Here is a 144,179-nt window from a genome sequence, read left to right on the forward strand (position 1 = left end):
TGTTATTGTGCAAACAGTTTTTCTCATTTATTTAAAACAAATACTTGATACTGTGCTCAGTAATTCCAAAATGATTCTTCCCCTTCTTGGATATGAGTTCTAACAAACCCTGAGAGGAGCAGGACAGCACAAGCTGCTCCACAAGCAAAATGTGTCTGCCCCCCTGCTTCTTTACTCACCTGAGTGTTTATTTAAGCTCACAGTGTCTCTGTGTCTGCCCCCCTCCTTCTTTATTCACCTGAGTGTTTATTTAAGCTCACAGTGTCTCTATGTGTCTTCCCCCCTCCTCCTTTATTCACCTGAGTGTTTATTTAAGCTCACAGTGTCTTTATATTACTTCTTATATTTCTGTCTGGCAGCAAACATACAACAACTGCAACATAACAAAAAGAAAGATTGGAATCAACATATAAATCATAAGAATTTTTTGGACTTATCTACAAAATATTTATTTTCTGTTATCATTGGGGGGGGGGGGGGCTTTAATAAGCCTATCTATGAATGTTACAGAATTATGCTATCATGTATTGTACAAGGAAATGGGGAGATCAAATTCAGGGTGGTATCTGGCCATGAACAGCTCTGTTCTTGAGGGTCAGGGCGTGGACCGGGACATGTCCCAATCTCTCCACCCAGATATGGACCACTTAACGAGGGAAGAGTCCAGCAGCTGTTACCCAGAACTTTCCCAGAGCGTCATGTCCCAGCTTCCCATTAAGCAGGTAGAACAAGTCTGGGGGGTGGGAGAGGCCAAGAAAGGAGATCAGAAAGATTGGGGAGGATGTGTGACTGTCACACACAAGGATGCTCCGTGGGATCCCGTGGGAGGCTCTTCTCATAGTAATATTCCCACTCTCTGCACGGGGAGAATGGATCCTGGGGGAAGGTAAGGGGAATGCGTGTCCTTGTCCCTAATTCTGCATGCAACTAAGTTTAACCCCCTCAGTGCTGAACGGGGTCTGAAAAGCAGTGTAGCTGCAGTGATTGCAGAGCCCTCCGATCCTGCAGGGGTTAATTAGTTGGAGATATGAATGGAGAAATACTCGGGTGATTTTTCAGTTTCTCATCTAAAATGTGGCAATCCATCGGTGTCAATATAATATTAATGAAACCCCCCACATTACAACACTGAGTAACCTCTCTGTCACCGTCTCCCTTCCTTGTCACCACTACTTCCCATTTATTCTCTTTTATCCAATTCAAATAATGTCCTTGCCATAAGAACCAATGCAAAACAGTCTATTTATTGGGACCATCATTTAAAACAAAGCATTTATGATTTGTGGCACATTTATTTAAACAGCATTTCAGGTTCATGTTTTATAAACACAAAGTATATTGGAATAATCCTGAGTTGTATCTGTTTTGTATGTATCTATCTTGTGACATGTAGGGATGAAGGAGCAGCTCAGTGACACACTGACTTATAACAATGACATTGAGTGTGAAGCAGGGGAACCTGGTTCAATTCCTGGCGTCGGCTCCTTGTGACCTTGTGACCTTGGGCAAGTCACTTTATCTCCCTGTAAACAAAAAGAAAGCGCAAAAAGGAAAAACACAGTTAGTAAAAATAATTGTCTTTATACCAATTAAAATAAAACTACATAATAAGAAAGTACATAAAAAGGATTCACATGAACCCACAATGATAAGGCACTAATGAGGATCCCTGCAACAAACGCCCAGAGATCTAGTGATGGAAAAAGTCCTGGGAAATAGCTAGATGTTATTAGCTTACATGTGGTTGAAACAGGGACCAGCTTTCATGCAAAGTCAGGGGAAAACCACCGCAATCGACCGAGCACCTGTCGCCACGTCCGCTCCTCGATGCGTGATGACGTCACCTCTACGCGTTTCGCGTCATATGACGCTTCTTCAGGAGGTATGTCTAGCCACTCCCATAGCTGCTCTTATATAGCAAAAACGGATAATTCCACTGCCAATGGGAGCAAGTATAGGTGTGTTACTTTTTGTTTGCATGTTTCCTATCCACCCCGCTGATCAGGGGCGAGTGAAAGCTGCAGAGGGAGAGCACATACTTTGAATCAAGGGGATCTGTTGAGACTGCGCGCATCTGCTTTATTTTACTTTATCTCCCTGTGCCTCAGGCACCAAAACTTAGATTGTAAGCTCATGTGGGCATCAGCTGCTATGTACAATGCTGCTTACAGCGCACTAAACCGTAACGGTGACGTACATTGAGTCCCATTGGAAAATAAAGTTATTATTATTGTGTGTGGGGGATGTTGTACTGTAAGACTGCAGATCTGCCTGAGCTCTGTAAGGGGAACAGTGACAATAATAACATCAGACACACTTCTCTCTGGCTCCCTCCCAACATACACTGTAAACAAATGACCCAGCCAGGTCTTCTTGTCCAGCAGGATTCCGAGTCCTACCCAGGGCTGCCAGGACTTCTCTAAAAATACCGGACACAATGGGGAGGATCAGTCAGTCTCTCTCTCCTCTCCCCCTCCCCCCCCCCAGCCTCTCATGCACTTTATGGTTTATCACATGAGGAATGTTTTATATTTAATACAAGTTTCTTAGGCAGAGGAGGGTAACAGTAACTCAGACCTGGCCATTAATCCCTTCACTGCCAGCAGAGCCTGTAACACAGGCCCTTCAAACTCAGAATAGCTTGGGGGGCAATTCTTAAATCCGACTGCAAGACTCGGGGCGCGCCATCAGAGCAACGGAAGGAAAAAATTAAATAAACGGTCCCTATAACCTACGTCTACACTTTTTTTTCTTGAGCATTCCTTATTAAAAATATGTAAACATCACTTTTATCTCTCTCTCTCCCCCATCCCATCCTCTCTCTCTTTCCCCCCATCCCCTGTCTCTGTCTCTCCCTCTCCCATCCCCCCTCTCTCTTTTCTCCCATCTATTCTCTATGTGTCTCCCAGCCTCTCTTTCTATTCCCCCATCCCCTGTCTATATGTGTCTCTCGCTCATACTCTCTCTCTTTTCGCCCATCACCTCTCTCGGTCTCTCTCTCCCCCCTGCCCCCCATCCTCCCCCTGCCCCCCATCCTCCCCCTGCCCCCCATCCCCCTCCACCCCCCATTCTCCGCATCCCCACCAAACAACATACCTCCCTCCTGAAGGAAAAGCCAAACAACCTACCTCCAACTCAGGCTGCGAAGCCGCATTGCGGGGTTGTGCGGGCCGCCCTGCGGTAACACATTGCGGGGTTGCGCGGGCCGCCCTGCGGTAACACATTGCGGGGTTGCGCGGGCCGCCCTGCGGTAACACATTGCGGGGTTGCGCGGGCCGCCCTGCGGTAACACATTGCGGGGTTGCGCGGGCCGCCCTGCGGTAACACATTGCGGGGTTGCGCGGGCCGCCCTGCGGTAACACATTGCGGGGTTGCGCGGGCCGCCCTGCGGTAACACATTGCGGGGTTGCGCGGGCCGCCCTGCGGTAACACATTGCGGGGTTGCGCGGGCCGCCCTGCGGTAACACATTGCGGGGTTGCGCGGGCCGCCCTGCGGTAACACATTGCGGGGTTGCGCGGGCCGCCCTGCGGTAACACATTGCGGGGTTGCGCGGGCCGCCCTGCGGTAACACATTGCGGGGTTGCGCGGGCCGCCCTGCGGTAACACATTGCGGGGTTGCGCGGGCCGCCCTGCGGTAACACATTGCGGGGTTGCGCGGGCCGCCCTGCGGTAACACATTGCGGGGTTGCGCGGGCCGCCCTGCGGTAACACATTGCGGGGTTGCGCGGGCCGCCCTGCGGTAACACATTGCGGGGTTGCGCGGGCCGCCCTGCGGTAACACATTGCGGGGTTGCGCGGGCCGCCCTGCGGTAACACATTGCAGAGTATGACTCACTCCTCTGGCAGAAACGGTGTTAAATGGCACAAAAGGTTTCTGTTTCAGTCAGTACCTTTAAAGACCATTTATCCTCATTCACTGTGATGTGTGTTACTGGGCACTGTTGGCCGATGCTGGGGAATGAATGACCTGAATATGTTAAACACAAACATACAGTATGTCTTGATTCATACACATTCCATAGAGATCTGTGTGTCTGTGAGTCCCATACAGGGAGAAGGAGCGGCTCAGCGAGTAAAGACACTGACTGGCACTGAGTGTGAAGCAGGGGAGCCTGGTTCAATTCCCGGTGTCGGCTCCTTGTGACCTTGGGCAAGTCACTTTCTCTCCCTGTGCCTCAGACACCAAGAAAAAAAAACATATACTGTAAGCTCCACGGGGCAGGGACTGTGTCTGCAAAGTGTCTCTGTATAGTGCTACAAGAACAAATTATTATTATTATTATATAATACCTGCAACTATTGGGTAATATTAATGACTGCTTGTCTTTCCCTGAGGGGGCAGCCACACAGAGGACATTGTCCAGCAGCTGATACCAGTTTGGGCCGTCTTAACAGCATTATAGGACCCCGGGCAAAGCAGTGCACTGGGCCCCGCCTACACAACCTCTCACAGGAATAAAAATGTCAATTATCGATAAAATAAACTTATATTTATTGGTACCTCCAGACATGCGATGCAGACATGCCAACTCTCCGCTACAAGTCGTAATTTCTCTCCTTCTACCGAGTTAGCGGGAGATTCGAATGTTGAGGCGGGTGATCGGAAAATTAGTGTTAAATTCTGGTCTGTGCATAGATTAGCGCGGAGCCCCTATGCTCGTGGGGCCCCTATGCTCGTGGGGCCCCCGGGCAACTGCCCAGCGTGCCCATGCGTTAAGACGGCACTGGCTGATACACGGTTTCTCCTTCACTTCCAGGACTTTGTTCTGAAACTTCTCTTCTCTGCTGTGCTAGTAGAAATGATCATTGTCAGATTACAGACTGCTTTTGTGATGAATACTGCTCCCGTCCTGAAGGCTATGACTGCTGTGCCGACTACAATGAGACATGCAGAACAGGTACAAACCCTAATGCTGTAGAAATATAAAGATGTTGAAATGTTAACCAGACTAATAGTATATACTCAGTGCTAACACATTTACTGCATTGCATGGAGGGATATTTACAGCTGATACTGGGGTTAAATCAATTTTTTACCCATTACCACTAGGCCATCCCTTCTTCACTCTAAACACATTATCCTGAATTTTGTATCTGGTAAATTGATTTAAGGAACACAAGTCAGGAATTCCTAATCTAATGTGAGGCTGTGTCACCCACTACAAGACCAGCTCACCCACTTCTTAAATACTGACAGGCCGTCTTATGTGTTTTACGTAAGTTTCACTTATTTGAAAGTAGTCTCCCTTATTGGAAGGCTATCTTACTCATTAGGAGTGGGTGTCGCTCATCAGATGGCTGTCCTAATCTTTAAGATTGGAAAACTGTCTTAATCTTCTGAACACCTTCCTCCAGGGCTGTATACACCGTAGGATAATGGTACAGTATACTAATCGTCTGACCACCTCATTCACAGAGGAAGACCTTTCAGTAATGAACCGCATGGTCTGTGTATTGAAACCTCCCGTCTTTAGTTTAAAGATCACATCTCATTAAGAGAACTCTGTCCCCCTATGCACAAGAAAACCTTGTACGATTGATACGTTGGTCAAATGAAAGGTAACCCAGCCCCCAGAGTATCTTCATTATTGGTAGTGAGTCTCCATCGTTGGAAGACTGTCTTAATCATTAGGAATGAGTTAATCATTGGAAGGCTGTCTCACTAATCCCTTGTGGCCTCAAATACCTCAAGTGAGTCCTGCTCTGAAATCAAGATGTAAGAAAATAGTCTAAATGAAAGTGGAGACAAAGAGTTAGATAAACTCAATCAGTTCTGCAGGGAAACCTTGAGTCGTAACAGTTGCAGATGTTGTTATTATTACAAGTAGATCCTTTTGGTAAAGACGCAGCCACCCTTGGCAATGTTTGAAACATTTTTTATAAAGACCGGGGAATCCTGGAGCTGATCTGTATTTGTTTCCTGGTTCTTTAAATTCCCACGCCATGTGGGCCAATAGGAAGCCGCAACGAATGTCATTGTTGCTTCCCATTGGCCCACGTAACGCAAGCGATTAAAAGACATTTATTTTCCCTGGAGGAGGTGCTACCGATGGCAGCGTTCCTGGAAAGGTAGCTAAGGGACCAGGGGGGTCTCCGTAACGGAAATGAACGCGTTCTGCCACGAAGGATCCCTGCTTTCCACATGTTGAAAAACGGGGCAAAAGAAAGCTAAATATGAGCAGGAGGTAGTGCTCCTGTAAGATATTTACCATCATAACACAACTACACAATGTTTTACAAGACGTGAACGCAATGAGTCTACATTGTGTAAGAATAAGAAGAGCAGTTTTAACATAACATTAAAAGTCTTATACATTTATAATGTCTGTATCTTTAAAGATATGTTATGTTGGCATTGCGTTGTGCTTTGTGTGACAATATAGGGGGAGTTTCTTGACATTATGACAGAGCCACTGATTGAGCTACCTGTGCTGAAGCAAGGGTATGCTGAAAATCTGACCTGTTGGTGGCCATTGAGGACTGGAGTTGGCCACCAATTGAATAGAGCATCTTAGGAAATATGACCCACAATGCATTGCTACACTTTGGCCTTCTTATGTCACCAGGTTAAACTTGGAGAGGTTATGTGGAACCATAGCAAGTGTTAAGGAAGAAGGTATTGGTCATATATATTCCACTGGGATCATGGTCACCGACAGAGGGGAAGGGGAAGGAGTTTAGCCAATACTGCTGACACTGAACCGGGCCTGGGGCTTGCTAGGTTTAGGAGCCAGGCCCTCTGCCAGCACATCAATTGTCTACAGTGAGCCCCTACAGAGAGTGCCCAATCATAAGCACCGCCATCTGTGTTACCCCTGACCATCCCTGACTATGCCGCACATTGGAAATCACTTCATCTCTGCTGAGCAATCAGCGCACAGAGCCTGAGGGAGCGATGAGGAGAGCAGCGCAGGCTGGAGAATGCAGGTAAGTGATTGATAAAGGTGAGAGGGTAGGGTTAAACCAGGGGGAGAGAGAGACAGTGACAGACATGAAAGGAGAAGAGAAAAAAAAGTGCTGAGAGTCCGGCAGCAACAGAGCCACCGGACCTCAGACCTCCGGCACTTCTGCATCATGCGATCGCTCCTGGAGTGATCCCTTCACGTGGCTTGTGCCGGATTCCAGAAATGGTATGTGAGGGGACTCCACTTCCCTTTACATCTGGCGGGCCTCTCCATCAAAACGGTCAGCCCAAACTGCCCAAGATGTACCTAGCATGTCAGAAGGTCACGGTAAAGGTTAAACAAGCACATCAGAATGTTACGTTGTTAGCATGTTTTTCCATGCGTGGCTATGCGGGATTACACATTTACCATGTGCTCCTGTAACAGACTGCTACCTACACAAGATAATAGGAGCTATTGAGTTGAGTTAGTCTTTAAAGAAACTGTGCTAAGAATAACATTAGCCAGCCGCGAGGGGCTCCCTCCTGTGATACTGGCGTGGGAGACTTTGGGGCCTATGCTAGCAGCCTTCATAAAACGTCTCGCTGGGCCGGTTACGCCACTAGTTTTGTCAGTGTAGTTATCACGGTAATCAGAAAGATTCTGAAGACCTGCGATAGGCTTCATTACCCGCTAAGGCAAGGAAGGGGTTCAACCTCAAAGGCTGTTCATTGGGGACAGACGGGGTGGATGAAGGGGGTGGTAGCCCCCCGTGGGATTAGGCCTGCCTGGACGGTTGTGGGAGGAGTTAACCCCTTCACTATCGTAGCAGTGGGAACTGCTATGGTAATGAAGGGTTTAACCAGGGTTAAAGACCCACCCTTGGAGCAACTACCTCCTTCACCCAATACCTCTACCCCCAAGAAACCTTAAAAAACACAACAACACTAATACCCACCTCCTCTACCCCCAACAACCCCCCCCCCCAACACATACAGTACAGTAATGGCCAACATTTCTGTTATCCACATATGGATAATTGTGCATTTGCCCATTATAAAATCAAACTTTAGCCAGCAAGCATAAATAAAGAAAATAAAACTTCTACTTACCCCTGCCCTGTAGGGTGTCCTCATCACCACACTCCAGGCCCATGTCCTCCGTTGGCAGCAAGAGTACAAGAAAAAATACAATCGAATGGATCCTAACCCCTTAATCACTGTAGCGGTTAATAACCGCTGTAGTAATTAAGGGGTTAACCCACCCTCCTCGCTACCCACCCAGGAGGCCTAACCACTCACCCCGGGACCACTATACCCACTCTCTACCCATTGATTGGCACAGTGGTACATCATACCCATATAATATGGGCATGATAAGCCACTACAGAACTAAATGGTCAACCTAATACAAATCATTAAGGCCAAAAATACACAATAATAAAAGAAATACACAAGCACCTAAACACCCCAACAATAAAAGAACTAAAAATCCTAAATTACACATCAATAAAAATAATCTATAATTAAAACAGCAAAATAATTAAAATGATGTTATTCCAAAACATAGGAATACAATTAAATAAACACCTATCAAACCAAATAATTCAAGAAATAAAAGCACTAGCCAACAAAATAATGAATTAATTTAAACCGCTAACCAAACCTAAAATGTACTAACAACAAGCCATACAAATACATAACAATGTAATCAAACAATAAACAGAAATAGAAATAATAATAATCAATTGAAAACAAGCATTTTCCAAAAAATTATTGCCTGTCACTGTATTTATCTGTGCCAAAGGGGCACAGATTAATACATTATCAGTCAATGGGCAATCAAAAACATAAAAAGAAATAAATTCAATCAAGAAACCTGAAAAAAGACAGTTACATACATTCAATATTTATCTTACCTATAGAAGTCTTCACCCTCCGAATCCCAGCGTATCTGGAAGCTCTCGACCCGCGACGTCATCTACTGCAATCCAACTCCATCCTCTTTGAAGATCCGCATCAGGTACAAAAATCTTCTCTTCTTTCTTCTTTCATTCTATTCTTTGTGTATCTGCTGAAGGTCAGACAATTGTCATTGTGTCTGTGTGTGTCATTGTTTGTGTGTGTGTGTGGCTGGGGGGGCATCAGATACTTGGCGTTAATGCGCAGTCAACTCCTCCCTCTGTCTGCTCTTCTAAAAGTGGAGGTGCAGGATATAATGATGGAGTAGATATAACATGCTATTGAGGAGTGAGGAGTAGTCTTTCCTGATGAATCAGGATATATTCACTTTTAAATAAGTGGATGTGTGGGTAACTCAAACCATGCAATATAGGTATTATGAGGTATACTATGGATAGTCACTTGAACAACTGGAGCCTGTGGGTGCATGGTTACTTATTCATCTTTCCTGTCTTGCCATCAAATACTTTCTGGACAAGCTACCCGTCTATCTGAACAAGCTCCTCACCCCTACCACATGCATCTCTTATCATCTGAGATCAGACTCCAAACGACTGTTCATGGTCCCAAGGTTCAGCAAAGTATTTGTCCGCTCCTCCTTCTCTTACTGTGCACCCCAAAACTGGAACAACCTACCGGAGACTCTAACATCCACCAGTCTAAGTTCTTTCAAAACTAAAGCTGTCTCACATTTTAATCTGGTCTGTAATTCTTATATACGCCTGAAACATATATTATCTCTTTCTGTGCATACAATGTCTTGTATATAGTGTATAACCCTAATCACTTAACGTAACTATGTATTTGTAACCATGTATTATTTGTCATCATAACTCTGTGCCCAGGACATACTTGAAAATGAGAGGTAACTCTCAATGTATTACTTCCTGGTAACACATTTTATAAATAAATTAAAATAAATTAAATTATTTGCATAGACGGAGGACATGGTCAGGTAGGAAGAAAGGTAAAACAGACCCTATAGAGGGGACACTAAAGCAGGAAATTACATGAATCTTCTCCAGGGGACCCACCAGGTAACACATATATACATTTCCAGTGGGATTGCTGCTTCAGGTGCTTTAGATGCAGAATTATGTAGGACAGTGTCAAAGTTACGTAAAAAAGGTGCATATCTGATGTCAAGAAATGACATATTAATGTATTTTGAACATTGGAGACTTTAGATCTCATTTAAAGGTTTATACGATATTTATGTTATAAAATAAAATGGAAGCTGTCAAAAAAAAAATTAATGGTTCCCTGGGTTTGTAAATAAAAAGAATTTCCGTGACACATTGTCCGCTCACATTATTATAGTACAGCTCTTTACAATGCGCAGCGCAATGGGGTGCGGAGACATTACCCATAACATCACAATAATAACACAATATCACCACACACTTTTTTAATGTTTTAATATAATTGGCAGCAAGTGTGCTTTGGTAATATCCATCCGCATGAAGTTCTTTAACCCCTTTGTTATGGAAAAAAGCGCAACCTCAGCACTATACCCCCAATACTGTGATATAAACGTGCGTAAAATACAATTATAGGGATGTAAAATCAACACAAACACAAATAATAATACTTAAGTAAATATTGGTGTGATGAATGACCACCCCTGAAGATGTGGATGTCCTGCAGCCTGGAGGTCACAAGGATTGTCCAGATCCCATGCTGGTCCTTAGAGAAAGAGTTGTCCTCCTCTGCGCTGTTCTTCCTAAACCGGCGCTCAGGGTAATATATAAATAAACAAAAGAAAACAGTGTATAGTGACACACTTTGTGCTTGTTCAATATTCTCCTTGGGTAGATACCCTACTGATTATATAAACAGAATGACAATAGACACATGCTGAAAGTCACACTACAGTTGTTTGAAGACACCAAACCGGGGAAATGAACATGAGGCATCGAGTATTGGGGGAAATCACCCACAGTGTGAAAAATAAATGATTTCAGGGGCTCTGTGATCACAAACACATTCCAATGTGTAGGGGTTGTCTAATTGTAGGTGAGGTTTTAGGTCAGGGCTAGCCAACTCCTGTCCTCAAGAGCTACCAACAGGGCAGGTTTTCTTGATTGAACAACCTGTGCTGAAGCAGGGATATACTGAAAACCTCACCTGTTGAAAGCTCTTGAGTACTGGAGTTGGCCACCCTGCCCAGGTCATATACCTTCAGCAAACTTGGGCCTATAACTCAGAAGAAGGTTTTCCCCTAACGGCTCTGGGGCACATCGGGAGCAGGTTTTGGGGGTTTGCACACTACTTTCTGTTCTCAGTGAAGACGCTTAGGGCCTGAAGGGAGAAGAGAAGTATTCTTATTTCTTACATATCTTACATAACTGTGTTTAGGCTTCTCTGTTGTTGGGTGCTACAATGCGGTATGCAAAACAAGTATTATCCGTGGAATTTACCTTCAGATAATATTTTGCAGCTTCCTCATCTAGTTACATATATGTAATGAGGTGTTAGTGATGACTCTACCATGATCAGTCAGTGGGTAAGGAACCTAAATGTATTTACATTGATTTAAGCCCCGGCAAAATGTAACATTGAAGGAAACGGGTTCTGTAAACTGATGTAATAATAATACAAGCGGAAGGATTATGATACAAAGTGTATGGCTGATAATGATGCTTTTGATTATCTTCAAACATAGCGCAGGCTCCGTACAAACTGTAATGATAACAGTTATCTAGGCCAAAAAAGACTGATTTAAAAATAAAACTGGAATCGCGACATTGTGGCCGAAATATCAAGCCTGGCTGTTCTGAGATCTTTGTAAGCCTCCAGCAAAGTAATTGCCGCTATTACAGTGTCCAACATATTTCTCTACGATCGCTGAAACAAGACATTCCAGTTTTTCCTGATATTTGACCAAAAAATGTCAAACACGAGAAAATGTATTCAGATATGAAATGTAATTATTTGTTCCTTGTTCTTTCTAATGAAGCAAAAGTAAAATAATTTCACATTATTATTCACTTATTTATTTTCTTTCGAACTGTCATGTTTTCAATCTAATATTTGAAATTCCCCCCATCTCGTGGCCTTTCGGGGTGCCATGTTTGAGACGTTACAGATGATTAAGATAATTTATTTAAGGTTATTAGAATATTTATATAGGTATATATTAGTTATATAAGTAACCGTTTCACTGTTGAAGAGAGAGAGTTTTTTTAAGGGGTAATTGATACATGTTTCTTTACCATTCATGCACCTCTCATGTGATGTACAGCATTATATAACTGGATATATTGATGGCTTTAGAGGCATTGAAGACTGGGCAGGGTGACAGGGTGACAGAGTGACAGGGTGATAGGGTGACAGGGTGACAGGGTGACTAAAGCATTGCACAAATTAGAAGCCCCACCCCTAAAACTTCAGTCAAACAGGAACCTGAGAGTTTCTTGGAGGCAGAAGCACAAGTGTCACCGAAGTAACAACAAACTAACTCACGACTTCTGTTTCTTCCACGGGAAGGGAGCAGCTCCAGGGAGTGAGGACAATACAAGGACCAGTCCCGCACCTGCGGGAACATTACCCTTACAGTCCCAGGTGAGTGCAACAAGATGTGACTTATTCAGCATCCGAAACTGAAGGTTGATCAGTGAGTTTGTCCAATGAGCACCAGAGTTATCGGCTAGTGGGGGAGAGAAGACAAATTGTGGCATCTGAAGGTTCTTACACTGTAGGGTTTATGGGGTATTAATGTCTCCTGCTGCAAAAACCAGGGCAGACGTGAGCTAAATCTGCAACTGGATTATCAAAGGAAAATCTCTCAATGGGAAACAGTTTTATTAAGTGGGGCAATAATGGGTCAAACTAAAGTAATTGCTCCAGATGTATCAAAGAAACAGCCCCTTTCCTACTAAAAAGAATTGCTGACAAGTACTGTGCACAATAAAAAAAGGTTATTACGTATAGACTGATACATAATATGCTTTTTGTTTTTCTTACATCAATTTAATATTAAAAACTAAAATCTGCAATGTTTAGTACAGGCTCAGTCCTACACATAAAAGGAACATTATTATTGTTACTGTAACATTTTATCTTTACTATATATTTCTGAAAGCGTCATATGTTTCTGTGTCTGTATGTGTCTCCCTGTGTCCCTCCCTGTGTCCCTAGCGGCAATACCATTGGACCTTCGGCCAGGCCGGAGTGACGGGCCAAAGGAGAGACGGAGAGAGACACACACACACACACACACACACACACACACACACACACACACACACACACACACACCACCACCACCACCACCCCCCTCCCCCCCCACGCTCTCTGCGGCTCTCCCCTCACATAGGCCGCTCCCCCAGCTGACCATCCCCGAGAGCGCTCCCCATGGCTCTCACCACCCATAGGCCACTCCCTCACCCAGCGCTCTCCCTCACCCCCACCCGCCTTTCCCTTTGCCCCCTGCCCTCCCCTGCCCTTTGCCCCCTCCCTACCCCTGCCCTTTGCCCCCTGCCCTTTGCCCCCTGCCCTCCCATGCCCTTTGCCCCCTGCCCTCCCTCCCCCTGCCCTTTTCCCCCTCCCTCCCTCCCCCTGCCTTTGTCCCCTGCCACCCTCCACCTGCCCCTCCTCCCACTGCCCCCCTGCCCTTTGCCCCCTGCCCCCTGCCCTCCCTCCCCCTGCCCTTTGCCCCCTGCTCTCCCTCCCCCTGCCCTTTGCCACCTGCCCTTTGCCCCCTGCCCTTTGCCCCCTGCCCTCCCTCCCCCTGCCCATTGCCCCCTGCCCTCCCTCCCCCTGCCCTTTGCCCCCTGCCCTCCCTCCCCCTGCCCTTTGCCCCCTGCCCTCTCTCCCCCTGCCCTTTGCCCCCTGCCCTCCCTCCCCCTGCCCTCCCTCCCCTGCCCTTTGCCCCCTGCCCTCCCTCCCCCTGCCTTTTGCCCCCTGCCCTCCCTCCCCCTGCCCTTTGCCCCCTGCCCTCCCTCCCCCTGCCCTTTGCCCCCTGCCCTCCCTCCCCCTGCCCTTTGCCACCTGCCCTTTGCCCCCTGCCCTCCCTCCCCCTGCCCTTTGCCCCCTGCCCTCCCTCCCCCTGCCCTTTGCCCCCTGCCCCCTCCCTGCCCTTTGCCCCTCCCTGCCCTTTGCCCCTCCCTGCCCTTTGCCCCTCCCTGCCCTTTGCCCCCCCGCCCCTCCCTGCCCTTTGCCCCCCCACCCCTCCCTGCCCTTTGCTCCCCCACCCCTCCCTGCCCTTTGCCCCCCTGCCCCTCCCTGCCCTTTGCCCCCCCGCCCCTCCCTGCCCTTTGCCCCCCCGCCCCTCCCTGCCCTTTGCCCCTCCCTGCTCCTCCCTGCCCTTTGCCCCTCCCTGCCCTTTGCCCCTCCCTGCCCTTTGCCCCTCCCTGCCCTTTGCCCCTCCCTGCCCTTTGCCCCACCCCTCCCTGCCCTTTGCCCCGCCCCTCCCTGCCCTTTGCCCAGCCCCCCTGCCCTTTGCCCCGCCCCTCCCTGCCCTTTGGCCCGCCCCTTCCTGCCCTTTGCCCTACCCTGCCCTTTGCCCCTCCCTGCCCTTTGCCTCTCCCTGCCCTTTGCCCCTCCCTGCCCTTTGCCCCTCCCTGCCCTTTGCCCCCCCTGCCCTTTGCCTCTCCCTGCCCTTTGCCCCTCCCTGCCCTTTGCCCCTCCCTGCCCTTTGCCCCTCCCTGCCCTTTGCCCCTCCCTGCCCTTTGCCCCACCCCTCCCTGCCCTTTGCCCCACCCCTCCCTGCCCTTTGCCCCACCCCTCCTTGCCCTTTGCCCCACCCCTCCTTGCCCTTTGCCCCTCCCTACCCTTTGCCCCGTCCCTCCCTGCCCTTTGCCCCTCCCTGCCCTTTGCCCTGCCCCTCCCTGCCCTTTGCCCCTCCCCTCCCCTCCCTGCCCTTTGCCCCTCCCTGCCCTTTGCCCTGCCCCTCCCTGACCTTTGCCCCTCCCTGACCTTTGCCCCGCCCCTCCCTCCCTGCCCTTTGCCCCTCCCTGACCTTTGCCCCTCCCTGACCTTTGCCCCTCCCTGCCCTTTGACCCTCCCTGCCCTTTGCCCCGCCCCTCCCTGACCTTTGCCCCGCCCCTCCCTGACCTTTGCCTCGCCCCTCCCTGACCTTTGCACCTCCCTGCCCTTTGCCCCGCCCCTCCCTCCCCTCCCTGCCACTCCCTCCCCAACCCGCTCCTCCCTGCCCCCCCTGCCCCCACCCCCGCCCCTCCCTGCCCTTTGCCCCCCCCTGCCCCACCCGCCCCTCCCTGCCCTTTGCCCCCCCCGCCCCTCCCTGCCCTTTGCCCCCCCGCCCCTCCCTGCCCTTTGCCCCCCCCGCCCCTCCCTGCCCTTTGCCCCCCTGCCCTTTGCCATCCCCACCCTTCTACGCCCCTTGGCCCCCCCCCCCCGCCCTTCGACGCCCCTCCCCCCCCCGCCCTTCCACTCCATGCCCCCTGCCCTTCCACGCCTGGGCAACGCCGGGTATATCAGCTAGTTAAGTATAAATGTTACAAAGTTGTACTGTATGATTTCATGTTACATCTGGACATAGATTTAAAAGAATGTTTCACGTAGTAAATGTTAATATTTCAGCAGCTCCCAATAAAAAAAAGCCAGATCTCGTTTAGAGGTAATAATAAAACATGTTACAATATAAATAAATGCAAATATAATGTACGTACTGCAGTGTTCCCACTGCAGCAAGGGATTGCTTATATGGCTATATATTTTTTTCAGGGGGAACGCAGTTCCTGTACCTTTTCTCATAGATCAGGGGGAAGATTTTATAGCATTATTGTGTTATTGTGGTAATCTAAAAAAACTCATCTTTATGTGTATGTTAGGAATGTCATTAATATACCGCACCTAACCTTTAAATATTTCCCCTGCTTTGTCTGTATCCGGCACTGAGTCAGGACAAGCTGCCCTGTCACTGTGTGAGTACAGGAACAATCCTGAATCCAGTAATACTAATTGTCTTGTGGGCAAAAACTAAACCTCTCAATGGGGTCTATGCACTAAGCAGTGATAACAGTGCAGTAACGCGCTATGGGGGCTATGCACTACGCAATGATAACAGTGCAGTAACGCGCTATGGGGGCTATGCACCAAGCAGTGATAACAGTGCAGTAACGCGCTATGGGGGCTATGCACAAAGCAGTGCTAACAGTGCAGTATCGAGCTATGGGGGTTATGCACTAAGCAGTGATAACAGTGCAGTAACGCGCTATGGGGGCTATGCACAAAGCAGTGATAACAGTGCAGTATCGAGCTATGGGGGTTATGCACTAAGCAGTGATAACAGTGCAGTATCGCGCTATGGGGGCTATGCACTACGCAGTGATAACAGTGCAGTAACGCGCTATGGGGTCTATGCACTACGCAGTGATAACAGTGCAGTATCGCGCTATGGGGGCTATGCACTAAGCAGTGATAACAGTGCAGTAACGCGCTATGGGGGCTATGCACAAAGCAGTGATAACAGTGCAGTATTGCTCTATGGGGGCTATGCACTACGCAGTGATAACAGTGCAGTAACGCGCTATGGGGGCTATGCACTAAGCAGTGATAACAGTGCAGTAACGCGCTATGGGGGCTATGCACTAAGCAGTGATAACAGTGCAGTATCGCGCTATGGGGGTTATGCACTAAGCAGTGATAACAGTGCAGTATCGCGCTATGGGGGCTATGCACTAAGCAGTGATAACAGTGCAGTATCGCGCTATGGGGGCTATGCACTACGCAGTGATAACAGTGCAGTAACGCGCTATGAGGGCTATGCACAAAGCAGTGATAACAGTGCAGTATTATAGGCATATATTAACACTATTGACCAGCCATAGTGCGGGTTCAATATTTGCCTCAATTGGATATGAGCACATTGTGCGATAGAGGCTTCTATTAATATTCCCATTCAGAGATACGGCTCTGGCTATCGCCTCTACAGGTTCCAAGCACTTAGTGCTATTATTTAATACGGTTTTATTGCACTCACTTTATTTGGTCTGGTACAAATATTTTAACGCATACTCATTAAATAGTTTTTTTAATCAAGCTAATTATACATGACATTAGGACCAGTACTACTGTTTATTCATTAGTCTCTTCCATTGGTACTTAAGTACTTTCCCACATACAGGCATTGAGTGCACGAGCTAAGGGACTTATCCGGTTGGCAGTGTGTATGCTCCATCGGTGTTCTTCTTCTTGTTGTTCCTTACACCTCCTCCTGATTGGCTGCTATTGAGGAATGTAGCAGGACGGAGGTAATTGTCCTGCTCTCTGCCTACTCGGGGGGAAATCCCCCTGCAGTTAGAATTCTGCCACGCCCCAAATTCTGCCACGCCCAAATTCTGCTGCGCTCAAATTTTGCACCCTAGGCGGCCGCCTAATGGTAGAACCGGCCCTGACTATTGCTAATAAATCGGTGTGAGCGATCCCAGGCAGTGTAGTGTTCTGAGCCCATGGGGGGAACACACGCTTAATAAGGCCCCAAACCTCCCCTCAGTGTGTGCAGGCAGCATGGGGGGGGGGGGGTGTATAGCTGTCACTCACTGCGGGAGCTTCCAAAGTAACGCCCCACAATGCCTTGCTGCTGTGGATGTGACTTTGGAAGCTCCTGCTGTAATTGACAGCTTTACCCCCCATGCTAAGGGACAGTTTGGGGCCTTAATAAGTACACAGTCCCCACACAGGCTCAGGAGCACCCCATACTGCCTGAATGGGGGGGAGAGCGGGGGGAGAGCAGGGGGGTGAGCGGGTGAGGGGTGAGGGAGAGCACCGGGTGAGGGAGTGGCCTATGGGTGGTGAGAACCGGAGGAGCGCTCTCAGGGATGGTCAGCTGGGGGAGCGGCCTATGTGAGGGGAGAGCCGCAGAGAGCATGGGGGAGGGGGGAGGGGTGTGTGTGTGTGTGTGTGTGTGTGTCTCTCCGTCTCTCCTTTGGCCCGTCACTCCGCCTCAGGCCAATTAGAGGTGTGCGGGGCCTGGCCCAAGGTCCAATGGGATTGCCGCTATGGACACAGGGAGGGACACAGGGAGACACATACAGACATGGAAACATATGACGCTTTCAGAAATATATAGTAAGATATGGGCCGGGGTCTCCTGAAATCTTTGTTCAAGTACTTTTTTCTGGTGCTTCAACTACTGCCTTCTGAACTGAATGAGTTAATGCAGGGGGGCTCAACTGCAGTCCTCAAGACCCCTCAACAAGTCAGGTTTTTAGGATATTCCAGCGTCAGCACAGGGGGCTCAATCAGTGGACTGAGCAAGTGATTGAGCCACCTGTGCTGAAGCAGGGATATCCTGCAAACCTGACCTGTTGAGGTGTCTTGGGGACTGCAGTTGAGCCCCCCTTTGTTAAAGTGTAATGCCTCCTGCATTGATGCTTCCTATTTATTATTTCTTCCCGCAGCGCTGGAGGAACGTTACCCACCAGGAGAGACAAAGAGAGGCGGAGATCCTGGATTCTTCTACCAACCTGCAAGGAACTGGATATACATAGTATCTCCAAGTGGTCGTCACGAGGGTGGCACATACTTACTCAGCAGTGCTATTCCGCAAGGCACTTTCCAGCACGAGAAGATGCCTTCCCATGCGTACACTTAATAGGCTATAAGGATGTTGTCCAGTGCTAGGTGTCTTGTGCAATAGCACTGCTTAGAAAACATGTCCCGATGTACGTATAACTGGTTGTTGAGTTTCAGGTGGACCAGTTTTAACTCCCCACATGAAACCGTCTTTGAGCCTCTATCCAAGAGATACAGATTTAGTCCTGTAGGGGGCATCACTTTGGTTTAGTAGCACACTGGTATACTATATATTCTCAGTGTTGAAGAGGTCAGCATGTGTACTGGTGCTGAAGGAATAAAGAGACATTAGGTGGGGGTAGAATGAAAGTTTGTCACAAGTCAAGGTTCTCTCATCCCTGGAGCTCACTTGGCACTGCTGGGTTTAAAGTCTTAAAGCAACCCTGCCTCTGTTCTAGATGTTATTTGGATTACTACATGGCTGCTGGTTACCTGTATTTATCTCAGACCATTAATGTTGGTGCCTTTTTCAGGAGTGTGATTTCCTGATGGATGGAAGACCTGGATGGATGTGAGAGATTTATTCCGTTGCCCGAGATGTGTTGTTACAAACTGCTTTCAGTGGAGTTAATATGAAGACCCCAGTTACTCTGTAATCCTATTAATCACATTTCTCTTTATTTCGACCTGTTTAGAGCATTTGAGATGAACGATTTTACTACAATCATTGAGCTGTCACAAAGTCTTGTTAACTCTCTCGTGTACAAAGAAACATCAGTAAAAATTATGTAAATAAGCAAGATTCAGGGGAATTTCAATGCTTTGTGGTAGTTTTCATAGATCCCACATTTAAGGGATTTTGCCATCCGGTTTTGTGGGATTTGCCAACACAAACACAGTCTTGCTTTCAATGCAATTTTTAAACATCCGGTGCATTCTGTTGCAACAGTTTGGCCTTAGACCATACCCCAAAAGTGGCACAAAAAATTCAGAGTATGACACTGCTGTGTCACTTGCAACACGTTGGGTGTCATTTATCAAGAGTGGGACAGAAGCTGCTGCTGTTTTCTGCTGGGGGTATGAGAGACTGATACATAGTCCAGTTGTCCTAACTTTAATTGAGATAATTAATATTGATGAGTGCACCCCCAGCTAACTGCACACGGTAAGTACTGACATGCATTACGGATCATTCCATTTGTGTTTTAATGCCATTGGCTCATTATATTTCATTTTCTCTTCCAGGGATGGGGAACAAAACTATATTTCCATGGCTAATGTTGACCCGAAGATCACAGGAACATCTGTTAGAGATCATGATATATAATGTATAATACAATCTCTGCTTCTCTTCTTCTCCCAGGTACAGCTTTATCTGTGTGCATTATCCGCTAACAGTATTTGCATTCACCATTTTTAATGGATTCTTTCAGTGAAAGAGGAAATATTATTTTCATCTGACTACATTTTTTTATTAGCTGGAACTTCTTGCCTGATTATTAACCCCCCACATACCACACTTGGAAATCTGTATATGTTGTCAATGTAAATATCCTGTCTATATGTACAAAGATGTGTATTAAAAAAATACCAAGAAAATGTGGGCGCAGTGAGTTTTTATTCCGTTTATTCGGTCCAGGCATTTTAAATTATTGCCCCAGTCTTATCCTGGAGCTGCACGGACGGTAATAACTGCTGAACCATAACCTAATCATTAGTCATGTGGCTACTTTTTATATTATGTCAATATTTAGCATATTACCAAAGTGAGCATCAGAGTCATATGGCTTCTGTAGCATAAGACATAACCATTTCTTTTCTGCCGTGCTTTGCGTTACCGCACCGTGACTCAGACACAGATACCCCGGCATTCCCTCCTGTAGTCATACCTTCTTCCGGGCTTATTCTAGGGTGGTTGATCCCTCGCGTTTGTTTGCCAACATTCCCTGTTGGTGCTTTTGCTGTCTTCTTTCTCACCTAGAATAACAATAAAATGGTACTGGGCTACGTGTGGCTTCCATTCCATGCCACTCTATCCAGTGTGTTTTCACAATACAAAAGAGGTACCTTGTTATCAATATATTTGACTTCAATTAATAATTGATGTAACACTAGTACAAGTGCATACACACCGCTTCTCAGACTCAATAGGAATGAATTGGCTAAATCAGTCGCTTCGTATTACTCCTCTTTCATAGGGAGACATCTCCGAACCTCACTCATCTGAGTCTTTCTTTGGATCAGTTATGGTTAAGTTTGATTTTCTTTCAGCTCCTGAGTGAATCATGAGTGATCTGCCGTCCTCCCTGATGTTCTGCACCATCCCATCAATACTTAATAAGACTATTATCTATACTACCAATAAAGATGAGATTACTATCCCGTGTGTTTTGATTGTGTGTTATTTCCACGCACTGTAACAGTGAAGGCTTTATAGAGCTCTGCGCTTCAATGAATTTGTCATATCTGACAAGTGCTCATATGATGCTGATAACTGATTGGGCTGCCTTGTAGTCAACCTGAGAAGTGATACAGGCCCATATCTACTAAACACCACTGTTACATAAGACCCTTCCAGCCTATTCACATGTTTCATTGTTATTATCTTTTTACATTTATCATATCATAGGTCTGTTTGTCATTCCAAAACGTATCCATTGCATTTTGCATTTCTCATACATTCATTTTTGATTTGCCGATGCTTCCTCTCTCTGGTGTTACAGAGCTGAACCGTCATCAAGCAGCTGATGCTTAAACCTGAGATACAAAGTCATGTCTGTCTTCCTTTCCTGTTACAGGACCCTGCCTCCCAGGTACAAGGGTCCACATTCTTCAGGCTGGATCTTCTGTCTGGAGCCTGCTGCCACTGACCTTCTGATGGCCAGATTATAGGCCCATGAGATCACCCTGAAAGCCGACCTTTACCTGACATTCCAATAACGGGAATAAACATAATTAAAGAGTTAAAGCTCTATTACTTTACTCTTGTACAAATTAGTGGATGGAAATGACAGGTTATTTTTGTAAAATGCTCTTTGCAAAACAATCAAGTATTAAGCAGTGATGTTTTACATATGTTACTTGTGCCACTGACGGTCAGATCATTACACGTTGTATATACTCTTCAAGCTTTACAGCTACATTCTATGGAGTATTTATAATATAGTATTATGATATTCTGTGATACTATAAGGTCAATGGCACAGATTGCATGTGGACAGTATCACAAGCCATTCATTTTGCTCAGTATTATTTGGTTGAATGGTGATGGTTGGGAACATCACATTCATTGGAGTTGTGGATGTATTTCAGGTCCTGGTATTATCCGGAACCTAAATCTCAAGCTGGTGTCAACCTCAAGTGCGGTTTTGGAATGGGAATCCCCACAGGAAGGAGCCACTGGCTACAAAGTGATAGTGATTGGAGACCCCCCATTAGATTTCAATGTGACCTTGGAGAATGCTGATCTGTCCCAACTGATCCCTGGAAACTACTACACGGCCTTCATATCCGCATACAATGAATCCAAGGAAGGAGGCGCACTGAGCATATCTTTTAATGCAGGTAACATTTGAGCATTTAGATGAGATATCTGGACTTGCAGACGATTGACAATAACTCAAAAGTTTAACTGAAAAAACTCCACGTGAGCACTTCACCTACAAATGCAAAACTGGTGAATTTCCTCACTTTGTGCCATATTAAAAAAAGCAGAACAAACGAGAAAATATCGAAGAATGATTTCACACCCTACTAGAGAAGAGATGTGTTTGCTCACAGGCTGTGTTATAATATATCCCATTTAGCTTTTGCTCTGTATTATTTTGCACCTTTGGAAAATTAAGACATTGATAATTTAAATAACTGGAGATCGCTATGTAGATAACAGGAGTAAAGTGTGTGATGAAATTGCTAAATGTATGTTCTTTTTACATTTAGGAAGCATGGGGAAGCATCATTTAATCATTCACGTCTGTCCATAATTAAAATGTAACGCATGTTCAATCCATGTATGGCTCTGAGTAAGCCATGCTTACCATTTATTGAGCCACTTCCAGATCAGGTGTGCACTCCAGATCTCAAGACCCCCAAACAGATCAGGATGTAAGGATATCCCAGCTTCAGCACAGGTGGCTCAGTCTAAGGCTGCGCTTATAGTGCTGGCGACGGTCAGGCGACGGTCGCTGGAAAATCAAATAGAGATGACTTCCAGCGATTGCGACCAATCCGTCTCTCCATTGCGCCGTCGCGTCGCGCTTACTATAAGCGCACGCGATGGTGGCAATGCATTTGTCTTGCCGTGACGGCGCTAGCGCTGTCGACAGCACTATAAGCGCAGCCTTAGAGTGTTGAGAACTGGAGTTGTGCACCACAGTTCTAGATAAATTCATTAAGTACTTGGCATTCTTTATACATTTGGCCCTCTTGCATATTCAGGAAATAATCAAAACGTGGCGTGAGTGCGTGACATTGGTGCTGGATTATACTATTATATACAGCAATAGATTATGTTCAGTTGAGTAATTGTACATTTCATTGACATGTTCTTAACAAATCGTGTATTTTACAAAGAGATTCCAGCTTCTAATATTGTACACCTGCATGGATCTTAATTCGGATATGATATCAGCAACTCTTCGTTCTTTTTGCAGTACCTGGAAAGGTCCAAAATGTGACTGCACTCAACATCAACCCCACTTCTGTGGCTCTCAGCTGGCAACCACCAGAGGGCAATGCCAGTTCTTATGGGATACAAATGTTGCAAGATCCAACTTTCAATATGACAGTGACTTCAAATTCTGTCACGATCGGAAACCTGACACCTGGAAATGATTACACCTTCCTGGTCTCTGCTGTCGTTGGTGAAAACCATTTACCTTTACAGGGAAATAGCAGCGATATATCTATATACACAAGTGAGTGTCTTTAGCAATGAAAATGAAAGGCTAAATGCATGAGGATTATAGGAATCAATGAAATTCCTGCTCTCCGATTCGTAAAAGTTCTGGGGCATCCAGGGGCAGGAGGTAGGGTAGATCACCCGGTTGTATCGGGAGGAAGGGGAGGCCACCTCTAGGGGTATTATCTCCGGAGGGACAGGACATACTGTACAGGTGGAAGGAAATCCGGATGTGGGCTGGAGGAGCTCGTGGCAGGTCAGGGGTGGACTGTTGGTAATTGGTGTAGTATCTTAATAATGAAAAATACACATGCATAGCCTGTGGGTATTATTGATCCCAGGACAGGGTAATAACTGGCCATGAATGCCTAAAATCTAACCCCATCCCGGGCTCAGAATATACATTCTTTGTCTCTGCAGTAGTTGGGGACAATAATTTCCAAGGGGATCCAACTAACGTTTCCGGGATAACCAGTGAGTATCAGTCCTGGGGCTGTAATTATAGCTCAGATACTATCAGTTGGACGTATCTTCCAGTGTGTCATATTTCAGAATAAACAGTATTGAGGAAAGGAAATATTAGAACAAGGACAAGAACTTCCTCACTAAAATGTTTGTATTTATACACATTTATAAAATACAGGAATTTATAAAATGCATAGACTAACACTCTGATTCTTACATTGTTACCCAAAAAAACACAAAAGCTGAACACATGTAAACCTACATTTTTCTATAGTTAAAATAACTGTTTGTTTAATTGTTTTGCCATTTGGGTAGATGTAGTAGTAATAATTATAATAATAATAATTATAATGATAGTACAGATATAATTCATGATTTAGAACATAAAGAGAGTACTTTACTTGCTGATGATCTCCCTTAGGCTATGGCCCCAGTAGTCACGGCTGCACGCGCGCCAGATCGTCTGGCGGTGCATGCACCTGCTTCTGCCGCGACCTGTGGTTGTGCTTATAGTGTAGAGCAGGAGATCCGACGAGGGGGGGGCATGGCGGGGGCGCGGCAGACATGACGTCACACGGCTGGTTCGCCATCACCGTCGCCGAGATGTGGCCAATGCTTGGCTGCCACACCAAAAGACAAAAAAGTTGTCTTTTTGCCAAGTCAGTCATGCATCGCGCCTTGTGCGTGCACGCACTCATGCCAACTGGGGCCTGCCCCATAAAGAGCTGCGCTCTGGTGTGTGGCGAGCACGCCTTGGCCGCGCGCAGCAGCGGCCACTGGGGACCTAGCCTTAGTGTATGCTATAGCAACCTATAAAGATATTACTGCTTCACCAAACACTTTTCCCATAAGTTAATTGAAGGACAGACTTTGACTATCATAGTTATTCTATGCGTCATAATTTAATATATATATATATATATATCATTATCTCTAGCCTTGTCTCCCCACTGCTGGATGAAGGCCTCCCCCAATGATCTAGGTACTGCGGTAACAGCCTCTCTTCTCCATATTGCTCCATTACATTTTCTGATTTCAACCTCCCATCTTACTAGTGGTCGTCGTCTTGGTATTTTAATATCCCTTTGGAATCCAGTAGAGTACCATCTTTTACTAACAATGGCAATTTCTTCTTGCATCATGTCCGGCCCACTGCTATTTTCATTTCACCCAGGTGATGCCAGACGTTTGTTTTGAACCCATTCATACTTTTTCCCGTCTCTTCAGGTAATACCCAGCATGCACTTCTCCATACTTCTTTGAGTTGCCTGAAGCTTCTGAATTTTCTCTCCCAATTTAGGGTCCATGTTTCACAGAATACACTGGTTGACAACTTTCCTTTTGAGGCACAGTGGAAGGTTCTCTTGAAAGATTGTCTTGTTTCTTCCAAATGCACTCTTTCCCATCTTCATTCTCCTATTAATTCCATTCAATAGGTTTCCATCCATTGTTACTTGCTGGCGAAGGTAGACATTGTCTTCAACTTCTTCTTGTTCTATTCAATTTATTTCGATCTTTGCTGAGTTGACATATTTGTTGAACATCACTTCGGTCTTGCTGAGAGTAATATTAATTGCTGGAGAACTTCTAGACTGGTGGCAAAAATAACAATGTCATCTGCAAATCATAAGTAATTCAAGTATTCACCATTGTTTGATTCCTTTTTCTCCCAATTAAATGTCTTGAACAATTCTTCAAGTGTTGCTGGGCAAAGCTTTGATGACATGGTGTCTCCCTACATCATTCCCTTGGTCTCTAGTCTCGGCGAAGTCCAGGGTCTGTTGCATCTGATTGACGAGTATATTTGTAAAAATCTTGATTTAAATAAAAAAAATGGTTGGAAGTTACCAGCCAAAATAAAGTCTTCTTATGTATATTGAATACATTAAAGTAAAACAAGGTAATGTGAACATACGCATTAGGAAGAATCTAAGGATATCTGAAGTGACATTCTAATAATTATCATTTATGTAGAAACATCGTTTTGTTTTCTCTGTTTCAGTCCCCAATGTTATTGAGAACATGAATATTGACAATATCACCACTAATACTGTATTCCTGAGCTGGACACACCCAGCAGGCAACAGAAGCTCCTATGGGATAGAAGTCTTAGGCATTCCATCAAAGAACCTGACCGTGTATTCAGAATCCGTCCTTGTGGACCAGTTGGTGCCTGGAAATTATTACACATTCAGCATCTTTGCCATTGCTGGAAATGGTTTGTCTGGGAAGACGACGGTGAATTCGACATTTACAGGTGAGTAAGTGTGAAAATTTAAAGATTCACAGACGGTAATCTAATGTTCTACTTGCAATAAAAATTCATTATATATCTCTCTCTGAACGACCATCATACTATCAGTTACCAACATAGAAAATAACAGAATTCTGGCGGATGTGCTATTTTTACGACGAATTGTAGTACATCTTCTAGGGCCAGCCTTAGGCTTTGCGGGTCCCAAGATGGCATGCTGCCACGGGGCCCCACCATGTAAAAATAAAAAAAAGGGTCTTACCAAGATGAGCATCCCTCCTCCGGCAAAGTCTTGCAGGCATGAAGTCACGTTGCCATGGCAACGCGAATCACGGTGTCATCGTCCCCCATGATCTTCCCATCATTCCCCATTTTCCCCATCGCCCCTCATGATCTTCCCATCGTTCCCTATTTTCCCCATGATCTTCCCATCGTCCCCCATGATTTTCCCATCGTTCCCCATTCTCCCCGTAGTCCCCCATGATCTTCCCATCGTTCCTCATTTTCCCCATTGTCCCCATGATCTTCCCATCGTTCCCTATTTTGCCCATAATCCCCATGATCTTCCCATCGTTCCCCATTTTCCCCATCGTCACCCATGATCTTCCCATCGTTCCCTATTTTGCCAGTCGTCCCCATGATCTTCCCATCGTTCCCCATTTTCCCCATCGTCCCCCATGATCTTCCCATCGTTCCCCATTTTCCCCATCGTCCCCATGATCTTCCCATCCTTCCCCATTTTCCCCATCGTCCCCCATGATCTTCCCATCATTCCCCATTTTCCCCATCGTCCCCCATGATCTTCCCATCATTCCCCATTTTCCCCATCGTCCCCCATGATCTTCCCATCGTTCCCTATTTTGCCCATAATCCCCATGATCTTCCCATCGTTCCCCATTTTCCCCATCGTCACCCATGATCTTCCCATCGTTCCCTATTTTGCCAGTCATCCCCATGATCTTCCCATCGTTCCCCATTTTCCCCATCGTCCCCCATGATCTTCCCATCGTTCCCCATTTTCCCCATCGTCCCCATGATCTTCCCATCCTTCCCCATTTTCCCCATCGTCCCCCATGATCTTCCCATCATTCCCCATTTTCCCCATTGTCCCCCATGATCTTCCCATCATTCCCCATTTTCCCCATCGTCCCCCATGATCTTCCCATCGTTCCCCATTTTCCCCATTGTCCCCATGATCTTCCCATCGTTCCCCATTTTCTCCATCGTCCCCAATATTTTTCCCATCGTTCCCCATTTTGCCCATTGTCCCCCATGATCTTCCCATCGTTCCCCATTTTTCCCATCGTCCCCCATGACCTTCCCATTTTCCCCATCGTCCCCCATGATTTTCCCATCGTTCCCCATTTTCCCCATCATCCCCCATGATCTTCCCATCGTTCCCCATTTTCCCCATCGTCCCCCATGATCTTCCCATCGTTCCCCATTTTCCCCATTGTCCCCATGATCTTCCCATCCGTCCCCATTTTCCCCATCGTCCCCCATGATCTTCCCATCGTTCCCCATTTTCCCCATTGTCCCCATGATCTTCCCATCCTTCCCCATTTTCCCCATCGTCCCCCATGATCTTCCCATCGTTCCCTATTTTCCCCTTTGTCCCCATGATCTTCCCATCATTCCCCATTTACCCCATCGTCCCCCATGATCTTGCCATCGTTCACCATCGTCCCCATGATCTTCCCATCGTTCCCCATTTTCCCCATCATCCCCCATGATCTTCCCATCGTTCCCCATTTTCCCCATCGTTCCCCATGATCTTCCCATCGTCCCTCATGATCTTCCCATCGTTCCCCATTTTCCCCATCATCCCCCATGATTTTTCCATCGGTCCCCATTTTCCCCATCGTCCCCCATTATCTTCCTTTTGTTCCCCATTTTCCGCATCATCCCACATGATCTTCCCATCTTTCCCCATTTTCCCCATCGTCCCCCATGATCTTCCCATCGTTCCCCATTTTCCCCATCGTCCCCCATGATCTTCCCATCGTTCCCCATTTTCCCCATCGTCCCCCATGATCTTCCCATCGTTCCCCATTTTCCCCATCGTCCCCCATGATCTTCCCATCGTTCCCCATTTACCCCATCGTCCCCCATGATCTTGCCATCGTTCACCATCGTCCCCCATGATCTTCCCATCGTTCCCCATTTTCACCATTGTCCCCCATGATCTTCCCATCGTTCCCCATTTTGTCCATCGTCCCCCATGATCTTCCCATTGTTCCCCATTTCCCCATCGTCCCCATCGTCCCCCATGATCTTTCCATCGTTCCCCATTTTCCCCATCGTTCCCATGATCTTCCCATCCTTCCCCATTTTCCCCATCGTCACCCATGATCTTCCCATCGTTCCCTATTTTGCCAGTCGTCCCCATGATCTTCCCATCATTCCCCATTTTCCCCATCGTCCCCCATGATCTTCCCATCGTTCCCCATTTTCCCCATCGTCCCCATGATCTTCCCATCCTTCCCCATTTTCCCCATCATCCCCCATGATCTTCCCATCATTCCCCATTTTCCCCATCGTCCCCCATGATCTTCCCATCATTCCCCATTTTCCCCATCGTGCCCCATGATCTTCCCATCGTTCCCAATTTTCCCCATCGTCCCCCATGATCTTCCCATCGTTCCCCATTTTCTCCATCGTCCCCAATATTTTTCCCATCGTTCCCCATTTTGCTATTGTCCCCCATGATCTTCCCATCGTTCCCCATTTTTCCCATCGTCCTACATGACTTTCCCATTGTTCCCCATCGTCCCCCATGATTTTCCCATCTTTCCCCATTTTCCCCATCATCCCCCATGATCTTCCCATCGTTCCCCATTTTCCCCATCGTCCCCCATGATCTTCCCATCGTTCCCCATTTTCCCCATTGTCCCCATGATCTTCCCATCCTTCCCCATTTTCCCCATCGTCCCCATGATCTTCCCATCGTTCCCCATTTTCCCCATTGTCCCCATGATCTTCCCATCCTTCCCCATTTTCCCCATCGTCCCCATGATCTTCCCATCGTTCCCTATTTTCCCATTGTCCCCATGATCTTCCCATCATTCCCCATTTACCCCATCGTCCCCCATGATCTTGCCATCGTTCACCATCGTCCCTATGATCTTCTCATCGTTCCCCATTTTCCCCATCATCCCCCATGATCTTCCCATCGTTCCCCATTTTCCCCATAGTTCCCCATGATCTTCCCATCGTCCCCCATGATCTTCCCATCGTTCCCCATTTTCCCCATCATCCCCCATGATTTTTCCATCGGTCCCCATTTTCCCCATCGTCCCCCATTATCTTCCTTTCGTTCCCCATTTTCCACATCATCCCACATGATCTTCCCATCGTTCCCCATTTTCCCCATCGTCCCCCATGATCTTCCCATCGTTCCCCATTTTCCCCATCGTCCCCCATGATCTTCCCATCATTCCCCATTTTCCCCATCGTCCCCCATGATCTTCCCATCATTCCCCATTTTCCCCATCGTCCCCCATGATCTTCCCATCGTTCCCCATTTACCCCATCGTCCCCCATGATCTTGCCATCGTTCACCATCGTCCCCCATGATCTTCCCATCGTTCCCCATTTTCCCCATTGTCCCCCATGATCTTCCCATCGTTCCCCATTTTGTCCATCGTCCCCCATGATCTTCCCATCGTTCCCCATTTCCCCATCATCCCCATCATCCCCCATGATCTTTCCATCGTTCCCCATTTTCCCCATCGTTCCCCATGATCTTCCCATCCTTCCCCATTTTCCCCCATGATCTTCCCATGATCTTCCCATTGTTCCCCATTTTCCCCATCGTCCCCATGATCTTTCCATCGTTCTCCATCATCCCCCATGATCTTCCCATGATCTTCCCATTGTTCCCCATTTTCCCCATCGTCCCCATGATCTTTCCATCGTTCCCCATTTCCCCATCGTCCCCCATGATCTTCCCATCCTTCCCCATTTTCCCCATCGTCCCCATGATCTTCCCATCGTTCCCCATTTTCCCCATTGTCCCCCATGATCTTCCCATCGTTCCCCATTTTGTCCATCGTCCCCCATGATCTTCCCATCATTCCCCATTTCCCCATCGTCCCCATCGTCCCCCATGATCTTTCCATCGTTCCCCATTTTCCCCATCGTTCCCCATGATCTTCCCATCCTTCCCCATTTTCCCCATCATCCCCATGATCTTCCCATCATTCTCCATCATCCCCCATGATCTTCCCATGATCTTCCCATTGTTCCCCATTTTCCCCATCGTCCCCATGATCTTTCCATCGTTCCCCATTTTCCCCATCGTCCCCCATGATCTTCCCATCCTTCCCCATTTCCCCCATCGTCCCCATGATCTTCCCATCGTTCTCCATCGTCCCCCATGATCTTCCCATTGTTCCCCATTTTCCCTATCATCCCCATGATCTTCCCATCGTTCCCCATTTTCCCCATCGTCACCCATGATCTTCCCATCGTTCCCCATTTTCCCCATCGTCCCCATGATCTTTCCATCGTTCTCCATCATCCCCCATGATCTTCCCATGATCTTCCCATTGTTCCCCATTTTCCCCATCGTCCCCATGATCTTTCCATCGTTCCCCATTTTCCCCATCGTCCCCCATGATCTTCCCATCCTTCCCCATTTTCCCCATCGTCCCCATGATCTTCCCATCGTTCCCCATTTTCCCCATTGTCCCCCATGATCTTCCCATCGTTCCCCATTTTGTCCATCGTCCCCCATGATCTTCCCATCATTCCCCATTTCCCCATCGTCCCCATCGTCCCCCATGATCTTTCCATCGTTCCCCATTTTCCCCATCGTTCCCCATGATCTTCCCATCCTTCCCCATTTTCCCCATCATCCCCATGATCTTCCCATCCTTCCCCATTTTCCCCATCATCCCCATGATCTTCCCATCATTCTCCATCATCCCCCATGATCTTCCCATGATCTTCCCATTGTTCCCCATTTTCCCCATCGTCCCCATGATCTTTCCATCGTTCCCCATTTTCCCCATCGTCCCCCATGATCTTCCCATCCTTCCCCATTTCCCCCATCGTCCCCATGATCTTCCCATCGTTCTCCATCGTCCCCCATGATCTTCCCATTGTTCCCCATTTTCCCTATCATCCCCATGATCTTCCCATCGTTCCCCATTTTCCCCATCGTCACCCATGATCTTCCCATCGTTCCCCATTTTCCCCATCGTCCCCATGATCTTCCCATCGTTCCCTATTTTGCCCATCATCCCCATGATCTTCCCATCGTTCCCCATTTTCCCCATCGTCACCCATGATCTTCCCATCGTTCCCCATTTTGCCAGTCATCCCCCATGATCTTCTCATTGTTCCCCATTTTCCCCCATTTTCCCCATCGTCCCCCATGATCTTCCCATCGTTCCCCATTTTCCCCCATTTTCCCCATCGTCCCCCATGATCTTCTCATCGTTCCCCATTTTCCCCATCGTCCTCATGATCTTCCCATCCTTCCCCATTTTCCCCATCGTCCCCCATGATCTTCCCATGATCCCCATTTTCCCCATCGTCCCCCATGATCTTCCCATCATTCCCCATTTTCCCCATCGTCCCCCATGATCTTCCCATCATTCCCAATTTTCCCCATCATCCCCCATGATCTTCCCATCGTTCCCCATTTTCTCCATCATCCCCAATATTTTTCCCATCGTTCCCCATTTTGCCCATTGTCCCCCATGATCTTCCCATCCTTCCCCATTTTCCCCATCATCCCCCATGATCTTCCCATGATCCCCATTTTCCCCATCGTCCCCTATGATCTTCCCATCATTCCCCATTTTCCCCATCGTCCCCCATGATCTTCCCATCATTCCCAATTTTCCCCATCGTCCCCCATGATCTTCCCATCGTTCCCCATTTTCTCCATCATCCCCAATATTTTTCCCATCGTTCCCCATTTTGCCCATTGTCCCCCATGATCTTCCCATCTTTCCCCATTTTTCCCATCATCCCCCATGATCTTCCCATCGTTCCCCATTTTCCCCATCATCCCCATGATTTTCAATCTTTCCCCATTTTCCCCATCGTCCCCCATGATCTTCCCATCGTTCCCTATTTTCCCCATTGTCCCCCATGATCTTCCCATCGTTCCCCATTTACCCCATCGTCCCCCATGATCTTCCCATCGTTCCCTATTTTCCCCATTGTCCCCCATGATCTTCCCATTGTTACCCATTTACACCATCGTCCCCCATGATCTTGCGATCGTTAACCATCGTCCCCCATGATCTTCCCATCATTCCACATTTTCCCCATCGTCCCCCATGATCTTCCCATCCTTCCCCATTTTCCCCATCGTCCCCATGATCTTCCCATCGTTCTCCATTGTCCCCCATGATCTTCCCATTGTTCCCCATTTTCCCTATCATCCCCATGATCTTCCCATCGTTCCCCATTTTCCCCATCGTCCCCCATGATCTTCCCATCGTTCCCCATTTTCCCCATCGTCCCCATGATCTTCCCATCGTTCCCTATTTTGCCCATCATCCCCATGATCTTCCCATCGTTCCCCATTTTCCCCATCGTCACCCATGATCTTCCCATCGTTCCCCATTTTGCCAGTCATCCCCCATGATCTTCCCATTGTTCCCCATTTTCCCCCATTTTCCCCATCGTCCCCCATGATCTTCCCATCGTTCCCCATTTTCCCCCATTTTCCCCATCGTCCCCCATGATCTTCCCATCGTTCCCCATTTTCCCTATCGTCCCCATGATCTTCCCATCCTTCCCCATTTTCCCCATCGTCCCCTATGATCTTCCCATGATCCCCATTTTCCCCATCGTCCCCCATGATCTTCCCATCATTCCCCATTTTCCCCATCGTCCCCCATGATCTTCCCATCGTTCCCCATTTTCTCCATCATCCCCAATATTTTTCCCATCGTTCCCCATTTTGCCCATTGTCCCCATGATCTTCCCATCCTTCCCCATTTTCCCCATCGTCCCCCATGATCTTCCCATGATCCCCATTTTCCCCATCGTCCCCCATGATCTTCCCATCATTCCCCATTTTCCCCATCGTCCCCCATGATCTTCCCATCATTCCCAATTTTCCCCATCGTCCCCCATGATCTTCCCATCGTTTCCCATTTTCTCCATCATCCCCAATATTTTTCCCATCGTTCCCCATTTTGCCCATTGTCCCCCATGATCTTCCCATCTTTCCCCATTTTCCCCATCATCCCCCATGATCTTCCCATCGTTCCCCATTTTCCCCATCATCCCCATGATTTTCAATCCTTCCCCATTTTCCCCATCGTCCCCCATGATCTTCCCATCGTTCCCTATTTTCCCCATTGTCCCCCATGATCTTCCCATCGTTCCCCATTTACCCCATCGTCCCCCATGATCTTCCCATCGTTCCCTATTTTCCCCATTGTCCCCCATGATCTTCCCATTGTTACCCATTTACCCCATCGTCCCCCATGATCTTGCGATCGTTAACCATCGTCCCCATGATCTTCCCATCATTCCACATTTTCCCCATCGTTCCCCATGATCTTCCCATCGTTCCCCATTTTCCCCATCATCCCCCATGATTTTCCCCATCGTCCCCCATTTTCCCCATCGTCCCCCATGATCTTCCCATCATTCCCCATTTTCCCCATTGTCCCCTATGATCTTACCATTGTTCCCCATTTTCCCCATCGTCCCCCATGATTTTCCCATGGTTACCCATTTTGCCCATCGTCCCCCATGATTTTCCCATCGTTCCCCATTTTGCCCCACGATGGGAAGATCATGGGGGACGATGTGGAAAATGGGGAACCATGGGAAGATCATGGGGGACGATGGGCAAAATGGGGAACGATGGGAAGATCATGGGGGACGATGGGCAAAATGGGGAACGATGGGAAGATCATGGGGAAAATGGGGAATGATGGGAAGATCATGGGGGACAAAGGGTAAAATGGGGAACAATGGGAAGATCATGGGGGATGTTGGGGTAAATGGGGAACCTTGGGAAGAACATGGGGGACGATGAGAATAGGTTCACAGTTTGCAGGACTTATCCCTTAAGTTAATTTAAGGACATATTAACCGTAACATATTTATTTTATGCTCCATAGTTTCATATCTTAATATATAAAATCGAAAGGTTGGTACTAGCTGCGGTGAATCTGATTGGTCCTCAGCCTCTGGCCAATCAGATTGGTGGGTCTGATGTCACCCAACTGCCACACACACACACACACACACACACACACACACACACACACACACACACACACACACACACACACACACACACACACACACACACACACACACACACCTCTCTTCCCCCTCGGCCACACACACACTCTCTCTGTCCTCTCCCTCCCCATCACACTCACCTCCCTCCCCGGTGCTCCACTCACCTCCCTCCCTGGTGCTCCACTCACCTCCCTCCCCGGCGCTCCACTCACCTCCCTCCCCGGCGCTCCACTCACCTCCCTCCCCGGCGCTCCACTCACCTCCCTCCCTGGTGCTCCACTCACCTCCCTCCCTCCCCGGCGCTCCACTCACCTTCCTCCCTGGCGCTCCACTCACCTCCCTCACCAGTGCTCCACTCACCTCCCTCCCTCCCCGGCGCTCTACTCACCTCCCTCCCCGGCGCTCCACTCACCTCCCTCCCCGGCGCTCCACTCACCTCCCTCCCTCCCCGGCGCTCCACTCACCTCCCTCCCTCCCCGGCGCTCCACTCACCTCCCTCCCTCCCTGGCGCTGCACTCACCTCCCTCCCTCCCCGGCGCTCCACTCACCTCCCTCCCTCCCCGGCGCTCCACTCACCTCCCTCCCCAGTGCTCCACTCACCTCCCTCCCTCCCCGGCACTCCACTCAACTCCCTCCCCGGCGGGGGAACAGGCAGTGGGTAGGCAGCCTGCAGCTGCCATGCGGCGCCTAAGATGGCGGTGCCCGGAAGGACCCTCTTCCTCCCTCGCGGAGTAACTAAGATGGCGGCGCCCGGAAGGAGAGGTGACGTGTGTGTGTCACTGTGTGTGTGGCACTCCTCCTAGCGGGAAATTTAACTCACGGGCAACGCCGGGTCTCTCAGCTAGTACAGTATATAGATATTCTATTGAATCCAAAAACCAAAATAGTACAAAACATTCAGCATGATAAGGAAAACTTGGAATTCGATGTAAAGGCAATTAGAAGTGATTGGGCATTTCCTAAATATGAAGCCAACTGTGACACAGTAGAGATGAGTTGCTAGCCAATATAAAGTCATCTTATCTATATTGAATCCATTAAAGTAAAACAAGATACGGTGTACACACAGTAGGAAGAATATACAAGTATCTGAAATGACATTCTAAGAATTCTCATTTATGTAGAAACATCTTTTGTTTTCTCTATTCCAGTTCCTGATGTAATTAACAACATGAACATTGACAATATCACCACTAATTCTGTATTCCTGAGCTGGACACACCCAGCAGGCAACAGAAGCTCCTATGGGATAGAAGTCTTAGGCATTCCATCCAAGAACCTGACCGTGTATTCAGAATCCGTCCTTGTGGACCAGTTGGTGCCTGGGAATTTTTACACATTCAGCATCTTTGCCATTGCTGGAAATGGTTTGACTGGGAAGACGACTGTGACTTCTACATTTACAGGTGACTATGAGAAAGGGTGGAAAGACTAATCAATTGTAAAACTGCATATATGTTTCATCTTTAGTTTCAATTCATTACATTACCAGAACAACATATATCTTGTTATGTGGGAATTGGAACAGTGTAAAATATAAGAGCAGCCTGTGGGAGGGGCAATTTATAAAGATAATGTTAGGACATGCTATGGATTTAGTACATGGTAATATTTCCTGTATATCAATTCTTTCACCATGAGTCCATTTAAATACATTACAGTACAACAAAGATATTGCATGTAGGAGTACAAAGTATATATGGATAACTAAAATACAATCCTTAGGAAGTACATTCAAGTGTCTGTATGCTTTCCATTCCAGTACCTGATGTTATTGGGAACATCACCAAAGACAATATCACCACCAATTCTGTATTCCTGAGCTGGACACACCCAGTGGGCAACAGAAGCTCCTATGGGGTAGAAGTCTTAGGCATTCCATCCAAGAACCTGACCGTGTATTCAGAATCCGTCCTTGTGGATGAGTTGGTGCCTGGAAATTATTACACATTCAGCATCTTTGCCATTGCTGGAAATGGTTTGACTGGGAAGACGACAGTGACTTCTACATTTACAGGTGAGTAAGTGTTAAAATTTAAATATTCACAGACTGTAATCTAATTATTCTGGAACCAGAGTCATATGTAGTATGTGAATGAGTCCAGATAGCTAACTCGTCCCCTTCTATTCTATTCTAAGTCCTTCTATTTTCTTCAACTTTATTTGGGGGAGTTACAGAAATAAAAGGTACTTGTTAATGATGTTATTGCCAGAATTCTCTTGTCAGGAGAATGACCTATGGCTGAGAAGGTGTTCTGCAGTGAGAGAGTGCTTCTCTGAGAGGAAGGTGCATTGTTATGGGGGGATGCTAGAAAATGATTGCCTTTGCAGAGGGAGCAATGGAGGGGAGAGTGTACTCACTTAGGCAGCTTGTTAGGAAAAGGAAATACACTTTCCAGGGACAGACAGGAACAGGTTGAGGACCAATCCTTTAAACAGAAGGGGGCAGGGGAACAACAGGGCTAAACCAACCCTATGGCTATAGGATTGGGAGGTTGCCAGGGCAACCAACAAGTGGCCGTGTAAAGAGGGGAACATGTTTCAATAATGTTGCAGTTTACACAGCTTTGGCTGCATCAGAGCAGGGAAAAAACATGTAACTCCCTTGGGGAGAGCTGGCAGTGTGAGAACAGAGACAATGTATAATCCTGTTCCAGGACACTAATGTTCTACTTGCAATAAAAATGAATTATACAGTATTTCTCTCTGAACGACCATCATACTATCAGTTACCAACATAAAAAATAACAGAATTCTGGCGGATGTGCTATTTTTACGTCGAATCCTAGTACATCTTCCAGGGCCAGCCTTAGGCTTTGCGGGTCCCAAGATGGCATGCTGCCACGGGCCCCACCCTGTAAAAACAAAAAAGAGGGACTAACCTAGATGAGCATCGCTCCTCCGACAAAGTCTTGGTGGCATGAAGTCACGTTGCCATGCCAACACACATCATGGTGTCAAGTGATGTAACATTGCCATGACAATGCTACGTCATATGACACCGTGATGACGCAACACTGCAGGAGGCAGCCCACTGCGAAGAAGGTAAGAGGACACACACAACACTCAGACACCCTCACACCTACCTCACTGCCTCTTCCTCCTCTTCCCAAGGCGGACACCTTGTTCGCCTGGCACTGAGGCCGGTCCTGCTTTTAGTGTGAAAGCATGAAAATGTGCAGATAAGAAGATACAGAATATAAACGTTTCTTAAAATAAACCATAGAACTCATTACATGTATCTGTGTTTTCTCTATTCCAGTCCCTGATGTAATTGACATCATGAACATAGATAACATCAACACCAATTCTGTATTCCTGAGCTGGCCAATCCCAGCGGGCAACAGAAGCTCCTATGGGATAGAAGTCTTAGGCATTCCATCAAAGAACCTGACCGTGTATTCAGAATCCGTCCTTGTGGACCAGTTGGTGCCTGGAAATTATTACACATTCAGCATCTTTGCCATTGCTGGAAATGGTTTGACTGGGAAGACGACAGTGACTTCTACATTTACAGGTGACTATGAGAAAGGGTGGAAAGACTAATCAATTGTAAAACTGCATATATGTTTCATCTTTAGTTTCAATCCATTACATTACCAGAACAACATATATCCTGTTATGTGGGAATTGGAACAGTGTAACATGTAAGAGCAGCCTGTGGGAGGGGCAATTTATAAAGCTAATGTTAGGACATGCTATGGATTTAGTACATGGTAATATTTCCTATATCAATTCTTTCACCATGAGTCCATTAAATACATTACAGTACAACAAAGATATTGCATGTAGGAGTACAAAGTATATATGGATAACTAAAATACAATCCTTAGGAAGTACATTCAAGTGTCTGTGTGCTTTCTATTCCAGTACCTGATGTTATTGGGAACATCACCAAAGACAATATCACCACCAATTCTGTATTCCTGAGCTGGCCACACGCAGTGGGCAACAGAAGCTCCTATGGGATAGAAGTCTTAGGCATTCCATCCAAGAACCTGACCGTGTATTCAGAATCCGTCCTTGTGGACCAGTTGGTGCCTGGAAATTATTACACATTCAGCATCTTTGCCATTTCTGGAAATGGTTTGACTGGGAATAAAACAGTGACTTCTACAAATACAGGTGAGTATGCATGAAAATAGAAAGATTCACATACTATAATGCTGAATAGCTTTAACAGAAAAGCCTATTTTACAAATTAGTCTTCTGCTGTAGGCTGATGCTGGAAGACACCTTATAACGTATTCAAATGAATGGCCTGTAAGGTTTCTTCCAGCGCTGGAAGGTGTTTTATGGCAGAAGACTGCATAGTAATGGGCGCTATGTCTAAAAATTGACCAGAGCCAGCATCATCATAGGTATTCTGGAAAATAAAATGAATCTTGATAGGAAAGTAATAACACCAGATAAACATATTCAAGTTGACTGCTTACCACCTGCTACAGTAGCTTTATGAATACACCCCAGAGATTTGTGTAACACAATGTACACTATGCTACACATTGTATCAGGAGAATAGAATATCTCATTCCTTCTTGGTGTTCTGTTTGCAGTACCTGGAGAGGTTATGGACCTGACAGCACCCACCATCACCACCAGTTCTGTACTTCTGGAATGGCAGCCACCAGAGGGCAACACAAGTTCTTATTTGATCCAGAACCTGGGAAATGCCACTATCAGTGACCCAGTGACTATGAATTCTATTACAATTGCAAACCTGACACCTGGGAATTATTACACATTTCTGGTCTCTGCTCTTGTTGGTGAAAACAATTTAACAGGAAAAAGTAGCTCTATAGCTTTATACACAAGTGAGTAATTTCCATGACCTTAGCTACTCTTGAATGATTTATTTATACACTATGGGCCATGTTTACAAAGTGTTGCATTCAGTAGAATGGCCGGTAGGATGGCTTATAGCTTATCAGTATTTATTAAATATCACCCATTGTTCAGTGATATTAAAACTTGTATCCAAGGTCAGTTACATAAAATGACAATAATAACATTAATTACTGCTGGAGGATCAGAGCAAAGCAATATACTGTAGTAGAGGTTTAGCTCTGAGGATTGAAATGGTTAAGAATGTGGTATTTTATTATACTGGATACATATTTCACAGTTCTGCATCTTCATAACTAAACCCGGCCTCTGGTAACTATAACAACAGAAATATTTAAGGATCAAATTGTTCTAGAAAGACTCCCCTGTTCCTAGAATTAATATTGGATAAATGCTGCTTTTAACATAGTTATTACCACTCGTGGGGGATCTCAGAACTGTCTCTTTATCTTACACCCCAATGCAGTTTGGGGTTGGAAGTCTTTATTATGGTTAGAAAGAGAAAAATGCTGCTTCTAATACTTCAGGAGCAGATATAACCCATTCCCTGTCAGAGAGCTAACCCCATCTTACAGCAATGAGTTTGGAAGGAAGTTGTATAACTAAGGAAAGGACTTGCAGTGAGAAATGGTGAATATTGTGTTTTTCTTGGTTTTCAGGACCAGGTAATGTGACCATCCTAAAGGTCTCTAAAGTGAACACCAGCTCGTTATATGTCAGCTGGCTGCCCTCAGAAGGCAACAGAAGTTCTTATCTCGTGGAAGTGTTGGGAGATCCGCCGCAGAGTTTCAATGTGATATCAGAATCAGTGACGATCACTAACCTGACCCAGAGGAACCAGTACACAGTGAGGATCTGTGCAGTTAGTGGAGAGCATGATCTGCGGGGCAGCGGCAGTGACATGTCAGTCATATGTAAGTATAAAGACTACACTATGTTATACAAATAGTGTGAAGGTATTTAACCCCTTTGCTGCTGGACCAACTGTAGTGGAAATGTTTTTAATTGCATAGAACCACAATCCATTTAAACAATGGTGCAAGGTTCTTTAGACGCCTTGAAAAGGTTTTTGCATTGAAGTTGTGGGTGTCAGTTGCACTAAATCCCATCACACGTGTAATAATGATAATAGCACCATGCAAAACTAAGCTGCCTGTGTCACACACAGCATTGTATTCACTTACATGGAAAGTATACAATCAGGCCGGTCGCTAACTGGTATATGGAAGTCTTGTACAGGTAATAGGAAAAGCCTGACATCTTCCCTGCGATTTGTAGCATTTCTTCAGCACACTGTTACGCACAGCAACACCCTGTGTGTATTAATGCAAGAAGCAGTTTATTTATTTATCAAATCTATTTCCAGTAAGTTGTACATTGAGGGTTACCTCTTATTCTCAAGTATGTCCTGGGCACAGAGTTATGATGACTATACAGATTCCTCTGCACCGAGGTTCTCTGCTAGAAAACTACTCTCTGATTGGTAAATGGGTCAGTGATTCCATGTAATGCACGTTAGCAGTGACAGAGCCATTTAGTCCTACTCCACTGTTAATGGGAATTAGCACCTTTAATAGTAGATAGCTGGGAACACCATGGACATAAGTGATTGTAGCGTCCGACAGTTCTTGTTATAAGACACTTTTTATAGGATGTTAATTCCATTTTGTTTCCACAGTGTCCGATATTCTCAGTTCTACAGATGTATCCACCAGCTCTGTACGCTTGGTTTGGGAACTTCGAGAAGGACAGCAGATATCCTATAGAATAAATGTTGATGGCTTTCCAACCAGCAATTGGTCAGGAACCTCCCAAGAAGCGCTAATTGAGGGTCTGATACCCGGGAATCTGTACACATTTCAGATATCAGCATACGAAGGAAACAATTTCTTATATGGTTATGAAAGTGAGATTTCCCTGTATACAAGTAAGTGTGGCTTTATTCTGTATCCTCATATATTAAAGGCTAAATGGTGCATTTATTAAATGGGTTGGAATAGCTCCTCTGTTGCTTCAATCCCAAACACTTGTTATACAGTATTTACCTGGGCAGACTATAACTGGTACATAGCTATGCTGCAAAGGATATCACTATCTTTTATTTTGCTTATTAAATTGGCATGCACGCATCTAAAAAACCACTTATATCACCCCTCCTTCTGTGGCCTTCATCTCACTTAGAATGGGTCTGCTTTACTAAAACCCTGTTCTCATGTTAGAATGAAAACGGCCAAACCAGTTACTAATGTCACCTTTTCTAATTCATGTTCTACTCTAACTATAGAACACACACTCATGTCATGTTTTATCTGGGGTTATTTAATCCAGTAGTAGGTTCTTGAATAGCTTATCTGAATTTCCTTCCCAGTCGATGTGGAAATATATGATGAATATGGATTAGCTGACTATTTGGTCTATAAGTGAATATTTGTTCATGGTTCCATATTGTTTGATTCATTCTTAATAATGATTAAAGTGAATGATCAGTGAATAAAACTTGCTCCCTATATTGACATCATTTACTTCAAGTGTTCAGTAGAATCTCTCATTCATTTTTTAATCTTCTGAATACAGGACCTGAAGTGGTCAGGGATGTTCATCTTGACAATGTGTCCACTAGCTCTGTAGACCTGAGCTGGCTTCCACCAGTTGGCAACCACAGTTTCTACAGGATTGAGGTTACAGGAAATTCATCTCAGAACCTGACGACGACCTCAGAATCATTGTCCATCCAAGGACTCATTCCTGGAAACATGTACACTTTCATGATCTCGGCAGTCGCAGGAGGAGATGTACAAGGGGCCAGATATGAGAATTCTACATTCACCAGTTAGTATGAAAACAGTGTTGCAGATTTTAGTTGAAAACAGTCATTGCCAAACTTATTAATGGAAACTTCCGGTATTATTAACATATTTATCTCTTTTCCAGAGCCAGATGTTGTCCGAAATCTGAATATTAGTGCGACAACCACAACAGATGTCGCTCTGACTTGGGACCCACCCCAAGGTGGCAGGAGGCTTTATCAGATAGAGATTATAGGGGCTTCCGCACAAAATCTGACAAGTTCCACAGAATCAATGTCTATCTCTAACCTCACCCCGGGATCAGAATATACATTCTTTGTCTCTGCAGTAGTTGGGGACAATAATTTCCAAGGGGATCCAACTAACGTTTCCGGGATAACCAGTGAGTATCAGTCTTGGGGCTGTAATTATAGCTCAGATATTTCAGTTGGACGTATCTTCCAGTGTGTCATATTTCATAGTCGTGAGGGAAGGAAATATTAGAACAAGGACAAGAACTTCCTCACTAAAATGTTTGTAATGTGTGTAGAATGTACAGAGAGGACTAGCACATAATCTCACTTATTGTCAGTTAATTTAAGGACATATTTCCTGTAACATATTTATTTTATGCTCCATAGTTTCATATACAGTATATAATTATTCTATTAAGTCCAAAAATCTAAATAGTACAAAACATTCAGCATGATAAGGAAAACTTGGAATTCGATGTAAAGGCAATTAGAAGTGATTGGGCATTTCCTAAATATGAAGCCAACTGTGACACAGTAGAGATGAGTTGCTAGCCAATATAAAGTCTTCTTATCTACATTGAATTCATTAAAGTAAAACAAGATACGGTGTTCACACAGTAGGAAGAATATACAAGTATCTGAAATGACATTCTAAGAATTCTCATTTATGTAGAAACATCTTTTGTTTTCTCTATTCCAGTCCCTGATGTAATTAACAACATGAACATTGATAATATCACCACCAATTCTGTATTCCTGAGCTGGACACACCCAGCAGGCAACAGAAGCTCCTATGGGATAGAAGTCTTAGGCATTCCATCCAAGAACCTAACCGTGTATTCAGAATCCGTCCTTGTGGACCAGTTGGTGCCTGGAAATTATTACACATTCAGCATCTTTGCCATTGCTGGAAATGGTTTGTCTGGATTAACGACAGTGAATTCTACATTTACAGGTGAGTGAGTGTGAAAATGTAAAGATTCTCTCACCGTAATCTAATGTTCTATTTGCAATAAAAATTAATTATACAGTATATCTCTCTGAACGACTATCATACTATCAGTTACCAACATAAAACATAACAGAATTCTGGCGGATGTGCTATTTTTACGTCGAATCCTAGTACATCTTCTAGGGCCAGCCTTAGGCTTTGCGGGTTCCAAGATGGCATGCTGCCACGGGGCCCCACCTTGTAAAAACAAAAAAGAGGGACTTACCTAGATGAGCATCCCTCCTCCGGCAAAGTCTTGGTGGCATGAAGTCACGTTGCCATGCCAACACACATCACGGTGTCAAGTGATGTCACATTGCCATGACAGTGCCACGTCATATGACACCGTGACGAAGCAACACTGCAGGAGGCGGCCCACTGCGGAGAAGGTAAGAGGACACACACAACTCTCAGACACCCCCACACCTACCTCACTGCCTCTTCCTCCTCTTCTGGGCCCTCGGCGGCGCAGGGCACAAGAGAGACACCTTGTTCGCCTGGCACTGAGGCCGGGCCTGCTTTTAGTGTGAAAGCATGAAAATGTGCAGATAAGAAGATGCAGGATATAAACGTTTCTTAAAATAAACCATAGAACTCATTACATGTATCTGTGTTTTCTCTATTCCAGTCCCTGATGTAATTGACATCATGAACATAGATAACATCACCACCAATTCTGTATTCCTGAGCTGGACACACCCAGCGGGCAACAGAAGCTCCTATGGGATAGAAGTCTTAGGCATTCCATCCAAGAACCTGACCGTGTATTCAGAATCCGTCCTTGTGGATGAGTTGGTGCCTGGGAATTATTACACATTCAGCATCTCTGCCATTGCTGGAAATGGTTTGACTGGGAAGACGACAGTGACTTCTACATTTACAGGTGACTATGAGAAAGGGGGGAGAACGGCATCTTTTTTTTCCATTTCAATTTATGACAATCCTAGAACAATATATATTTTGTTATATGGCAATTTAATCAATTAGATTCCTTAGACAGTACATACAAGTAATTTTTTCTCTCTCCTTCAGTACCTGATTTTATTGGGAACATGAGCATAGACAATATCACCATCAGCTCCGTAATCCTGAGCTGGCCAATCCCAGCAGGCAACAGAAGTTCTTATGGATTAGAAGTCTTAGGCATTCCATCCAAGAACCTGACCGTGTATTCAGAATCCGTCCTTGTGGATGAGTTGGTGCCTGGAAATTATTACACATTCAACATCTTTGCCATTGCTGGAAATGGTTTGTCTGGATTACCGACAGTAACTTCTACATTTACAGGTAAGTAAGGGTGAAAATGTAAATAAAGATTCTCTCACCGTAATCTAATTATTCTGGAACCAGAGTCATATGTAGGACGTGAATGAGTCCTGATAGCTAACTCGTCCCCTTTTGAAAGCACACAAAGTCCTTCTATTTTCTTCAACTTTATTTGGGGGAGTTACAGAAATAAAAGGTACTTGTTAATGATGTTATTGGCAGAATTATCTTGTCAGGAGAATGACCTATGGCAGGGAAGGTGTTCTGCAGTGAGAGAGTGGTTCTCTGAGAGGAATGTGCCTTGTTATGGGGGGAAGCTAAAAAAAGATTGCCTTTGCAGAGGGAGCAATGGAGGGGAGAGTGTACTCACTTAGGCAGCTTGTTAGGAAAAGGAAATACACTTTCCTGGGACAGACAGCAGCAGGCAGAGGACCAATCCATTAAACAGAAGGGGGCAGGGGAACAACAGGGCTAAACCAACCCTATGGCTATAGGATTGGGAGGTTGCCAGGGCAACCAACAAGTGGCTGTGTAAAGAGGGGGACATGTTTCAATAATGTTGCAGTGTGAGAACAGAGAAAATGTATAATCCTGCTCCAGGACACTAATGTTCTACTTGCAATAAAAATGAATTATACAGTATTTCTCTCTGAACGACTATCATACTATCAGTTACCAACATAAAAAATAACAGAATTCTGGCGGATGTGCTATTTTTACGTCGAATTCTAGTACATCTTCTAGGGCCAGCCTTAGGCTTTGGGGGTCCCAAGATACCATGCTGCCACGGGGCCCCACCCTGTAAAAACAAAAAAGAGGGACTTACCTAGATGAGCATCCCTCCTCCGGCAAAGTCTTGGTGGCATGAAGTCACATTGCCATGCCAACACACATCACGGTGTCAAGAGATGTAACATTGCCATGACAGTGCCACGTCATATTATGCTGTGACGCTGTGACACCGTGACACTGCAGGAGGCGGCTCGCTTCGGAGAAGGTAAGAGGACACATACAATACTCAGACACCCTCACACCTACCTCACTGCCTCTTCCTCCTCTTCCGGGCCCTCGGCGGTGCAGGGCCCAAGAGAGACACCTTGTTCGCCTGGCACTGAGGCCGGGCCTGCTTTTAGTGTGAAAGCATAAAAATGTGCAGATAAGAAGATACAGAATATAAACGTTTCTTAAAATAAACCATATAACTCATTACATGTATCTGTGTTTTCTCTATTCCAGTCCCTGATGTAATTGACATCATGAACATAGATAATATCACAACCAATTCTGTATTCCTGAGCTGGCCAATCCCAGCGGGAAACAGAAGCTCCTATGGGATAGAAGTCTTAGGCATTCCATCCAAGAACCTGACCGTGTATTCAGAATCCGTCCTTGTGGATGAGTTGGTGCCTGGAAATTATTACACATTCAGCATCTTTGCCGTTGCTGGAAATGGTTTTTCTGGATTACCGAAAGTGAATTCTACATTTACAGGTAAGTAAGGGTGAAAATGTAAAGATTCTCTCACCGTAATCTAATTATTCTGGAACCAGAGTCATATGTAGGACGTGAATGAGTCCTGATAGCTAACTCGTCCCCTTTTGAAAGCACACAAAGTCCTTCTATTTTCTTCAACTTTATTTGGGGGAGTTACAGAAGTAAAAGGTACTTGTTAATGATGTTATTGGCAGAATTCTCTTGTCAGGAGAATGACCTATGGCTGAGAATGTGTTCTGCAGGGAGAGAGTGCTTCTCTGAGAGGAAGGTGCATTGTTATGGGGGGAAGCTAAAAAAAGATTGCCTTTGCAGAGAGAGCAATGGAGGGGAGAGTGTACTCACTTAGGCAGCTTGTTAGGAAAAGGAAATACACTTTCCTGGGACAGACAGGAGCAGCCAGAGGACATCTTCCATTAAACAGAAGGGGGCAGGGGAACAACAGGGCAAAACCAACCCTATGGCTATAGGATTGGGAGATTGCCAGGGCAACCAACTAGTGGCCGTGTAAAGAGGGGAACATGTTTCAATAATGTTGCAGTTTACACAGCTTTGGCTGCATCAGAGCAGGGAAAAACATGTAACTTCCTTGGGAGAGCTGGCAGTGTGAGAACAGAGAAAATGTATAATCCTGTTCCAGGACACTAATGTTCTACTTGCAATAAAAATTAATTATACAGTATATCTCTCTGAATGACTATCATACTATCAATTACCAACATAAAAAATAAGAGAATTCTGGCGGATGTGCTATTTTTACGTCGAATTCTAGTACATCTTCTAGGGCCAGCCTTAGGCTTTGCGGGTCCCAAGATGGCATGCTGCCACGGGGCCCCACCCAGTAAAAACAAAAAAGAGGGACTTACCTAGATGAGTATCCCTCTTCCGACAATGTCTTGGTGGCATGAAGTCACATTGCCATGGCAACGCACATCACGGTGTCAAGTGATTTCACATTGCCATGACAATGCTACGTCACATGACACCGTGACGACGCAACACTGCAGGAGGCGGCCCGCTGCGGAGAAGGTAAGAGGACACACACAACACTCAGACACCCTCACACCCACCTCACTGCCTCTTCCTCCTCTTCCCAAGAGAGACACCTTCTTCGCCTGGCACTGAGGCCGGGCCTGCTTTTAGTGTGAAAGCATGAAAATGTGCAGATAAGAAGATACAGAATATAAACGTTTCTTAAAATAAACCATAGAACTCATTACATGTATCTGTGTTTTCTCTATTCCAGTCCCTGATGTAATTGACATCATGAACATAGATAACATCACCACCAGTTATGTATTCCTGAGCTGGCTAATCCCAGCGGGCAACAGAAGCTCCTATGGGATAGAAGTCTTAGGCATTCCACCCAAGAACCTGACCGTGTATTCAGAATCCGTCCTTGTGGACCAGTTGGTGCCTGGAAATTATTACATATTCAGCATCTTTGCTATTGCTGGAAATGGTTTGACTGGGAAGACGACAGTGACTTCTACATTTACAGGTGACTATGAGAAAGGGGGGAAAGACTAATCAATTGTAAAACTGCATATATGTTTCATCTTTAGTTTCAATCCATTACAATACCAGAACAACATATATCTTGTTATGTGGGAATTGGAACAATGTAACATGTAAGAGCAGCCTGTGGGAGGGGCAATTTATAAATTTAATGTTAGGACATGCTATGGATTTAGTACATGGTAATATTTCCTATATCAAATCTTTCACCATGAGTCCATTTAAATACATTACAGTAAAACAAAGATATTGCATGTAGGAGTACAAAGTATATATGGATAACTAAAATACAATCCTTAGGAAGTACATTCAAGTGTCTGTTTGCTTTCTATTCCAGTACCCGATGTTATTGAGAACATCACCAAAGACAATATCACCACCAATTCTGTATTCCTGAGCTGGACACACCCAGCAGGCAACAGAAGCTCCTATGGGTTAGAAGTCTTAGGCATTCCATCCAAGAACCTGACCGTGTATTCAGAATCCGTCCTTGTGGACCAGTTGGTGCCTGGAAATTATTACACATTCAGCATCTTTGTTATTTCTGGAAATGATTTGACTGGGAATAAAACAGTGACTTCTACAAATACAGGTGAGTATGCATGAAAATAGAAAGATTCACATACTATAATGCTGAATAGCTTTAACAGAAAGGCCTATTTTACAAATTAGTCTTCTGCTGTAGGCTGATGCTGGAAGACACCTTATAACGTATTCAAATGAATGGCCTGTAAGGTTTCTTCCAGCGCTGGAAGGTGTTTTATGGCAGAAGACTGCTTAGTAATGGGCACTATGTCTAGAAATTGACCAGAGCCAGCATCATCATAGGTATTCTGGAAAATCAAATGAATCTTGATAGGAAAGTAATAACACCAGATAAACATATTCAAGTTGACTGCTTACCACCTGCTACAGTAGCTTTATGAATACACCCCAGAGATTTGTGTAACACAATGTACACTATGCTACACATTGTATCAGGAGAATAGAATATCTCATTCCTTCTTGGTGTTCTGTTTGCAGTACCTGGAGAGGTTAAGGACCTGACTGCACCCACCATCACCACCAGTTCTGTACTTCTGGAATGGCAGCCACCAGAGGGCAACACAAGTTCTTATTTGATCCAGAACCTGGGAAATGCCACTATCAGTGACCCAGTGACTATGAATTCTATTACAATTGCAAACCTGACACCTGGGAATTATTACACATTTCTGGTCTCTGCTCTTGTTGGTGAAAACAATTTAACAGGAAAAAGTAGCTCTATACCTTTATACACAAGTGAGTAATTTCCATGACCTTAGCTACTCTTGAATGATTTATTTATACACTATGGGCCATGTATACGAAGTGTTGCATTCAGTTGTGTGGCCGGTAGGATGGCTAATAGCTTATCAGTACTTATTAAATATCACCCATTGTTCAGTGATATTGAAACTTGTATCCAAGGTCAGTAACATAAAATGACAATAATAACATTAACTAATTACTGCTGGAGGATCAGAGCAAAGCAATATACTGTAGTAGAGGTTTAGCTCTGAGGATTGAAATGGTTAAGAATGGGGTATTTTATTATACTGGATAAATATTTCACAGTTCTGCATCTTCATAACTAAACCCGGCCTCTGGTAACTATAACAATAGAAATATTTAAGGATCGAATTGTTCTAGAACAGGCCTGCCCAACTCGTAAAGTGAGAAGGGCCGAACTGCTCCAAGGAAAAAAAATTTGGGCCGCACGGGTTAAATCATCATCATCATCATCATCATCATCATCTCTCCTCCAGCACCTCTCCATCATCATCATCCTCATCTATCTCTCATATCCCCATCTCTCCCCCTCACCCACACAATACCACCCTCCACATCAAAAACAATACCCCCTCCACATCCCCCCAGCCCATTCCATGTCAGCAGCCCCCCCCCCCCAAGTCAGCATCCCATGTCAGCATCCCCCCTATGTCTCTCTTCCCTCAATATAACACTCTCTCCCCCTCCCCTAAATCACACCCTCTTCCCCTCCTCTCAATGACACTCTCCCCCTCCCCTCAATATGACACACTCTCCCCCTCCCCTCAATATGACACTTTTCCCCTCCCCTCAATATGGCACTCTCTCCCCCTCCCCTCAATATGACACTCTCTCTCTCTCCCTCCCCTCAATATGACACTCTCTCTCTCTCCCTCCCCTCAATATGACACTCTCTCTCCCTCCCCTCAATATGACACTCTCTCCCTCCCCTCAATATGACACACTCCCCCTCCCCCCTCAATATGACACACTCCCCCTCCCCCCTCAATATGACACACTCTCCCCCTCCCCTCAATATGACACTCTCCCCCTCCCCTCAATATGACACACTCCCCCTCCCCCTCAATATGACACACTCCCCCTCCCCCCTCAATATGACACACTCTCCCCCTCCCCTCAATTTGACACTCTCCCCGTCCCCTCAATATGACACACTCTCCCCCTCCCCTCAATATAACACACTCTCCCCCTCCCCTCAATATAACACTCTCTCCCCCTCCCCTCAATATGACACTCTCTCTCCTCAATATGACACTCTCTCTCCTCAATATGACACTCTCTCTATCCCTCTCTTCAATATGACACTCTCCCCCTCCCCTAAATGACACTCTCTCCCCCTCCTCTCAATGACACTCTTTCCCCCTCTCCTCAATATGACACTCTCTCCCCCCCTGCACCTCACATCACTTCCCCCCCTGCACCTCACATGTCAGCAGCCCCCCCTCACATGCCAGCAGCCCACCCCCTCACATGTCAGCAGCCCACCCCCCCTCACATGTCAGCAGCCCACCCCCCCTCACATGTCAGCAGCCCACCCCCCTCACATGTCAGCAGCCCACTCCCCCTCACATGTCAGCAGCCCACCCCCCCCTCACATGTCAGCAGCCCACTCGACCCTCACATGTCAGCAGCCCACCCCTCCTCACATGTCAGCAGCCCACCCCCCCCTCACATGTCAGCAGCCCACCCCCCCCTCACATGTCAGCAGCCCACCCCCCCCTCACATGTCAGCAGCCCACCCCCCCCTCACATGTCAGCAGCCCACCCCCCTCACATGTCAGCAGCCCACCCCCCCTCACATGTCAGCACCCCCCCCCTCACATGTCAGCACCCCCCCTCACATGTCAGCAGCCCACCCCCCTCACATGTCAGCACCCCCCCCCTCACATGTCAGCACCCCCCCCTCACATGTCAGCACCCCCCCCTCACATGTCAGCACCCCCCCCTCAAATGCGGTGGTGGAGGAGGGGAGGGGGGGCGGTGGTGGAGGAGGGGAGGGGGGGGGCGGTGGTGGAGGAGGGGAGGGGGGGGCGGTGGTGGAGGAGGGGAGGGGGTGTGCGGTGGTGGAGGAGGGGAGGGGGGGGCGGTGGAGGAGGGGGATGAATCGCCGCCATTTTTTTAAACTTTAAAAAAAAAAAAAAAAAATTTTTTTATTTATTTAATTAATTAACTGGCGCCCGGCCGGAGTCACCGCGGGCCACACAGAGAGGCAGCCCTGTTCTAGCAAGACGCCTCTGCTCCTAGAATTAATATGGGATAAGTGCTGGTTTTAACATAGTTATTACCACTCGTGGTGGTTCTCAGAACTGTCTCTTTATCTTACACCCCAATGCAGTTTGGGGTTGGAAGTCTTTATTATGGTTAGAAAGAGAAAAATGCTGCTTCTAATACTTCAGGAGCAGATATAACCCATTCCCTGTCAGAGAGCTAACCCCATCTTACAGCAATGAGTTTGAAAGGAAGTTGTATAACTAAGGAAAGGACTTGCAGTGAGAAATGGTGAATATTGTGTTTTTCTTGGTTTTCAGGACCAGGTAATGTGACCATCCTAAAGGTCTCTAAAGTGAACACCAGCTCGTTATATGTCAGCTGGCTGCCCTCAGAAGGCAACAGAAGTTCTTATCTGGTGGAAGTGTTGGGAGATCCGCCGCAGAGTTTCAATGTGATATCAGAATCAGTGACGATCACTAACCTGACCCAGAGGAACCAGTACACAGTGAGGATCTGTGCAGTTAGTGGGGAGCATGATCTGCGGGGCAGCGGCAGTGACATGTCAGTCATATGTAAGTATAAAGACTACAGTATGTTATACACATAGTGTGAAGGTATTTAACCCCCTTGCTGCTGGACCAACTGTAGTGGAAATGTTTTTAATTGCATAGAACCACAATCCATTTAAACAATGGTGCAAGGTTCTTTAGACGCCTTGAAAAGGTTTTTGCATTGAAGTTGTGGGTGTCAGTTGCACTAAATCCCATCACACGTGTAATAATGACAATAGAGCATTGTATTCACTTACATGGAAAGTATACAATCAGCCCAGTCGCTAACTGGTATATGGAAGTCTTGTACAGGTTATAGGAAAAGCCTGACATCTTCCCTGCAATTTGTAGCATTTCTTCAGCACACTGTTACGCACAGCAACACCCTGTGTGTATTAATGCAAGAAGCAGTTTATTTATTTATCAAACGTATTTCCAGGAAGTTGTACATTGAGGGTTACCTCTTATTCTCAAGTATGTCCTGGGCACAGAGTTATGATGACTATACAGATTCCTCTGCACCGAGGTTCTCTGCTATAAAACTACTCTCTGATTGGTAAATGGGTCAGTGATTTCATGTAATGCACTTTAGCAGTGACAGAGCCATTTAGTCCTACTCTACTGTTAATGGGAATTAGCACCTTTAATAGTAGATAGCTGGGAACACCATGGACATAAGTGAGTGTAGCGTCCGACAGTTCTTGTTATAAGACACTTTTTATAGGATGTTAATTCCATTTTTTTCCACAGTATCCGATATTCTTAGCTCTACAGATGTATCCACCAGCTCTGTACGCTTGGTTTGGGAACTTCGAGAAGGACAGCAGATATCCTATAGAATAAATGTTGATGGCATTCCAACCAGCAATTGGTCAGGAACCTCCCAAGAAGCGCTAATTGAGGGTTTGATTCCCGGGAATCTGTACACATTTCAGATATCAGCATACGAAGGAAACAATTTCTTATATGGTTATGAAAGTGAGATTTCCCTGAATACAAGTAAGTGTGGCTTAATACTGTATCCTCATATATTAAAGGCGACATGGCGCATTTATTATATGGGTTGGAATAGCTCCTCTGTTGCTTCAATCCCAAACACTTGTTATACAGTATTTACCTGGGCAGACTATAACTGGTACATAGCTATGCTGCAAAGGATATCACTATCTTTTATTTTGATTATTAAATTGGCATGCACGCATCTAAGAAACCACCTATATCACCCCTCCTTCTGTGGCCTTCATCTCACTTAGAATGGGTCTGCTTTACTAAAACCCTGTTCTCATGTTAGAATGAAAACGGCCAAACCAGTTACTAATGTCACCTTTTCTAATTCATGTTCTACTCTAACTATAGAACACACACTCATGTCATGTTTTATCTGGGGTTATTTAATCCAGTAGTAGGTTCTTGAATAGCTAATCTGAATTTCCTTCCCAGTCGATGTGGAAATATATGATGAATATGGATTAGCTGACTATTTGGTCTATAAGTGAATATTTGTTCATGGTTCCATATTGTTTGATTCATTCTTAATAATGATTAAAGTGAATGATCAGTGAATAAAACTTGCTCCCTATATTGACATCATTTACTTCAAGTGTTCAGTAGAATCTCTCATTCATTTTTTAATCTTCTGAATACAGGACCTGAAGTGGTCAGGGATGTTCATCTTGACAATGTGTCCACTAGCTCTGTAGACCTGAGCTGGCTTCCACCAGTTGGCAACCACAGTTTCTACAGGATTGAGGTTACAGGAAATTCATCTCAGAACCTGACGACGACCTCAGAATCATTGTCCATCCAAGGACTCATTCCTGGAAACATGTACACTTTCATGATCTCGGCAGTCGCAGGAGGAGATGTACAAGGGGCCAGATATGAGAATTCTACATTCACCAGTTAGTATGAAAACAGTGTTGCAGATTTTAGTTGAAAACAGTCATTGCCAAACTTATTAATGGAAACTTCCGGTATTATTAACATATTTATCTCTTTTCCAGAGCCAGATGTTGTCCGAAATCTGAATATTAGTGCGACAACCACAACAGATGTCGCTCTGACTTGGGACCCACCCCAAGGTGGCAGGAGGCTTTATCAGATAGAGGTTATAGGGGCTTCCGCACAAAATGTGACAAGTTCCACAGAATCAATGTCTATCAATAACCTCATCCCGGGATCAGAATATACATTCTTTGTCTCTGCAGTAGTTGGGGACAATAATTTCCAAGGGGATCCAACTAACGTTTCCGGGATAACCAGTGAGTATCAGTCTTGGGGCTGTAATTATAGCTCAGATATTTCAGTTGGACGTATCTTCCAGTGTGTCATATTTCATAGTCGTGAGGGAAGGAAATATTAGAACAAGGACAAGAACTTCCTCACTAAAATGTTTGTAATGTGTGTAGAATGTACAGAGAGGACTAGCACATAATCTCACTTATTGTCAGTTAATTTAAGGACATATTTCCTATAACATATTTATTTTATGCTCCATAGTTTCATATACAGTATATAGTTATTCTATTAAGTCCAAAAATCTAAATAGTACAAAACATTCAGCATGATAAGGAAAACTTGGAATTCGATGTAAAGGCAATTAGAAGTGATTGGGCATTTCCTAAACATGAAGCCAACTGTGACACAGTAGAGATGAGTTGCTAGCCAATATAAAGTCTTCTTATCTACATTGAATTCATTAAAGTAAAACAAGATACGGTGTTCACACAGTAGGAAGAATATACAAGTATCTGAAATGACATTCTAAGAATTCTCATTTATATAGAAACATCTTTTGTTTTCTCTATTCCAGTTCCTGATGTAATTAACAACATGAACATTGACAATATCACAACCAATTCTGTATTCCTGAGCTGGACACACCCAGCAGGCAACAGAAGCTCCTATGGATTAGAAGTCTTAGGCATTCCATCCAAGAACCTGACCGTGTATTCAGAATCCGTCCTTGTGGACCAGTTGGTGCCTGGAAATTATTACACATTCAGCATCTTTGCCATTGCTGGAAATGGTTTGTCTGGATTAACGACAGTGAATTCTACATTTACAGGTGAGTGTGAAAATGTAAAGATTCACAGACGGTAATCTAATGTTCTATTTGCAATAAAAATTAATTATACAGTATATCTCTCTGAACGACTATCATACTATCAGTTACCAACATAAAACATAACAGAATTCTGGCGGATGTGCTATTTTTACGTCGAATCCTAGTACATCTTCTAGGGTCAGCCTTAGGCTTTGCGGGTCCCAAGATGGCATGCTGCCACGGGGCCCCACCCTGTAAAAACAAAAAAGAGGGACTTACCTAGATGAGCATCCCTCCTCCGGCAAAGTCTTGGTGGCATGAAGTCACGTTGCCATGGCAACACACATCACGGTGTCAAGTGATGTCACATTGCCATGACAGTGCCACGTCATATTACGCTGTGACGCTGTGACAACGTGACACTGCAGGAGGCGGCTCACTGCGGAGAAAGTAAGAGGACACACACAACTCTCAGACACCCCCACACCTACCTCACTGCCTCTTCCTCCTCTTCTGGGCCCTCGGCGGCGCAGGGCACAAGAGAGACACCTTGTTCGCCTGGCACTGAGGCCGGGCCTGCTTTTAGTGTGAAAGCATGAAAATGTGCAGATAAGAAGATGCAGGATATAAACGTTTCTTAAAATAAACCATAGAACTCATTACATGTATCTGTGTTTTCTCTATTCCAGTCCCTGATGTAATTGACATCATGAACATAGATAACATCACCACCAATTCTGTATTCCTGAGCTGGACACACCCAGCGGGCAACAGAAGCTCCTATGGGATAGAAGTCTTAGGCATTCCATCCAAGAACCTGACCGTGTATTCAGAATCCGTCCTTGTGGATGAGTTGGTGCCTGGGAATTATTACACATTCAGCATCTCTGCCATTGCTGGAAATGGTTTGACTGGGAAGACGACAGTGACTTCTACATTTACAGGTGACTATGAGAAAGGGGGGAGAACGGCATCTTTTTTTTCCATTTCAATTTATGACAATCCTAGAACAATATATATTTTGTTATATGGCAATTTAATCAATTAGATTCCTTAGACAGTACATACAAGTAATTTTTTCTCTCTCCTTCAGTACCTGATTTTATTGGGAACATGAGCATAGACAATATCACCATCAGCTCCGTAATCCTGAGCTGGCCAATCCCAGGGGGCAACAGAAGTTCCTATGGGGTAGAAGTCTTAGGCATTCCATCCAAGAACCTGACCGTGTATTCAGAATCCGTCCTTGTGGATGAGTTGGTGCCTGGAAATTATTACACATTCAGCATCTTTGCCATTGCTGGAAATGGTTTGTCTGGATTACCGACAGTAACTTCTACATTTACAGGTAAGTAAGGGTGAAAATGTAAATAAAGATTCTCTCACCGTAATCTAATTATTCTGGAACCAGAGTCATATGTAGGACGTGAATGAGTCCTGATAGCTAACTCGTCCCCTTTTGAAAGCACACAAAGTCCTTCTATTTTCTTCAACTTTATTTGGGGGAGTTACAGAAATAAAAGGTACTTGTTAATGATGTTATTGGCAGAATTATCTTGTCAGGAGAATGACCTATGGCTGAGAATGTGTTCTGCAGGGAGAGAGTGCTTCTCTGAGAGGAAGGTGCCTTGTTATGGGGGGAAGCTATAAAAAGATTGCCTTTGCAGAGGGAGCAATGGAGGGGAGAGTGTACTCACTTAGGCAGCTTGTTAGGAAAAGGAAATACACTTTCCTGGGACAGACAGCAGCAGGCAGAGGACCAATCCATTAAACAGAAGGGGGCAGGGGAACAACAGGGCTAAACCAACCCTATGGCTATAGGATTGGGAGGTTGCCAGGGCAACCAACAAGTGGCTGTGTAAAGAGGGGGACATGTTTCAATAATGTTGCAGTTTACACAGCTTTGGCTGCATCAGAGCAGGGAAAAACATGTAACTTCCTTGGGGAGAGCTGGCAGTGTGAGAACAGAGACAATGTATAATCCTGCTCCAGTACACTAATGTTCTACTTGCAATAAAAATGAATTATACAGTATATCTCTCTGAACGACCATCATACTATCAGTTACCAACATAAAAAATAACAGAATTCTGGCGGATGTGCTATTTTTACGTCGAATTCTAGTACATCTTCTAGGGCCAGCCTTAGGCTTTGCGGGTCCCAAGATGGCATGCTGCCACGGGGCCCCACCCTGTAAAAACAAAAAGAGGGACTTGCCTAGAAGGCAATCCCTCTTCCGACAATGTCTTGGTGGCATGAAGTCGCGTTGCCATGGCAACGCACATCACGGTGTCAAGTGATGTAACATTGCCATGACAGTGCCACGTCATATTACGCTGTGACGCTGTGACAACGTGACACTGCAGGAGGCGGCTCGCTTCGGAGAAAGTAAGAGGACACATACAACACTCAGACACCCTCACACCTACCTCACTGCCTCTTCCTCCTCTTCCGGGCCCTCGGCGGCGCAGGGCACAAGAGAGACACCTTGTTCGCCTGGCACTGAGGCCGGGCCTGCTTTTAGTGTGAAAGCATGAAAATGTGCAGATAAGAAGATGCAGAATATAAACGTTTCTTAAAATAAACCATAGAACTCATTACATGTATCTGTGTTTTCTCTATTCCAGTCCCTGATGTAATTGACATCATGAACATAGATAACATCACAACCAATTCTGTATTCCTGAGCTGGCCAATCCCAGCGGGCAACAGAAGCTCCTATGGGTTAGAAGTCTTAGGATTTCCATCCAAGAACCTGACTGTGTATTCAGAATCCGTCCTTGTGGACCAGTTGGTGCCTGGGAATTATTACACATTCAGCATCTTTGCCATTGCTGGAAATGGTTTGACTGGGAAGACGACAGTGACTTCTACATTTACAGGTGACTATGAGAAAGGGGGGAAAGACTAATCAATTGTAAAACTGCATATATGTTTCATCTTTAGTTTCATTTCATTACATTACCAGAACAACATATATCTTGTTATGTGGGAATTGGAACAGTGTAACATGTAAGAGCAGCCTGTGGGTGGGGAAATAAATAAAGCTAATGTTAGGACATACTATGGATTTAGTACATGGTAATATTTCCTATATCAAATCTTTCACCATGAGTCCATTTAAATACATTAGAGTACAACAACGATATTGCATGTAGGAGTACAAAGTATATATGGATAACGAAAATACAATCCTTAGGAAGTACATTCAAGTGTCTGTTTGCTTTCTATTCCAGTACCTGATGTTATTGGGAACATCACCAAAGACAATATCACAACCAATTCTGTATTCCTGAGCTGGACACACCCAGCAGGCAACAGAAGCTCCTATGGGTTAGAAGTCTTAGGCATTCCATCCAAGAACCTGACCGTGTATTCAGAATCCGTCCTTGTGGACCAGTTGGTGCCTGGGAATTTTTACACATTCAGCATCTTTGCCATTTCTGGAAATGGTTTGACTGGGAATAAAACAGTGACTTCTACAAATACAGGTGAGTATGCATGAAAATAGAAAGATTCACATACTATAATGCTGAATAGCTTTAACAGAAAGGCCTATTTTACAAATTAGTCTTCTGCTGTAGGCTGATGCTGGAAGACACCTTATAACGTATTCAAATGAATGGCCTGTAAGGTTTCTTCCAGCGCTGGAAGGTGTTTTATGGCAGAAGACTGCTTAGCATTATGTCTAGAAATTGACCAGAGCCAGCATCATCATAGGTATTCTAGAAAATAAAATGAATCTTGATAGGAAAGTAATAACACCAGATAAACATATTCAAGCTGACCTCTTACCACCTGCCACAGTAGCTTTATGAATACACACCAGAGATTTTTGTAATACAAGGTACACTATGCTACACATTGTATCAGGAGAATAGAATATCTCATTCCTTCTTGGTGTTCTGTTTGCAGTACCTGGAGAGGTTAAGGACCTGACTGCACCCACCATCACCACCAGTTCTGTACTTCTGGAATGGCAGCCACCAGAGGGCAACACAAGTTCTTATTTGATCCAGAACCTGGGAAATGCCACTATCAATGACCCAGTGACTATGAATTCTATTACAATTGCAAACCTGACACCTGGGAATTATTACACATTTCTGGTCTCTGCTCTTGTTGGTGAAAACAATTTAACAGGACAAAGTAGCTCTATACCTTTATACACAAGTGAGTAATTTCCATGACCTTAGCTACTCTTGAATTATTTATTTATACACTATGGGCCATGTTTACGAAGTGTTGCATTCAGTTGAGTGGCCGGTAGGATGGCTAATAGCTTATCAGTACTTATTAAATATCACCCATTGTTCAGTGATAGTGAAACTTGTATGCAAGGTCAGTTAGATAAAATGACAATAATAACATTAACTAATTACTGCTGGAGGATCAGAGCAAAGCAATAAGCTGTAGTAGAGGTTTAGCTCTGAGGATTGAAATGGTTAAGAATGGGGTATTTTATTATACTGGATACATATTTCACAGTTCTGCCTCTGGTAACAATAACAATACAAATATTTAAGGATCAAATTGTTCTAGAAAGACTCCCCTTTTCCTAGAATTAATATTGGATAAATGCTGCTTTTAACATAGTTATTACCACTCGTGGGGGATCTCAGAACTGTCTCTTTATCTTACACCCCAATGCAGTTTGGGGTTTGAAGTCTTTATTCCGGGTTTAAAGAGCAAAATGCTGCTTCTAATACTTCAGGAGCAGATATAACCCATTCCCTGTCAGAGAGCTAACCCCATCTTACAGCAATGAGTTTGAAAGGAAGTTGTATAACTAAGGGAAGGACTTGCAGTGAGAAATAGTGAATATTGTGTTTTTCTTGGTTTTCAGGACCAGGTAATGTGACCATCCTAAAGGTCTCTAAAGTGAACATCAGCTCGTTATATGTCAGCTGGCTGCCCTCAGAAGGCAACAGAAGTTCTTATCTGGTGGAAGTGTTGGGAGATCCGCCGCAGAGTTTCAATGTGATATCAGAATCAGTGACGATCACTAACCTGACCCAGAGGAACCAGTACACAGTGAGGATCTGTGCAGTTAGTGGAGAGCATGATCTGCGGGGCAGCGGCAGTGACATGTCAGTCATATGTAAGTATAAAGACTACAGTATGTTATACACATAGTGTGAAGGTATTTAACCCCCTTGCTGCTGGACCAATTGTAGTGGAAATGTTTTTAATTGCATAGAACCACAATCCATTTAAACAATGGTGCAAGGTTCTTTAGACGCCATGAAAAGGTTTTTGCATTGAATTTGTGGGTGTCAGTTGCACTAAATCCCATCACACGTGTAATAATGATAATAGCACCATGCAAAACTAAGCTGCCTGTGTCACACACAGCATTGTATTCACTTACATGGAAAGTATGCAATCAGCCCAGTCGCTAACTGGTATATGGAAGTCTTGTACAGGTAATAGGAAACGCCTGACATCTTCCCTGCGATTTGTAGCATTTCTTCAGCACATTGTTATGCACAGCAACACCCTGTGTGTATTAATGCAAGAAGCAGTTTATTTATTTATCAAATCTATTTCCAGTAAGTTGTACATTGAGGGTTACCTCTTATTCTCAAGTATGTCCTGGGCACAGAGTTATGATGACTATACAGATTCCTCCGCAGCGAGGTTCTCTGCTAGAAAACTACTCTCTGATTGGTAAATGGGTCAGTGATTTCATGTAAGTCAGTTTAGCAGTGACAGAGCCATTTAGTCCTACTCCACTGTTAATGGGAATTAGCACCTTTAATAGTAGATAGCTGGGAACACCATGGACATAAGTGAGTGTAGCGTCCGACAGTTCTTGTTATAAGACACTTTTTATAGGATGTCAATTCCATTTTTCCACAGTGTCCGATATTCTCAGCTCTACAGATGTATCCACCAGCTCTGTACGCTTGGTTTGGGAACTTCGAGAAGGACAGCAGATATCCTATAGAATAAATGTTGATGGCATTCCAACCAGCAATTGGTCAGGAACCTCCCAAGAAGCGCTAATTGAGGGTCTGATACCCGGGAATCTGTACACATTTCAGATATCAGCATACGAAGGAAACAATTTCTTATATGGTTATGAAAGTGAGATTTCCCTGTATACAAGTAAGTGTGGCTTAATACTGTATCCTCATATTTTAAAGGCTAAATGGTGCATTTATTAAATGGGTTGGAATAGCTCCTCTGTTGCTTCAATCCCAAACACTTGTTATACAGTATTTACCTGGGCAGACTATAACTGGTACATAGCTATGCTGCAAAGGATATCACTATCTTTTATTTTGCTTATTAAATTGGCATGCACGCATCTAAAAAACCACTTATATCACCCCTCCTTCTGTGGCCTTCATCTCACTTAGAATGGGTCTGCTTTACTAAAACCCTGTTCTCATGTTAGAATGAAAACGGCCAAACCAGTTACTAATGTCACCTTTTCTAATTCATGTTCTACTCTAACTATAGAACACACACTCATGTCATGTTTTATCTAGGGTTATTTAATCCAGTAGTAGGTTCTTGAATAGCTAATCTGAATTTCCTTCCCAGTCGATGTGGAAATATATGATGAATATGGATTAGCTGACTATTTGGTCTATAAGTGAATATTTGTTCATGGTTCCATATTGTTTGATTCATTCTTAATAATGATTAAAGTGAATGATCAGTGAATAAAACTTGCTCCCTATATTGACATCATTTACTTCAAGTGTTCAGTAGAATCTCTCATTCATTTTTTAATCTTCTGAATACAGGACCTGAAGTGGTCAGGGATGTTCATCTTGACAATGTGTCCACTAGCTCTGTAGACCTGAGCTGGCTTCCACCAGTTGGCAACCACAGTTTCTACAGGATTGAGGTTACAGGAAATTCATCTCAGAACCTGACGACGACCTCAGAATCATTGTCCATCCAAGGACTCATTCCTGGAAACATGTACACTTTCATGATCTCGGCAGTCGCAGGAGGAGATGTACAAGGGGCCAGATATGAGTATTCTACATTCACCAGTTAGTATGAAAACAGTGTTGCAGATTTTAGTTGAAAACAATCATTGCCAAACTTATTAATGGAAACTTCCGGTATTATTTACATATTTATCTCTTTTCCAGAGCCAGATGTTGTCCGAAATCTGAATATCAGTGCAACAACCACAACAGATGTCACTCTGACTTGGGACCCACCCCAAGGTGGCAGGAGGCTTTATCAGATAGAGGTTATAGGGGCTTCCGCACAAAATCTGACAAGTTCCACAGAATCAATGTCTATCTCTAACCTCACCCCGGGCTCAGAATATACATTCTTTGTCTCTGCAGTAGTTGGGGACAATAATTTCCAAGGGGATCCAACTAACGTTTCCGGGATAACCAGTGAGTATCAGTCTTGGGGCTGTAATTATAGCTCAGATATTTCAGTTGGACGTATCTTCCAGTGTGTCATATTTCATAGTCTTGAGGGAAGGAAATATTAGAACAAGGACAAGAACTTCCTCACTGAAATGTTTGTAATGTGTGTAGAATTTACAGAGTTGACTTGCACATAATCTCACTTATTGTACACTATGGCAACCTATAAAGAGATGAGGTTCACAGTTTGCAGGACTTTTCCCTTAAGTTAATTTAAGGACATATTAACCGTAACATATTTATTTTATGCTCCATAGTTTCATATACAGTATATAGTTATTCTATTAAGTTCAAAAATCTAAATAGTACAAAACATTCAGCATGATAAGGAAAACTTGGAATTCGATGTAAAGGCAATTAGAAGTGATTGGGCATTTCCTAAACATGAAGCCAACTGTGACACAGTAGAGATGAGTTGCTAGCCAATATAAAGTCTTCTTATCTACATTGAATCCATTAAAGTAAAACAAGATACGGTGTACACACAGTAGGAAGAATATACAAGTATCTGAAATGACATTCTAAGAATTCTCATTTATGTAGAAACATCTTTTGTTTTCTCTATTCCAGTTCCTGATGTAATTAACAACATGAACATTGATAATATCACCACCAATTCTGTATTCCTGAGCTGGACACACCCAGCAGGCAACAGAAGCTCCTATGGGATAGAAGTCTTAGGCATTCCATCCAAGAACCTGACCGTGTATTCAGAATCCGTCCTTGTGGATGACTTGGTGCCTGGAAATTATTACACATTCAGCATCTTTGCCATTGCTGGAAATGGTTTGTCTGGATTAACGACAGTGAATTCTACATTTACAGGTGAGTGAGTGTGAAAATGTAAAGATTCACAGACGGTAATCTAATGTTCTATTTGCAATAAAAATTAATTATACAGTATATCTCTCTAAACGACTATCATACTATCAGTTACCAACATAAAACATAACAGAATTCTGGCGGATGTGCTATTTTTACGTCGAATTCTAGTACATCTTCTAGGGCCAGCCTTAGTCTTTGCGGGTCCCAAGATGGCATGCTGCCACGGGGCCCCACCCTGTAAAAACAAAAAAGAGGGACTTACCTAGATGAGCATCCCTCCTCCGACAAAGTCTTGGTGGCATGAAGTCACGTTGCCATGCCAACACACATCACGGTGTCAAGTGATGTAACATTGCCATGACAGTGCCACGTCATATTACGCTGTGGCTCTGTGACAACGTGACATTGCAGGTGGCGGCTCACTGCGGAGAAGGTAAGAGGACACACACAACTCTCAGACACTCTCACACCTACCTCACTGCCTCTTCCTCCTCTTCCGGGCCCTCGGCGGCGCAGGGCCCAAGAGAGACACCTTGTTCGCCTGGCACTGAGGCCGGGCCTGCTTTTAGTTTGAAAGCATGAAAATGTGCAGATAAGAAGATACAGAATATAAACGTTTCTTAAAATAAACCATAGAACTCATTACATGTATCTGTGTTTTCTCTATTCCAGTCCCTGATGTAATTGACATCATGAACATAGATAATATCACAACCAATTCTGTATTCCTGAGCTGGACACACCCAGCAGGCAACAGAAGCTCCTATGGATTAGAAGTCTTAGGCATTCCATCCAAGAACCTGACCGTGTATTCAGAATCCGCCTTTGTGGACCAGTTGGTGCCTGGAAATTATTACACATTCAGCATCTTTGCCATTGCTGGAAATGGTTTGACTGGGAAGACGACAGTGGCTTCTACATTTACAGGTGACTATGAGAAAGGGTGGAAAGACTAATCAATTGTAAAACTGCATATATGTTTCATCTTTAGTTTCAATCCATTACATTACCAGAACAACATATACAGCTCAACCCCGTTATAGCGCGGTCCTCGGGGGCCGCTCGATCCGACCGCGCTAGAACCGGGGTCGCGCTATTTTTTTTTGAAGTGAAACTTCCTTAGTGGCACCTCATTCGTGATGGGGCAAAAATGGATTGTGGAGACAGAAATGAAACGGATGTGACGTCAGTGCTGGCAGTTGAGGCCGGGCTGTGTTCTGGCTCAGCCCGACCCCAACACTGACATCACACCCGCTCCACAAATCAGATGCGGCGGCGGCGGCGATAGCCGCCGGCGCCGCTCCTAACGGGTGCTGCTCCCCCCACATGGCTAATGACATATGCGGCGGCGGCGGCGGCGATAGCCGCCGGCGCCGCTCCTAACGGCCGCCATTCCCCCCGCACATCCGCTGCCAAGCCGCGCATGCTCAGTAATCATGGGGACTGGAGGAAAGCCACGCATGCGCAGAAGCGGTTGGCAGCGGCGCCGTTCCCCGCCCGCTGCCACGGCTGTAAACATGTGTTGCCGTTCCCCGTCTGCTGCCCGGGACAGCAGAGACCGCCTGACCGGGACAGCAGAGACCGCCCGACCGGGACAGCCCCCCCCCCCTTTCCTAACCCGAATGGGACCTCCCTCCCAGCCCACACATGTGCCCGCCTAACTTCCACTACCGCTGCCATGCCGCGCATGCGCAGAAGCGGCTGGCAGCGGCGCCATTCAGCCCTCCAGTGACGCGGGCGTTTGCGGGCCCCCCAGGAAGCGGTGTTACAAAAACCCGGGCGCAACCCGCGCGGACCCCCCCCCCCCAGACCCCCCACACACTGACGGACCCCCCCGGACCCCCCACACACTGACGGACCCCCCCACATACTGACTGACCCCCCCCGGACCCCCCCACACACTGACAGATCCCCTCAGACCTCCACACACACTGACTGACCCCCCCAGACCCCCACACACACTGACTGACCCCCCCCAGACCCCCACACACACTGACTGACCCCCCCAGACCCCCACACACACTGACTGACCCCCCCAGACCCCCACACATACTGACTGACCCCCCAGACCACCAAACACACTGACTGACCACCCCAGACCCCCACACACACTGACTGACCCCCCAGAGACCCACACACACTGACTGAACCCCCCAGACCCCCACACACACTGACTGACCCCCCCAGACCCCCACACACATTGACTGACCCCCCCAGACCCCCACACACACTGACTGACCCCCCCAGACCCCCACACACACTGACTGACCCCCCCAGACCCCCACACACACTGACTAACCCCCCAGACCCCCACACACACTGACTGAACCCCCCAGACCCCCACACACACTGACTGAACCCCCCAGACCCCCACACACACTGACTGAACCCCCCAGACCCCCACACACACTGACAGACCCCCACACACACTGCCTGACCCCCCCAGACCCCCACACACACTGACTGACCCCCCCAGACCCCCAAACACACTGACTGACCACCCCAGACCCCCACACACTGACTGACCCCCCAGAGACCCACACACACTGACTGACCCCCACACACACTGACTGAACCCCCCAGACCCCCACACACACTGACAGACCCCCACACACACTGCCTGACCCCCCAGACCCCCACACACACTGCCTGACCCCCCCAGACCCCCACACACACTGACCCCCCCAGAGCCCCACACACACTGACTGACCCCCCCAGACCCCCACACACTGACCCCCACGACCCCCACACACACTCACAGTCACACGCACACTTAGTCACACTCACACGCACACTCACAGTCACACGTACACTCAGTCACACTCACACTCAGTCACACTCACAGTCAGACGCACTCAGTCACACTCACAGTCAGACGCACACGTACAGTCACACGCACACGCATAGTCACACGCACAGTCACACGCACACGCATAGTCACACGCACAGTCACACGCACACTCTCAGTCACACGCACACTCTCAGTCACACGCACACTCTGTCACACGCACACTCTGTCACACGCACACTCTCAGTCACGCGCACTCTCAGTCACACGCGCACTCTGTCACACGCGCACTCTGTCACACGCGCACTCTGTCACACGCACACTCTGTCACACGCGCACTCTCAGTCACGCGCACTCTCAGTCACACGCGCACTCTCAGTCACACGCGCACTCTCAGTCACACGCGCACTCTCAGTCACACGCGCACTCTCAGTCACACGCGCACTCTCAGTCACACGCGCACTCTCAGTCACACGCGCACTCTCAGTCACACGCGCACTTTCAGTCACACGCGCACTCTCTGTCACACGCGCACTCTCTGTCACACGCGCACTCTGTCACACGCGCACTCTGTCACACGCGCACTCTGTCACACGCGCACTCTGTCACACGCGCACTCTGTCACACGCGCACACTCTCAGTCACACGCGCACACTCTCAGTCACACGCGCACACTCTCAGTCACACGCGCACACTCTCAGTCACACGCGCACACTCTCAGTCACACGCGCACACTCTCAGTCACACACGCACACTCTCAGTCACACGCGCACACTCTCAGTCAGTCACGCACACTCTCAGTCAGTCACGCACACTCTCAGTCAGTCACGCACACTCTCAGTCACACGCGCACACTCTCAGTCACACGCGCACACTCTCAGTCACACGCGCACACTCTCAGTCACACGCGCACACTCTCAGTCACACGCGCACACTCTCAGTCACACGCACACTCTCAGTCACACGCACACTCTCAGTCACACGCACACTCTCAGTCACATGCACAGTCACACGCGGAATTCACACTTAGTGCAAATAGCTAATACAGGGGATGTGTGCCGAGCACGCGCATTCTAAGTCAAATTTATTTGCATTTTGTCATTGAGATTGTATTTTGATTTTTAATTAAAACATCACCAACACCAACACAAATACAATTTCTGTGACAAAAGTCAAAGAAGTTTCACTTACTATGCGCGTGCTCAGCACACACAGCTTTTTTTTTAAAATGGCCGCCGCGCCCCGATCGGGAGGGAGGAGGTGGCCGGAAGCCCTACACATCCCCCAGCAGCCACCAGGCCCGCCAACAGCACCCCTCCGAGTCCAGCCGCAGCCTGCTCCTTACCTTCTCCCCCCACCATCGGCATCCATCTCCTCCACTGGCATCTACCTCCTCCACCTTCATCCACCTCCTCCCCCCCCGAGGACCCCACACCTACCGGCCCGTCGCCCAGCATCCAGAGACCCTCCGCTCCCGCCCTCAGTCTGTGTGTCTCTGACACACCACTCCTACGCGGCAAAACCAGTTTTGGGCCTAGCCCACGTGGCCCTCCAAGTCCCAGCCTGCTCCTCACTCACCCCCCCTACCGGCATCCACACCACCACCCCCCCCCCCTACCGACACCCCCCCTCCTCCTCATGCCAGCTCCACTCCAATCTCAGCAGCCGACACCAAAGGTATGGAGGGGGAGTGGGAAGGGGTGTGTGAGTGTGGTGTGAGTGCAGTGTGCCGTGAGTGCAGTGTGCTGTGAGTGCTGTGTGCTGTGAGAGTGTGCTGTGTGCTGTGAGAGTGTGCTGTGAGAGTGTGCTGTGAGAGTGTGCTCTGTGCATGTGCAGTGTGCAGTGAGTGCAGGTAGTGTGTGTAGTGGGCTGTGCAGTGTGTAGTGTAGTGGGCTGTGCAGTGTGCAGTGTAGTGGGCTGTGCAGTGTGCAGTGAGTGCTGGTAGTGTGTGTAGAGTACTGTGCAATGTGCAGTGTGTGTAGTGGGCTGTGCAATGTGCAGTGGGCTGTGCAGTGTGCAGTTAGTGCTGGTAGTGTGTGTAGTGGGCTGTGCTGTGTGCAGTGTAGAGGCTGTGCAGTGTGCAGTGTAGTGGGCTGTGCAGTGTGCAGTGAGTGCTGGTAGTGTGTGTAGTGGGCTGTGCAATGTGCAGTGTGTGTAGTGGGCTGTGCAATGTGCAGTGGGCTGTGCAGTGTACAGTGAGTGCTGGTTGTGTGTGTAGTGGGCTGTGCAGTGTGCAGTGAGTGCTGGTAGTGTGTGTAGTGGGCTGTGCAGTGTGCAGTGTGCAGTGAGTGCTGGTAGTGTGCGTAGTGGGCTGTGTGCAGTGTAGTGGGCTGTGCAGTGTGCAATGTGCAATGTGCAATGTGCAATGTGCAATGTGCAATGTGCAATGTGCAGTGTGCAAAAAAAATGTAAATTTTTTTTTAAAATCGGGGTCCATGCTCAAACCGCGTTATTCGCGGATCCGCGTTATAGCGGATCACGCTATAACGGGTTGAGCTGTATCTTGTTATGTGGGAATTGTAACAGTGAAATATATAAGAGCAGCCTGTGGGAGGGGCAATTTATAAAGATAATGTTAGGACATGCTATGGATTTAGTACATGGTAATATTTCCTGTATATCAAATCTTTCACCATGAGTCCATTTAAATACATTACAGTACAACAAAGATATCGCATGTAGGAGTACAAAGTATATATGGATAACTAAAATACAATCCTTAGGAAGTACATTCAAGTGTCTGTGTGCTTTCTATTTCAGTACCTGATGTTATTGGGAACATCACCAAAGACAATATCACCACCAATTCTGTATTCCTGAGCTGGACACACCCAGCGGGCAACAGAAGCTCCTATGGATTAGAAGTCTTAGGCATTCCATCCAAGAACCTGACCGTGTATTCAGAATCCGTCCTTGTGGACCAGTTGGTGCCTGGGAATTTTTACACATTCAGCATCTTTGCTATTGCTGGAAATGGTTTGACTGGGAATACAACAGTGACTTCTACATTTACAGGTGACTATGAGAAAGGGGGGAGAACGGCATCTTTTTTTCCGTTTCAATTTATTACAATCCTAGAACAATATATATTTTGTTATATGGCAATTTAATCAATTAGATTCCTTAGACAGTACATACAAGTAATTTTTTCTCTCTCCTTCAGTACCTGATTTTATTGGGAACATGAGCATAGACAATATCACCATCAGCTCCGTAATCCTGAGCTGGCCAATCCCAGCAGGCAACAGAAGTTCCTATGGGGTAGAAGTCTTAGGCATTCCATCCAAGAACCTGACCGTGTATTCAGAATCCGTCCTTGTGGATGAGTTGGTGCCTGGAAATTATTACACATTCAGCATCTTTGCCATTGCTGGAAATGGTTTGTCTGGATTACCGACAGTGAATTCTACATTTACAGGTAAGTAAGGGTGAAAATGTAAAGATTCTCTCACCGTAATCTAATTATTCTGGAACCAGAGTCATATGTAGGACGTGAATGAGTCCTGGTAGCTAACTCGTCCCCTTTTGAAAGCACACAAAGTCCTTCTATTTTCTTCAACTTTATTTGGGGGAGTTACAGAAATAAAAGGTACTTGTTAATGATGTTATTGGCAGAATTCTCTTGTCAGGAGAATGACCTATGGCTGAGAATGTGTTCTGCAGTGAGAGAGTGCTTCTCTGAGAGGAAGGTGCCTTGTTATGGGGGGAAGCTATAAAAAGATTGCCTTTGCAGAGGGAGCAATGGAGGGGAGAGTGTACTCACTTAGGCAGCTTGTTAGGAAAAGGAAATATACTTTCCTGGGACAGACAGGAGCAGCCAGAGGACCAATCCATTAAACAGAAGGGGGCAGGGGAACAACAGGGCTAAACCAACCCTATGGCTATAGGATTGGGAGGTTGCCAGGGCAACCAACAAGTGGCTGTGTAAAGAGGGGGACATGTTTCAATAATGTTGCAGTTTACACAGCTTTGGCAGCATCAGAGCAGGGAAAAAACATGTAACTTCCTTGGGGAGAGCTGGCAGTGTGAGAACAGAGACAATGTATAATCCTGTTCCAGGACACTAATGTTCTACTTGCAATAAAAATTAGTTATACAGTATATCTCTCTGAACGACCATCATACTATCAGTTACCAACATAAAAAATAACAGAATTCTGGCGGATGTGCTATTTTTACGTCGAATCCTAGTACATCTTCCAGGGCCAGCCTTAGGCTTTGCAGGTACCAAGATGGCATGTTGCCACGGGGCCCCACCCTGTAAAAACAAAAAAGAGGGACTTACCTAGATGAGCATCCCTCCTCCGACAAAGTCTTGGTGGCATGAAGTCACGTTACCATGGCAACGCACATCACGGTGTCAAGTGATTTCACATTGCCTTGACAATGCTACGTCATATGACACCGTGACGACGCAACACTGCAGGAGGCGGCCCGCTGCGGAGAAGGTAAGAGGACACATACAACACTCAGACACTCTCACACCTACCTCACTGCCTCTTCCTCCTCTTCCCAAGAGAGACACCTTGTTCGCCTGGCACTGAGGCCGGGCCTGCTTTTAGTGTGAAAGCATGAAAATGTGCAGATAAGAAGATACAGAATATCATTACATGTATCTGTGTTTTCTCTATTCCAGTCCCTGATGTAATTGACATCATGAACATAGATAACATCACCACCAATTCTGTATTCCTGAGCTGGCCAATCCCAGCGGGCAACAGAAGCTCCTATGGGATAGAAGTCTTAGGCATTCCACCCAAGAACCTGACCGTGTATTCAGAATCCGTCCTTGTGGACCAGTTGGTGCCTGGGAATTATTACACATTCAGCATCTTTGCCATTGCTGGAAATGGTTTGACTGGGAAGACGACAGTGACTTCTACATTTACAGGTGACTATGAGAAAGGGGGGAAAGACTAATCAATTGTAAAACTGCATATATGTTTCATCTTTAGTTTCAATCCATTACAATACCAGAACAACATATATCTTGTTATGTGGGAATTGGAACAGTGTAACATGTAAGAGCAGCCTGTGGGAGGGGCAATTTATAAAGCTAATGTTAGGACATGCTATGGATTTAGTACATGGTAATATTTCCTGTATATCAAATCTTTCACCATGAGTCCATTTAAATACATTCCAGTCAGTGGCGGAGTTCCCATTAGGCTTAATAGGTCCGGGCCTAAGGCGGCAAATTTGGGGGCAGCATGCACGATTAGTGCATGCCATCAGCGCATATGCAATTGGCTATTGCTGCCTGCATATTCGCATTTGGTGCCTGCCGCCCACGAATACCCGATGGGCGCTTGTCAACTGCTCATGCGCATGCGTGATCAGCGCTTTCTGATCATGCATGCGCGGCTGGCAACCACAGATAACGCATGGGTGGCCGGCAATCACTGATCGCGCATGCACCACCATCAAGAGCAGATAGTGTATGCGTGGACACATTTGCATTGATTATGTATGCGCGTCCGGCAACGTGATGTCACACGGCGTCACGTTGTTGTGACAACGGGATTGCACAGCTCTGGAGGAGGAAAGCAACACCATTTCAGTGACTACGGGCAGCATTTTGTTTTTACATTTTACCATCATTAGAGTACAACAAAGATATATTGTATGTCGGAGAACAAAGTATATATGGATAACAAAAATAAAATCCTTAGGAAGAACATTCAAGTGTCTGTTTGTTTTCTCTGTTCCAGTCCCTGATGTAATAAGGAACATGAACATTGACAATATCACAACCAATTCTGTATTCCTGAGCTGGACACACCCAGCGGGCAACAGAAGCTCCTATGGATTAGAAGTCTTAGGCATTCCATCCAAGAACCTGACCGTGTATTCAGAATCCGTTCTTGTGGACCAGTTGGTGCCTGGGAATTTTTACACATTCAGCATCTTTGCCATTTCTGGAAATGGTTTGACTGGGAATACAACGGTGAATTCGACATTTACAGGTATGAGTGAAAACAGAACGGTTCATAGACCGGTGAGATAATTCTAACCCAAAGAGGGACATTTTCTCTTAGACAGGGGAGGTGATTGAACAGAAGGCACCAGCAAGGCACTGACTCCTCCCCCTTCCTGTCTGCAGCCCGACATTGACTCCTCCCCCACCCTGCCTGCAGCCAGGCACTGACTCCTCCCCCTTCCTGTCTTCAGCCAGACATTGACTCCTCCCCCACCCTGCCTGCAGCCAGGCACTGACTCCTCCCCCTTCCTGTCTGCAGCCAGATATTGACTCCTCCCCCACCCTGCCTGCAGCTAGGCACTGACTCCTCCCCCTCCCTGCCTGCAACCAGGCACTGACTCCTTCCCCAACCTGCTGCAGCCAGGCACTGACTCCTCCCCCACCCTGCCTGCAGCCAGGCACTGACTCCTCCCCCACCCTGCCTGCAGCCAGGCACTGACTACTCCCCTTCCCTGCTTGCAGTTAGGCACTGACTCCTCCCTCTCCCTGCCTGCAGCCAGGCACTGACTCCTCCCCCTCCCTGCCTGCAGCCAGGCACTGACTCCTCCTCCTCCCTGCCTGCAGCCAGGCACTGACTCCTCCCCCTGCCTGCAGCCAGGCACTGACTCCTCCCCCTCCCTGCTGCAGCCAGGCACTGACTCCTCCCTCTCCCTGCCTGCAGCCAGGCACTGACTCCTCCCCCACCCTGCCTGCAGCCAGGCACTGACTCCTTCCCCACCCTGCCTGCAGCCAGACACTGACTCCTCCCCCACCCTGCCTGCAGCGAGGCACTGACTCCTCCCCCAACCTGCCTGCAGCCAGGCACTGACTCCTCCCCCACCCTGCCTGCAGCCAGGCACTGACTCCTCCCCCTCCCTGCTGCAGCCAGGCACTGACTCCTCCCCCTCCCTGCTGCAGCCAGGCACTGACTCCTCCCGCACCCTGCCTGCAGCCAGACACTGACTCCTCCCCCACCCCCCTGCAGCGAGGCACTGACTCCTCCCCCACCCTGCCTGCAGCCAGGCACTGACTCCTCCCCCTCCCTGCCTGCAGCCAGGCACTGACTCCTCCCCCACCCTGCCTGCAGCCAGGCACTGACTCCTCCCCCACCCTGCCTGCAGCCAGGCACTGACTCCTCCCCCACCCTGCCTGCAGCGAGGCATTGACTCCTCCCCCACCCTGCCTGCAGCCAGGCACTGACTCCTCCCCCACCTTGCCTGCAGCCAGGCACTGACTCCTCCCCCACCCTGGCTGCAGCCAGGCACTGACTCCTCCCCCTCCCTGCCTGAAGCCAGGCACTGACTCCTCCCCCTCCCTGCTGCAGCCAGGCACTGACTCCTCCCCCTCCCTGCCTGCAGCCAGGCACTGACTCCTCCCCCACCCTGCCTGCGGCCAGGCACTGACTCCTCCCCCACCCTGCCTGCAGCCAGACACTGACTCCTCCCCCACCCTGCCTGCAGCCAGGCACTGACTCCTCCCCCACCCTGCCTGCAGCCAGGCACTGACTCCTCCCCCACCCTGCCTGCAGAAAGCTCGGCACAGGAGAGTGAGGGGAAATGTTTGTGTGTCAGTGTGTGTGTTTTGTGGCTGTAAAGGGGGCAGCAGAGTGTTTTATTAGTGTGTGTGTGTGTGTGTGTGTGTGTGTGTGTGTGTGTGTGTGTGTGTGTGTGTGTGTGTGTGTGTGTGTGTGTGTGTGTGTGTGTGTGTGTGTGTGTGTGTGTGTGTGTGTGTGTGTGTGTGTGTGTAGGGGGCTGTGTGTATGTACAATTTCCTTTTAATAAACTTGCAGAAAAAGCATAAGAATGTAGACAATCATGCTGATTAAAAATCAATATGACTACAAAAATTTATATTTTTTATGAACATTTTAAAAATAAAAATAAGCCTCCATTTAGCCTGTAATAGTAATAATCCCCTCAGAACAGGGCATTACTGGCCAATAATGGCCTTGGGCCTTCAACTCTTCCAGCCAGGGCATTATTGGCCAGTAATGCCCTGTTCTGAGGGGATTATTACTTAAGTATGTTTTAAGATACCTTATAGATGAGATACATGATAATAGGCCCTGTATTTTAAATCTCTCCTCTTTGGGCCATGTAGCTGCATTATAGTTTAACATGGTACCGTTCTTCAGACAAGAAGATGCAGAATATACATGTTTTTACATATACAAGTAATAACATGTATCCATGTTGTTTTTATTCCAGTCCCTGATGTAATTAACAACATGAACATTGACAATATCACAACCAATTCTGTATTCCTGAGCTGGACACACCCAGCAGGCAACAGAAGCTCCTATGGATTAGAAGTCTTAGGCATTCCATCAAAGAACCTGACTGTGTATTCAGAATCCGTCTTTGTGGACCAGTTGGTGCCTGGGAATTTTTACACATTCAGCATCTTTGCTATTGCTGGAAATGGTTTGACTGGGAATACAACGGTGAATTCGACATTTACAGGTATGAGTGAAAACAGAAAGGTTCATAGACCTGTGAGATAATTCTAACTATACTTTCTGTTACCAACATAAACCATTACAGAAGTCTATAGGATGCATTACTTTTAAGTATGTTTTAAGATACCTTATAGATTAGATACATGATAATAGGCCCTGTATTTTAAATCTCTCCTCTTGGGGCCATTTAGCTGCATTATAGTTAAACATGGTGCCATTGTTCAGAAAATAAGATGTAGAACATACAGCTGCAGCGGCCTTTATTATAAAATTTAGCCGTGTACATTTTCGTGATCCCGCATGGTGGACCCGAGATGTTCAGTTGCAGGCTACGAGACGCACCGAGACGCGGTGGCAGGTCTCCCTGCTGTGTGAATGCTTCCGTAGTCTGCCTATCTGTAATAGACGCGCAGTAAGAGCCTGAATTAGTCACTCTAACTGTGCGCCTCTCACATGCGATCGCGGGGATTTTATTAACATTCTAACATTACACTAATGTAGTGTGTGAGCAGGGGGTCTCCTGTGCTGAACAAACTATACTCTTTGAAAAAGCGCTATTTTAGCGTGAAACGCGTCAGAGGTACATCCTTGCGCCACCATGCTGTACACCCACAATAAATAATATTTTTAGTTCATTGGCCTAGCCCCGGATTGTTTTTTCCTGGACCGGCTGTGCTTCGCTCCCCCCACGTGGATTTTCGCATGTACAGGTGCGCCGACGAGTATTCTAAAACTTGCCTTAAACTTGCCTTGGAAAATCTGGTGCTATCACCAACAAGACCCAGGTACATGCTGGGTACATGCTGGGTACATGCTGGGTACATGCTGGGTACATGCTGGGTACATGCTGGGTACATGCTGGGTACAGTACATGCTGCAACATTTCAGTGACATTTCTGCAGAGACAAATGGCCCATCGGATTAACACAGCAGGGGTACCAGGCAGTCCCATTCAGTTTGAATGGGACTGCCAGGGACCCCCGCTGTTTATCCGATGGGCCATTAGTCTGCCTGCAGAAATGTCACTGAAATGTTGCAGCATGTACCCAGCATGTACCCAGCATGTACCCAGCATGTACCCAGCATGTACCCAGCATGTACCCAGCATGTACCCAGCATGTACCTGGGTCTTGTTGGTGATAGCCCCAGATTTGTTTTAGAATACTCGTCGGCGCTACAGTATGTCTGGATGTCTGTTTACATGTATATCTTTATGTATGTAGCGCCATTAATATAGATAGCGCTTCACTGCAGTAATACATGTGACATAATCAAATAAATAACAAAATAATACAAATAACACATAATGGGAAGAAGCGCTTCAGACATAAAAGTAAAATTTCGGAAAAACTGTCACCGCCCCAAAGAGCTCACAATCTAATTGGTAAGTAGGAGGAACGCACAGAGACAGTAGGAAGGTGTTCTGCTCAGTGCGTCTGCAGGGGGTAATGGTCGATATATGAGGTGTAAAGTATCAGCCGCGGAGCTACTTATATGCTGCGTTAACAGAGGCAGGTTTTAAGATGGGTCTTCCCACTCGGGCTGACTCCACCAATCTGCCCCTCCTCCCTCTGACTGGCTCCTCCGCCCTCCTCACTCTGACTCCTCCCTCCTCCATCCCTCACTCTGACTGACTCCTCCTCCTCCCTCCCCCTCCTCCTCACTGACTGGCTCCTCCTCCCTCCCTCTCTCCTCACTCTGACTGACTCCTCCTCTCTCCCCCTCTCCTCACTCTGACTGGCTCCTCCTCCTCCCTCCCCCTCTCCTCACTCTGACTGACTCCTCCTCCTCCCTCCCCCTCCTCCTCACTCTGACTGGCTCCTCCTCCTCCTCCTCCTCACTCTGACTGACTCCTCCCTCCCCCACTCTGACTGACTCCTCCCTCCCCCATCCCTCACTCTCACTGACTCCTCCCTCCTCCACCCCTCACTCTGACTGACTCCTCCCTCCTCCTCCCCTCACTCTGACTGACTCCTCCCTCCCCCATCCCTCACTCTGACTGACTCCTCCCTCCTCCACCCCTCACTCTGACTGACTCATCCCTCCCCCATCCCTCACTCTGACTGACTCCTCCTCTTCCCTCCCCCTGCTCCTCCTCCCCCTCCCCCTCCTCCTCACTCTGATTGACTCCTCCCTCCCCGTCCTCACTCTGACTGACTCCTCCCTCCCCGTCCTCACTCTGACTGACTCCTCCCTCCCCCTCCTCGCTCTTGAATGACTCCTCCCTCCTTCTCCCTCTGACTGACTCCTCCTCACGCCCATCTCTCGCCATACTCCCTCTCCCCAACCTTTCCTTGACTGACTCCTCCCGTCCCTCCCCACCCTATAGACACCCGCTCTTTCTCCCTACCCCCCGTCCCCTCCCACCCATCTCCCTCCCATCTCCCTCCCTCTCCCCCTCCCCCACCTTCCATGTGCCACATCCTGCAGCTATGTCCCTTCTTGCCTTTATTTCTGGCTCGGTTATAGCTCAGAGTCTCGGTTTTACAAGTCGTTACCAGGGCCAATTCCAGCGTACTCAGCCACACATGAAAAGGTGCTAATGATGTGGCTCCCGCCTGGGCACAGCCCGCTAGGGATACATCCCGTCCCCACAGGTCAGCTGCAGATACAGTTTTGTTTCTTTGTATCACAGAGCCAGAGAGCGTTACGAGCCTCACCGTCGGGGACGTCACCCTGAGCTCTGTATCCCTGAGCTGGGCAGCACCTCCAGGCAACAGAAGCTCCTATCTTATAGAGGTCCTCGGTGATCCTTCTCTTAATGAGATTGTGACCTCAGAATCGGCCACCGTGGGGAGCCTGAGTGCGGGAAGACGTTACACGTTCATTGTATCAGCCCTGTCTGGTGATAATATCGTCAAGGGAAGCAGCACCCACATCTCTGCATCTACATGTAAGTACTACATAGAACTAAGACGTGTATATGGAATATATATACTGTGTGTGTGTGTGTGTGTGTGTGTGTGTGTGTGTGTGTGTGTGTGTGTGTGTGTGTGTGTGTGTGTGTGTGTATATATATATATATATATATATATATATATATATATATATATATATATATAAAAGTATATATATATATATATATATATATATATATATATATATACTGTGTGTATATAGCAAATAAAAAAATCATGTGTGAGCACATTCATATGTCTTAGGCAGGTCTGCCTCCCTGCCTATCACCATTATCCCCAGCATACAGTGCTTCCACTGCAGCAAGGGATTCTGGGAAATGACATGCAAATGAGCACACATTGTGTCACCTTTTGTCTGAAAAACCGTTGTTACATGGAGCTGTTAACACAGCTTTGAAGCACAGCATGGGAATCAGATGCAAAGCCAGAATCCCTAGCTGCACTGTGTGCTGGGGATAATGGGCTGCAGACCTGCCTAAGACAGGTGAATGTGCTCACAACTGATTGTTTTATTTGCTATATGCAATAAGGTGGAGGTTTCTTGTTGCCTTTTTCACCTACAATAACTTAAAACGTGTGTGTGTGTGTGTGTGTGTGTGTGTGTGTGTGTGTGTGTGTGTGTGTGTGTGTGTGTGTGTGTGTGTGTGTGTGTGTGTGTATATATATATATACACGCGCGTTTTAAGTATATATATATATATATATATTGTGAAAGTATAGAAATAATATCAATAAGTCTTAGGGTTCACAGTGAGTTTATTTGTACCAAGGTACAAAGGAGAGAGAGAGAATTCAAAATGAGCTTTCTCCTCTGAGCACTTAATGCTTGACATCACATTTTATACATTTCAAATGAGTAATACGCCCCTTAAGGCCTCGGCCATGTTGCCTGCTTGCTTGCGGAAGCATGCTGAGGAGCGCTCCCGCTCAGCACTGAGCCCCTACAGTCGCAATTAGAGCGGCTTTAGTAGGGGCTCACCTGCGCTTCCGCGCGCTTGCGGAAGCGCAGGTCTTGGGGGAATTTAAATTCCCCCGCTTGCCGGCGAGACAGGAATGTCACGTGAGCGGTACGCCCAATCAGGGCGAACCAGCTCCATGACGTCACTGGCTCGCCCCCGGCCAGTGACGCGCCCGCCCCCGGCCGCCCCCTGAAGGCCCGCTGACGGCGCGTGCGGTAAGCAACCGCAAGGCCATGGAAAGCACCCGCTCTCCCTGAGCCTCAGCGCGCCTCAGCGAGCAAGCAGGGAGCCTGGACTCAGCCTAAGGGGGCTGGCTTAGAGATACAGAAAAAAAATTGTGACAAAAAACATTTTTCAGACAAAAATCTATGCTTTGCAAGCTAACCCTTACCCTACATATTTACCCGGAATTTGAGCCTCATAACCTCCTGACTTAAGGAGTAACCTCTCAGCCCTGTGTGTGTAGCTGCCAGATAAGAGAAGCGGGGATCTCTCACTCACCCCATATACTACAAGAATGAGAAACTGTGAGAATGCAATTATTTAAAATTTCAAGACTAGTAGGAATTATACGAGGGTTGGTCTTTGCCAGGAGCGATGCTCTGCAGCTCAGCTTTCATACACAAATACACAGCTGTTATACACATACATACAAGCAAACACTCAAAATGGCTGCTGAGCCAAAATGGTGGTGATAATTGTCTGCTTTGATATAGCCTAAGCCACACTCCTTATCTCCAATCTTCAATATATATATATATATATATATATATCTTCTTATACTATATTAGTGAAAGCACTGTATGCATGCATGCCTGCCTGCCTGCCTGCCTGGATGTCCGGTGTCCCTAGGGGAAATCTGATTGGTCCCTTGGCCCGCCCCCGCACACCTCTCATTGGCCTGAGGCGGAGTGACGGGCCAAAGGACACAGGGACACAAACACAAACACACAGGGACACACACAGGGACACACACAGGGACACACACAGGGACACACACAGGGACACACACACACAGGGACACACACACACAGGGACACACACACACACACACACAGTAGGGGGGGGTGTACATTAGCAGCATGTATAACCCGGGGGGGTGGGGCTCACATACCCACCGGTCCCGGAGCCTCCGCCTCTTCCTCCCCGAACATCAGCCTCCACCCACACCCGCGCGCACCTCCTCCTCTCCCCGTGTTTCCCGCGCTTTCAGCCCCCCCCTCCTCCCCCCGGCGCCGCTACAGTCAGCGGGGGAGCGAGTGCCCGGGACACAGCGGGGGAGCGGCCACAACAAGCTGCCTCCCGCCTCAGATCCACGTGGGAGCTTCCGGACGGCTGAGGGAGCGGCCGGACGGCTGAGGGAGCGGCCGGACGGGTGAGTGAGCGGCCTTCACCTCCCCTCACCCCCCTTCACCTCCCTTCACCCACCCCTCACCTCCCCTTCACCTCCCCTTCACCCCCCCTCCACCCCCCCTTTACCTCCCCCCCACCCCCTTCACCTCCCCTCCACCACCCCTTCACCTCCCCTCCACCACCCCCTTCACCTCTCCTCCACCCCCCCCCTTCACCTCCCCTCCACCCCCCCTTCACCTCCCCTCCACCCCCCCTTCACCTCCCCTCCACCCCCCCCTTCACCTCCCCTCCACCCCCCCTTCACCTCCCCTCCACCCCCCCTTTACCTCCCCTCCACCCCCCACCCCCTTCACCTCCCCTTTACCTCCCCTCCACCCCCCCTCCACCCCCCCTTTACCTCCCCTCCACCCCCCACCCCCTTCACCTCCCCTTTACCTCCCCTCCACCCCCCCTTCACCTCCCCTCCACCCCCCCCTTCACCTCCCCTCCACCCTCCCCCTTCACCTCCCCTCCACCCTCCCCCTTCACCTCCCCTCCACCCCCCCTTCACCTCCCCTCCACCCCCTTCACCTCCCCTCCACCCCCTTCACCTCCCCTCCACCCCTTCACCTCCCCTCCACCCCCCCTTCACCTCCCCTCCACCCCCCCTTCACCTCCCCTCCACCCCCTTCACCTCCCCTCCACCCCCCCTTCACCTCTCCTCCACCCCCCCCCCCCTTCACCTCCCCTCCCCCCCCCCTTCACCTCCCCTCCACCCCCTTCACCTCCCCTCCACCCCCACCCCCTTCACCTCCTCCCCTTCCCCCGTCCTCACCTCCTCCCCCCCCCCTTCCCACCTCCTCCCCCCCCCCTTCCCACCTCCTCCCCCCCCCCTTCCCACCTCATTGGTCCCTTGGCCCGCCCCCGCACACCTCTCATTGGCCTGAGGCGGAGTGACGGGCCAAAGGACACACAGGGACACACACACACACACAACACGTAGACACACACACACACGTAGACACACACACACACACGTATACACACACGTACACACACGTACACACACGTACACAAACACACACACGTAGACACACACACACACACATAGACACACACACACACGTAGACACACACACACGTTGACACACACACACACGTACACACACACACACACACACACGTACACACACGTACACACACACATGTATACGTAGACACACACACACACACACATGTACACGTGCACACACACACATGTACACGTAGACACGTACACACACACACATGTACACGTATACTCACACACATGTACACGTACACACACACATGGAGACATACACTCACACACGTATACACACACAGGTATATATACACATAATGTATACACACACACACATGTATACACACACACACATGTATACACACACACATGTATACACACACATGTATACACACACATATGTATACACACACGTGTATACACACACATACACACACATTTATACATACACACACATGTATACACACATGTGTATACACACACATGTATACACACACACGCATGTGTATACACACACACATGTGTATACACACGTGTATACACACACAGACATGTTGTATACACACAATATATACATACACACAATGTATACATACACACATGTATACATACACACACATGTATACACACACACATGTATACACACACATGTACACATACACACACACACACATGTATATACACACACACACACACACACACACATACAATGTATACACACAAACATGTATACACACACACACTATCCCCAGCACCACCACATCAGCACACCGGTATCCCATGCCCCCCCAGCACACTGGCATTCTCGGCTCCCCACCATTCTCAGCCCCCATCATCACCCACACATCGCCACCTTTGCACCTCCCCCATCGGCACACCCACATCCGCACCCCCACATCAGCACCAAACCCTCCCAAATCAGCACACCGATACAATCACCATCAGTACAGCCACAGCAGCACTACCACCGCACATGGGCCGTGTGGACCACTCCCCACCCAAATGCCACACCCACACCACAAACATCCCGGGCAACGCCGGGGCTCTCAGCTAGTATATATATATATATATATATATATATATATATATATATATATATATATATATATATATATATATATATATATATATATACAGACAAAAAACAACAGCGCAGATATAGACAATATGTTGAATATGGTTAGATAAAACCACACTCTCAGCCAATCAATCAATACAAGGTATATACCCTCACAATCTACTAACCCTACAAACTTGCAGCCAAGTTAGGTCTGCGGCTCCACAACGCCGCTGGAAATGTATTGCAAAGAGTGACCTAGGCGCACATATGCAGGGGAAGAGAAAAGAAAAAAGAGGAGGAAAAAATCATAGGGCAGTATATCAATACAAACAGATAAGAATTCGGTGAGATATGCACTTACACTAGTAAGATCATTAAAGGCCTTTAATCCACTTAGGGACTCTCGAACTCAGCTCCTGTAGTTCGTCTGTTTCTTGGCTCCTGGATCTTTGGAGAGGCTTGTCTTTGAGGCTTCTTGCAGCAATCACGATGAGTCTGTTTTTAGCAGACTGTACCTTGGTGTGGATCTCAAATAAAGGGATGGGTAGGGAATAAAAGGAGATAAAAGGAGAAACATATGTGTAAAACCTTTTAATAAAACATCTAAGGATAAAACAAAAGTATTTAACTCACATTCTATGAGTTAAAAACGGGCAGTAGAGAGTGTTTAGCGAGTCTCTCACACTCGTGGTATAGAACGCCGACTTCCAGACCTCCTCACACCGGCAAGTGCTTCCGCATCAGGTGATCAGATCTCGTACGGCTCTCGCGAGATTTCCCTCTGTGTAATTCACTGCCAATGCTCCGTTCAGCTCCGTTCAGCTCACACTAGGAACAGTCTCTCGGCGTCACTCTCCCTGCTCCAATCACGCTGGCCCTACGCGTTTCTCCACTCGGGCTTCGTCAGGGGCTGCTATGGTTACCTTATCCCCACCCTGGGTATTTAAACCTACCTCTATTGACCGATTGGCTGGTATTTCATTTAGCTGGCATATAATTAATTAAACATTTAGCAGGCATATCTAGACCATAGTGACACATCAAGGGACTTGATTAACAATTTAGTCCTATTCAATGGCCCTATATACACAATACCTGCCATATATAGATAGCAAATATGTGTTTAACTGGAAATCACTAACGTGTTCCGATTTGGGGGTTAATTATATACCCCATCTAAGGATGTATTTAAAGACTCATACACTTAATGGCAGTTATTGTGCATTTGGCAATTTGAAAGTTAATTTAGTATATAATACAGAGCACGTTGATATATTAAATATCTAAAATAAACAGTTTCTATATTGTTTGTAACCACGTTTTTTGGAACAACATGAGATACGTATAATAATGCAACCCTATGTTGCCAATTGACCATATCCAGACTTACATTAGTTATTTCTCATAATCTCTAGAGAGGACTTATTAATCTACATATAATTTGTTGGAACATATATTTCCATTATCAGAGAGATAAAAATAATAGATTTTTGTTTGTTTTTGTTTAAGTAATAGAGAGGGTTGTATTCATAGATTGCATCAATATATATATACATAACGATTTTTGTCCGTCTTATATATTCACCATACTTATTCCAATGTTTAGAGCATATTAGATGATACCTATTAAAGATATTATAATTTATCATTGCTGCCCAAATTATCTTAACAAATAATTAATAAACAAACCCGTGTATTTATTATAAATAACTAATATGTGTATCATTAATATAAAGATTCCTAAAGCATAAATAAATTTATTAAAAGAGTGACTAATACAAAAGTGATATGAATTTATATAAACTATACCCTTATTTGTGATTACTATTATTAAAATATACATGAAATACATCATATATACTTTATCTTTAACCCATTAATCTAACCAATATATATTGGCCATATTAAATAAACAATATCCAATATGTATTATTCTCAATATCATCATAAGCTGACTTTTTTCATCTAATAAATACATAGGGATAGCCCAACATAATGATTTGCTATATATATATAAATTTGGATATACTTGACATAGCGAAGTGTGGATCAATTAAAAATTGGAATTATGGTGCTGTTATACGTATGCATTAAGAGATGTATAGACCCAATATTCGTATACATATGACAAAATTGGAAAGATTTAGGTCACGTAAACACGTGATCGGTGCATATGTTTATTTTCATAAATCATAATGTTGTCCCTGATTGGAGTAATGGTATATAAATCTGATACATATTGGATATTGTTTATTTAATATGGCCAATATATATTGGTTAGATTAATGGGTTAAATATAAAGTATATATGATGTATTTCATGTATATTTTAATAATAGTAATCACAAATAAGGGTATAGTTTATATAAATTCATATCACTTTTGTATTAGTCACTCTTTTAATAAATTTATTTATGCTTTAGGAATCTTTATATTAATGATACACATATTAGTTATTTATAATAAATACACGGGTTTGTTTATTAATTATTTGTTAAGATAATTTGGGCAGCAATGATAAATTATAATATCTTTAATAGGTATCATCTAATATGCTCTAAACATTGGAATAAGTATGGTGAATATATAAGACGGACAAAAATCGTTATGTATATATATATTGATGCAATCTATGAATACAACCCTCTCTATTACTTAAACAAAAACAAACAAAAATCTATTATTTTTATCTCTCTGATAATGGAAATATATGTTCCAACAAATTATATGTAGATTAATAAGTCCTCTCTAGAGATTATGAGAAATAACTAATGTAAGTCTGGATATGGTCAATTGGCAACATAGGGTTGCATTATTATACGTATCTCATGTTGTTCCAAAAAACGTGGTTACAAACAATATAGAAACTGTTTATTTTAGATATTTAATATATCAACGTGCTCTGTATTATATACTAAATTAACTTTCAAATTGCCAAATGCACAATAACTGCCATTAAGTGTATGAGTCTTTAAATACATCCTTAGATGGGGTATATAATTAACCCCCAAATCGGAACACGTTAGTGATTTCCAGTTAAACACATATTTGCTATCTATATATGGCAGGTATTGTGTATATAGGGCCATTGAATAGGACTAAATTGTTAATCAAGTCCCTTGATGTGTCACTATGGTCTAGATATGCCTGCTAAATGTTTAATTAATTATATGCCAGCTAAATGAAATACCAGCCAATCGGTCAATAGAGGTAGGTTTAAATACCCAGGGTGGGGATAAGGTAACCATAGCAGCCCCTGACGAAGCCCGAGTGGAGAAACGCGTAGGGCCAGCGTGATTGGAGCAGGGAGAGTGACGCCGAGAGACTGTTCCTAGTGTGAGCTGAACGGAGCTGAACGGAGCATTGGCAGTGAATTACACAGAGGGAAATCTCGCGAGAGCCGTACGAGATCTGATCACCTGATGCGGAAGCACTTGCCGGTGTGAGGAGGTCTGGAAGTCGGCGTTCTATACCACGAGTGTGAGAGACTCGCTAAACACTCTCTACTGCCCGTTTTTAACTCATAGAATGTGAGTTAAATACTTTTGTTTTATCCTTAGATGTTTTATTAAAAGGTTTTACACATATGTTTCTCCTTTTATCTCCTTTTATTCCCTACCCATCCCTTTATTTGAGATCCACACCAAGGTACAGTCTGCTAAAAACAGACTCATCGTGATTGCTGCAAGAAGCCTCAAAGACAAGCCTCTCCAAAGATCCAGGAGCCAAGAAACAGACGAACTACAGGAGCTGAGTTCGAGAGTCCCTAAGTGGATTAAAGGCCTTTAATGATCTTACTAGTGTAAGTGCATATCTCACCGAATTCTTATCTGTTTGTATTGATATACTGCCCTATGATTTTTTCCTCCTCTTTTTTCTTTTCTCTTCCCCTGCATATGTGCGCCTAGGTCACTCTTTGCAATATATATATATATATTCCATTCAGAAAATGTAGTTAAAGTTTAGTTACGTTTTGTAAGTTAACCCTTCAAAAGTTTGGAAACTTAACTCCCCCCCCCTTCGTAGCGTCTCCCTCCCAAACATCCCAACAATAATAATTAATATTTATTTTTATTAATGTAAAAGTTAAGAAGTGTAAAAATATTCAAATATTTTAGTAACATTTGCATTAACGAGTAATGCGTTATTATCGCATGCGTTAATGACATGCGTTTGCCCAATGCGCAGTGTATTGGAAAATGCGAGGCATGAAAATCCCCGTTCATAGCACTGCTACTTTGATGAACGGATGTTATTTTTGCATCTCCTTGGCTTCGAGGATACCTGTTAATTAGATGAACAGTAAAGTCCGTTCCCAATTTCCGTGTTAGTGCAAAAACGATGGACTTCTGTGGATGTACCCCGTTAATGACTAATGTTATTTCTGAAGCTTTATCTTACATGTTCTGTATAATGTGTTCTTTCTACTTGCAGATAGCAGCAGCCTCTTTGTGTCGTTGCGTTTTTCCACAAGTGAAAGCGATAGAAAACAGATGATAATGGCCCAGGTAGGAGAGAGGCGATATTACTGTATGCAGCAGGCTTCTTCATATTATGATATATAAGGAATATTGTATATGGGTAAAAGCAAAGGGAACCCCCATGTCCCACTATATATAAACCTTTTCCGTATTCTTCCAGATCACACGGCTCCTACGGGATAAGTTTCCAGGTCAAAATGTGACAGCCGCTTGGAAACGGGAAACGAAAATAAACTGAATAAAGGAAATACCGAGACGTAAAGTCGTTGTCTGTATTATAGCCCGAGGGGCCGACAGATACCCAGAAACCGGACCCCGGGGCAGTGGTACTTTTATTTTAAATGTAGTAGTGAAAGCCCCGTTCAATGTGAGTGGTACTTTGCTTCAGTACAGCGCGGCACAAACAATAAATATCGAATCATTTTAAGAAGGTATTTTTTTATGTGAAGTTATATTAGAAATATTGTAAATCCAACATAGTTGTTTTTTTTTTTAATGAAAATGTTGTACATTATGTTTGCAAATAAAGACGAGGAACACTTATTGTGTGTGTGTGTATGTGTGTGCTTATTGTGCGTGTGTACGTGTGCATGTGCTTAGTTTACGCGGGTGTGTTTATTGTGTGTGTGGGCTTATTATATGCGTGCTTCTGGTGTAGGGGAGAGCATTTACACAGTAAGATTAGCCGTTGAGTGCACTTGGGTAATATTAACGGGTGTGGGGGAGAAGTTACTCCTTCCAAAGATATAGGGAAGAACAGACCCAATAACATGCACTCTCAAGACTACAAGTAGCACAAAATCTAATGGCAGGTGCAGGTAGTGAGACGTATCTGAGAGATATGTACCCAAGAAAGAAATGTTTTGGGAGGTATGTGGTGGATATATAGTGGTAGGGACACCTGTGTAGAGAGCTGAATGAATAATTAGGGTATAATTAAATTTATTTATTGCTACGCGCAACAATGGAAAAAAAATGGGGGCAGGAATAGAAGAACATCAATAAACACATACGCGTGTGTTGTAAAAGCCCCCCTCCCGCAGCTGTATGACATTGAGCCCCTTACCTAGGCAGGTGAAAGGCGCTGCAGTGGTCTGGTTACTAGCGGGCGAGTGGATCTAGCTGTGGGGGATCAGTTTTTGTTTGGTTATTTGGGATTTGTATACCCCAATGCAGAGCACAGAGGGCGTCCTCTGGGCGCTTCCCGACACCTTGGAGGGTACTTGTGGGACCCTCGGGAGCGCAGGAGAAACAAACTGTTGCTGTGCTAGTCTGCAGTGCCGGAGTGGGGGACCTGCAACGTAAGGGATTCAATGCCATACAGACACTGCGTGAGTCGGCCATTGTTCCCAGGCTAACAAGCACCATAGCCCAGCGGTGCTCAAATCCAGTCCTCAAGACCCCCCAACAGGTCAGGTTTTCTGGGTATCCAAGCTGCAGCACAGGTGGCTCAATTAGAGGCTCAGTCGAAGACTGCACCACCTGTTCTGAAGCAGGGACCAATTGAGCCACCTGTGCTGAAGCTGGGATATCCTGAAAACCTGGCCTGTTGGGGGAGGGGAGGAGGCTTAAAGGCTGGAGTTGTGTACCCCTGGCTTTGCCCATCTGCCTACGAGCGTTCTCGCAGCCTCCAGGTACCAGGCTGGATATATATATAAATTATAGCACTGACGTCTGGGAGCCAGGAAGAAACATTGGCAGCACTAGCACTAACTGAGTACCAGCGGGTCCTAACCTGTTGTGCATAGAGATATCAGCCGGTTATCTGACCAGTGCGACTTAGAGGATTTTCAGCACCTCTTGTTGTACACTAGGCAGCATCAACTCTAGCTGTGGGGGGCTTTTACACCACATGCGTATGTGTTTTTTTTATGTTCTTATATGCCCCCTTTACTTTTAATTGTTGCACATAGCAATTAATACATTTGATTTGACACTAATCCTTTATTCAGCTCTCTTCACAGTGGTCCCTCCCACTATATATCCACCACCTACCCCCCAAGTTTTTTTCTTGGGTACATATCTCTCAGATACGTCGCACTATCTGCATCTGCTATGAGATGTTGTGCTACTTGTAGTCTTGACAGTGCATGTTATGGGGTCTTTTATTACCTCTCTCCTTGACACAATGTAACCAGTTAATGGAGGCAGGGCTTGAAAATGTGTCCATCCATGTCATATCCCATACCCTATCCCAAAGCCTATCCCATTCCCTATCCCGTGCCCTTTCCCAAAGCCTATCCCATTCCCTATCCCATTCCCTATCCCATGTCCTATCCCATGCCCTATCCTATGCCATATCCCAAAGCCTAGCCCATACCCTATCCCATGCCCTATCCCGTGCCCTATCCTGTGCCATATCCCATGTCCTATCCCATGTCCTATCCCATGCCCTATCCTATGCCATATCCAAAAGCCTAGCCCATACCCTATCCTATGCCCTATCCCGTGCCCTATCCCGTGCCCTATCCCATGCCCTATCCCATTCCCTATCCCATGCCCTATCCTATGCCATATCCCAAAGCCTAGCCCATACCCTAGCCCATACCCTATCCCGTGCCCTATCCTGTGCCCTATCCTGTGCCATATCCCATGTCCTATCCCATGTCCTATCCCATTCCCTATCCTATGCCATATCCCAAAGCCTATCCCATACCCTATCCCATGCCCTATCCCGTGCCCTATCCCGTGCCCTATCCTGTGCCCTATCCTTTGCCATATCCCAAAGCCTAGCCCATACCCTATCCCGTGCCCTATCCCGTGCCCTATCCCATTCCCTATCCCATGCCCTATCCTGTGCCCTATTCCATGCCCTATCCCATGCCCTATCCTATGCCATATCCCAAAGCCTAGCCCATACCCTATCCCATGCCCTATCCCATTCCCTATCCCATGCCCTATCCCGTGCCCTATCCCATGCCCTATCCCGTGCCCTATCCCAATGTCCTATCCCATTCCCTATCCCATGCCCTATCCTATGCCATATCCCAAACCCTATCCCATGCCCTATCCCGTGCCCTATCCTATGCCATATCCCAAACCCTATCCCATGCCCTATCCTATGCCATATCCCGTGCCCTATCCCGTGCCCTATCCCGTGCCCTATCCTGTGCCCTATTCCATTTCCTATCCCATTCCCTATCCCATGCCCTATCCTATGCCATATCCCAAAGCCTAGCCCATGCCCTATCCTATGCCATATCCCATGCCCTATCCCATGCCCTATCCTATGCCATATCCCAAAGCCTAGCCCATACCCTATGCCATGCCCTATCCTGTGCCCTATCCCATGCCCTATCCCATTCCCTATCCCATGCCCTATGCTATGCCATATCCCAAAGCCTAGCCCATACCCTATCCTATGCCATATCCCATGCCCTTTCCAAAAGCCTATCTCATAGCCTATGCCCAATCCCATGCCCCTATCCCATGCCCCTATCCCATAGCCTATCACATAGCCATTGCGTATCTCGCACTGACTGCTCATGGTATGTTTGAGATGCTTATGTACTGTATGTGCTGCTTTAGAATAGAGGTTTTCAGCCTGTGTTCTGTGAAACGCTGGAGTTCCAGAATCCAGAAGTGAGATGCATGTTACTTCCATTTTACTTTTTGTTGTGTTTAAAAATGCAAAATATATTACACTGGACTGTTATAAACTAAATAGAATATAATACAATGTTTGTCTGTGTTTAAACATTCGGTGTGTGCCGCGCTATAACAATAATATTCTTAGGCACATATATTAGTGAAGCCGGGGTTTACGTGGGGTCAGAAGGACATTTTAAAGGTTTTCAAAACATTAATAAACGACCACTCTAGAGAACAAGCATCACACTGTAAAGATGCATAAAAGTATATGTTGGTGCAATGTATTTCTTTCCAATTACTAGAGGTAGAACATTTGCTGCTAGGTTACCACATAGGTCATTTTTTATTCATTCTCTAAGTAATTGTATAGATTGTATAAAGCTTTAGTGCCAGAAGAAGACCACTGACCGCTGACCCACTGAGACCATTAAAGAACATGGTGGATTAGGTCTTTTCAAAAATACATTTCCAAACACACGTGGTACTAATCTCACACCTCTCTTTTTCACGTGCACATACTGCATAGCAAACTTGTGAATACAGTCGGTGAAAGCTAATTACTTAATTACATTAATTGTGTTTGTAAAGAGGATGCATCTTTTAAGACACAGAGATATGATGAGGATCCGCTGCAAATTATTTACAGGGATTAATGTTTATGGGTTACTAATACTCAGGGGGATTTTGTGGGGAAAACGTCCAGAGTTTTATTCCCTTATTCTACAGACTGGTCTAGTATCGTTGTTAAATTCAATTCCAGTAATGGTCCTTAATGGGAGGTAAGGGGTTATTTCTTACTGGCTCTAGTTGTTGCACACTGTGTATTTATGTATCCGTTTTAAAGACTAGTGTCTGGCACCACCTTGTAGTCTGGATGTTGCCAGACGGTCACCTGATATGGGGTAACCTTATTATGTTTAGCCCACCCTTTAATCTGCCCAGCAACAGGGATGGGAACCTAAGGGCTGGAATATAGTGCGCGCGCATGCGCGTCAATGATAATTGCAGGGTATGAGCCTATACAATAAATTGGTATTTTCGCGCTGCTGCCGCGCTGCGAGCCAATCAGAGCGCGGCCTGACACTGTGACGCCAGAGTCACACCCCGTAGCCGCGTGTGATATATTAACTAAACACTGGTGCGCACTATATAACAGGCCTAAGTTATATAAGGCAGGGCTCGGGCCTTTTTGCCTCAGATCCCAGGAGGAACCAGAGAAGGGGATCTCACTTATAAATATGCACGAACACAGTTACAGTTATGTAATAAGGTAGTTATGGGTAGTAGCCCCTTTGCTGTGTTGACAGATAGGGAAGTACCCTTGTAGAGGCTCCCTATAAATAGAAGACGTGGCAGGACAGGCTCCCAAAGGGGAGACCTGTGTCCCCTAAGAATTGCACAGGACTATCTGACAGAGAAGCAGGAAGATGCCGGAAGGCCTATCTCTGGGGTCACACCCAAAGGGAATGGGATGAGCCCAAGCAGAGAACCTAAAAGCAATAGTTAGACAGTATCATCAATGTATTCCATGTACCTGGTTCAAAGACATGGGCCTCTCCACGGAAGCTGTAACGCACCTGAAGAAGTTCTACTGTTTTAAATAAAAAGTTAAAAGTTCCTGATGTCCTTTATTATCATTCTTACTCCTTGCTAAGGGCCTGCACGGACCTCCGCCCCCTGAGAAGAACAAGGTAAACCGCTAAGCACCCATACACTCACAAGTATATCTCTACTTAAAGAGACAGTAACACCAGACTCAGACTGTTATATTTTTGGTGTGCACCCAATCCTTCAGCCGGGGGGAGGGGGGAGGGGGGAGGAGGGAGGAGGGAGGGGGGAGGGGGGAGGGGGGAGGGGGGAGGAGGGAGGGGGGAGGGGGGAGGAGGGAGGGGGGAGGGGAGATAGGGGTGTTACGCTGGAATACGGACTGGGAGGGAATACAAACTATTACTTACAGCTGGAGGTTTTATTACAGTTTAATGCTCTGGCACCTTTCTTCCACAAAACTCCCGCACATGCGAATCATGTTATGCCTGGTGAGTATTAATCCATAGGGGACGTCCCAGGATTCGGACTCGCATAACTGGCAAAACATCATTCCAAATCTTTAGCTAGTGATGATAAAACGTGATTTTTCCTTATTCTGGGGCCACTTTGTAACACAGGGCGGTTTGTGCCTGTCTGTACTGCCCAGTACACTATAGGACGTTATGGGAAAGGCATTTTCTGCACCAAAAACACTTTACATGGAGAAGTAAAACCCTCATATCCGCATTGCAAATAATCTTCCATCATGTATCGAAGCTGAAATACGTTTTTTTTTGTCGTGGCGTTAATGCAGGTTTCTTGATACACCGGCTCCTGTGAGGTTTCACGAAACTCTAGCATTCCAGATAGGTTTAAAATATTTTGCACGGTGCTGTTGTTCTTACATTTCTGCTAATTCTATAGGGGGAGGAACCGGGAACGTACACGAGGAACATTTTAGTTTTATGTACATGTTGATTTCTTGCTTTATTCTACGGGTCCTGCTAAGGTTCTTTGTACCTTTTACATGTGAGTGTTTCCGGGTAAGCCGGGATTTCCCCAGCATGTATGTTATTGTACATGTGATTGATGACTGCTCTCCTAAATATATATTGAATTCTTACAAAGTAGATGTAAAAGTTTCCTTATCCTGCACGCAGCAAGGGTAAATAACACAACACAATGCACTTCTGTTTCTTTTCTAGAATAAGTTCCTTTTGACCTTGTGAAATGACAATGACAGACGTAGGTCCCTCCTATACATGTATATCCTGTGTTATCTGCGTCTCTGCAACATCTAGATTTGTGTTGTTGATTGATGTTTCTTAACTAATTGTCTGCTGTAAAATATAAGTAAATAATAATTGTTACAATATGTCATTAGTACAGGTAACAGGCAAACATTGAAATCCACTGCTCATAAAAATGAACATTATTGTTATGTAGTTTTATTTTCCAGCATGTTATTATGTTGTTTGTGTGTTATGTCCTCAGTAATGAAACAAAACAGTGACACAGAACACTTCTTCTGACCAAATATAAAGCCTAGTCTTGTGGAGAACTACCATGAAACTATATGATTACAAATAGTCCTCTGATTTGCAGCTTTTATTGCTCTGAAATGCTCTGTGTACTGGAAAGATATTTACTGTGCAATATACTACTGGCTTCCAGTAGTGAAGGGGTTAGGGATGTGTGTGATACAGTGTGAGTGTGTTGTGTGTTTCCTGAGGTTGCAGGTGGGAGGTAAATACAAAGTGACAGTCCCTGTGTCCCTCCTCTTTCTGTCACCCTGAGGTATAGTCCCTCTTGGAGAGGCTGCAGGCACCTGTTCCTCTGTCCTCTATCAGTAGAGACATCACCTTCCTGCACTATGTGCTGCGTATAAGGGACTTTTATTTCACCACTGAAGGGAAGAATGGGGAGAATCCTCAGCACCTGGACCTCTCTGCTCTGCTGCTTCTGGGCTCTGGGTGGAGTTCTAGCTCAAAGTAAGGACAATTTATTCTAATAATTTGTTGGACTGTTGTGGACGGTTAAAGCAGCCACCTTGTGTGTGTGTTTGTGTGTGTATAATGGCCGCAGACAGTTTTCCCGGGGCTCTCCCCCTCGCACACCCCCACCTCTCTCCCCACCCCTCACCCCCACCTCTCTCCCCATCCCACACCCCCACCTCTCTCCCCCTCCCACACCCCCACCTCTCTCCCCCTCCCATACTCCCACCTCTCTCCCCCTCCCAGACCCCCACCTCTAGTGTCTAAATGTGTGCCTTGTTTGTATATAACTACTGTATGTCCAGGAAGTTGATTTGTGTAACACTGAATGTAAAGGTAAATATGATGGTGGAATTAAAATGGTTAAGATAGTCAATAAAGGTCCTTACCGATGTAACTGTCCGACCTAGAAATAGGTGAACTTGTCCAAATCCTAATTTTTTTTCACACATGAATTCCAAAGGTAAATTGTCCACCACAAAATGTGGGTGGATACGTCCTTCTCCACCATCGGATCCAGACTGTGTGAAATGTTATATTAAATCTGTTTTTACCAGACCTTTGAGCTCTACTGCTCACACATGTAGCTATTTATACTCATGGACACCTCCCCTGGCTTCCTGTAGAAGAAGACCACTTCCTGCTTGCCAGTTCACTTTTCCTTGTGCACAAAAAGGAGCACCCCTGAGATACCTGGGATATATGGTAATAGCTGGATTAGCTACAGTTGTGAGCAGTAGAGTTCAAAAGTAGGCTGGTCCAGTGGAGCTACCCAGAAGCTGGTATAGTTCAGTGTTAGAGCTGCTCCCCAGACTAGCAGAGGTTATGGGTTCTGATCACGTTAGGGCTGGCACCAGTGCCCCCTTCCCCACAAGGTGCCTTAGGCTTGTCATTATAGTACTTATGGAAATCCTTTTAGGAAGTGTGGGGTGAGTCATTTAAATATAATTTGCAAAGCATTAGCATATCTCCCAGGTATCTTAGGTGCGCTCCTTTTGATGCGCCGGAGTTTCGCCATATGCTTTTTGGAGGGAGATTTGAGGGGATATATACTGTATAGTGCTTTTAATTCTATTAAGGTTTCTCTGTCCCTCTCTCGTATTTCGGACTTCGCAAACTAATTTTGATTTTTAAAAATCGGAATCCGTCAGTGATAAAAAAAAAGAATCTGCCTTTTTGAGACAGATCCGCGGATTAAAGGAATTTGCTAATTCATGGCGGATTAGGATTTTTGGGAAACTATTCATCTGCTCATAATTCACAAATTGGCATATAATGGGGCCATATTGGACCTCATAGCATACCTATTAGATTGGATCCCATAGGAGTACCCATTAGCAGTAGGTAAAAGGCAGATTCAGATAAAAACAATTTTAAGGATAAAATAAGAAAGCAATAGTATAGAAAATGAAATCTATGGCACAGAATGAAGTAAGCACTCTATGGACAAATAAGGTAATCATGGCGCATCCATGTATCATTGGATCAGAGATACAGATACAAATCATTCAAATCCTTGATTTGAAGAATGGACCAAGCACAGCATCAGTATGTGGTCAAAACTTGGTCTATTGTATTCCAAAAGAACGCAATGTATGGCTCACTAAGGGGTGGCGTACAGACATTGAGGGATACACGATAGTCCACAAAGCCCATGAACCCCGAGCCCAAGGAGGTCCAAATTGTTGTCAAGCAACCAAGGGTGAACGAAACACCCTAAGTGCAGAGTGTAGAGGGAGGAATCAACATAATGCACTAAAATACAAAATAAACTAAAACATTGGCCTTCGCTCGCAGAGAACGCGCAGCAGCGAGGAGATCATGGCGGCCCCAGGAACCTCAGTGCTCTGAGTCCATGTCCTACTCTGCCAATGCCCCCATAGAAGGCTCTGCCTCATTATAGCAGAAGTAGAAATCCTAGGATTCCAGCGGTGCACAGCCAAGTAGAGTAGGGGACCAGCAAGGTGTGGGTTAAAAATATATTTATTGTGACAACATGGTAGGGGACACACACTCTGACGCGTTTCGGACTGGTATAGTCCTTTATCAAATAAAGGACTTTGATAAAGGCTCTTTGATAAAGGACTATACCAGTCCGAAACGCGTCAGAGTGTGTGTCCCCTACCATGTTGTCACAATAAATATATTTTTAACCCACACCTTGCTGGTCCCCTACTCTACTTGGCTGTGCACCGCTGGAATCCTAGGATTTCTACTTCTGCTTGAATATTGGGCGTGCTGCACGCAGCAAAGAAACCATCCATCTGTGAGTATTGTATTTCCCCTTTACATGGAGAATTGATGACCAGGAACAGTGCTGCAGCATAAGGGTCCTGTATGGCAGAGGTATACACACCTACGGTATGTTAACCCTTCATGTATTCTGACACGTGGACTATTATAACAATAATTAGTGTCTTTGCTGCATTGAAATAGCACTGGGTCCAATACTCTACCTTTGGCTAGATTGGTTTCCTATTACCATGATATGTGGACTTAAGCTTGTTATGGAATGACAGTTCAGATTTGGATTGAGCACTGTTGTTGGGACTTATGCCCCAAACCACTGTCTGCCTCATTATAGTACTGGGGTAGAGGTTATTATATTAGTGGAGTGGGGGGTATATATAAGGGCTCAGGGTAGATATATGGTGTAGGGCACGTTAGTATTTCACGGTGTGTATGGTACAGTATATGAGGAGTTTGGTTATATGAGGAGGGTAGGATATATGTGGGTATTCAAGGGGCGTGAGGGTTTATATCAGGGGTGTATATGAAGGATGTGAAGGTCCACATGAGGTGTGTATGGTATATGAGAGTGTGTATGAAGAGTTGAGTTATAAGAGGAGTATAGGGTTTATGAGTGTGTGTATATGAGGTGTGTGGTGGTATATTGTGGGTGTAGGGGTGTATATGAGGATGTGAGGGTATATATGAGTGATGTGGTGTATATGAGGGGTTTGAGAGTCTATGTGAGGGGTTATGTTATATGAGGGGTATAAGATACTGTATATGAGGAGTGATATGTGAGTATTAATACACATCCCCTATAGACTGTGGTGTAAAGGTATGAATAAACAGGATGCGTGTCAGTTCTGAGCTCTGGGCATGTGCTTCATATTCCTTAGTAACAAGGAACAAGGAAAGAATAAAGGCGAAATGAGTTCTGTTTTTTACCTGCCTGACTTATTAAAGAACTGAAGCAGAAACAAATAATCTCCATTCAAAGAGGGAACAGGGCAACCAGAACCCCCACATAGCAGTAAAGGCAGAAACAAACAGATAACATATCTGGAATGTTACACAACTTAATGATTTAATCGCATTTGGCAAAGACACATTGTGTAGAAAGACAAACAATGTTTAACTCTACTGTACAATGATTGTTTTAGTAAAACACTGGGCTGTGTGTGTATCTCTTAGATCTCTTTGAATCACAGGGTCAAATATGTTCCTGTTGAATTAGATGAATACTGGTTATTCCACATTTTTTACCAACAGTCTTTCTTTGTCAAAGGCTGGGGAAGAAGCGCTGAATATTATTTCAGACGATGCACGGAATTAGTTGGTCGCCTGAGTGATACAGTCATTGTCTACATCCGAGGCACAGAATAGAGACCAATGGTGCCGTACGTTCTGAATAGTGAAAAATTGATGATCCGGGGCACAATGCGGATTTTCAAAAGATTTAATAAATCAAATCGCACCACATACGACGTTACGTCCTTCACAGAGGACTTTCTCAAGTGACTGGCATCAAGGTCTTCCTTGAAGGACGAAACTTCATATTTGGTGCAATTTGATTTATTAAATCTTTTGAAAATCCGCATTGTGCCCTGGATCATCAATTTTTCACTATCTGAGGATCTATTGGCAGTTGTCTCTGAACCAGGAGAACCGGTTCTTGCAAGTATTTTTCTTTAAAACCAGAGACAGAACATAAAACACAGACATAGCTCAGTGCACATCCAGTGAAACTCATACACGGTACAGTGCCTATATATATATATAGGAGCTTGTTAGGTGTCCAGTAAGTATTTTTCTTTATCTATTGGTGTGCAGCTTTATCATTTTCTGTTCTACGTACGTTCTGAATAGCCAGTTGATTTCTATAAAACTTGTTCACAGGGACTAATATAAATACACTCACAGATATTGCCTCTGAATGGTATGTACAGTACGTATATACTGTAAGTATGCCTTTATTTATATAGCGCCATTAGTGTACATAGCGCTTCACTGCAGTAATACACGGGACAATCATATAAATAACAAATAATACAAATAACAGATCATGGGAATAATCCCTTCAGACATAAAAGTAACATTTAGGAAAAGGAGTCCCTGCTCCAAAGAGCTTACAATCTAATTGGTAGTGTAAGAAATACAACTCTGTATTTTACGTTCTTTTTGGGGAAGTGTGACAGAGAAACGCAAACACAAGTGAATATAAAAAAAACTATTAATATGAACAAATCAAACTGTTGTTACAATACAGTATGTATAGCAATAGGATAACAAATGACATTACAATGTTACAATTTACTTTAGTTATAACAGGATGTTGCATATTACAAATTGCACACACACACACATATATTAACCTCATCCTCCTGCTTAAATCTTGTGTTGTAGATGTAGCTTTGGGGAGCGCAGATTTCACCATATGTGGAATAAAAAAATAATATACATAGTGTAATATGTTCCAAAATGTTTGTGACTTCTAGGTATCAGCAAAATGGGGACTCACACTTTCCCAGCAAAGAGACAGCAGTTTCCACACAGATGTGGCTTTGAATATCTTCTAAACTCAGATAGGTGGGTGACAGTGGTCTCAGCGTGATGTTCCTCAATAGGACAGAGATGAAACTTTAGTGTTTGTTTAATAAAGATATATACATATATATATTCTAACAAATGATATTACACTCACATTTGTATAGTGTAGCATGGACACATAAAAACTACAGATGAGTGGCTTGTGTGGCTGCTCCGTTGCTCAGTCTGCCTGGCTGCCGGTGTGCGTCGCGTCACTTCCGGATACGATCGATCCCAATTTTAGAGCGAAAAACGGGCAACAATCAATTCCAAGAGGATGCCAATGGTGCCCACTCTCTACCGACTCTACGCGCTTCGCTTGGCACAGCTTCGTCAGGATACATATCCGGAAGTGATGCGGCCCGTATAGTAAGAAGAAGCAAGTATCTAAATTGATATAAGAAATTAATGATAATTGTTTGCACATAAGACTTTGTTCTCTTCATTCCAGTCCCTGATGTAATTAACATCATGAACATAGACAATATCACCACCAATTCTGTATTCCTGAGCTGGACACACCCAGCGGGCAACAGAAGCTCCTATGGGGTATTGGTCTTAGGCCAGGTCCACTCTGGCTACTGCAGTGCCCGCTGTGGCGGCCGCTGCAGGGACAAGAGCCGCCCCACAATGGGGCCGGGCCCACTGCGAGGGGTGGCCACCGCGCTGCGCCGACAGAAACTTGAGATCAGGACTCGTGACGGAGTGTTAGGCCACACCCCCTGGCGGTTCAGCGAATGGGGCGAACCTGCCGGGTAGCATCACGGCCGTTCCCCCATCACGCCCCCCCTGTCTTTCCCCCTGCAGCTCTCGGCAGACCGGAGAACTCCGCTGCACGCACCCCCAGCCTCGCAGGCGCGCGTGCAGCGCAGGCACTGGGGCCGTAGCCTTAGGCATTCCATCAACGAAAGTAAATCCCTGCTAACCAATGTCAAGGTAAGTCTCAATAGCAGGTCCATATGGTGAATGCATACAAATTCTAGCGAATTATGTGAAATATGCCACGAAGGGGTTAATAAATAAAGCATATGCTTCTGTGACTTTGTGCAGTTAAAAACTGGTAAATAGCAGTAAAAATGCTCACATACAGTATAGGCAAGTCTTAGGACACTCACTACTTGTGATGTGAAAGGGATTGAGACTAACCTTGACGTTGGTTAGCAGGCTTGTCATGATTTGATCAAAAGATGCAACCAAAAGTATCCTTTGTCTTACAGACTTAGGTTTAAAATGTATATTTTTCACCATATATTGATAGATCAATGGGAGAAGCGCAGGGTTCACTTTCTGTTTCTCACATACGTATGGCCAATTGTTTTGCCAGTAGCATGCTCCCTACACGGAGAATCGCGGCAAATATGTATATTTGTTTTACATTCCATCAAAGAACCTGACTGTGTATTCAGAATCCGTCCTTGTGGACCAGTTGGTGCCTGAGAATTATTACACATTCAGCATCTCTGCTATTGCTGGAAGTCGTTTTACTGGGAATACAACTGTGACTTGTACATTTACAGGTGAGTATTACTGAGTGGAAAGGTTACCTGACTGTTACGCTACAAATCAGTATTATGGAGTGTTTCACTTTATTACAATATCAATACAATATATCTTGCTATATGGGAGATGAGGCAATGTAACCTATAAGAGCATCCTGTATTAGGGGCAATATATGAGGCTTATCTTAGGAAAGGCCATGTATTCAATGCACGGTAATAGTCCCTGCATGTTCAATCTCACCATGAGGCTTAGATGAATGCTGAAAGTAGAAGAAGCACACAGAAGTCTTGGTTATAGTTCAAAACTTCTAGTTATATTAAATCATCAGAGCATGGGTACAAGTAGTGACGTTTCTGGATAACCCTGTCCTTTCCCCAGACCATACACCTTAGAAGCAATCCTGCTTGTTATCACAGGTGTTTTGGGGATAAGGTGATATTTCAACCGTCAGGGGTATTTATAGATGTTGTGTGACGCAGCGCTTGTAAGGTGTATGGTCTGAGGAAAGGACAGGGTTGTCCAGAAACGTCACTACCTGTACCCATGCTCTGATGATTTAATATAACTAGAAGTTTTGAACTCTAACCAAGGCTCCTGTGTGCATCGTCTACTTTCAACATTCATCGATACTATATGTGGATCCAGCTTTGAGACGCCGGGGTCAGCAGAGGGTGAGCACCAGGAGGGAATATTGCCCTTTGACACATTTTCAAGCAGTGGTGTGCCACTGTCACACACCTATTCTCACCATGAGGCTTCTTAAACACATTAAAGTACAACATGATGCTTCATGTGGGGAAATTAAGAATATACAGAAAGCTACAATTAATTTATTAGATAGTACATATTCTCTTTATTTCAGACCACGATGAAATTAGGAACATGAGTATAGCCCATATCACCACCAACTCTGTGTTGTTAGGCAGGCAACAGAAGCTTCAAGCTCCTATGGGGTAGTCTTGGGCATTCCATCAAAGAACCTGACCAATGTAGTGAGGCTCCATGTACTTATCGACTTATCCCAATATCCAAGCCATAATCAGACTGAGCAGGGAAGGTTACCCTGCTGTGCACGACCCTCTGCCAATGGAACATCCACTGACTGGTAACTCGCTCATTGAATTCACATGGCTCCATGTTGTTTTTTTTCCAGCACCTGATGTAATTGAAAACATGAATCAAGATCAAGGTCACCACTAAAAATGGGTGAAATATTTCTGCAGAATCTGCCACTGATCGTTCGGTTCCTTTGGCGGGGGGATTTCCGCTTATCAATCCCAAAAAGAACGATCTGTAATGGCGGCTTAAATTGTCCGTTTTATTTATTTATTTTTTAAATAGGTCTACAGTGTGTGGTGCCGTCGCTGCCCTCTAGGGGCTAGAATGGGGCAGTTGTGGGACTTTACAGCTCTCATAGAGTTAATTATTCTGGACAGGTCTGTTCAGCTGTGAGTTAATGAGCTAATTAGCCTTGCCTGTATAGTCAGGAAGTGATACAGAGACCCCCCCCCCCCCCGCCGCCAGACACACTGTTGAGAGTTATACAGAGAGGGTGAGAGACGCTGCTGCCAGACTGATCTGAAGCCACACACCGACAGCCCTGTGAGAGACTGAAAGGGGACCTGCTGCAGGTACACTGGGTAAAGAGTTTAGTTCTCCCACGACTAGTTAGGGACTAAGCAGTATTAGTCAGTACTCCTGGAAGGAGTTAGGTCTTTTGTTTCTGTTTTGGTGTTATGAGTTAACCCTGTACCTGCTTTATACCCTGTAAATAAACCCCTGCTTAGAGAAATACAGTGTTTCCTGCCTTTGATCTGGACAAAAGATCCGACGCTGGGACTGAGACATCACAAATGATACAAGTTTTACTATCCACTATACTGTACAACGTTACAATGTTTAGAAACACTTTATTATTATTAAGATGGCCGAACCACAGAGCCTACTGGGCCTCCCATTGTTCCTGGCCCAAGAGTACTTAAGGGAGTACTGGGACCCAATGGAGAGCATCTGGGATGTAACTCCCTACCGGAGTGAGTGTGTGAATACGGTACCTACAGTACTCTAATAATTGCATAACATAATTGTTGTGTGTGTTTTAATGTACAAATTATATACATAATATACTGTTGTGTTTAAACTCTCTATTACTTTATGTTTTGTAGAGGGACACTCACTGAGCTAACACACTCTTCCTGTTACGGGTCAGAACCAGAAGAAGGAGGAGCGTGTAGGTTCTCCCCGGCGCAGCTGTGGCTCCGACGGAGGAAATGAAGGCAATTACAATGGGCTGGGTGGGTATTAGTGGACTCTCTATACTGATCCCGTGAGTATCGCTGTCTGTGTGTCATACTAAGTGCTGTTTGCAGATGCAGAATGTTTATTGAATAACTTGTTTTCTTTTAAAACTGCAGCCATAATTTCGTATCCTGCTCCTGCAGCATGAGAAGGAGTCCCCATCCACCGCCCAGGTGACGCCTGATCTTCCCCCCTCCTCTAGTTCAGACAGGTCCTCGCCTAGGACTTCTGCCCAGCCAAGAAGAAGGCCATTCAATAAATAAAGTTTTATTTCTTATACAGCATAATGAATTCCTACTTTTTATGTTTGTGAAAGGGATGAATGAATGTGTGCAATGGTTCCTAGATTGTGGGCCTTGTAATAGGGACACAGGGAGAATGTATTATGGGCTGAAGAAGTACTGCACAGTGGGATTCTGATACTCAGTACCAGTCACGGTGCTACAAATTGCAAATAAATGCCAGGGATTTAAACTTGGTTTCACATGGCACGAAAAACAGTACATCTGTATCAAAAAGTAATAAATCTGTCCGGTAGGATTTCATATGGTATTTTTACCCATGACATGTTGCACCTGCAAAACACTTCACACGTTTCTATACAAAATAAAATGTAACAATGTCACAGAAATCTTTAGTATGAAACAAAGCTTGTCTTTGTTCAATCTAACCTTGTACCATAAAACAAATTGTGGTACATACTTTAATTGCTCTACTACTACACTATAGTTTTTCTGTGGTAACATTGTGCAAATAAGAAGATACACAATGTAAATGTTTCTAAAATGACACATAAAAGTAATAACTTGTATCTGTTTTTATTCCAGTCCCTGATGTAATTGAGAACATGAGCATTGACAATATCACCACCAATTCTGTATTCTTGAGCTGGACACACCCAGCGGGCAACAGAAGCTCCTATGGATTAGAAGTCTTAGGCATTCCATCCAAGAACCTGACCGTGTATTCAGAATCCGTCCTTGTGGACCAGTTGGTGCCTGGGAATTTTTACACATTCAGCATCTTTGCCATTTCTGGAAATGGTTTGACTGGGAATAGAACGGTGACGTCTACATTTACAGGTCAGTATGAGTGACAATTTAAACATTCACAGACCGTAATCTAATCTTCTACTTGCAATACAAATTCAGTATTTTCTCGATAAACTGCATTCATACAATCATTTGTCAACATAAGCAATTAAAGAAGTCTGGAGGATGTGCTACTTGTATGTCTAATATTTCCTTATAGATTGAAAGTATTAAATGTGCCTCTGCATATTAACTCCCTTCTCTTGGGCCCATTTGGCTGCATTATAGTTTAACATGATACCATTGTTCAGATAAGAAGATGCAGAATATACATGTTTCTAAAATAAAACATAAAAGTAATTACATATATATATGTGCTGTTTTTATTCCAGTCCCTGATGTAATTCACAACATGAACATTGACAATATCACAACCAATTCTGTATTCCTGAGCTGGACACACCCAGCAGGCAACAGAAGCTCCTATGGGGTAGAAGTCTTAGGCATTCCATCCAAGAACCTGACCGTGTATTCAGAATCCGTCCTTGTGGACCAGTTAGTGCCTGGGAATTATTACACATTCAGCATCTTTGCTATTGCTGGAAATGGTTTGACTGGGAATACAACGGTGAATTCGACATTTACAGGTATGGATAAAAACAGAAAGGTTCATAGACCGGTGAGATAATTCTAACTCTCATTCTTTCTGTTACCACCACAAATCATTACAGAAGTCTATAGGATGCATTACTTTTATGTTTTAAGATACCTTATAGATTAGATCAGTGTTTCCCAACTCCAGACCTCAGGGAACCCCAACAGATCAGTTCTTAAGGATATCCCTGCTCCAGCACAGGTGGGTCAATCAGCGGCTCAGTCATTTTGACTAAGCCACCTGTGCTGGAGCAGGGATATCGTTAAGACCTGACCTGTTGGGGTTCCCTGAGGACTGGAGTTGGGAAACACTGGATTAGATACATGATAATAGGCCCTGTATTCTAAATCTCTCCTCTTTAGCCATGTAGCTGCATTATAGTTTAACATGGTACCGTTGTTCAGACAAGATGCAGAATATACAGTATATTCATGTAAAAAGATTTGTGATTACATAAATTAGCTCTTTAATGTCAAAAGAATGTGTAGACTAGTTGGGTAAAATGTTTCATTCTACTCTATTTTTCATTTCCATCTACCAGTTGAATATGAAGAATGTATGCTTTATAATAATTTCAATTTATTAATTTGCCAATATAATGTATATTAACATATGTATTTTTCCAATTTACCATTAACCACATGTAATCTACACCTATATTGTTTTACAGTAGTTTAATAAAAGTTTTTAAAATACATGTGTGAATATTAAGCATTGTTATATGAATGGGCAGATTGTTTCAAATTGTCCTCTTTTATTTTTGTGAAAATATAGAATCTGAATCAATTACATCTGAACCTTCTGATACCACAGAATTGAAGGCATTTACCTCTGTGACAGCCACAGATACAGCATTAGAAGACTCCACGGTCACTACATTCACATCATCCACAGCTGAAACATCTACAACTATGCACTCATCTACAGGTGTTACAGATGGGGAGACCACTACAGTTCATACTCAGGAAACATCTGAACTTTCTGAAACAACAGAATCAATGGCAGCTACATCTGTAATCAACGAGCCTACAATACCTGAAGTATCCACTGGTTCTAAACACACTGTGACTTCAATTGGGACCTCTACATTTATGGAATCTTCGAGAGATTCAGCAACTGCTGAAATTGAAAATACAACCATATATGTTCAGGATACAACAACATCTGAGGCTACTGGTACAAAACATTCAAGTGCAGATACCACACTTACAACATCGACAACTACTGAGGAAGCCACAAATGGACCTTCTTCTACTGAGCCAACATTTACAAGTCCATTTCCTACAACATTCAAAGAAACATCAGGTAGGACACACAGGGACCTATGACATTGTTAACAATATAATGTATGCTCTTTATCACGTATATTCATGTAAAAAGATTTGTGATTACATAAGTTAGCTCTTTAATGTCAAAAGTATGTGTAGATTAGTTGGGTAAAATGTTTCATTCTACTCTATGTTTCATTTCCATCTACCAGTTGAATATGAAGAATGTATGCTTTATAATAATTTCAATTTATTAATTTGCCAATATAATGTATATTAACATATGTATTTTTCCAATTTACCATTAACCACATGTGATCTACACCTATATTGCTTTACAGTAGTTTAATAAGTTTTTAAAATACATGTGTGAATATTAAGCATTGTTATATGAATGGGCAGATTGTTTCAAATGTTCCTCTTTTATTTTTGTGAAAATATAGAATCTGAATCAATTACAACAGCTTCAAGAACAACAATTACATCTGAACCTTCTGATACCACAGAATTGAAGGCATTTACCTCTGTGACAGCCACAGATACAGCATTAGAAGACTCCACTACCACTACAAACACATCATCCACAGCTGAAACATCTACAACTATGCACTCATCTACAGGTGTTACAGATGGGGAGACCACTACAGTTCATACTCAGGAAACATCTCAACTTTCTGAAACAACAAAATCAATGGCAGCTACATCTGTATCCAACAAGCCTACAATACCTGAAGTATCCACTGGTACTAAACACATTGTAACTTCAATTGGGACCTCTACATTTATGGAAACTTCTAGAGGTTCAGCAACTGCTGAAATTGAATATACAACCATATATGATCAGGATACAACAACATCTGAGGCTACTGGTACAAAACATTCAAGTGCAGATACCACTCTAACAACATCGAAAACTACTGAGGAAGCCACAACTGAACCTTCTTCTACTGAGCCAACAATCACTAGTCCATTTCCTACATCATTCAAAGAAACATCAGGTAGGACACACAGGGACCTATGACATTGTTAACAATATAATGTATGCTCTTTATCACCTACTGTACATGTTTTTACATATACAAGTAATAACATGTATCCATGTTGTTTTTATTCCAGTCCCTGATGTAATTAACAACATGAACATTGACAATATCACCACCAATTCTGTATTCCTGAGCTGGACACACCCAGCAGGCAACAGAAGCTCCTATGGATTAGAAGTCTTAGGCATTCCATCAAAGAACCTGACCGTGTATTCAGAATCCGTCCTTGTGGACCAGTTGGTGCCTGGGAATTTTTACACATTCAGCATCTTTGCCATTGCTGGAAATGGTTTGACTGGTAATACAACGGTGAATTCGACATTTACAGGTATGAGTGAAAACAGAAAGGTTCATAGACCCGTGAGATAATTCTAATTCTAACTCATACTTTCTGTTACCAACATAAACCATTATAGAAGTCTATAAGATGCATTACTTTTAAGTATGTTTTAAGATACCTTATAGATGAGATACATGATAATAGGCCCTGTATTTTAAATCTCTCCTCGTTGGGCCATGTAGCTGCATTATAGTTTAACATGGTACTATTTTTCAGACAAGAAGATGCAGAATATACATGTTTTTACAAATACAAGTAATAACATGTATCCATGTTGTTTTTATTCCAGTCCCTGATGTAATTAACAACATGAACATTGACAATATCACAACCAATTCTGTATTCCTGAGCTGGACACACCCAGCAGGCAACAGAAGCTCCTATGGATTAGAAGTCTTAGGCATTCCATCCAAGAACCTGACCGTGTATTCAGAATCCGTCCTTGTGGACCAGTTGGTGCCTGGGAATTTTTACACATTCAGCATCTTTGCCATTGCTGGAAATGGTTTGACTGGGAATACAACGGTGAATTCGACATTTACAGGTATGAGTGAAAACAGAAAGGTTCATAGACCTGTGAGATAATTCTAACTCATACTTTCTGTTACCAACATAAACCATTACAGAAGTCTATAGGATGCATTACTTTTAAGTATGTTTTAAGATACCTTATAGATTAGATACATGATAATAGGCCCTGTATTTTAAATCTCTCCTCTTTGGGCCATGTAGCTGCATTATAGTTTAACATGGTACCATTGTTCGGACAAGAAGATGCAGAATATACATGTTTTTACATATACAAGTAATAACATGTATCCATGTTTTTTTTATTCCAGTCCCTGATGTAATTAACAACATGAACATTGACAATATCACAACCAATTCTGTATTTCTGAGCTGGACACACCCAGCAGGCAACAGAAGCTCCTATGGATTAGAAGTCTTAGGCATTCCATCCAAGAACCTGACTGTGTATTCAGAATCCGTCCTTGTGGACCAGTTGGTGCCTGGGAATTTTTACACATTCAGCATCTTTGCTATTGCTGGAAATGGTTTGACTGGGAATACAACGGTGAATTCGACATTTACAGGTATGAGTGAAAACAGAAAGGTTCATAGACCCGTGAGATAATTCTAACTCTCATACTTTCTGTTACCAACATAAACCATTACAGAAGTCTATAGGATGCATTACTTTTAAGTATGTTTTAAGATACCTTATAGATTAGATACATGATAATAGGCCCTATATTTTAAATCTCTCCTCGTTGGGCCATGTAGTTGCATTATAGTTTAACATGGTACCGTTCTTCAGACAAGAAATGCAGAATATACATGTTTTTACATATACAAGTAATAACATGTATCCATGTTGTTTTTATTCCAGTCCCTGATGTAATTAACAACATGAACATTGACAATATCACAACCAATTCTGTATTCCTGAGCTGGACACACCCAGCAGGCAACAGAAGCTCCTATGAGATAGAAGTCTTAGGCATTCCATCAAAGAACCTGACCGTGTATTCAGAATCCGTCCTTGTGGACCAGTTGGTGCCTGGGAATTATTACACATTCAGCATCTTTGCCATTGCTGGAAATGGTTTGACTGGGAATACAACGGTGAATTCGACATTTACAGGTATGAGTGAAAACAGAAAGGTTCATAGACCTGTGAGATAATTCTAACTCTCATACTTTCTGTTACCAACATAAACCATTATAGAAGTCTATAAGATGCATTACTTTTAAGTGTGTTTTAAGATACCTTATAGATTAGATACATGATAATAGGCCCTGTATTTTAAATCTCTCCTCTTTGGGCCATGTAGCTGCATTATAGTTTAACATGGTACCGTTCTTCAGACAAGAACATGCAGAATATACATGTTTTTACATATACAAGTAATAACATGTATCCATGTTGTTTTTATTCCAGTCCCTGATGTAATTAACAACATGAACATTGACAATATCACAACCAATTCTGTATTCCTGAGCTGGACACACCCAGCAGGCAACAGAAGCTCCTATGGATTAGAAGTCTTAGGCATTCCATCCAAGAACCTGACCGTGTATTCAGAATCCGTCCTTGTGGACCAGTTGGTGCCTGGGAATTTTTACACATTCAGCATCTTTGCCATTGCTGGAAATGGTTTGACTGGGAATACAACGGTGAATTCGACATTTACAGGTATGAGTGAAAACAGAAAGGTTCATAGACATGTGACATAATTCTAACTCATACTTTCTGTTACCAACATAAACCATTATAGAAGTCTATAGGATGCATTACTTTTAAGTATGTTTTAAGATACCTTATAGATTAGATACATGATAATAGGCCCTGTATTTTAAATCTCTCCTCCTTGGGCCATGTAGTTGCATTATAGTTTAACATGGTATCGTTGTTCAGACAAGAAGATGCAGAATATACATGTTTTTAAATATACAAGTAATAACATGTATCCATGTTGTGTTTATTCCAGTCCCTGATGTAACTAACAACATGAACATTGACAATATCACAACCAATTCTGTATTCCTGAGCTGGACACACCCAGCAGGCAACAGAAGCTCCTATGGATTAGAAGTCTTAGGCATTCCATCAAAGAATCTGACCGTGTATTCAGAATCCGTCCTTGTGGACCAGTTGGTGCCTGGGAATTTTTACACATTCAGCATCTTTGCCATTGCTGGAAATGGTTTGACTGGTAATACAACGGTGAATTCGACATTTACAGGTATGAGTGAAAACAGAAAGGTTCATAGACCTGTGAGATAATTCTAATTCTAACTCATACTTTCTGTTACCAACATAAACCATTATAGAAGTCTATAAGATGCATTACTTTTAAGTATGTTTTAAGATACCTTATAGATGAGATACATGATAATAGGCCCTGTATTTTAAATCTCTCCTCTTTGGGCCATGTAGCTGCATTATAGTTTAACATGGTACTATTGTTCAGACAAGAAGATGCAGAATATACATGTTTTTACATATACAAGTAATAACATGTATCCATGTTGTTTTTATTCCAGTCCCTGATGTAATTAACAACATGAACATTGACAATATCACAACCAATTCTGTATTCCTGAGCTGGACACACCCAGCAGGCAACAGAAGCTCCTATGGATTAGAAGTCTTAGGCATTCCATCCAAGAACCTGACTGTGTATTCAGAATCCGTCCTTGTGGACCAGTTGGTGCCTGGGAATTTTTACACATTCAGCATCTTTGCTATTGCTGGAAATGGTTTGACTGGGAATACAACGGTGAATTCGACATTTACAGGTATGAGTGAAAACAGAAAGGTTCATAGACATGTGACATAATTCTAACTCATACTTTCTGTTACCAACATAAACCATTATAGAAGTCTATAGGATGCATTACTTTTAAGTATGTTTTAAGATACCTTATAGATTAGATACATGATAATAGGCCCTGTATTTTAAATCTCTCCTCTTTGGGCCATGTAGTTGCATTATAGTTTAACATGGTATCGTTGTTCAGACAAGAAGATGCAGAATATACATGTTTTTAAATATACAAGTAATAACATGTATCCATGTTGTGTTTATTCCAGTCCCTGATGTAACTAACAACATGAACATTGACAATATCACAACCAATTCTGTATTCCTGAGCTGGACACACCCAGCAGGCAACAGAAGCTCCTATGGATTAGAAGTCTTAGGCATTCCATCAAAGAACCTGACCGTGTATTCAGAATCCGTCCTTGTGGACCAGTTGGTGCCTGGGAATTTTTACACATTCAACATCTTTGCCATTGCTGGAAATGGTTTGACTGGTAATACAACGGTGAATTCGACATTTACAGGTATGAGTGAAAACAGAAAGGTTCATAGACCCGTGAGATAATTCTAATTCTAACTCATACTTTCTGTTACCAACATAAACCATTATAGAAGTCTATAAGATGCATTACTTTTAAGTATGTTTTAAGATACCTTATAGATGAGATACATGATAATAGGCCCTGTATTTTAAATCTCTCCTCTTTGGGCCATGTAGCTGCATTATAGTTTAACATGGTACTATTGTTCAGACAAGAAGATGCAGAATATACATGTTTATACATATACAAGTAATAACATGTATCCATGTTGTTTTTATTCCAGTCCCTGATGTAATTAACAACATGAACATTGACAATATCACAACCAATTCTGTATTCCTGAGCTGGACACACCCAGCAGGCAACAGAAGCTCCTATGAGATAGAAGTCTTAGGCATTCCATCAAAGAACCTGACCGTGTATTCAGAATCCGTCCTTGTGGACCAGTTGGTGCCTGGGAATTTTTACACATTCAGCATCTTTGCCATTGCTGGAAATGGTTTGACTGGGAATACAACGGTGAATTCGACATTTACAGGTATGAGTGAAAACAGAAAGGTTCATAGACCTGTGAGATAATTCTAACTCTCATACTTTCTGTTACCAACATAAACCATTACAGAAGTCTATAGGATGCATTACTTTTAAGTATGTTTTAAGATACCTTATAGATTAGATACATGATAATAGGCCCTGTATTTTAAATCTCTCCTCTTTGGGCCATGTAGCTGCATTATAGTTTAACATGGTACCGTTCTTCAGACAAGAAGAGGCAGAATATACATGTTTTTACATATACAAGTAATAACATGTATCCATGTTGTTTTTATTCCAGTCCCTGATGTAATTAACAACATGAACATTGACAATATCACAACCAATTCTGTATTCCTGAGCTGGACACACCCAGCAGGCAACAGAAGCTCCTATGGATTAGAAGTCTTAGGCATTCCATCCAAGAACCTGACTGTGTATTCAGAATCCGTCCTTGTGGACCAGTTGGTGCCTGGGAATTTTTACACATTCAGCATCTTTGCCATCGCTGGAAATGGTTTGACTGGGAATACAACTGTGAATTCGACATTTACAGGTATGAGTGAAAACAGAAAGGTTCATAGACCTGTGAAATAATTCTAACTCATACTTTCTGTTACCAACATAAACCATTACAGAAGTCTATAAGATGCATTACTTTTAAGTATGTTTTAAGATACCTTATAGATTAGATACATGATAATAGGCCCTGTATTTTAAATCTCTCCTCTTTGGGCCATGTAGCTGCATTATAGTTTAACATGGTACCGTTCTTCAGACAAGAAGATGCAGAATATACATGTTTTTACATATACAAGTAATAACATGTATCCATGTTGTTTTTATTCCAGTCCCTGATGTAATTAACAACATGAACATTGACAATATCACAACCAATTCTGTATTCCTGAGCTGGACACACCCAGCAGGCAACAGAAGCTCCTATGGATTAGAAGTCTTAGGCATTCCATCCAAGAACCTGACTGTGTATTCAGAATCCGTCCTTGTGGACCAGTTGGTGCCTGGGAATTTTTACACATTCAGCATCTTTGCCATTGCTGGAAATGGTTTGACTGGGAATACAACGGTGAATTCGACATTTACAGGTATGAGTGAAAACAGAAAGGTTCATAGACCTGTGAGATAATTCTAACTCATACTTTCTGTTACCAACATAAACCATTATAGAAGTCTATAGGATGCATTACTTTTAAGTATGTTTTAAGATACCTTATAGATTAGATACATGATAATAGGCCCTGTATTTTAAATCTCTCCTCGTTGGGCCATGTAGTTGCATTATAGTTTAACATGGTACCGTTCTTCAGACAAGAAGATGCAGAATATACATGTTTTTACATATACAAGTAATAACATGTATCCATGTTGTTTTTATTCCAGTCCCTGATGTAATTAACAACATGAACATTGACAATATCACAACCAATTCTGTATTCCTGAGCTGGACACACCCAGCAGGCAACAGAAGCTCCTATGGATTAGAAGTCTTAGGCATTCCATCAAAGAACCTGACCGTGTATTCAGAATCCGTCCTTGTGGACCAGTTGGTGCCTGGGAATTTTTACACATTCAGCATCTTTGCCATTGCTGGAAATGGTTTGACTGGGAATACAACGGTGAATTCGACATTTACAGGTATGAGTGAAAACAGAAAGGTTCATAGACCTGTGAGATAATTCTAACTCATACTTTCTGTTACCAACATAAACCATTATAGAAGTCTATAGGATGCATTACTTTTAAGTATGTTTTAAGATACCTTATAGATTAGATACATGATAATAGGCCCTGTATTTTAAATCTCTCCTCGTTGGGCCATGTAGTTGCATTATAGTTTAACATGGTACCGTTCTTCAGACAAGAAGATGCAGAATATACATGTTTTTACATATACAAGTAATAACATGTATCCATGTTGTTTTTATTCCAGTCCCTGATGTAATTAACAACATGAACATTGACAATATCACAACCAATTCTGTATTCCTGAGCTGGACACACCCAGCAGGCAACAGAAGCTCCTATGGATTAGAAGTCTTAGGCATTCCATCAAAGAACCTGACCGTGTATTCAGAATCCGTCCTTGTGGACCAGTTGGTGCCTGGGAATTTTTACACATTCAGCATCTTTGCCATTGCTGGAAATGGTTTGACTGGGAATACAACGGTGAATTCGACATTTACAGGTATGAGTGAAAACAGAAAGGTTCATAGACCTGTGAGATAATTCTAACTCATACTTTCTGTTACCAACATAAACCATTATAGAAGTCTATAGGATGCATTACTTTTAAGTATGTTTTAAGATACCTTATAGATTAGATACATGATAATAGGCCCTGTATTTTAAATCTCTCCTCGTTGGGCCATGTAGTTGCATTATAGTTTAACATGGTACCGTTCTTCAGACAAGAAGATGCAGAATATACATGTTTTTACATATACAAGTAATAACATGTATCCATGTTGTTTTTATTCCAGTCCCTGATGTAATTAACAACATGAACATTGACAATATCACAACCAATTCTGTATTCCTGAGCTGGACACACCCAGCAGGCAACAGAAGCTCCTATGGATTAGAAGTCTTAGGCATTCCATCAAAGAACCTGACCGTGTATTCAGAATCCGTCCTTGTGGACGAGTTGGTGCCTGGGAATTTTTACACATTCAGCATCTTTGCCATTGCTGGAAATGGTTTGACTGGGAATACAACGGTGAATTCGACATTTACAGGTATGAGTGAAAACAGAAAGGTTCATAGACCTGTGAAATAATTCTAACTCATACTTTCTGTTACCAACATAAACCATTACAGAAGTCTATAGGATGCATTACTTTTAAGTATGTTTTAAGATACCTTATAGATTAGATACATGATAATAGGCCCTGTATTTTAAATCTCTCCTCTTTGGGCCATGTAGCTGCATTATAGTTTAACATGGTACCATTGTTCGGACAAGAAGATGCAGAATATACATGTTTTTACATATACAAGTAATAACATGTATCCATGTTGTTTTTATTCCAGTCCCTGATGTAATTAACAACATGAACATTGACAATATCACAACCAATTCTGTATTCCTGAGCTGGACACACCCAGCAGGCAACAGAAGCTCCTATGAGATAGAAGTCATAGGCATTCCATCAAAGAACCTGACCGTGTATTCAGAATCCGTCCTTGTGGACCAGTTGGTGCCTGGGAATTTTTACACATTCAGCATCTTTGCTATTGCTGGAAATGGTTTGACTGGGAATACAACGGTGAATTCGACATTTACAGGTATGAGTGAAAACAGAAAGGTTCATAGACCTGTGAGATAATTCTAACTCTCATACTTTCTGTTACCGACATAAACCATTATAGAAGTCTATAAGATGCATTACTTTTAAGTGTGTTTTAAGATACCTTATAGATGAGATACATGATAATAGGCCCTGTATTTTAAATCTCTCCTCTTTGGGCCATGTAGCTGCATTATAGTTTAACATGGTACCGTTCTTCAGACAAGAAGAGGCAGAATATACATGTTTTTACATATACAAGTAATAACATGTATCCATGTTGTTTTTATTCCAGTCCCTGATGTAATTAACAACATGAACATTGACAATATCACAACCAATTCTGTATTCCTGAGCTGGACACACCCAGCAGGCAACAGAAGCTCCTATGGATTAGAAGTCTTAGGCATTCCATCCAAGAACCTGACTGTGTATTCAGAATCCGTCCTTGTGGACCAGTTGGTGCCTGGGAATTTTTACACATTCAGCATCTTTGCCATTTCTGGAAATGGTTTGACTGGGAATACAACGGTGAATTCGACATTTACAGGTATGAGTGAAAACAGAAAGGTTCATAGACCTGTGAGATAATTCTAACTCTCATACTTTCTGTTACCAACATAAACCATTACAGAAGTCTATAGGATGCATTACTTTTAAGTATGTTTTAAGATACCTTATAGATTAGATACATGATAATAGGCCCTGTATTTTAAATCTCTCCTCTTTGGGCCATGTAGCTGCATTATAGTTTAACATGGTTCCGTTCTTCAGACAAGAAGATGCAGAATATACATGTTTTTACATATACAAGTAATAACATGTATCCATGTTGTTTTTATTCCAGTCCCTGATGTAATTAACAACATGAACATTGACAATATCACAACCAATTCTGTATTCCTGAGCTGGACACACCCAGCAGGCAACAGAAGCTCCTATGAGATAGAAGTCATAGGCATTCCATCAAAGAACCTGACCGTGTATTCAGAATCCGTCCTTGTGGACCAGTTGGTGCCTGGGAATTTTTACACATTCAGCATCTTTGCTATTGCTGGAAATGGTTTGACTGGGAATACAACGGTGAATTCGACATTTACAGGTATGAGTGAAAACAGAAAGGTTCATAGACCTGTGAGATAATTCTAACTCTCATACTTTCTGTTACCGACATAAACCATTATAGAAGTCTATAAGATGCATTACTTTTAAGTGTGTTTTAAGATACCTTATAGATGAGATACATGATAATAGGCCCTGTATTTTAAATCTCTCCTCTTTGGGCCATGTAGCTGCATTATAGTTTAACATGGTACCGTTCTTCAGACAAGAAGAGGCAGAATATACATGTTTTTACATATACAAGTAATAACATGTATCCATGTTGTTTTTATTCCAGTCCCTGATGTAATTAACAACATGAACATTGACAATATCACAACCAATTCTGTATTCCTGAGCTGGACACACCCAGCAGGCAACAGAAGCTCCTATGGATTAGAAGTCTTAGGCATTCCATCCAAGAACCTGACTGTGTATTCAGAATCCGTCCTTGTGGACCAGTTGGTGCCTGGGAATTTTTACACATTCAGCATCTTTGCCATCGCTGGAAATGGTTTGACTGGGAATACAACTGTGAATTCGACATTTACAGGTATGAGTGAAAACAGAAAGGTTCATAGACCTGTGAAATAATTCTAACTCATACTTTCTGTTACCAACATAAACCATTACAGAAGTCTATAAGATGCATTACTTTTAAGTATGTTTTAAGATACCTTATAGATTAGATACATGATAATAGGCCCTGTATTTTAAATCTCTCCTCTTTGGGCCATGTAGCTGCATTATAGTTTAACATGGTACCGTTCTTCAGACAAGAAGATGCAGAATATACATGTTTTTACATATACAAGTAATAACATGTATCCATGTTGTTTTTATTCCAGTCCCTGATGTAATTAACAACATGAACATTGACAATATCACAACCAATTCTGTATTCCTGAGCTGGACACACCCAGCAGGCAACAGAAGCTCCTATGGATTAGAAGTCTTAGGCATTCCATCAAAGAACCTGACCGTGTATTCAGAATCCGTCCTTGTGGACCAGTTGGTGCCTGGGAATTTTTACACATTCAGCATCTTTGCCATTGCTGGAAATGGTTTGACTGGGAATACAACGGTGAATTCGACATTTACAGGTATGAGTGAAAACAGAAAGGTTCATAGACCTGTGAGATAATTCTAACTCATACTTTCTGTTACCAACATAAACCATTATAGAAGTCTATAGGATGCATTACTTTTAAGTATGTTTTAAGATACCTTATAGATTAGATACATGATAATAGGCCCTGTATTTTAAATCTCTCCTCGTTGGGCCATGTAGTTGCATTATAGTTTAACATGGTACCGTTCTTCAGACAAGAAGATGCAGAATATACATGTTTTTACATATACAAGTAATAACATGTATCCATGTTGTTTTTATTCCAGTCCCTGATGTAATTAACAACATGAACATTGACAATATCACAACCAATTCTGTATTCCTGAGCTGGACACACCCAGCAGGCAACAGAAGCTCCTATGGATTAGAAGTCTTAGGCATTCCATCAAAGAACCTGACCGTGTATTCAGAATCCGTCCTTGTGGACCAGTTGGTGCCTGGGAATTTTTACACATTCAGCATCTTTGCTATTGCTGGAAATGGTTTGACTGGGAATACAACGGTGAATTCGACATTTACAGGTATGAGTGAAAACAGAAAGGTTCATAGACCCGTGAGATAATTCTAACTCTCATACTTTCTGTTACCAACATAAACCATTACAGAAGTCTATAGGATGCATTACTTTTAAGTATGTTTTAAGATACCTGATCGATTAGATACATGATAATAGGCCCTGTATTTTAAATCTCTCCTCTTTGGGCCATGTAGCTGCATTATAGTTTAACATGGTACCGTTCTTCAGACAAGAAGAGGCAGAATATACATGTTTTTACATATACAAGTAATAACATGTATCCATGTTGTTTTTATTCCAGTCCCTGATGTAATTAACAACATGAACATTGACAATATCACAACCAATTCTGTATTCCTGAGCTGGACACACCCAGCAGGCAACAGAAGCTCCTATGGATTAGAAGTCTTAGGCATTCCATCCAAGAACCTGACTGTGTATTCAGAATCCGTCCTTGTGGACCAGTTGGTGCCTGGGAATTTTTACACATTCAGCATCTTTGCCATTTCTGGAAATGGTTTGACTGGGAATACAACGGTGAATTCGACATTTACAGGTATGAGTGAAAACAGAAAGGTTCATAGACCTGTGAGATAATTCTAACTCTCATACTTTCTGTTACCAACATAAACCATTACAGAAGTCTATAGGATGCATTACTTTTAAGTATGTTTTAAGATACCTTATAGATTAGATACATGATAATAGGCCCTGTATTTTAAATCTCTCCTCTTTGGGCCATGTAGCTGCATTATAGTTTAACATGGTTCCGTTCTTCAGACAAGAAGATGCAGAATATACATGTTTTTACATATACAAGTAATAACATGTATCCATGTTGTTTTTATTCCAGTCCCTGATGTAATTAACAACATGAACATTGACAATATCACAACCAATTCTGTATTCCTGAGCTGGACACACCCAGCAGGCAACAGAAGCTCCTATGAGATAGAAGTCATAGGCATTCCATCAAAGAACCTGACCGTGTATTCAGAATCCGTCCTTGTGGACCAGTTGGTGCCTGGGAATTTTTACACATTCAGCATCTTTGCTATTGCTGGAAATGGTTTGACTGGGAATACAACGGTGAATTCGACATTTACAGGTATGAGTGAAAACAGAAAGGTTCATAGACCTGTGAGATAATTCTAACTCTCATACTTTCTGTTACCGACATAAACCATTATAGAAGTCTATAAGATGCATTACTTTTAAGTGTGTTTTAAGATACCTTATAGATGAGATACATGATAATAGGCCCTATATTTTAAATCTCTCCTCTTTGGGCCATGTAGCTGCATTATAGTTTAACATGGTACCGTTCTTCAGACAAGAAGAGGCAGAATATACATGTTTTTACATATACAAGTAATAACATGTATCCATGTTGTTTTTATTCCAGTCCCTGATGTAATTAACAACATGAACATTGACAATATCACAACCAATTCTGTATTCCTGAGCTGGACACACCCAGCAGGCAACAGAAGCTCCTATGGATTAGAAGTCTTAGGCATTCCATCAAAGAACCTGACCGTGTATTCAGAATCCGTCCTTGTGGACCAGTTGGTGCCTGGGAATTTTTACACATTCAGCATCTTTGCCATTGCTGGAAATGGTTTGACTGGGAATACAACGGTGAATTCGACATTTACAGGTATGAGTGAAAACAGAAAGGTTCATAGACCTGTGAGATAATTCTAACTCATACTTTCTGTTACCAACATAAACCATTATAGAAGTCTATAGGATGCATTACTTTTAAGTATGTTTTAAGATACCTTATAGATTAGATACATGATAATAGGCCCTGTATTTTAAATCTCTCCTCGTTGGGCCATGTAGTTGCATTATAGTTTAACATGGTACCGTTCTTCAGACAAGAAGATGCAGAATATACATGTTTTTACATATACAAGTAATAACATGTATCCATGTTGTTTTTATTCCAGTCCCTGATGTAATTAACAACATGAACATTGACAATATCACAACCAATTCTGTATTCCTGAGCTGGACACACCCAGCAGGCAACAGAAGCTCCTATGGATTAGAAGTCTTAGGCATTCCATCAAAGAACCTGACCGTGTATTCAGAATCCGTCCTTGTGGACCAGTTGGTGCCTGGGAATTTTTACACATTCAGCATCTTTGCTATTGCTGGAAATGGTTTGACTGGGAATACAACGGTGAATTCGACATTTACAGGTATGAGTGAAAACAGAAAGGTTCATAGACCCGTGAGATAATTCTAACTCTCATACTTTCTGTTACCAACATAAACCATTACAGAAGTCTATAGGATGCATTACTTTTAAGTATGTTTTAAGATACCTGATCGATTAGATACATGATAATAGGCCCTGTATTTTAAATCTCTCCTCGTTGAGCCATGTAGCTGCATTATAGATTAACATGGTACCGTTGTTCAGACAAGAAGATGCAGAATATACATGTTTTTACATATACAAGTAATAACATGTATCCATGTTGTTTTTATTCCAGTCCCTGATGTAATTAAAAACATGAACATTGACAATATCACAACCAATTCTGTATTCCTGAGCTGGACACACCCAGCAGGCAACAGAAGCTCCTATGAGATAGAAGTCATAGGCATTCCATCAAAGAACCTGACCGTGTATTCAGAATCCGTCCTTGTGGACCAGTTGGTGCCTGGGAATTTTTACACATTCAGCATCTTTGCTATTGCTGGAAATGGTTTGACTGGGAATACAACGGTGAATTCGACATTTACAGGTATGAGTGAAAACAGAAAGGTTCATAGACCTGTGAGATAATTCTAACTCTCATACTTTCTGTTACCGACATAAACCATTATAGAAGTCTATAAGATGCATTACTTTTAAGTGTGTTTTAAGATACCTTATAGATGAGATACATGATAATAGGCCCTATATTTTAAATCTCTCCTCTTTGGGCCATGTAGCTGCATTATAGTTTAACATGGTACCGTTCTTCAGACAAGAAGAGGCAGAATATACATGTTTTTACATATACAAGTAATAACATGTATCCATGTTGTTTTTATTCCAGTCCCTGATGTAATTAACAACATGAACATTGACAATATCACAACCAATTCTGTATTCCTGAGCTGGACACACCCAGCAGGCAACAGAAGCTCCTATGGATTAGAAGTCTTAGGCATTCCATCAAAGAACCTGACCGTGTATTCAGAATCCGTCCTTGTGGACCAGTTGGTGCCTGGGAATTTTTACACATTCAGCATCTTTGCCATTGCTGGAAATGGTTTGACTGGGAATACAACGGTGAATTCGACATTTACAGGTATGAGTGAAAACAGAAAGGTTCATAGACCTGTGAGATAATTCTAACTCATACTTTCTGTTACCAACATAAACCATTATAGAAGTCTATAGGATGCATTACTTTTAAGTATGTTTTAAGATACCTTATAGATTAGATACATGATAATAGGCCCTGTATTTTAAATCTCTCCTCGTTGGGCCATGTAGTTGCATTATAGTTTAACATGGTACCGTTCTTCAGACAAGAAGATGCAGAATATACATGTTTTTACATATACAAGTAATAACATGTATCCATGTTGTTTTTATTCCAGTCCCTGATGTAATTAACAACATGAACATTGACAATATCACAACCAATTCTGTATTCCTGAGCTGGACACACCCAGCAGGCAACAGAAGCTCCTATGGATTAGAAGTCTTAGGCATTCCATCAAAGAACCTGACCGTGTATTCAGAATCCGTCCTTGTGGACCAGTTGGTGCCTGGGAATTTTTACACATTCAGCATCTTTGCTATTGCTGGAAATGGTTTGACTGGGAATACAACGGTGAATTCGACATTTACAGGTATGAGTGAAAACAGAAAGGTTCATAGACCCGTGAGATAATTCTAACTCTCATACTTTCTGTTACCAACATAAACCATTACAGAAGTCTATAGGATGCATTACTTTTAAGTATGTTTTAAGATACCTGATCGATTAGATACATGATAATAGGCCCTGTATTTTAAATCTCTCCTCGTTGAGCCATGTAGCTGCATTATAGATTAACATGGTACCGTTGTTCAGACAAGAAGATGCAGAATATACATGTTTTTACATATACAAGTAATAACATGTATCCATGTTGTGTTTATTCCAGTCCCTGATGTAATTAACAATATGAACATTGACAATATCACAACCAATTCTGTATTCCTGAGTTGGACACACCCAGCAGGCAACAGAAGCTCCTATGGATTAGAAGTCTTAGGCATTCCATCCAAGAACCTGACTGTGTATTCAGAATCCGTCCTTGTGGACCAGTTGGTGCCTGGGAATTTTTACACATTCAGCATCTTTGCCATTGCTGGAAATGGTTTGACTGGGAATACAACGGTGAATTCGACATTTACAGGTATGAGTGAAAACAGAAAGGTTCATAGACCTGTGAGATAATTCTAACTCTCATACTTTCTGTTACCAACATAAACCATTACAGAAGTCTATAGGATGCATTACTTTTAAGTATGTTTTAAGATACCTTATAGATTAGATACATGATAATAGGCCCTGTATTTTAAATCTCTCCTCTTTGGGCCATGTAGCTGCATTATAGTTTAACATGGTTCCGTTCTTCAGACAAGAAGATGCAGAATATACATGTTTTTACATATACAAGTAATAACATGTATCCATGTTGTTTTTATTCCAGTCCCTGATGTAATTAACAACATGAACATTGACAATATCACAACCAATTCTGTATTCCTGAGCTGGACACACCCAGCAGGCAACAGAAGCTCCTATGAGATAGAAGTCATAGGCATTCCATCAAAGAACCTGACCGTGTATTCAGAATCCGTCCTTGTGGACCAGTTGGTGCCTGGGAATTTTTACACATTCAGCATCTTTGCTATTGCTGGAAATGGTTTGACTGGGAATACAACGGTGAATTCGACATTTACAGGTATGAGTGAAAACAGAAAGGTTCATAGACCTGTGAGATAATTCTAACTCTCATACTTTCTGTTACCGACATAAACCATTATAGAAGTCTATAAGATGCATTACTTTTAAGTGTGTTTTAAGATACCTTATAGATGAGATACATGATAATAGGCCCTGTATTTTAAATCTCTCCTCTTTGGGCCATGTAGCTGCATTATAGTTTAACATGGTACCGTTCTTCAGACAAGAAGAGGCAGAATATACATGTTTTTACATATACAAGTAATAACATGTATCCATGTTGTTTTTATTCCAGTCCCTGATGTAATTAACAACATGAACATTGACAATATCACAACCAATTCTGTATTCCTGAGCTGGACACACCCAGCAGGCAACAGAAGCTCCTATGGATTAGAAGTCTTAGGCATTCCATCCAAAAACCTGACTGTGTATTCAGAATCCGTCCTTGTGGACCAGTTGGTGCCTGGGAATTTTTACACATTCAGCATCTTTGCCATCGCTGGAAATGGTTTGACTGGGAATACAACTGTGAATTCGACATTTACAGGTATGAGTGAAAACAGAAAGGTTCATAGACCTGTGAAATAATTCTAACTCATACTTTCTGTTACCAACATAAACCATTACAGAAGTCTATAAGATGCATTACTTTTAAGTATGTTTTAAGATTCCTTATAGATTAGATACATGATAATAGGCCCTGTATTTTAAATCTCTCCTCTTTGGGCCATGTAGCTGCATTATAGTTTAACATGGTACCGTTCTTCAGACAAGAAGATGCAGAATATACATGTTTTTACATATACAAGTAATAACATGTATCCATGTTGTTTTTATTCCAGTCCCTGATGTAATTAACAACATGAACATTGACAATATCACAACCAATTCTGTATTCCTGAGCTGGACACACCCAGCAGGCAACAGAAGCTCCTATGGATTAGAAGTCTTAGGCATTCCATCAAAGAACCTGACCGTGTATTCAGAATCCGTCCTTGTGGACCAGTTGGTGCCTGGGAATTTTTACACATTCAGCATCTTTGCCATTGCTGGAAATGGTTTGACTGGGAATACAACGGTGAATTCGACATTTACAGGTATGAGTGAAAACAGAAAGGTTCATAGACCTGTGAGATAATTCTAACTCATACTTTCTGTTACCAACATAAACCATTATAGAAGTCTATAGGATGCATTACTTTTAAGTATGTTTTAAGATACCTTATAGATTAGATACATGATAATAGGCCCTGTATTTTAAATCTCTCCTCGTTGGGCCATGTAGTTGCATTATAGTTTAACATGGTACCGTTCTTCAGACAAGAAGATGCAGAATATACATGTTTTTACATATACAAGTAATAACATGTATCCATGTTGTTTTTATTCCAGTCCCTGATGTAATTAACAACATGAACATTGACAATATCACAACCAATTCTGTATTCCTGAGCTGGACACACCCAGCAGGCAACAGAAGCTCCTATGGATTAGAAGTCTTAGGCATTCCATCAAAGAACCTGACCGTGTATTCAGAATCCGTCCTTGTGGACCAGTTGGTGCCTGGGAATTTTTACACATTCAGCATCTTTGCTATTGCTGGAAATGGTTTGACTGGGAATACAACGGTGAATTCGACATTTACAGGTATGAGTGAAAACAGAAAGGTTCATAGACCCGTGAGATAATTCTAACTCTCATACTTTCTGTTACCAACATAAACCATTACAGAAGTCTATAGGATGCATTACTTTTAAGTATGTTTTAAGATACCTGATCGATTAGATACATGATAATAGGCCCTGTATTTTAAATCTCTCCTCGTTGAGCCATGTAGCTGCATTATAGATTAACATGGTACCGTTGTTCAGACAAGAAGATGCAGAATATACATGTTTTTACATATACAAGTAATAACATGTATCCATGTTGTGTTTATTCCAGTCCCTGATGTAATTAACAATATGAACATTGACAATATCACAACCAATTCTGTATTCCTGAGTTGGACACACCCAGCAGGCAACAGAAGCTCCTATGGATTAGAAGTCTTAGGCATTCCATCAAAGAACCTGACCGTGTATTCAGAATCCGTCCTTGTGGACCAGTTGGTGCCTGGGAATTTTTACACATTCAGCATCTTTGCCATTGCTGGAAATGGTTTGACTGGGAATACAACGGTGAATTCGACATTTACAGGTATGAGTGAAAACAGAAAGGTTCATAGACCTGTGAAATAATTCTAACTCATACTTTCTGTTACCAACATAAACCATTACAGAAGTCTATAAGATGCATTACTTTTAAGTATGTTTTAAGATACCTTATAGATTAGATACATGATAATAGGCCCTGTATTTTAAATCTCTCCTCTTTGGGCCATGTAGCTGCATTATAGTTTAACATGGTTCCGTTCTTCAGACAAGAAGATGCAGAATATACATGTTTTTACATATACAAGTAATAACATGTATCCATGTTGTTTTTATTCCAGTCCCTGATGTAATTAACAACATGAACATTGACAATATCACAACCAATTCTGTATTCCTGAGCTGGACACACCCAGCAGGCAACAGAAGCTCCTATGAGATAGAAGTCATAGGCATTCCATCAAAGAACCTGACCGTGTATTCAGAATCCGTCCTTGTGGACCAGTTGGTGCCTGGGAATTTTTACACATTCAGCATCTTTGCTATTGCTGGAAATGGTTTGACTGGGAATACAACGGTGAATTCGACATTTACAGGTATGAGTGAAAACAGAAAGGTTCATAGACCTGTGAGATAATTCTAACTCTCATACTTTCTGTTACCGACATAAACCATTATAGAAGTCTATAAGATGCATTACTTTTAAGTGTGTTTTAAGATACCTTATAGATGAGATACATGATAATAGGCCCTGTATTTTAAATCTCTCCTCTTTGGGCCATGTAGCTGCATTATAGTTTAACATGGTACCGTTCTTCAGACAAGAAGAGGCAGAATATACATGTTTTTACATATACAAGTAATAACATGTATCCATGTTGTTTTTATTCCAGTCCCTGATGTAATTAACAACATGAACATTGACAATATCACAACCAATTCTGTATTCCTGAGCTGGACACACCCAGCAGGCAACAGAAGCTCCTATGGATTAGAAGTCTTAGGCATTCCATCCAAGAACCTGACTGTGTATTCAGAATCCGTCCTTGTGGACCAGTTGGTGCCTGGGAATTTTTACACATTCAGCATCTTTGCCATCGCTGGAAATGGTTTGACTGGGAATACAACTGTGAATTCGACATTTACAGGTATGAGTGAAAACAGAAAGGTTCATAGACCTGTGAAATAATTCTAACTCATACTTTCTGTTACCAACATAAACCATTACAGAAGTCTATAAGATGCATTACTTTTAAGTATGTTTTAAGATTCCTTATAGATTAGATACATGATAATAGGCCCTGTATTTTAAATCTCTCCTCTTTGGGCCATGTAGCTGCATTATAGTTTAACATGGTACCGTTCTTCAGACAAGAAGATGCAGAATATACATGTTTTTACATATACAAGTAATAACATGTATCCATGTTGTTTTTATTCCAGTCCCTGATGTAATTAACAACATGAACATTGACAATATCACAACCAATTCTGTATTCCTGAGCTGGACACACCCAGCAGGCAACAGAAGCTCCTATGGATTAGAAGTCTTAGGCATTCCATCCAAGAACCTGACTGTGTATTCAGAATCCGTCCTTGTGGACCAGTTGGTGCCTGGGAATTTTTACACATTCAGCATCTTTGCCATCGCTGGAAATGGTTTGACTGGGAATACAACTGTGAATTCGACATTTACAGGTATGAGTGAAAACAGAAAGGTTCATAGACCTGTGAAATAATTCTAACTCATACTTTCTGTTACCAACATAAACCATTACAGAAGTCTATAAGATGCATTACTTTTAAGTATGTTTTAAGATTCCTTATAGATTAGATACATGATAATAGGCCCTGTATTTTAAATCTCTCCTCTTTGGGCCATGTAGCTGCATTATAGTTTAACATGGTACCGTTCTTCAGACAAGAAGATGCAGAATATACATGTTTTTACATATACAAGTAATAACATGTATCCATGTTGTTTTTATTCCAGTCCCTGATGTAATTAACAACATGAACATTGACAATATCACAACCAATTCTGTATTCCTGAGCTGGACACACCCAGCAGGCAACAGAAGCTCCTATGGATTAGAAGTCTTAGGCATTCCATCAAAGAACCTGACCGTGTATTCAGAATCCGTCCTTGTGGACCAGTTGGTGCCTGGGAATTTTTACACATTCAGCATCTTTGCCATTGCTGGAAATGGTTTGACTGGGAATACAACGGTGAATTCGACATTTACAGGTATGAGTGAAAACAGAAAGGTTCATAGACCTGTGAGATAATTCTAACTCATACTTTCTGTTACCAACATAAACCATTATAGAAGTCTATAGGATGCATTACGTTTAAGTATGTTTTAAGATACCTTATAGATTAGATACATGATAATAGGCCCTGTATTTTAAATCTCTCCTCGTTGGGCCATGTAGTTGCATTATAGTTTAACATGGTACCGTTCTTCAGACAAGAAGATGCAGAATATACATGTTTTTACATATACAAGTAATAACATGTATCCATGTTGTTTTTATTCCAGTCCCTGATGTAATTAACAACATGAACATTGACAATATCACAACCAATTCTGTATTCCTGAGCTGGACACACCCAGCAGGCAACAGAAGCTCCTATGGATTAGAAGTCTTAGGCATTCCATCAAAGAACCTGACCGTGTATTCAGAATCCGTCCTTGTGGACCAGTTGGTGCCTGGGAATTTTTACACATTCAGCATCTTTGCTATTGCTGGAAATGGTTTGACTGGGAATACAACGGTGAATTCGACATTTACAGGTATGAGTGAAAACAGAAAGGTTCATAGACCCGTGAGATAATTCTAACTCTCATACTTTCTGTTACCAACATAAACCATTACAGAAGTCTATAGGATGCATTACTTTTAAGTATGTTTTAAGATACCTGATCGATTAGATACATGATAATAGGCCCTGTATTTTAAATCTCTCCTCGTTGAGCCATGTAGCTGCATTATAGATTAACATGGTACCGTTGTTCAGACAAGAAGATGCAGAATATACATGTTTTTACATATACAAGTAATAACATGTATCCATGTTGTGTTTATTCCAGTCCCTGATGTAATTAACAATATGAACATTGACAATATCACAACCAATTCTGTATTCCTGAGTTGGACACACCCAGCAGGCAACAGAAGCTCCTATGGATTAGAAGTCTTAGGCATTCCATCAAAGAACCTGACCGTGTATTCAGAATCCGTCCTTGTGGACCAGTTGGTGCCTGGGAATTTTTACACATTCAGCATCTTTGCCATTGCTGGAAATGGTTTGACTGGGAATACAACGGTGAATTCGACATTTACAGGTATGAGTGAAAACAGAAAGGTTCATAGACCTGTGAAATAATTCTAACTCATACTTTCTGTTACCAACATAAACCATTACAGAAGTCTATAAGATGCATTACTTTTAAGTATGTTTTAAGATACCTTATAGATTAGATACATGATAATAGGCCCTGTATTTTAAATCTCTCCTCTTTGGGCCATGTAGCTGCATTATAGTTTAACATGGTACTGTTGTTCAGACAAGAACATGCAGAATATACATGTTTTAACATATACAAGTAATAACATGTATCCATGTTTTTTTTTATTCCAGTCCCTGATGTAATTAACAACATGAACATTGACAATATCACAACCAATTCTGTATTCCTGAGCTGGACACACCCAGCAGGCAACAGAAGCTCCTATGGATTAGAAGTCTTAGGCATTCCATCCAAGAACCTGACTGTGTATTCAGAATCCGTCCTTGTGGACCAGTTGGTGCCTGGGAATTTTTACACATTCAGCATCTTTGCCATTGCTGGAAATGGTTTGACTGGGAATACAACGGTGAATTCGACATTTACAGGTATGAGTGAAAACAGAAAGGTTCATAGACCTGTGAGATAATTCTAACTCTCATACTTTCTGTTACCAACATAAACCATTACAGAAGTCTATAGGATGCATTACTTTTAAGTATGTTTTAAGATACCTTATAGATTAGATACATGATAATAGGCCCTGTATTTTAAATCTCTCCTCTTTGGGCCATGTAGCTGCATTATAGTTTAACATGGTTCCGTTCTTCAGACAAGAACATGCAGAATATACATGTTTTTACATATACAAGTAATAACATGTATCCATGTTGTTTTTATTCAAGTCCCTGATGTAATTAACAACATGAACATTGACAATATCACAACCAATTCTGTATTCCTGAGCTGGACACACCCAGCAGGCAACAGAAGCTCCTATGGGATAGAAGTCTTAGGCATTCCATCCAAGAACTTGACTGTGTATTCAGAATCCGTCCTTGTGGACCAGTTGGTGCCTGGGAATTTTTACACATTCAGCATCTTTGCCATCGCTGGAAATGGTTTGACTGGGAATACAACTGTGAATTCGACATTTACAGGTATGAGTGAAAACAGAAAGGTTCATAGACCTGTGAAATAATTCTAACTCATACTTTCTGTTACCAACATAAACCATTACAGAAGTCTATAAGATGCATTACTTTTAAGTATGTTTTAAGATACCTTATAGATTAGATACATGATAATAGGCCCTGTATTTTAAATCTCTCCTCTTTGGGCCATGTAGCTGCATTATAGTTTAACATGGTACTGTTGTTCAGACAAGAAGATGCAGAATATACATGTTTTTACATATACAAGTAATAACATGTATCCATGTTGTTTTTATTCCAGTCCCTGATGTAATTAACAACATGAACATTGACAATATCACAACCAATTCTGTATTTCTGAGCTGGACACACCCAGCAGGCAACAGAAGCTCCTATGGATTAGAAGTCTTAGGCATTCCATCAAAGAACCTGACCGTGTATTCAGAATCCGTCCTTGTGGACCAGTTGGTGCCTGGGAATTTTTACACATTCAGCATCTTTGCTATTGCTGGAAATGGTTTGACTGGGAATACAACGGTGAATTCGACATTTACAGGTATGAGTGAAAACAGAAAGGTTCATAGACCTGTGAGATAATTCTAACTCTCATACTTTCTGTTACCGACATAAACCATTATAGAAGTCTATAAGATGCATTACTTTTAAGTGTGTTTTAAGATACCTTATAGATGAGATACATGATAATAGGCCCTGTATTTTAAATCTCTCCTCTTTGGGCCATGTAGCTGCATTATAGTTTAACATGGTACCGTTCTTCAGACAAGAAGAGGCAGAATATACATGTTTTTACATATACAAGTAATAACATGTATCCATGTTGTTTTTATTCCAGTCCCTGATGTAATTAACAACATGAACATTGACAATATCACAACCAATTCTGTATTCCTGAGCTGGACACACCCAGCAGGCAACAGAAGCTCCTATGGATTAGAAGTCTTAGGCATTCCATCCAAGAACCTGACTGTGTATTCAGAATCCGTCCTTGTGGACCAGTTGGTGCCTGGGAATTTTTACACATTCAGCATCTTTGCCATCGCTGGTAATGGTTTGACTGGGAATACAACTGTGAATTCGACATTTACAGGTATGAGTGAAAACAGAAAGGTTCATAGACCTGTGAAATAATTCTAACTCATACTTTCTGTTACCAACATAAACCATTACAGAAGTCTATAAGATGCATTACTTTTAAGTATGTTTTAAGATACCTTATAGATTAGATACATGATAATAGGCCCTGTATTTTAAATCTCTCCTCTTTGGGCCATGTAGCTGCATTATAGTTTAACATGGTACCGTTCTTCAGACAAGAAGATGCAGAATATACATGTTTTTACATATACAAGTAATAACATGTATCCATGTTGTTTTTATTCCAGTCCCTGATGTAATTAACAACATGAACATTGACAATATCACAACCAATTCTGTATTCCTGAGCTGGACACACCCAGCAGGCAACAGAAGCTCCTATGGATTAGAAGTCTTAGGCATTCCATCAAAGAACCTGACCGTGTATTCAGAATCCGTCCTTGTGGACCAGTTGGTGCCTGGGAATTTTTACACATTCAGCATCTTTGCCATTGCTGGAAATGGTTTGACTGGGAATACAACGGTGAATTCGACATTTACAGGTATGAGTGAAAACAGAAAGGTTCATAGACCTGTGAGATAATTCTAACTCATACTTTCTGTTACCAACATAAACCATTATAGAAGTCTATAGGATGCATTACTTTTAAGTATGTTTTAAGATACCTTATAGATTAGATACATGATAATAGGCCCTGTATTTTAAATCTCTCCTCGTTGGGCCATGTAGTTGCATTATAGTTTAACATGGTACCGTTCTTCAGACAAGAAGATGCAGAATATACATGTTTTTACATATACAAGTAATAACATGTATCCATGTTGTTTTTATTCCAGTCCCTGATGTAATTAACAACATGAACATTGACAATATCACAACCAATTCTGTATTCCTGAGCTGGACACACCCAGCAGGCAACAGAAGCTCCTATGGATTAGAAGTCTTAGGCATTCCATCAAAGAACCTGACCGTGTATTCAGAATCCGTCCTTGTGGACCAGTTGGTGCCTGGGAATTTTTACACATTCAGCATCTTTGCTATTGCTGGAAATGGTTTGACTGGGAATACAACGGTGAATTCGACATTTACAGGTATGAGTGAAAACAGAAAGGTTCATAGACCCGTGAGATAATTCTAACTCTCATACTTTCTGTTACCAACATAAACCATTACAGAAGTCTATAGGATGCATTACTTTTAAGTATGTTTTAAGATACCTGATCGATTAGATACATGATAATAGGCCCTGTATTTTAAATCTCTCCTCGTTGAGCCATGTAGCTGCATTATAGATTAACATGGTACCGTTGTTCAGACAAGAAGATGCAGAATATACATGTTTTTACATATACAAGTAATAACATGTATCCATGTTGTGTTTATTCCAGTCCCTGATGTAATTAACAATATGAACATTGACAATATCACAACCAATTCTGTATTCCTGAGTTGGACACACCCAGCAGGCAACAGAAGCTCCTATGTATTAGAAGTCTTAGGCATTCCATCCAAGAACCTGACTGTGTATTCAGAATCCGTCCTTGTGGACCAGTTGGTGCCTGGGAATTTTTACACATTCAGCATCTTTGCCATTGCTGGAAATGGTTTGACTGGGAATACAACGGTGAATTCGACATTTACAGGTATGAGTGAAAACAGAAAGGTTCATAGACCTGTGAGATAATTCTAACTCTCATACTTTCTGTTACCAACATAAACCATTACAGAAGTCTATAGGATGCATTACTTTTAAGTATGTTTTAAGATACCTTATAGATTAGATACATGATAATAGGCCCTGTATTTTAAATCTCTCCTCTTTGGGCCATGTAGCTGCATTATAGTTTAACATGGTTCCGTTCTTCAGACAAGAAGATGCAGAATATACATGTTTTTACATATACAAGTAATAACATGTATCCATGTTGTTTTTATTCCAGTCCCTGATGTAATTAACAACATGAACATTGACAATATCACAACCAATTCTGTATTCCTGAGCTGGACACACCCAGCAGGCAACAGAAGCTCCTATGAGATAGAAGTCATAGGCATTCCATCAAAGAACCTGACCGTGTATTCAGAATCCGTCCTTGTGGACCAGTTGGTGCCTGGGAATTTTTACAAATTCAGCATCTTTGCTATTGCTGGAAATGGTTTGACTGGGAATACAACGGTGAATTCGACATTTACAGGTATGAGTGAAAACAGAAAGGTTCATAGACCTGTGAGATAATTCTAACTCTCATACTTTCTGTTACCGACATAAACCATTATAGAAGTCTATAAGATGCATTACTTTTAAGTGTGTTTTAAGATACCTTATAGATGAGATACATGATAATAGGCCCTGTATTTTAAATCTCTCCTCTTTGGGCCATGTAGCTGCATTATAGTTTAACATGGTACCGTTCTTCAGACAAGAAGAGGCAGAATATACATGTTTTTACATATACAAGTAATAACATGTATCCATGTTGTTTTTATTCCAGTCCCTGATGTAATTAACAACATGAACATTGACAATATCACAACCAATTCTGTATTCCTGAGCTGGACACACCCAGCAGGCAACAGAAGCTCCTATGTATTAGAAGTCTTAGGCATTCCATCCAAGAACCTGACTGTGTATTCAGAATCCGTCCTTGTGGACCAGTTGGTGCCTGGGAATTTTTACACATTCAGCATCTTTGCCATCGCTGGAAATGGTTTGACTGGGAATACAACTGTGAATTCGACATTTACAGGTATGAGTGAAAACAGAAAGGTTCATAGACCTGTGAAATAATTCTAACTCATACTTTCTGTTACCAACATAAACCATTACAGAAGTCTATAAGATGCATTACTTTTAAGTATGTTTTAAGATACCTTATAGATTAGATACATGATAATAGGCCCTGTATTTTAAATCTCTCCTCTTTGGGCCATGTAGCTGCATTATAGTTTAACATGGTACCGTTCTTCAGACAAGAAGATGCAGAATATACATGTTTTTACATATACAAGTAATAACATGTATCCATGTTGTTTTTATTCCAGTCCCTGATGTAATTAACAACATGAACATTGACAATATCACAACCAATTCTGTATTCCTGAGCTGGACACACCCAGCAGGCAACAGAAGCTCCTATGGATTAGAAGTCTTAGGCATTCCATCCAAGAACCTGACTGTGTATTCAGAATCCGTCCTTGTGGACCAGTTGGTGCCTGGGAATTTTTACACATTCAGCATCTTTGCCATCGCTGGAAATGGTTTGACTGGGAATACAACTGTGAATTCGACATTTACAGGTATGAGTGAAAACAGAAAGGTTCATAGACCTGTGAAATAATTCTAACTCATACTTTCTGTTACCAACATAAACCATTACAGAAGTCTATAAGATGCATTACTTTTAAGTATGTTTTAAGATACCTTATAGATTAGATACATGATAATAGGCCCTGTATTTTAAATCTCTCCTCTTTGGGCCATGTAGCTGCATTATAGTTTAACATGGTACCGTTCTTCAGACAAGAAGATGCAGAATATACATGTTTTTACATATACAAGTAATAACATGTATCCATGTTGTTTTTATTCCAGTCCCTGATGTAATTAACAACATGAACATTGACAATATCACAACCAATTCTGTATTCCTGAGCTGGACACACCCAGCAGGCAACAGAAGCTCCTATGGATTAGAAGTCTTAGGCATTCCATCCAAGAACCTGACCGTGTATTCAGAATCCGTCCTTGTGGACCAGTTGGTGCCTGGGAATTTTTACACATTCAGCATCTTTGCCATTGCTGGAAATGGTTTGACTGGGAATACAACGGTGAATTCGACATTTACAGGTATGAGTGAAAACAGAAAGGTTCATAGACCTGTGAGATAATTCTAACTCATACTTTCTGTTACCAACATAAACCATTATAGAAGTCTATAGGATGCATTACTTTTAAGTATGTTTTAAGATACCTTATAGATTAGATACATGATAATAGGCCCTGTATTTTAAATCTCTCCTCGTTGGGCCATGTAGTTGCATTATAGTTTAACATGGTACCGTTCTTCAGACAAGAAGATGCAGAATATACATGTTTTTACATATACAAGTAATAACATGTATCCATGTTGTTTTTATTCCAGTCCCTGATGTAATTAACAACATGAACATTGACAATATCACAACCAATTCTGTATTCCTGAGCTGGACACACCCAGCAGGCAACAGAAGCTCCTATGGATTAGAAGTCTTAGGCATTCCATCAAAGAACCTGACCGTGTATTCAGAATCCGTCCTTGTGGACCAGTTGGTGCCTGGGAATTTTTACACATTCAGCATCTTTGCTATTGCTGGAAATGGTTTGACTGGGAATACAACGGTGAATTCGACATTTACAGGTATGAGTGAAAACAGAAAGGTTCATAGACCCGTGAGATAATTCTAACTCTCATACTTTCTGTTACCAACATAAACCATTACAGAAGTCTATAGGATGCATTACTTTTAAGTATGTTTTAAGATACCTGATCGATTAGATACATGATAATAGGCCCTGTATTTTAAATCTCTCCTCGTTGAGCCATGTAGCTGCATTATAGATTAACATGGTACCGTTGTTCAGACAAGAAGATGCAGAATATACATGTTTTTACATATACAAGTAATAACATGTATCCATGTTGTGTTTATTCCAGTCCCTGATGTAATTAACAATATGAACATTGACAATATCACAACCAATTCTGTATTCCTGAGTTGGACACACCCAGCAGGCAACAGAAGCTCCTATGGATTAGAAGTCTTAGGCATTCCATCAAAGAACCTGACCGTGTATTCAGAATCCGTCCTTGTGGACCAGTTGGTGCCTGGGAATTTTTACACATTCAGCATCTTTGCCATTGCTGGAAATGGTTTGACTGGGAATACAACGGTGAATTCGACATTTACAGGTATGAGTGAAAACAGAAAGGTTCATAGACCTGTGAAATAATTCTAACTCATACTTTCTGTTACCAACATAAACCATTACAGAAGTCTATAAGATGCATTACTTTTAAGTATGTTTTAAGATACCTTATAGATTAGATACATGATAATAGGCCCTGTATTTTAAATCTCTCCTCTTTGGGCCATGTAGCTGCATTATAGTTTAACATGGTACTGTTGTTCAGACAAGAACATGCAGAATATACATGTTTTAACATATACAAGTAATAACATGTATCCATGTTTTTTTTTATTCCAGTCCCTGATGTAATTAACAACATGAACATTGACAATATCACAACCAATTCTGTATTCCTGAGCTGGACACACCCAGCAGGCAACAGAAGCTCCTATGGATTAGAAGTCTTAGGCATTCCATCCAAGAACCTGACTGTGTATTCAGAATCCGTCCTTGTGGACCAGTTGGTGCCTGGGAATTTTTACACATTCAGCATCTTTGCCATTGCTGGAAATGGTTTGACTGGGAATACAACGGTGAATTCGACATTTACAGGTATGAGTGAAAACAGAAAGGTTCATAGACCTGTGAGATAATTCTAACTCTCATACTTTCTGTTACCAACATAAACCATTACAGAAGTCTATAGGATGCATTACTTTTAAGTATGTTTTAAGATACCTTATAGATTAGATACATGATAATAGGCCCTGTATTTTAAATCTCTCCTCTTTGGGCCATGTAGCTGCATTATAGTTTAACATGGTTCCGTTCTTCAGACAAGAACATGCAGAATATACATGTTTTTACATATACAAGTAATAACATGTATCCATGTTGTTTTTATTCCAGTCCCTGGTGTAATTAACAACATGAACATTGACAATATCACAACCAATTCTGTATTCCTGAGCTGGACACACCCAGCAGGCAACAGAAGCTCCTATGGGATAGAAGTCTTAGGCATTCCATCCAAGAACTTGACTGTGTATTCAGAATCCGTCCTTGTGGACCAGTTGGTGCCTGGGAATTTTTACACATTCAGCATCTTTGCCATCGCTGGAAATGGTTTGACTGGGAATACAACTGTGAATTCGACATTTACAGGTATGAGTGAAAACAGAAAGGTTCATAGACCTGTGAAATAATTCTAACTCATACTTTCTGTTACCAACATAAACCATTACAGAAGTCTATAAGATGCATTACTTTTAAGTATGTTTTAAGATACCTTATAGATTAGATACATGATAATAGGCCCTGTATTTTAAATCTCTCCTCTTTGGGCCATGTAGCTGCATTATAGTTTAACATGGTACTGTTGTTCAGACAAGAAGATGCAGAATATACATGTTTTTACATATACAAGTAATAACATGTATCCATGTTGTTTTTATTCCAGTCCCTGATGTAATTAACAACATGAACATTGACAATATCACAACCAATTCTGTATTTCTGAGCTGGACACACCCAGCAGGCAACAGAAGCTCCTATGGATTAGAAGTCTTAGGCAGTCCATCCAAGAGCCTGACTGTGTATTCAGAATCCGTCCTTGTGGACCAGTTGGTGCCTGGGAATTTTTACACATTCAGCATCTTTGCTATTGCTGGAAATGGTTTGACTGGGAATACAACGGTGAATTCGACATTTACAGGTATGAGTGAAAACAGAAAGGTTCATAGACCCGTGAGATAATTCTAACTCTCATACTTTCTGTTACCAACATAAACCATTACAGAAGTCTATAGGATGCATTACTTTTAAGTATGTTTTAAGATACCTTATAGATTAGATACATGATAATAGGCCCTGTATTTTAAATCTCTCCTCGTTGGGCCATGTAGCTGCATTATAGTTTAACATGGTTCCGTTCTTCAGACAAGAACATGCAGAATATACATGTTTTAACATATACAAGTAATAACATGTATCCATGTTTTTTTTATTCCAGTCCCTGATGTAATTAACAACATGAACATTGACAATATCACAACCAATTCTGTATTCCTGAGCTGGACACACCCAGCAGGCAACAGAAGCTCCTATGGATTAGAAGTCTTAGGCAGTCCATCCAAGAGCCTGACTGTGTATTCAGAATCCGTCCTTGTGGACCAGTTGGTGCCTGGGAATTTTTACACATTCAGCATCTTTGCTATTGCTGGAAATGGTTTGACTGGGAATACAACGGTGAATTCGACATTTACAGGTATGAGTGAAAACAGAAAGGTTCATAGACCCGTGAGATAATTCTAACTCTCATACTTTCTGTTACCAACATAAACCATTACAGAAGTCTATAGGATGCATTACTTTTAAGTATGTTTTAAGATACCTTATAGATTAGATACATGATAATAGGCCCTGTATTTTAAATCTCTCCTCGTTGGGCCATGTAGCTGCATTATAGTTTAACATGGTTCCGTTCTTCAGACAAGAACATGCAGAATATACATGTTTTAACATATACAAGTAATAACATGTATCCATGTTTTTTTTATTCCAGTCCCTGATGTAATTAACAACATGAACATTGACAATATCACAACCAATTCTGTATTCCTGAGCTGGACACACCCAGCAGGCAACAGAAGCTCCTATGGATTAGAAGTCTTAGGCATTCCATCCAAGAACCTGACTGTGTATTCAGAATCCGTCCTTGTGGACCAGTTGGTGCCTGGGAATTTTTACACATTCAGCATCTTTGCCATTGCTGGAAATGGTTTGACTGGGAATACAACGGTGAATTCGACATTTACAGGTATGAGTGAAAACAGAAAGGTTCATAGACCTGTGAGATAATTCTAACTCTCATACTTTCTGTTACCAACATAAACCATTACAGAAGTCTATAGGATGCATTACTTTTAAGTATGTTTTAAGATACCTTATAGATTAGATACATGATAATAGGCCCTGTATTTTAAATCTCTCCTCGTTGGGCCATGTAGTTGCATTATAGTTTAGCATGGTACCGTTCTTCAGACAAGAAGATGCAGAATATACATGTTTTTACATATACAAGTAATAACATGTATCCATGTTGTTTTTATTCCAGTCCCTGATGTAATTAACAACATGAACATTGACAATATCACAACCAATTCTGTATTCCTGAGCTGGACACACCCAGCAGGCAACAGAAGCTCCTATGAGATAGAAGTCATAGGCATTCCATCAAAGAACCTGACTGTGTATTCAGAATCCATCCTTGTGGACCAGTTGGTGCCTGGGAATTTTTACACATTCAGCATCTTTGCCATTGCTGGAAATGGTTTGACTGGGAATACAACGGTGAATTCGACATTTACAGGTATGAGTGAAATCAGAAAGGTTCATAGACCTGTGAAATAATTCTAACTCATACTTTCTGTTACCAACATAAACCATTACAGAAGTCTATAGGATGCATTACTTTTAAGTATGTTTTAAGATACCTTATAGATTAGATACATGATAATAGGCCCTGTATTTTAAATCTCTCCTCGTTGGGCCATGTAGCTGCATTATAGTTTAACATGGTTCCGTTCTTCAGACAAGAACATGCAGAATATACATGTTTTAACATATACAAGTAATAACATGTATCCATGTTTTTTTTATTCCAGTCCCTGATTTAATTAACAACATGAACATTGACAATATCACAACCAATTCTGTATTCCTGAGCTGGACACACCCAGCAGGCAACAGAAGCTCCTATGGATTAGAAGTCTTAGGCATTCCATCCAAGAACCTGACTGTGTATTCAGAATCCGTCCTTGTGGACCAGTTGGTGCCTGGGAATTTTTACACATTCAGCATCTTTGCCATTGCTGGAAATGGTTTGACTGGGAATACAACGGTGAATTCGACATTTACAGGTATGAGTGAAAACAGAAAGGTTCATAGACCTGTGAGATAATTCTAACTCATACTTTCTGTTACCAACATAAACCATTATAGAAGTCTATAGGATGCATTACTTTTAAGTATGTTTTAAGATACCTTATAGATTAGATACATGATAATTGGCCCTGTATTTTAAATCTCTCCTCTTTGGGCCATGTAGCTGCATTATAGTTTAACATGGTACTGTTGTTCAGACAAGAACATGCAGAATATACATGTTTTTACATATACAAGTAATAACATGTATCCATGTTGTGTTTATTCCAGTCCCTGATGTAATTAACAACATGAACATTGACAATATCACAACCAATTCTGTATTCCTGAGCTGGACACACCCAGCAGGCAACAGAAGCTCCTATGGATTAGAAGTCTTAGGCATTCCATCAAAGAACCTGACCGTGTATTCAGAATCCGTCCTTGTGGACCAGTTGGTGCCTGGGAATTTTTACACATTCAGCATCTTTGCTATTGCTGGAAATGGTTTGACTGGGAATACAACGGTGAATTCGACATTTACTGGTATGAGTAAAAACAGAAAGGTTCATAGACCCGTGAGATAATTCTAACTCTCATACTTTCTGTTACCAACATAAACCATTACAGAAGTCTATAGGATGCATTACTTTTAAGTATGTTTTAAGATACCTTATAGATTAGATACATGATAATTGGCCCTGTATTTTAAATCTCTCCTCTTTGGGCCATGTAGCTGCATTATAGTTTAACATGGTACTGTTGTTCAGACAAGAACATGCAGAATATACATGTTTTTACATATACAAGTAATAACATGTATCCATGTTGTGTTTATTCCAGTCCCTGATGTAATTAACAACATGAACATTGACAATATCACAACCAATTCTGTATTCCTGAGCTGGACACACCCAGCAGGCAACAGAAGCTCCTATGGATTAGAAGTCTTAGGCATTCCATCAAAGAACCTGACCGTGTATTCAGAATCCGTCCTTGTGGACCAGTTGGTGCCTGGGAATTTTTACACATTCAGCATCTTTGCTATTGCTGGAAATGTTTTGACTGGGAATACAACGGTGAATTCGACATTTACTGGTATGAGTAAAAACAGAAAGGTTCATAGACCCGTGAGATAATTCTAACTCTCATACTTTCTGTTACCAACATAAACCATTACAGAAGTCTATAGGATGCATTACTTTTAAGTATGTTTTAAGATACTTTATAGATTAGATAAATGATAATAGGCCCTGTATTTTAAATCTCTCCTCTTTGGGCCATGTAGCTGCATTATAGTTTAACATGGTTCCGTTCTTCAGACAAGAACATGCAGAATATACATGTTTTAACATATACAAGTAATAACATGTATCCATGTTGTTTTTATTCCAGTCCCTGATGTAATTAACAACATGAACATTGACAATATCACAACCAATTCTGTATTCCTGAGCTGGACACACCCAGCAGGCAACAGAAGCTCCTATGGATTAGAAGTCTTAGGCAGTCCATCCAAGAACCTGACTGTGTATTCAGAATCCGTCCTTGTGGACCAGTTGGTGCCTGGGAATTTTTACACATTCAGCATCTTTGCCATTGCTGGAAATGGTTTGAGTGGGAATACAACGGTGAATTCGACATTTACAGGTATGAGTGAAAACAGAAAGGTTCATAGACCTGTGAGATAATTCTAACTCATACTTTCTGTTACCAACATAAACCATTATAGAAGTCTATAGGATGCATTACTTTTAAATATGTTTTAAGATACCTTATAGATTAGATACATGATAATAGGCCCTGTATTTTAAATCTCTCCTCTTTGGGCCATGTAGTTGCATTATAGTTTAACATGGTACCGTTGTTCAGACAAGAAGATGCAGAATATACATGTTTTTACATATACAAGTAATAACATGTATCCATGTTGTTTTTATTCCAGTCCCTGATGTAATTAACAACATGAACATTTACAATATCACAACCAATTCTGTATTCCTGAGCTGGACACACCCAGCAGGCAACAGAAGCTCCTATGGATTAGAAGTCTTAGGCATTCCATCCAAGAACCTGACTGTGTATTCAGAATCCGTCCTTGTGGACCAGTTGGTGCCTGGGAATTTTTACACATTCAGCATCTTTGCTATTGCTGGAAATGGTTTGACTGGGAATACAACAGTGAATTCGACATTTACAGGTATGAGTGAAAACAGAAAGGTTCATAGACCCGTGAGATAATTCTAACTCATACCTTCTGTTACCAACATAAACCATTACAGAAGTCTATGGGATGCATTACTTTTAAGTATGTTTTAAGATACCTTATAGATTAAATACATGATAATAGGCCCTGTATTTTAAATCTCTCCTCGTTGGGCCATGTAGTTGCATTATAGTTCAACATGGTTCCGTTCTTCAGACAAGAAGATGCAGAATATACATGTTTTTACATATACAAGTAATAACATGTATCCATGTTGTGTTTATTCCAGTCCCTGATGTAATTAACAATATGAACATTGACAATATCACAACCAATTCTGTATTCCTGAGCTGGACACACCCAGCAGGCAACAGAAGCTCCTATGGATTAGAAGTCTTAGGCATTCCATCCAAGAACCTGACCGTGTATTCAGAATCCGTCCTTGTGGACCAGTTGGTGCCTGGGAATTTTTACACATTCAGCATCTTTGCCATTGCTGGAAATGGTTTGACTGGGAATACAACGGTGAATTCGACATTTACAGGTATGAGTGAAAACAGAAAGGTTCATAGACCTGTGAGATAATTCTAACTCATACTTTCTGTTACCAACATAAGCCATTATAGAAGTCTATAGGATGCATTACTTTTAAGTATGTTTTAAGATACCTTATAGATGAGATACATGATAATAGGCCCTGTATTTTAAATCTCTCCTCTTTGGGCCATGTAGCTGCATTATAGTTTAACATGGTACCGTTCTTCAGACAAGAAGATGCAGAATATACATGTTTTTACATATACAAGTAATAACATGTATCCATGTTGTTTTTATTCCAGTCCCTGATGTAATTAACAACATGAACATTGACAATATCACAACCAATTCTGTATTCCTGAGCTGGACACACCCAGCAGGCAACAGAAGCTCCTATGGATTAGAAGTCTTAGGCAGTCCATCCAAGAACCTGACTGTGTATTCAGAATCCGTCCTTGTGGACCAGTTGGTGCCTGGGAATTTTTACACATTCAGCATCTTTGCCATTGCTGGAAATGGTTTGACTGGGAATACAACGGTGAATTCGACATTTACAGGTATGAGTGAAAACAGAAAGGTTCATAGACCTGTGAGATAATTCTAACTCATACTTTCTGTTACCAACATAAACCATTATAGAAGTCTATAGGATGCATTACTTTTAAGTATGTTTTAAGATACCTTATAGATTAGATACATGATAATTGGCCCTGTATTTTAAATCTCTCCTCTTTGGGCCATGTAGCTGCATTATAGTTTAACATGGTACTGTTGTTCAGACAAGAAGATGCAGAATATACATGTTTTTACATGTACAAGTAATAACATGTATCCATGTTGTTTTTATTCCAGTCCCTGATGTAATTAACAACATGAACATTGACAATATCACAACCAATTCTGTATTCCTGAGCTGGACACACCCAGCAGGCAACAGAAGCTCCTATGGGATAGAATTCTTAGGCATTCCATCCAAGAACCTGACCGTGTATTCAGAATCCGTCCTTGTGGACCAGTTGGTGCCTGGGAATTTTTACACATTCAGCATCTTTGCTATTGCTGGAAATGGTTTGACTGGGAATACAACGGTGAATTCGACATTTACAGGTATGAGTGAAAACAGAAAGGTTCATAGACCCGTGAGATAATTCTAACTCTCATACTTTCTGTTACCAACATAAACCATTACAGAAGTCTATAGGATGCATTACTTTTAAGTATGTTTTAAGATACCTTATAGATTAGATACATGATAATAGGCCCTGTATTTTAAATCTCTCCTCGTTGGGCCATGTAGCTGCATTATAGTTTAACATGGTTCCGTTCTTCAGACAAGAACATGCAGAATATACATGTTTTAACATATACAAGTAATAACATGTATCCATGTTTTTTTTATTCCAGTCCCTGATGTAATTAACAACATGAACATTGACAATATCACAACCAATTCTGTATTCCTGAGCTGGACACACCCAGCAGGCAACAGAAGCTCCTATGGATTAGAAGTCTTAGGCATTCCATCCAAGAAAATGACTGTGTATTCAGAATCCGTCCTTGTGGACCAGTTGGTGCCTGGGAATTTTTACACATTCAGCATCTTTGCCATTGCTGGAAATGGTTTGACTGGGAATACAACGGTGAATTCGACATTTACAGGTATGAGTGAAAACAGAAAGGTTCATAGACCTGTGAGATAATTCTAACTCTCATACTTTCTGTTACCAACATAAACCATTACAGAAGTCTATAGGATGCATTACTTTTAAGTATGTTTTAAGATACCTTATAGATTAGATACATGATAATAGGCCATGTATTTTAAATCTCTCCTCTTTGGGCCATGTAGCTGCATTATAGTTTAACATGGTTCCGTTCTTCAGACAAGAACATGCAGAATATACATGTTTTTACATATACAAGTAATAACATGTATCCATGTTGTTTTTATTCCAGTCCCTGATGTAATTAACAACATGAACATTGACAATATCACAACCAATTCTGTATTCCTGAGCTGGACACACCCAGCAGGCAACAGAAGCTCCTATGGGATAGAAGTCTTAGGCATTCCATCCAAGAACCTGACTGTGTATTCAGAATCCGTCCTTGTGGACCAGTTGGTGCCTGGGAATTTTTACACATTCAGCATCTTTGCCATCGCTGGAAATGGTTTGACTGGGAATACAACTGTGAATTCGACATTTACAGGTATGAGTGAAAACAGAAAGGTTCATAGACCTGTGAAATAATTCTAACTCATACTTTCTGTTACCAACATAAACCATTACAGAAGTCTATAAGATGCATTACTTTTAAGTATGTTTTAAGATACCTTATAGATTAGATACATGATAATAGGCCCTGTATTTTAAATCTCTCCTCTTTGGGCCATGTAGCTGCATTATAGTTTAACATGGTACTGTTGTTCAGACAAGAAGATGCAGAATATACATGTTTTTACATATACAAGTAATAACATGTATCCATGTTGTTTTTATTCCAGTCCCTGATGTAATTAACAACATGAACATTGACAATATCACAACCAATTCTGTATTTCTGAGCTGGACACACCCAGCAGGCAACAGAAGCTCCTATGGATTAGAAGTCTTAGGCAGTCCATCCAAGAGCCTGACTGTGTATTCAGAATCCGTCCTTGTGGACCAGTTGGTGCCTGGGAATTTTTACACATTCAGCATCTTTGCTATTGCTGGAAATGGTTTGACTGGGAATACAACGGTGAATTCGACATTTACAGGTATGAGTGAAAACAGAAAGGTTCATAGACCCGTGAGATAATTCTAACTCTCATACTTTCTGTTACCAACATAAACCATTACAGAAGTCTATAGGATGCATTACTTTTAAGTATGTTTTAAGATACCTTATAGATTAGATACATGATAATAGGCCCTGTATTTTAAATCTCTCCTCGTTGGGCCATGTAGTTGCATTATAGTTTAACATGGTACCGTTCTTCAGACAAGAAGATGCAGAATATACATGTTTTTACATATACAAGTAATAACATGTATCCATGTTGTTTTTATTCCAGTCCCTGATGTAATTAACAACATGAACATTGACAATATCACAACCAATTCTGTATTCCTGAGCTGGACACACCCAGCAGGCAACAGAAGCTCCTATGGATTAGAAGTCTTAGGCATTCCATCCAAGAACCTGACTGTGTATTCAGAATCCGTCCTTGTGGACCAGTTGGTGCCTGGGAATTTTTACACATTCAGCATCTTTGCCATTGCTGGAAATGGTTTGACTGGGAATACAACGGTGAATTCGACATTTACAGGTATGAGTGAAAACAGAAAGGTTCATAGACCTGTGAGATAATTCTAACTCTCATACTTTCTGTTACCAACATAAACCATTACAGAAGTCTATAAGATGCATTACTTTTAAGTATGTTTTAAGATACCTTATAGATTAGATACATGATAATAGGCCCTGTATTTTAAATCTCTCCTCTTTGGGCCATGTAGCTGCATTATAGTTTAACATGGTACTGTTGTTCAGACAAGAAGATGCAGAATATACATGTTTTTACATATACAAGTAATAACATGTATCCATGTTGTTTTTATTCCAGTCCCTGATGTAATTAACAACATGAACATTGACAATATCACAACCAATTCTGTATTTCTGAGCTGGACACACCCAGCAGGCAACAGAAGCTCCTATGGATTA

General features: G+C 43.2%; 5 protein-coding genes and 1 long non-coding RNA gene across 7 annotated transcripts; all 6 read left to right on the top strand.

Annotated features, from left to right (window-relative positions):
* Positions 1-20,755: 20,755 nt before the first annotated feature.
* On the top strand, positions 20,756-25,956 carry LOC142465482 (receptor-type tyrosine-protein phosphatase H-like). Its single transcript, XM_075569443.1, has 3 exons — positions 20,756-21,890; positions 22,979-23,242; positions 25,694-25,956. Exons 1-3 carry the CDS (start codon positions 21,497-21,499, stop codon positions 25,954-25,956), a joined length of 921 nt encoding a protein of 306 aa, XP_075425558.1. The 5' UTR covers positions 20,756-21,496.
* Positions 25,957-35,102: 9,146 nt separating this feature from the next.
* On the top strand, positions 35,103-37,338 carry LOC142465483 (receptor-type tyrosine-protein phosphatase H-like). The gene is made up of 3 exons (XM_075569444.1): positions 35,103-35,580; positions 35,937-36,191; positions 37,289-37,338. Exons 1-3 carry the CDS (start codon positions 35,346-35,348, stop codon positions 37,336-37,338), a joined length of 540 nt encoding a protein of 179 aa, XP_075425559.1. The 5' UTR covers positions 35,103-35,345.
* A 109-nt stretch (positions 37,339-37,447) lies between these two features.
* Positions 37,448-42,324, top strand: LOC142465506 (receptor-type tyrosine-protein phosphatase eta-like). The gene is made up of 7 exons (XM_075569459.1): positions 37,448-37,691; positions 38,045-38,299; positions 38,731-38,988; positions 39,679-39,933; positions 40,698-40,946; positions 41,594-41,848; positions 41,951-42,324. The coding sequence occupies exons 1-7, from the start codon at positions 37,457-37,459 to the stop codon at positions 42,307-42,309; spliced, it is 1,866 nt and encodes a 621-aa protein (XP_075425574.1). The 5' UTR covers positions 37,448-37,456; the 3' UTR covers positions 42,310-42,324.
* Positions 42,325-42,686: 362 nt separating this feature from the next.
* LOC142465484 (receptor-type tyrosine-protein phosphatase H-like) lies at positions 42,687-46,026 on the top strand. Its single transcript, XM_075569445.1, has 5 exons — positions 42,687-43,014; positions 43,679-43,933; positions 44,083-44,337; positions 45,553-45,807; positions 46,019-46,026. Exons 1-5 carry the CDS (start codon positions 42,780-42,782, stop codon positions 46,024-46,026), a joined length of 1,008 nt encoding a protein of 335 aa, XP_075425560.1. The 5' UTR covers positions 42,687-42,779.
* Positions 46,027-47,065: 1,039 nt separating this feature from the next.
* On the top strand, positions 47,066-86,469 carry LOC142466163 (receptor-type tyrosine-protein phosphatase beta-like). Of its 2 annotated transcripts, XM_075570988.1 has the most exons (25): positions 47,066-47,308; positions 47,663-47,917; positions 48,349-48,606; positions 51,165-51,419; positions 52,149-52,397; positions 53,045-53,299; positions 53,402-53,659; positions 54,211-54,465; positions 55,134-55,388; positions 55,538-55,792; positions 57,072-57,326; positions 57,681-57,935; positions 58,360-58,617; positions 59,291-59,545; positions 60,307-60,555; positions 61,203-61,457; positions 61,560-61,817; positions 62,424-62,678; positions 63,351-63,605; positions 68,630-68,884; positions 70,103-70,357; positions 71,178-71,432; positions 76,519-76,776; positions 85,649-85,722; positions 85,856-86,469. In XM_075570988.1, the coding sequence occupies exons 1-25, from the start codon at positions 47,074-47,076 to the stop codon at positions 85,931-85,933; spliced, it is 6,000 nt and encodes a 1,999-aa protein (XP_075427103.1). In that variant the 5' UTR covers positions 47,066-47,073; the 3' UTR covers positions 85,934-86,469. The 2 variants fall into 2 exon arrangements, with proteins under 2 accessions (XP_075427103.1, XP_075427105.1); XM_075570990.1 differs by lacking the exon at positions 55,538-55,792.
* A 14,703-nt stretch (positions 86,470-101,172) lies between these two features.
* On the top strand, positions 101,173-101,710 carry LOC142465507 (uncharacterized). Its single transcript, XR_012787899.1, has 2 exons — positions 101,173-101,419; positions 101,540-101,710. It is a non-coding gene; the product is annotated as an uncharacterized LOC142465507 (long non-coding RNA).
* The last annotated feature ends 42,469 nt before the right edge of the window (positions 101,711-144,179 follow it).

This window comes from Ascaphus truei, chromosome 14 (genome assembly GCF_040206685.1).
Source record: "Ascaphus truei isolate aAscTru1 chromosome 14, aAscTru1.hap1, whole genome shotgun sequence".
Taxonomy (NCBI): Eukaryota; Metazoa; Chordata; class Amphibia; order Anura; family Ascaphidae; genus Ascaphus; species Ascaphus truei.

Excerpts from the sequence above, each read along its gene's own strand:
- LOC142465482 (XM_075569443.1), top strand. The coding sequence starts at position 21,497 with ATGATATTCTGTGATACTATAAGGTCAATGGCACAGATTGCATGTGGA. Across the intron at positions 21,891-22,978 it reads GAGCATATCTTTTAATGCAG|TACCTGGAAAGGTCCAAAAT; the intron begins GTAACATTTGAG and ends TTCTTTTTGCAG. Across the intron at positions 23,243-25,693 it reads CGATATATCTATATACACAA|TCCCCAATGTTATTGAGAAC; the intron begins GTGAGTGTCTTT and ends TCTCTGTTTCAG.
- LOC142465483 (XM_075569444.1), top strand. The coding sequence starts at position 35,346 with ATGAACATTGACAATATCACCACTAATTCTGTATTCCTGAGCTGGACA. Across the intron at positions 35,581-35,936 it reads TGTGACTTCTACATTTACAG|TACCTGATGTTATTGGGAAC; the intron begins GTGACTATGAGA and ends TTTCCATTCCAG. Across the intron at positions 36,192-37,288 it reads AGTGACTTCTACATTTACAG|GCGGACACCTTGTTCGCCTG; the intron begins GTGAGTAAGTGT and ends CCTCTTCCCAAG.
- LOC142465506 (XM_075569459.1), top strand. The coding sequence starts at position 37,457 with ATGAACATAGATAACATCAACACCAATTCTGTATTCCTGAGCTGGCCA. Across the intron at positions 38,300-38,730 it reads AGTGACTTCTACAAATACAG|TACCTGGAGAGGTTATGGAC; the intron begins GTGAGTATGCAT and ends TTCTGTTTGCAG. Across the intron at positions 41,849-41,950 it reads TGAGAATTCTACATTCACCA|AGCCAGATGTTGTCCGAAAT; the intron begins GTTAGTATGAAA and ends TCTCTTTTCCAG.
- LOC142465484 (XM_075569445.1), top strand. The coding sequence starts at position 42,780 with ATGAACATTGATAATATCACCACCAATTCTGTATTCCTGAGCTGGACA. Across the intron at positions 43,015-43,678 it reads AGTGAATTCTACATTTACAG|TCCCTGATGTAATTGACATC; the intron begins GTGAGTGAGTGT and ends TCTCTATTCCAG. Across the intron at positions 43,934-44,082 it reads AGTGACTTCTACATTTACAG|TACCTGATTTTATTGGGAAC; the intron begins GTGACTATGAGA and ends TCTCTCCTTCAG.
- LOC142466163 (XM_075570988.1), top strand. The coding sequence starts at position 47,074 with ATGAACATAGATAACATCACCACCAGTTATGTATTCCTGAGCTGGCTA. Across the intron at positions 53,660-54,210 it reads TAACGTTTCCGGGATAACCA|TTCCTGATGTAATTAACAAC; the intron begins GTGAGTATCAGT and ends TCTCTATTCCAG. Across the intron at positions 71,433-76,518 it reads GGTGAATTCGACATTTACAG|AGCCAGAGAGCGTTACGAGC; the intron begins GTATGAGTGAAA and ends TTTGTATCACAG.